At 44.3% G+C, this 133059-nt stretch overlaps 2 protein-coding genes and 1 pseudogene across 4 annotated transcripts; 2 read left to right on the top strand and 1 right to left on the bottom strand.

The window, feature by feature from the left end:
* Positions 1–15273: 15273 nt before the first annotated feature.
* Positions 15274–32522, bottom strand: LOC100194708 (aminoacyl tRNA synthase complex-interacting multifunctional protein 1). Of its 3 annotated transcripts, none has more exons than XM_045716469.1 (7): positions 32406–32522; positions 27390–27532; positions 26972–27085; positions 24848–25015; positions 22271–22470; positions 19105–19273; positions 15274–15676 (listed from the first exon to the last, which is right to left on the bottom strand). In XM_045716469.1, the coding sequence occupies exons 2-7, from the start codon at positions 27496–27498 to the stop codon at positions 15510–15512; spliced, it is 927 nt and encodes a 308-aa protein (XP_045572425.1). In that variant the 5' UTR covers positions 27499–27532; positions 32406–32522; the 3' UTR covers positions 15274–15509. The 3 variants fall into 3 exon arrangements, with proteins under 3 accessions (XP_045572425.1, XP_045572424.1, XP_014050291.2); XM_045716468.1 differs by lacking the exon at positions 32406–32522 and adding an exon at positions 31995–32151; XM_014194816.2 differs by lacking the exon at positions 32406–32522 and adding an exon at positions 31557–31575.
* LOC106610333 (TBC domain-containing protein kinase-like protein) lies at positions 32386–97966 on the top strand. Its single transcript, XM_045716467.1, has 26 exons — positions 32386–32673; positions 33085–33341; positions 39156–39228; positions 40126–40240; positions 40440–40513; positions 43167–43308; positions 43507–43567; positions 43673–43734; positions 44213–44274; positions 44607–44755; positions 45111–45249; positions 46262–46361; positions 46818–46867; positions 47147–47276; positions 47732–47830; positions 48139–48201; positions 48372–48498; positions 48667–48717; positions 48841–48924; positions 49553–49638; positions 52235–52271; positions 59437–59598; positions 72590–72771; positions 80726–80889; positions 87807–87966; positions 97588–97966. Exons 2-26 carry the CDS (start codon positions 33149–33151, stop codon positions 97696–97698), a joined length of 2676 nt encoding a protein of 891 aa, XP_045572423.1. The 5' UTR covers positions 32386–32673; positions 33085–33148; the 3' UTR covers positions 97699–97966.
* Positions 97967–102420: 4454 nt separating this feature from the next.
* Positions 102421–117553, top strand: LOC106602309 (hydroperoxide isomerase ALOXE3-like; annotated as a pseudogene).
* The last annotated feature ends 15506 nt before the right edge of the window (positions 117554–133059 follow it).

The following is a 133059-nucleotide window of genomic DNA, read 5'->3' as shown; positions in this document are numbered from 1 at the left end:
GTGTGCAACTCGAAACCGAACCAGTTTACAGGACGGCAGTCTTTGCCAAGAGTGTCAAGGCTTGTATTGTATTAGTGGCTTGATTAAATAGAGATATTCAATATTATACCCATAGAAATATAATTACTAGAATGGGGTTCCCCATCCAAGTCAATGTCCCATGATCTAGTTATTCTTGTTTATAAATTGGGTGTTTCGAGCCCAGTTTATGACAAAAACTGGGTATGACGAAACATTTATTTTTACTGCTCTAATTACATTGGTAACCAGTTTATAATAGCAATAAGGCACCTGGGAAGTTTGTGGTATATGGCCAATATACCACGGCTAAGAGCTGTATCCAGGCACTCCTCGTTGAGTCGTGCGTAAGAACAGCCCTTAGCCGTGGTATATTGGCCATATACCACACCCCCTCGGGCCTTATTGCTTAAATGACCTCTTCTTCTCTCCTCTAAGTAGGCTGCTGTCTGTAGTGACGACAAAATACAACTGGAAACAAAACAACTCCTGTGTGTTGTTCATAAGGAGATAAATGAACAACAACAGCAAAATGTTTCTGTGCTAGTCGCTCCACAGAAACTCATTAAGGAAGATGGCCGCAGAAAAACGAACGTCAGGAGAATGAAACCGTAACGAAGTGAAGGCCTCCGGCACAACTCCTGTTTCATGTGGCCATAGATGTAAGCCAGGAGCTCCCTCTGCTTCACTCACTAGGCCTATCAAAGGCCTAGAATAAGAGAGACTTGTAATATTACATTAAGAATGACATTTGTTCTTCTTCTCTCCTCCTCTCTTGTTTTCCCCTACAGTAGGCCTAATTTCATAATCCACTCGCCAATGTTGTATGGTGGAGAGGCGGCTGCCTCTTAAAATGAAATAAACCCATAATGATAATGTCTACAGGGTTTAGAGGTTTCAGAGGCCTCAAGTGTACATTTCTGCCCCAACCGAAAGCCCTTGACCACACTGAACGGCAGTTAGATTCTGGTTTCCAACTCTTGGTGGGTGGCGTGGCACTGAACTCTGACTAAGTCCTGATTCAGAGGGGGAATTTTCATTGTAGTGCACTCTTAAGTGTTCTCGACATACTTCGCTGAGGCCCAATAAAAACCCAGTGCTTTTTGCACTTCTCTTGGGCCTTGTTTTTACAACAAGCGAGTGCCACATAGACAGAGCATTTTTTTTGGCACAAAACTCAGATACCCAGCCGAGCACAGATGTGAGTTGTTGGTGGTAGCACTTAATTTGATCCCTCCTTGTCAAAGATTCAGATAGTGAGGGATAGTCAGTTAGAATTGCTCTAGAATGGAAACTGATATGCTCAGTTTCAGTTTCAGGTCCGAGACAGTCTATTCATCCAATTATGCCTTGGATGAGTTGAGTTGCTGGGATACTAGCCTTAGTAACCTGGGTTATGACAATGGTTGAAGTTGACCTGATTTCTCCTTTATGTCACGACCTCATTGACCATCAGCTGACGTGATTGGCCACAGGCCCCTTTCAGCCAATTAGAGGCCCCGGTGAGTCCAGACTTTTCCCCAGGCCACCGTCGATCACGAACTACTCCCGAGCCAAACATCATCCACCACTCAACCAGCACCAATTATTATATCAGGTCTCCTCTCTGGCCCTTTGTCTGGAGGCCTTAGAGGATGTTGTTTTGTGTGTGTTGGAGAAATGATGGCCTGTGTCCGGTCTGTAAGAAGAGTTACCCCGGAATAGAAGATAGAGGGAACAACAATGGTTTTTCACAATGCCTTTTGCGCTCCTTTCTTTCCCAATAGCCCCGGCTGCAACCGGACACCTCCTCTATGTTACTTCAGTGCTTATCCAAGCGTCTCCGCGACCGCTCACTGTGACAATAAAAAAGTTATATTACCATGTGATCTATTCTCCTTATACAATGAATGGACAGGTCAGGTCTATATTGAACCTGACGAACGCAGTTATTTGAAAGCAGAGCTTTTTGTGTTCCCCACAACCATGGACTGCCCTGATATTCTTTCCCCCGTCTGGTCATCGGGACTATCCAGGAATGAACAGCACACCTGAGTCTATTATACTGTATAGGCCATTTGGCATATGCTTTTATCCACAGCGACGTACAGTCACGCATGTATACATTTTACGCATGGGTGGCCCCTGGAATTGAACCCACAATCCTTGTATTGCAAGCGCCATGCTCTACCAACTGAGCCATACAGGACCGGGGTTTGATGATCAGTTGGCTAGTTGACTCGGGTGTGTTAGTGATGTACTAGAACAAAGGATAGCGATGCAGTAAAAAAAGGGTGGTGGGGCTCCTTGAGGAAAGATTTGAAACCACTGAACACTACTCGAAAACACACGTGTTACTGTAGCTATCCGTGTTGAACAGCTGTACAAACACTGCAAAACAACATGACTCATGGGGAATTACAGCTGAATAAAAATGACTCATTATTGCTCTGGAATTCAGAACACTGGACAGCTCATAATCATAGGAGCCTGGCCTTGCTCATTGACCCACTCCTAAACACTTGTTCACGTGTTGGACAGGGCCGCTTGTATAATCAATAATTGGTATAATCTCTTGTTTGTTTAATAACTTGTCCCAAAGTGACTGGAGAACTCACAGTTCCAGTACACTGTCCAGACAAAACAATAGGGACGTGAAACTTCAGTCTTAGTACCCAAAATACCCCCCAAAATACCCCCTCCCCTTCCCCTCGTCTCTTCTCCCCACCAGCTGAGGGAGGCAGGCAACACTACCCATGCATGGTAAGGCAGGCAGAATATATTTCAGGACGGATAACCCCAATGTGATGGAGATAAACCAGATAAACCATGCACTTATCAGGAGGAGATGATTTACATGGCATCGTCCTCCTTGTTACAAGGAACAATTTCTTGTGTTGATGCTCCTTTATCTGCTCGTTGTCTCTCTTTTCTGTGTTTACTGCTAACCTAATCTGAGGCCTGGAACAGATCAAATACCATCACCGGGGAAGACGGCTATATACTCTGTACGTGACATTGAGCATATCTCTCGCTCTCTCCCTCTCTTCGACTCAATGAAGACAGGGCGTTAGTGCGGTGACTGACTGACTGGTGATTCAAACAGGGGGGTCAACCAAATAAGGATTAAACAGGGGGTCACCCAAATGGGGATTAAACAGGGGGTCACCAAAATGGGGATTAAACAGGGTGTCACCGAAATGGGAATTAAACAGGGGGTCACCAAAATGGGGATTAAACAGGGGGTCACCCAAATGGGGATTAAACAGGGGGTCACCCAAATGGGAAATAAACAGGGGGTCTACCATATGAGGATTAAACAGGGGGTCACCCAAATGGGGATTAAACAGGGGGTCACCCAAATGGGAAATAAACAGGGGGTCTACCAAATGAGGATTAAACAGGGGGTCACCCAAATGGGGATTAAACAGGGGGTCACCAAAATGGGGATTAAACAGGGGGTCACCCAAATGAGGATTAAACAGGGGGTCACCCAAATGAGGATTAAACAGGGGGTCACCCAAATGGGGATTAAACAGGGGGTCACCAAAATGGGGATTTGGGGGTCTGTAAATGTTGATGTATGTGGTGATGAGCCCTAAATTGCAGGGTTTAAGTTCTGCTAGTTCTCTCTTGTTGTTTAGGCTGCTGTTACAGTTTTTCTCCATCAACGGAGGAACTGACTGACTCCATATTTCTGCCCCTTGAAACATTGTCCAGTTTAGTATGAAAGGGGAATACTATACAGTAATATGGAAACCCCCTGGCATATTAATGTTAGTATTAGTGATGATGGGACTGCTAGGGATGATGGTAATTCCATGTGGTAGGTTTCACCCACTAAGTGGACATGGGATAAAGCTCTTTGGGAGTGTAGTTTTCCATCCTGTACTGACCTGCCAAGCCTGGTCATATAGTCGGTGTGTTTTTCCAGAGGCATGTCATCTGGGATCAGACCCCACTGAGGCTGGCTGCTTTACTCTGCTGTTGGCCCCGTCTACTGACGTGTGTGTGTGTGTGTGTGTGTGTGTGTGTGTGTGGGGGCGCGTGTTTAAATATACCTGTGGGGACCAGATGTCCCCACAAGAGTAGTAAACAAACAGAAATGTGACAAACTGGTCAAATGCTATTTCTAGAGGGTTAAGGTTAGAATTAGCTTTAGGGTTAGAATAAGGTTTAGGGTTAGGTTTAGGGTTAGGGTTAGGAGCTAGGGTTAGGTTGGGGTTAAGGTTAGGTCTTCGGGTTTAAGGTTAGGGTTAAGGTAAGGGTTTGAGTTAGGGTTAGGGTTTGGGGTTAGGGAAAATAGGATTTTGAATGTGACTGAATAATGTGTCCCCACAAAGTTAGTTGTACAAGACTGTGTGTGTGTGTGTGTGTGTGTGCTTGTAACCAGGACACTCACACAAACAAACAGACAGAGGAGAGTGAATCAGAGCTCCCTGGAACACCTCAGGTGTGTGTTTGGGGTCTACATTTCAGACCTAGATTTCGCTGTGTGTGTGTGTGTGTGTGTGTGTGTGTGTGTGTGTGTGTGTGAGACAGATGATGTCAGTGACTTCTTCATTATTTCCATTGTCTACTGCTTCCTTACACAACTTATTGATGCTTCACTGGCTACTGAAAATGACTCTACTCATTACAGTGAGTTATTGCCTAACGGAGTCATCTTTGTACAGCAAAAATACTTCCATCATTATACTGTAGCCGTAGAGGCACCTGCCCAATCTGCTTGTGTTCATGGCGTGATAATGAAAACCAATTTAAAGCTGTAAAACATCAGGACCGGACCTACCTGCCCTCCTCCTCTCCCTGTCCTCCTTCTCCTCTACCTCCTCCTCCTCCATCACAGTGCTAAATCAATCTTAGCTGTGAGTGGTCACAGACTGACTGGGCCTGTAAGGGGAGAACATCCCTTCCTTCCAGCATATTTCTGCCTGGGATCCATAAGGGGTCAAGTCCACACTACTTCAGAGGTTGATTGGGTGCACATGTGGGTTATTGAGTGAGTCAGCGCTGGCAACCCAAAATGTTAAAACCTGGATCAGCAGTTAATGCCCTCTTATAAAGGGGGTTTCCCCTAAACGCCACAGGGCAACTCAGCCAAATCAACAGGCACTCAAACAGCCAGGCACACTATATCTCATTCTGGCTACGCAGAACTGTGGGCACCAATAATGCCCCTCCAATCATCCCCTTTTGTTTACACTTGAACCAGCTGCTCCATTGAGCATGCCCTATGTTATTTAAGACAAAGCTGGATTACATGGTGCTGTTCACTAATATCACTTACACCCGTCCGCATTATCCTAATTGACTGCGTGCATGATCGTCTCACAATGACTTTCATTTGAGTCGGACGTTGTCTTTGAGGGGGGAAAAGTCCCTCGATGGAGCTTAGAGACGTAAGCTGATATCGTTTGAGAACGCAGCGTAAAAAAACACAACCGCAGAGCACGAAACAAGAGTCTCTGTGTCCAGCCTCGCGCACTGTAAATCAAATATTCCCTTCACCGATGAATTCGACGTCTGAAATTACTGCGTTACTGTTCTGTCGTCCATCCACCACCAAAGCCAAGGAATACATCTCGCTAACCAGCAGCATGCTAATAAGCGGTAGTGCCAACTGATGTTAACAAGGGGGCCGTTGAGTTGTACTGTAACCCAAAACACACCACAGGTCCTTAATCTGTCCCTAAACTCCCTATGTTGATCCCAGGATCTCACCCTCGTGTCTTGAGTTTCACCTGTAGCGTCTCAGGACACTAGTATCCTTGTTTGGCTCTAATTACGGTGCTCACCTCAAAGTTTCCCCGGGGAACCCCCCCCCCCCTGCCCAACCAAAGTTCCTGATGCCACATAGGCTGAGACAGTGACTCATTAGGTGTGAAGGAAAATGAAGACACTCCCGTGCTGTCTGACTGTTCAGTTCAGACTCTATAGTAGCCTTAGTGTCTGTCTACCTCCTCAACCCTACAGAATGTTCTCCAGACTCCCCACAAGCCTCATTGGCTGGTGAGAGATACTGAGGTACCAGCCGTAGAAGATGAACTACTCATTGAAGGATATGTCACTTGAGCTATACTCATGGTTTTGTCATAGAGAGATTCTCATGGTTTTGTCATAGAGAGATTCTCATGGTTTTGTCATATAGAGATTCTCATGGTTTTGTCATAGAGATTCTCATGGTTTTGTCATAGAGAGATTCTCATGGGTTTGTCATAGAGAGGTTCTCATGGTTTTGTCATAGAGATTCTCATGGTTTTGTCATAGAGAGATTCTTATGGTTTTGTCATATAGAGATTCTCATGGTTTTGTCATAGAGAGATTCTTATGGTTTTGTCATAGAGAAATTCTCATGGTTTTGTCATAGAGATTCTCATGGTTTTACTAGGCATACAGTATATTCGTCGTATCTTCCCAGTCATGTTACTTACTTCACCCCTTGCAGCCTGGTTCCTCTCTAGATTTTATCCTAGGTTCCTGCCTTCTAGAGAGTTTTTCCTAGACCCTGCCCGGTTTTGATTGCTTTCTGGGGTTTTAGGCTGGGTTTCTGTAAAGCACTTTGTGACAACTGCTGATATAAAACGATATTAAATACATGTGATTGATCGATTACTTTGCGTATGTGTTGGCCATGGACTCTCTGAGAGGACTGAGGAGACTTGAGTTTCACTGGAGACTCTTATAGGAAGTGTGTAAATTCTGGGCCCTGTGCGTTATCTCCACAAGCCCCATTGGCTGGTGATTGATAAACTCACTGAAGTACCAGACATGAAACTTTGGACTCTGAGCTTGTCGTGGTTTTACAGATAATTGGGAATCGTAATAAAATACTAAATAAATACTAAATACCAGAACCAAAAACCAACACCTAGAAAAACGTAATGCAAGCTTATATCTTGTTCTAAATGTAAGGGTGAATTAATATCTGTGGAGCCTGTCATTCTAATCTCAATTTACGGTCTCATCCTTTTATGTCTAATGCCTCTATGGGAATCTGAAACAGACAAGCACAATGTGCCAACTCAACCCCTTCTAAAACGCACACACTGCACAATGAATGAGCTCACTGAAGTAGCAGACATGAAACGTTGGACTCGGAGCTTGTCGTGGTTTTACAGCAGACAGTACCCTGGTGTCATCCTGTATGTGTGTTACTTCTCAAAGGTTGCAGCCAACTTCCCTGCAGTCTTCTTTGCAGCTGTCATTGGACATTTCCATAATTTGCTTTAAATTGTGAGCCAGAGACGCCCCTATTATTCCTGATGAATCATTTCATATTTGAAATATGCGATTCAGTCATTCAGTCTCCGTCTGAGAGGAATATGTTTAGTGAGAGACTGAGGGGATTGTCTCAGTGCACATGTCAAAACACAACTCGGCCCACTTCCCTTTTCATGTTTTGGAAACGGGGCCGTCCGGTAATCAGCAACTATGCTAACCACATCCTCATTTCCTGTTATGATATTTGAGTTTTCCTTCACTCAATTTTGGCTCATTAAGTAATATTTCATCACATTAAGCATAGACATGAAGTGCTTGCTTTCACCCGTAAATGAAATATATGAAATACATTTGAGCTAAATTATCAGAGGGACCTAGCCTATTGGTGCTGATTGAGACTTTACATACACAAACTATACAGTAGGATATATTCACTTCCTGTTCTTCTTCTTCTCTTCCATCGCACCCAACACATTTCCATTCCAGATATGTACAGCACTGCAGATATGAAATGAATAGTAATAATCGTAGTCAAGGAAATTAGACGGAGAGACAGCAAACAGTAAAAGTGCAGTAGCATCCTGTAGTAGAATGCAACATCCTTTATCTTTGAGGAATTCTCCTGTGTAAATCCAATCTATCCCCATTCCCCACTGTGTCTGTCTAGGAATGTTTATTATTAATGGTGTGGCTCTGCCCTCCTGTGGTCGCCATAGCTACTGAATCAACCTCCCTAGTGCCTCATCAGAAGGCTCAGCCCCACAGAAGCTGTCTGTCCGACTGACTGACAGCCAAGTACTACCGTCGCACTGTCTGTAAGTGACATTTTTGATTAGTCCAGTCAAGGGCTGTGTTGAGTAGTTCTGCGACTCCAATGGATGGGAGGGACACTCACAAATGATGACGTTGGGTATTGTCTAGAGTGGCGAGAACAACACGGTGCTCTCACTGCTGTTGTTTTCCTGACCCAATGGGGACATAGTGACAATGTCAGTAGTATTGTTCTACTGATGGATTATGCGGTGACCATGTTTTCTACCATCCCCTGAATCAGAAACCAATGAGGTGGATTATTCTGTAGTAAACTGTGTGGCCCAGAAGGAAATTGTCAGAGTTTCTCTTGTTTTCTAGACTTGTTCAAAGTAGTTCAGTTTGTCATTATGAATTTAACAGGGGAATGGTTTTAGGCTACTACATTGTGGCTGCCTGGCTGGACTGGTTCTCTGTGTGTTTTTGCCAAATCCACATCACACAGCAGCACTGAGAGAACAAGAACTTTCAGAACCCTGTTCTGTGTTCTACAGAAGACATGCAATGAGGGAGATGCTCAATAGAATTTGCATAAATCTGTTGTTGCTACTTTGAGGACTTACAGTGCCTTCAGAAAAGTATTCATACCCATTGACTTATTCCACATTTTGTTGTTACAGCCTGAACTCAAAATGGATTCAATAAAAAAAATTCTGTCAAAACATGTTTTTTGAAATTTTTGCAAATTGATTGAAAATCAAATACACATATCAAATGTATATAAGTATTCACACCCCTGAGTTAATACATGTTAGAATCACATTTGGCAGCGATTACAGCTGTGAGTCTTTCTGGGTATGTCTCTAAGAGCTTTACACATCTGGATTGTGCAACATGATTTTTTTCTAAATTCTTCTAGCTCTGTCAAATTGGTTGTTGATCGCTGCTAAACAACCCTTTTCAGGTCTTGCTATAGATTTTCAAGTAGATTTAAGTCAAAACTGTAACTCAGGAACATTCACTGTCTTCTTGGTAAACAACTCCAGTGTAGATTTGGCCTTGTGTTTTAGGTTATTGTCCTGCTGAAAGGTGAATTAATCTCCCAGTGCCTGGTAGAAAGCAGACTGAACCAGGTTTTCCTCTAGGATTTTGCCTGTGCTTAGCTCCATTCCATGTATTTTTGATCCTATAAAACTCCCCAGTCCTTAAAGATTACAAGCATACCCATAACATGATGCGGCCACCAATATGCCTGAAAATATGTAGAGTGGTACTCAGTAATGTGTTGTATTGGATTCTTTGTATTCAGGACAAAAAGTTAATTGCTTTGCCACATTATTTGCAGTATTACTTTAGCGCTTTGTTGCAAACAGGATGCATGTTTTGGAATATTTGTATTCTGTACAGGCTTCCTTTTCAATATGTCGATTAGGTTAGTATTGTGTAGTAACTACAATGTTGTTGAACCATCCTCAGTCTTCTATCACAGCCGTTAAGCTCTGTAACTGTTTTAAAGTCACCATTGGCCTCATGGTGAAATCCCTGAGCAATTTCCTTCATCTCTGGCAACTGAGTTAGGAAGGACGCCTGTATCTTTGAGTGACTGGGTGTATTGATACACCATTCAAAGTGTAATGAATAAATTCTCCATGCTCAAAGGGATACTTAATGTCTGTTTAAAAAATATATATCTACCAATAGGTGCCCTTCTTTGCGAGGCATTGGAACACCTCCCTGGTCTTTGTGGTTGAATCTGTGCTGAATCTGTGTTGAAATTCACTGCTCGACCGATGGACCTTACAGATAATTGTATGTGTGGGGTACAGAGATGAAGTAGTCGTAAAAAATCATGTTAAAAACTATTCTTGGACACAGTGAGTCCATGCAACTTATTATGTGATATTTCAGCATTTTCTTTAAAATTATTATTATTTTGTAATCTAAAAACATAATTCCACTTTGACATGACAGGGTACTGTGTTTAGGCCAGTGATTAAATCTCAATGAGTTTAGGCCAGTGATTAAATCTCAATTTGAATTCAGGTTGTAATACAACAAAATGTGGAAAAAGTCAAGGGGTGTGAATACTTTCTGAAGGCACTGTATGTAGGCTACACGTTATTTGCTAAAAAATCTGTGCAATAATTTGCTTATTAGTGTTTTGAAACATCAATATAAATCTTTCTCAAAAGGTCGAAATCTTTCCCGCATAGAACCTTAACCAAGGTGAGCACATTTAGCCTATAAATCCAAATGTTACACAAGGGCTCTTAAAAGCACAATCAACATGGCCACAGAGACAAAAAAAGCAATGTTTGCTGTTCGTAACCAGCATTTTTAAAAGTCCCTGCTGACCCATTATATGGCTAATAGATTTCCTTATAGCTTAGAGGAGCTGTGGTAATCTGTGTTGATTGGCTAGCCATCAAACCACACAGAGGAGCATGCAAAGAGCTGCCTGACGTTCAGCTCAAGCCAAAATATGTCCATGGAGTGTTTTTCCCAGTATGTACTACTTTCTACTTTCTGTGTATGCGTTTTCACTCTCTCCTTCTCGCTCTCTCTACATTTAATATTGACAAGAGGTAAGTTGTCTTGAATAATTTGTAATCCTCCCTAATAAAGCTTTTCATAGTGTTTGTACTAGTTGGTTTGATAAGATACTGAAGACATACTGAAGACATTTGAACGTGTTAACCATTTAACGTGCAGTCAATCAGTGATGCTTAGTACCCTGTCTAATTGCACACTTGTTTGTCACATTTATTGTGGCAGTTTGTGTTTTGTCACATATCACTTTAATTACAGCTTAGTGGTATGACAGTATGTGGTTTAGTGTACATATGGATCCTTCGTAGGGGCTAGGGATATACATGGGTCTGGACCATGGCAGGGGCTAGGGATAGAAACGGATCTGGGCCATGGCAGGGGCTAGGGATAGAAATGGATCTGGGCCATCTAGGCAGTCCCCTCTCCTCTCTCTGTTGATCCATGTGCTGTGCGTGTTCCCTGTTATTTGTCGCTCATAGCAGTGAGACTGTAAGTGCACAAGTATGCTTTGATGGTCTTTGTTTATACATCAGGCCCCTTTGAATCAGTAGTGTTCCAGACCGCCATTGTTGTTAATGAATTAGTTCAGTGTTACGTTCAGATGAGAATTTCCAAACAAATTATTTTCATGGTTTTCCTCGCCTTTGTTCCACTTTTAAAATAGGGCAACGGGGGAAAAATACCACAATACTGATATAAGTTCTGGTATTATTTGTTTACAAAAAGCTTAATCAAGATTCCACTAGATCACAGTGGAAAATGTGAGAAATTCAACACATTCTTCCTTCGATCCAGAAGACTTTTTAATGCTAGCGCTTTCATCAAAAAGAAACCATTGAAAATAATGATAGAAATGATGATTGGCCCTCCACATCATAGTCGACTCGTCCAAGGTGCAGAGTGACAGCCAAAACATCCCTACTCTGCCCTGCCAGGTTAGGATAGAAGATACTCAGTTAACACATAGAAAGAGAAATCTGTAGCATTTCTAACACAAACTAGACGTGGCGGAGCCCTCAGAACGGTGTAAATTGTGCCGCTCGCAGATTCTAGAACTGTTCATGGACCAAGTCTTTCTTACATTTGCCAAAGAAAAGAGGTTATCGCTTTTTACTACTACAGATGGAAAAAGGAGTACACTCTCCCCTGATAGTTTCAGTTGGCATTTGATCCCGCTCCCTGTATTTCTGATCGTTAACATTGTTCAAGTGCGAAGGCAGTTCAATTAATCATGTATACTCCAGTCCCATGATCTGTTACAATATTCCATTGCAAACCTGGGTTCAAATAGTCTTTGAAATCTTTCAAATACTTATACTGTGCTCAATTGAGCTTGTCTGGCGCAATGGAACCAATAGACTAGTCCTAAAAGTGCAATGCAGACCATCTGGCACTCCAGGTAGACACAATTGAACACTCTTTGAGATCTCTCAAACACAATTTGAACCCATGTCCACAATCTTCGGTGTCATTGTTAAAACATAATGGCGTTTAGGGGTTACTACAATCTGGGGCATGTGACACTGTAGTGTGGTTGTGTGGTGCAACAAGAATGTAGCACGGAGATTATACATTAGGTCTGCATCCCAAATGGCACCCTATTCCCTATATAGTGCACCACTTTTGACCATGGGCTCTGGTCAAAAGTAGTGCACTACGTAGGGAATAGGGTGCCATTTGGATGAGGTCAGTGCCCGTCTGGATGAGGTCAGTGTTATACATAGTGACAGGGAAAGCAAACGGGCAAAGAGTGATTTTCTCACTACATAACACAAGCAAAAGGATAACATGGAATCAAGAGATTATAAATCATTTCAGAAACCAAAACAAGCCATTCATCACATTGACACATTATCCAACAGGTCTTGAAGTAATCAGGAACACATGAACTTACATTAGATTTTCTTCGCATCACATGACATCAAATCACGCAATATTGAAAAGGTAATCAACTGAACTGGATGAATCAACACTTTTTAATGACACGATGATTGTCACATCTCAACTCGGCCTAACGAACAGTCCGATGGTGTTGAAAAAGGAGAGACAGTCCTCATGCACGTTACCGCTTTTAGGAAGTTTCAGCTTTTAGCCATTGGTTGAGTAACTTGTGCTATCATGGACATGCTAGGTACTGACATGTTTAAAAAGCGAACTGAAGTTTTCCAGTCATAGCTGTCAGGTAGCCTAGCGGTTAAGAGTGTTAGGCCAGTAACCGAAGGGTCGCTAGTTAGAATCCCTGTGCCGGCAAAGTGGAAAAATGTAACGTTCTGCCCTTGAGCATGGCAGTAAACCCCCAACAACAACAACTGCTCCTCGGGCACGGATGATGTGGATGTCGATTAAGGCAGCCCCCCTCTGATTCAGAAGGGTTGGGTTAAATCCGTATGACACAGTTCGGTTGAATGCATTCAGTTGTGCCACTGACTAGGTATCCCCTTTCCCATCATAGTTGTCATCATAGCCGTCCTCATAGCCATCATCATAACCGTCATCAATGCTGTCATCATAGCCGCCATCATAACCGTCATCAAAGCCGTCATAATAGCCGTCATCAAAGCCACCCTCATAGCCATCATCATAGCTGTCATCATAGCCGTCAGACATACAGTAAGTGGAGGAATTAGATAGGAATGGTTCACTGTCTCCATCACCGAGTAAGTTGAGGGTTCAAGTACAGGTGCAGGATGACTTTCTGTAGGAGCCAGGACTGGGCGGAGATGGATAACTATTCAGCAGCTTTAATGGTCAAACCACATTGAACACCATCAGCCACCGGAACTAGAACTGTCTCACTTCCTGTATCAATAAAGCTTAACCCTACACAATTAAAGCATTTGCCAATAGGACAAAGGATAATTAGTTACCAGGTAAAGACAGATATTTAGTGTAACACAAATTCCCAACATATCAGCAATGAGTATAACTGCCATAAATATGAAATAATTACTCAGGAAATAATCCTATAACAGCAACACTCCAATACTCTGGAAAGCTCTCCCCTTCTTCACTACTGATATATGAACAGGTTTTTCCCACCACCAATCAAGTCCTTTCAGATCTGTTGCTTTGAGTGAAATGTTGTGGGTGAGACGTGAGATAATGTTTTTGAGGCTATTGGAAACAAAATTGTAGGAGGATGGTTTTGACTTCTGAGATACTGTCAGATTTCCACCATTTTAATTACGCATATCAAATCCTTTCCAAAAAAAACATTCTCTTTCTCATTCACTCATGACCAACTGATGAGATGTGTCCCATGTCTCAACATTACCCCAGTGGTCTTGGGACACTCATCTAAGTCTAATTGCCCATTCCTACAGGAGAATGAGGGTCATGTTCATTCGGGCAAGTCCATGTAGTCCGTTTCAGTCCGGTTACTAGCCAAAATATATTATTTCACAATATGCAGCACATCAGATATGCGAATGACATCCACACACTAAACAGAGCATCATATAATAATGAAAACTACAAATGTGGTCGACTATGAACAATTACAACCCAGAAATACACTGAAGCTGCCGATGGGCTAGATCTCAAAGGAGGGCAGAATGAATGGGACATTAAACACAAGGCTATGCTACACTCGGCTTCTTCAGTCCAACTACACATGTTCAGGCTGTGTGTACATGGACTTGATTACTATCGACGCAAGAGAACAGACCGGCAATGAGGACATATGAATCAGCCCTGCTAGAACCAGGACCCAGACCATTCTAGAACCAGGACCCAGACAGACTGGTATGGTCCCTGGCTGAGGAACCCAGTGCACTCTGGTGTGTCAGAGAGCTAGAACTTTTGATCCAGTCCTTGTTGTTCTGATTGCCTGAGATTATACTAAGAGATCCTTGATTCAGGTGTTGGTCAGTAAGAAATCAAATGATTTTCTTTGCTGTCGTGGAATGCGTGTGTGTTGTAACGGTAGGAGACGGTCTTTCCTGAGGGAAACAATGTAAATGTTCTGGGTATGGCTGGATGGTAATACCAGGCAAATGACACTGGTACCAGGAGCCTTCTTTTCAGAAGATGTCATCTATATAAAAATGATCCAGGGCTGTGTTTATAATGGGTAACATGTGATTCTGTTAACCGTTAGATTCCTTCAAATACACCGAGGCAATACAAGTGCATGTCATATCATGGGACATGACCTTAGCTGTAGCATATGAAGGGGTACCACTGAAAGAGATTAGTTCAGATTGGTTTGATCCAAAAGCCCAGAGGGAACAAATCTGACGGGAGGAACAGAATTAAACACAGGATACTTTGATCCTGAAAAACTGGGCTGAGCAACAGCCTTGAAGAGCGGGCTAATGACTGAACCTTAATGAGCGGGATAATGACTGTGAGAACAGGAATGGTGGTAAAAGGACTGAGTACATGGGCATTTCCACTTTGTGACAGCACAAACAGTCATTCTGTTACCAAACTTAGCATCTCAGCATCATTCTGTTACCAAGGAATTGCCCACTATCCAAAAGGCCTGCTGCGTAGCATCTGTGAAATTGATCCGTCTGTTCGTTGGCTTTGCAGAATGACATCCCCATTTCTCCCCTTCAGCTCATAACGAACCAGAGAAATCAAAGCACTAATCAAACTAATAAATCACAAAAGTGACTTGCAGGATGAGTTCAGAATGCTAGAGAGCATTATAAAGGATTTCTAGGATGTAAACACACTTGTATAGTCTTGTACGACGGACGTCAGGCTTTACAAAGAAGAACCAAACAAGAAATCAACTGCAATGAGTTTAAGACCAACTGATAACCTTTTTAATTGAACATCTTCAAAACATTTCATTTTCCTCCGTCGACATCATCACCTTTAGCACCATGGATGAGTAGCAGTTCCACAGGCTGAACGAGGAACGTCGCTAGTTCCACCTATAGAAATAAAATGACTGGAGCGGTCATTCACACTTTTCCCAATCCCACTTTTCTCCACCATTCTAGTTCTACGGCTCCGTCCTCTGCATTCGTCTTCCTTTATTTGATGCCGCTGTTGCTCATGGTCTGAGCTTTGCATACTCCCTTGCCGGCGATCTCGAAGGGGGCTCCCTTGTAGTTGGCCACACACTGGCCGTCTGTCTTCAGGTCCGGCTGCACCGCCTCCCACACCTTCTTCTTGGGGTTCAGCTCCTTGTCTGGCTCACCTGGAAACATAGGAGAGAGAAACTAGATGACAGCTCCGATAGTTATGATGACATGCACACCTTGTATGGAGCAATGCAGTGGTGTTATGCACTAGATTTTTTGAGGGGGCCATATTGAATATCTCATTGTGCATCGCTTGTATCTTTTTGAATAAAATTGGAGGGGGAACGTGCCTCCTTCGTTTCGATGACATGACGCCTCTAGGGGCAACCACAGTAGATGACAACTCCAATGGCAACACTATATCTGCCTTGCTAGCTTTCTGTAGCCTTGTGATAGACCATTGGTTTGTGCTGCTGGAGTACTTCCTTGGCGTAGTGTCGATTTTGAAACGTAAAAAAAGCTGAACCAGAAGTTTTACAGAAGCTTTTACTCCTTTAGCGCTAATTCAAAACGTATACAACATCCATATTTGTCGGCAACTAATGGAGTTCTTCATTACCTCAGCATTGTGTTATTGGCAGTTTGGATATTACTTGGCATCTGTATGGATTCATAACTGGCACTCCACATTGGATTCATAATGTGCTTCTGTTGGGGTGTGATCTTTTCCTACTCATCATCACAAACAGACTGGAAGACGTGCGAAGGGATTTTTTTGTCGAATTTTCCCAGCTTTGACACCCTCTACAGTTAGAACAAGAACCTGGATGCTCATTAGGGCTGGTGAATGTGTGAGCAATTACTGTGATCTATCCACACCAAGACCAATGCTGGACTGACTTAGTGCTACTAGCTAGCACAGAAATGTCACTATAAAATAGGGGTGCACAATTCTGGAAGGTTTCCCAAAGTTCATAGGAAAATCTCAAATTTTGCAACAGTACAACTCCCTAAAATCTGGAGAAAAATCTGGAATCCTGGGGGACCAAAGCTGACATCAAAATAAGAGAGAAGGAATGTCAAAATGAGGGAATAATAGGCCATTATCCCTCAATGTCAACACATCCTGTTGGAAAAGCGTTTTCCATCACCGCCGCGGCTATGTTTTTTTAACGACCCAGACGTGTGTACAGAACAGCTAGAAACCGATGAGACCGCCTTAGCACCCCTGCCCATCTCCTCCCTCCATCCCCTCTCCTCTCCTCCATCCTGTGGTCCTTCTCTGTGCGGCCAACCTGAATGTGGCTCTAATTGACGTGCGTAGTCGTAAAACAAGTATTTTTGGCCGAGGGGGATCCCTCGTTAAACAAACAGCTTGAGGGAGGGCCGCTATGAGAGGAGGGTGAAGGAGAAGAGAAAGGAGAGAGAAGGAGAAGAGAAAGAAGAGGGAAGGAGAAGAGAAAGGAGAGAGAAGGAGAAAAGAAAGAAGAGGGGAGAGGAGAATAGAAAGGAGAAGAGGAGAGAGAAGATGAAAGGGTGTCTGTGTGATGGACACTCCCTCGTCCCCATTCTCCCTCTCTATCTCAGGGAAACTCCCAGTTCAGCTATTGTTCCCTACCAACAACCGCACAAATTAGCCGACACCAATGGCGGAAGCTAGTCTTACTGGGGTCCGACATAACAAAAAAAGACAAAATACTTTACATTTAATTGTGGGATTGTGGGAAAAGAGGACCTGACTTACACTTTAGTCAGAGGGAGTTGATTCGTTTGTCTATTCAGTTAATAGTCACAGTCCATTTAGCTCCAATCACTAAAGAGAACAGAGGAGTAAACGCTGCAATAGGAAAACTCTGTGGGGTCTTGAGAAGGCTTTGTGATTCCTCTCTTCAAAGATATGAAGAAAAAAAAGCCTTTGTTACCCTTGGCAAGATGGCAAGAGGACAGTTGGTTCTTCACATGTCATTTAATGTACAAATGTAAAGGCAATAAGGCCAACCAAATCTAATGTGGTGTTCCACCATCATACCACACTCATTGTATGCTACTTTTATTTCAACCAGTGGAAAGCCTTCAAATACTTTACCACATGTAATTCAGTTACCCACGTGACATGGCCTGGATTTGAACCAACTAGATGAACTAACCAATAATTGGTCTACAAACTACTTATACTGAACAAAAATATAAAAACTCACCATGCAACAATTTCAACTATTTTACTGAGTTAGAGTTCATAAGGACATCAATCAAATAAAATAAATTCATTAGGCCCTAATTTATGGATTTCACAGCCATGGGAGGGTCTGGGAGGGCATAGGCCCACCCACTTGGGAGCCAGGCCCAGACCCAGCCAATCAGAATACATTTTCCCCCATAAAAACGGCTTTATTACAGACAGAAAACCCCCTCAGTTCATCAGCGGTCAGGGTGGCTGGCCTCAGACGATCCTGCAGGTGAAGAAGCCAGATTTTGAGGTCCTGGGATGGTGTGGTTACACGTGGTCTGCGGTTGTGAGACTGGTTGGACATACTGCCAAATTCTCTAAAATGACGTTGGAGGCGGCTTATGGTAGAGAAATGAACATTAAACGCTCTGGCAACAGCTATGGTGGACATTCATGCACTCAGAATGCCAATTGCTAGCTCCCTCAAAACTTGAGACATCTGTGGCATTGTGTTGTGTGACAAAACTGACATTTTAGAGTTGCCTTTTATTGTCCCCAGCCTAAGGTGCACCTGTGTAATGATCATGCTGTTTAATCAGCTTCTTGATATGCCACACCTGTCAGGTGGATGGATTATCTTGGCAAAGGAGAAGTCCTCACTAACAGGGATGTAAACAAATTTGAGCACAAAATTGGAGAGAAATAAGCTTTTTGTACATATGGAACATTCTGGGATCTTTTATTTCAGCTCTTGAAACACGGGACCATCACTTTACATGTTGCGTTTATATTTTTATAAACCTTTGACAACCCCCCTTTATAAAGATATATGTGAAGTGTTATCGAGGTTAGGATACCCTTTGAAAGTGACGGCTACTTCCACTTTGCTTCCGTTTCCCATGCTTTTTTGAATGGCCGTTGCGATTCTATCATCAAATCCATGAAAACGCAGTCATTTAAGATAGATATAAAATATGGTTTTGAGGATGACTGTACTTCTACCAGATGCCCTGTAGGAAGTTTTTGTGCTTGAAGACCATCACGTTATGTTTTTGCACATTGAAGATCATAAAAGAAAACTTCAAAAGTTGAAAAACTACAAGGCTGTGGGGACAGTCACTTCCTGGTTACAGCTTATTAGCTTAGTCAAAAGCAGGTTGAGCTGTAGAGGGTATGATAAAGTAGCCTGGCTAAACCAGACTGAACACTGTGCTCCCCATTGAGCGCAGCATTCAGTCTAGTTTAACCAGGCTGATGAAGTAGACCCTAGAGGTCAGGGCCCATATTCACAAAGCCTCTCAGAAAAGGAGTGCTGATCTAGGACCTGTCCATACAATCTTCTTCATTATGATCTAAAAGGCAAACTGATCCTAGATCAGCACTCCTACTCTGAGACTTTGTGGATACGGGCCAAGATGGTCAGGGGTATTACAGTACCTGGGAAGCCCTGGAAGATGACTCTGTCCCCGGGCACGGCACCGCTGGGAGGGTCTAGAATCTCCACCTTGTCTGGGGAGCTGGCACACATCACCATGGCCTGGGACACCACGCCTCTCATCTTAGCTGGCTTCAGGTTGCACAGCAGCACCGCCATGCGATTCTGCATCTGGGGGGAATAAGAGAAAGGGAAAAGGTTTACAACTATACTGAGATACAGAGATATTAAATACATATATTTAACATTCTTCTGACGGACAAGAGGAAAAAGTATTGAAATAAAGAATACATATTTTACTAGCAAAGAGAGATTAGGGAGCGCTGCTTTGATTCTGTACAAACCACACAGGGCATCTTACAGTGCTGTCTTCAGAATGAATGGCCTACTTTATGACTTGATTGATTGAGAAGAGAAAACACCAATTGGTGTGGTCTCCACTCTCGATCTCTTTGCAGTACTGTGGTTTTCAGAATCCTATTCACACAATTCCCCCATGTCCAATCTTGTCATGTATAATGACTGCCTCCGGTGGCATATGGTTTGTGTGTATGGTGTGCCTTATTTCAGAAACCAAGAAGAGCGAGAGAAAACAACATTATTCTTTCATGTCTGTGGAGTGACCTCAGAGGCTTACCCAAACTCTGAGAAGGCCAGAAGCCATTTCCATCAAAAGAGAAGAGGATGGAGAGAATACAGTGTACAAAGTCATGGTGCATGTCACAGCTAGGAAAATAAATGAGGTCTTCATTTTGGAAACATCCTTTTAAAAAGTAAATGTTGACATACATCTGCATACATTCCCTTCAGTGTGACACATTGTTTTGACAGCCTTCTTGCGGCAGCTTTTCTTCCTCAAGCGCCATTTGCTTAGCGGGGAAAGAGTGTGTGTGTGTGTGTTAGGTGTGTGACGTCAGTTTTGTAAATCGGTCGGATGTGCGGACTACAGAAGTCAAGTTTTGTGTGTGTATGTCACAGCTCTACTCTCACCCTGTGATTATGTGATTTCCTCAATTGAGGGGTTGACATTCAATTTCATGTAATGGCAATGAGGCCTGAAATCACTTGTCAAAGGTTAAAACTGAACACAATCCAAACACACTAGGATTTGGGTTTCCAGAGTTTCCTTATTCCGGCCAACGTACGGACAAACATGCCAGGGCACTCAAATCAACATGCTGCCAGTGGGCCCTCTACATTGCTGCCAGTGGGCCCTCTACATTGCTGCCAGTGAAAGTGTTTAGCTTTTTACTCCTCATGTCATTCTTCAAACTCCAGTATGTTCCTTGAAACAGGGAAGGCTCAATGTCTTGTATGCATGGTCTGTCGTCACGTCGACTCTCGCACAATGAATGACTTGACGAGAAAAGAAAAGTAAGGATTCTGTTAACTGTGGGTTCTACTTGTCCAAATGCCGCTCGTCTAGCCCCGGCGTGGAAGGAAGAAGGCCGCTCGTCTAGCCCCGGCGTGGAAGGAAGAAGGCCGCTCGTCTAGCCCCGGCGTGGAAGGAAGAAGGCCGCTCGTCTAGCCCCGGCGTGGAAGGAAGAAGGCCGCTCGTCTAGCCCCGGCGTGGAAGGAAGAAGGCCGCTCGTCTAGCCCCGGCGTGGAAGGAAGAAGGCCGCTCGTCTAGCCCCGGCGTGGAAGGAAGAAGGCCGCTCGTCAAGCCCCGGTGTGGAAGGAAGAAGGCCGCTCGTCTAGCCCCGGCGTGGAAGGAAGAAGGCCGCTCGTCAAGCCCCGGCGTGGAAGGAAGAAGGCCGCTCGTCAAGCCCCGGCGTGGAAGGAAGAAGGCCGCTCGTCAAGCCCCGGTGTGGAAGGAAGAAGGCCGCTCGTCAAGCCCCGGTGTGGAAGGAAGAAGGCATTCTCTCTTTAAATGACCAAAATGAAATCCGGTCATTACAGGGACATGTGCTTGGACTGTCTTGGAGTCTCTGTGTAATTGACTCAGGCTTATGACAAATGTCTCAGTGAAAAAGGTTATTTCAGTGGTGAAGAAACACTTCAACTACAGAATGTACATTAAAATGCAATAAAAATGATTGTCAAACAAATGTCGGCCCTAGCTTAGTAATTTAGCAGATATCTACGTAACTACAAGTCTTTCAATACATTTATATAAAAATGTAATAAAAAATGTCATTCCCAATTAATCTTCTCATAGAACCATAGATATATGACTCCGACAGTGTTTGGGTACAAAGAGTCCAACGTGCATGTGCTTTCATTTATAAGGATTATACATTGTCTATGTAAAGCAGGATGTACAAAGACTCCCTATGTTTTGGAGATGAATCAAAAGAGGCAAACCGAGAAAAGAGGTTTGATTGTAAAGAGAAACGGAGGACTTCTGCTAGGTGAATAAGACTGCAAACAAATTACTTTTGCGTCTCGCAGACAAATCGTAAATTCCGGGGCAATGACTAACTGAAAACCAAGTCTGTGTGTGCAGAAACCTACGTCGTAGACATTAGAAAGCGTCACGTGAACCCTGACACAGACTACATTGGAGTAGTCACTTTACATGGGCTATTAAAACCAGAACAGGGCCCTGGCTAGCCAGAGTTATAGCACCCGTGTGTCCAATAAAAACAGCTGAATTTATTATAGTGAAAATAAGGCAAAAGAAACACACAGTAGTGTTAAAACAGCAATCTTTAAAACCAATGTTATTTGACTACCAAAAGCATGTAGAGAGCTTTGTAGTCTAGTAGGTCAGCCTTCCAAGTCTTCCTGAATGACCGTTAAGCTCCCAGTACCTGTTAAGTACAGTAACAGTCTTACTCTGTATTGGTCGGTGGGCAGACTGGGTTCCAGACACACAAAACATTCCAAAGGGGCATTTGTCCGGCAGCAACCCGACGAGTTGGTCCGGCAGCAACCCGACGAGTTGGTCCGGCAGCAACCCGACGAGTTGGTCCGGCAGCAACCCAGGCCGTGCGTGAATACTTGACATTATGAGGCTCTTTGGCTGCGTTTAGACAGGTAGCCCAATGCTGAACTTTTTTCCCACAAATGTGTCCTTTGACCAATCACATCAGATCTTTTCCCATCGGATCTTATTCAGAGCTGATCTGATTTTTCAGAGTGGACCTGACATTTGGTTGGGCAGTAGCCGGTGTTAGACTGTGTTGGTACTAGGCTGTGTTGGTACTAGGCTGTGCATTCCAGTACCTGATCTATGGGTATGTGCTTGACCAGCCCGCTGACCACCGTCCTGGGGGCTGCCTCTCCCACGTCCACCTGCTCCACATAGAGTGAGTCGGCGTCCGGGTGCTTCTCGGCCGTGACGATGCGTCCCACCCTCATGTCCAGACGTGACACGTCCACCTTAGCCTCCCCCTGGGGGGTTGCAGGCTTCTTCTCTCCCTTCTCTGTGACAGGACACACAGAGAGGAAAGGGTTAAACCACCACACACACACACCCCCACACCCGATATGAACTTGAAGTTAAGTCACTTTGGAAAAGAGTGAGTTTGTATGACTGATTGGCATATAAAGTAGCTCGACAAAGCTGTGGTCCTCTGTAGCTGTGGTCCTCTGCAGCTGCGTGACTGTGGTACTCTGTAGCTGCGTGACTGTGGTACTCTGTAGCTGCGTGACTGTGGTCCTCTGTAGATCAGTTGGTAGAGCATGGTGCTTGCAACGCCAGGATAGTGGGTCTGATTCCCAGGACCAACCATACGTAAAATGTATGCAAGCATGACTAAGTCGCTTGGATAAAGGTGTCTGTTCAAATGGTATATATTATATAAGCTACAATACAGGCTCTGCCACAGCAGGTATAGTATACTGGACTGGGTTAAGGGATGCCATACTGACTCCCTGCCTTTATTACATTAAAGGTCCACCAGAGAAGATATTTTTTCCAGGCATCTAATGCAAGACTTTTTTGAGATTATGTTAAGCCCACTGCTATGGTAGTGTTCCCTGGGGACTCATTAGGATCCATTTGAACCTAGTCTGTGTGGAAACTATGCTGAGTGGTTCAGCCATCTCGACTGTTCCGATCCAATTTACCCCAAAGTGAAAACAAATCTGCACGGCGACTCTGAAGCCCCAGCGTGCCATTCTTGACTGTGATCACCGCAGGCGTTAAATAATAGTACATTTTACTTTTCCACCAGAATTCTGAGGAGACTTAAAGCAAATACCAATACCACTGTTGAAGCATAGGCCCCGACAAGCTTTGCACGGATACTAGGGTGTTGTAGCGTGCCAGACCCTTCCAATGATATGGGGTGGATAGTATGAAGTGGTCTCGTCTCCTAGTCTCGTCTCCTTGATTTCTTTTCTAGATGGTGAGAACCTTCCAGTTGGGAGCTCAACTCCCCTATTGCTCGAACCAGCAACCTACTGGTCCGCTTCTCTAACCTCTGTGCTGCCTACTTAACGCCCCTGTCAACTTCTGCACTGTTACGAAAACAGCGTATTGATGTGCGACGTCATCCGCCCTGGCCCCTGAGCAGCAGAGCACCCCCACCATGGGCCGGATGATTTATTTGATTGCCAGGCGATGATTGTTTAGGTGAGTTGCGAACACAGTCACATCAAAGCCTTTGTGTAGAAATGAGGATATCCACACGTACTAAAACAAAGCAATCTGCAACAGCGGCGATAAAAAGCAAACAGCATCAGGTATTTACTGCTCTGTTTTCCATTGACATCTGGCAGTCAGAAAAGCCAGATACAAACCGGTTCAGTCTACATCGCAAAGCATTCTCTTCTTCTTCTCTGAATTATAACCTTGTAAATAATCTGGGGAAGATCATTCCTAATTTGTTGCCGTGACAGTTAATTAGCCCAGATGGGTTTGACGTCTGAGTGGAACGAGGCTTCGACTGATTTATTGTATATAGAATATAATTTTAATAATAAACCAAAAAAAGTTCAAAAGAATAAAACCCAACACCGCTGCATTTCAATCATTTAGCTGGAAACACGTTTTTAGATCTAATTTGACACCGAGGAAATTAACAGCATGTTATATTACACTGCATTAGAGCATCTCTGGTTTAGCCCTGGGGTGGATGTGCAAAGCCTCAAGATGAATGGCGTCGACACAATATAAACATACAAACCGGAACTCTGCCTGTCTCTCATTACAGCGTTGACACTTCTGCTAAGACTATTCTCTCATCACCGAAACAAGTCAATCATTTTTTTTAATTTTATTAAAATCGTCAAGGTTAAAAATCTACTTCAGGATAAACCACAGAAAGGTTACGGAGAAAGTTCATTTGTTTTGGGAAAAGGTCCGTCTGTAACATTGAAAATGTAAACGTTAGGCCAAAGTATGAAACGGATCCCCTCTATTTGCAGATTCCCCTCGCGCCTTTCGTCCATTATCGCCAGATATTAGAAATTCAGATGGAGAATACCTGCCTGGGAAATCACAAATGGCCATTAAAGTACAGACAGATCGCTGCATCCAGCCAAGCATTGATGGAAACGCTGGATCTAAGACAAGGGCTTGTGTTCCAAATGGAAAGAAATGTCAGAGAAGTGCAGACAAAAAAAACCCATCCCAAAGCTAAATCACGGAGCACTTCAACTCAAATTGTCATTGAAGAGGCTTTTAGGCCTACTTCAATTTTTGCTGACAAATTGAAAAACCAAATGACATATTTCACTTTAGTGTGGTGGAACGTTGAGGGGTTTGACAATTATGAGTGTGTGAAATCACAGATGTGGAAGGGCCCTGCAATTTCCTGCAATTTCAACAACAAGTCACTTCTTGCTTTGCTTTACCCTTTTTCTCTGGTTTATTCTTCTTGCCCTCGCTGTTTTTGGGAGGGGGGCTGGCAGTGACAACAAGAGAGGTGGAGGACCTTGCTGGGGATGAGGGCTGAGGAGGTGTGGACTTGGAGGCACACTGGGCACTCGAGTCTCCTGCTGTTGGCATGGCCACCTCCCTCACTGCAGAAGGAAAAAACAGAGAGAAGATTAATTTAACACTTTTATCCAAAAGAGACTTAGGGCTCTATTCAGTCTGTAAAGCTGAAGCATTACAGATTTCGCAATACAAACTTAAGTACATCTGGCCCATGCGGGAATTGAACCCAGAACCCTGGTGTTGCCGGCACTATGCTCTAACTAACCCACTGAGCCATGAGTGAGGATATTCAACTCCAGTTACAGCAGTGCTGGTTTTAATGGGATGCTACTGGTTAGAATCCAGGGAAGTGGTTTGTAACTGGAGATCAGAGGCTGATTATAAGGGATGGATAAAAACCAGCAGAACTGGAGTTGAACGCTCATCTGCATTACCATTCAGATAGGCTGTATGATACTGTAGCAAGTTCCAATAGACAATAGATCTTCAGGTTGGCTATTTTGCGTTTGAACCCAGAGGCATTATTAATATCCTTTTTCACAATACTGAGCCAAGCCATACTGAGCTGGCCTGGCTATGCATCCACCATAGTTGCTGGAATCGTTCAGGAAAGAACAATGCGAAAATAAAATATCCGAAGCAGGGCAGTACGGTTTGGGTGGGTACGATAGTATGAAAGGGGTATAATGAAGCCATCGACCCTGACAGATGGTACTTTGAATTGAGAATGACGGCGAGGGATCGTTGGATATGAAGGTTCTTCATCGAGCTGTACTTTGCCTAATTAGGTTCAGCAACATCATTTTGCTTAATGATAGAGAAAACCTTATTTATAGACCCAATGTGAGGAAAGACCAGCATCCTAAAGCTTGTTTGGGAATGGAAAATGGCAGTGTCCATGGCAACACGGAAACCAAGGAAATATAGTTTTAAATCTCCTCAATCAATCTCCGGATTGTTTTTGGGTGGGGAACCCATCATTTCAGGTTGAAGTTTGGACGTAAAGTCATACTTTATCCACGTTTTAATTCTATGTTGAGAGCTGAGGTTCGAAACTTCAAAGGTTTACCTTTAAAACAACATGGCGATTAACCTTTTAAAAATGCTGTCATTCCTCCTGCTCTTGCCATGTCGTTCTCTGTTGCTCAAAATGCCCAGACCGTACCCATGAAGGTCTTTACTTTACTTCAGTTAGTCATCTCCATAACAAAACTGTGATTTAGCTTATTTTACAGCATCACAAAGTCCCATTGAAACAAACACCAAAAATAAACAGCGGAATTGGATACGTGGAAAAACTTAAAACATAATTCTGCAGTCCTTTTCGCACACATTCCTGAGCGCTCCAAAAATAACATGTAGAGATAGCCTTTTGATGAGGGCTACATTGCCTATTTGTACGAATCCTCTGGTTTCTTACCACCTAGTTCTCCTCTCTGGAAGCCATTACTGACGTGTTAATGATCACAGAGACTGTTTGCCCTTGTATATTAATGCATGACAGAGGCGCGATATCACAACAGGGTTGTAGCACGCCGCCAGTCACGCAGACGGCATGCCGTTTGAGTTTGGCAGTTGGGGGGGGGGTTGCCTAGTACCCCCCTCCCCCCCATCATGGCACTAATGACGGACATATTTGGGCACTTGAGTTCAATTATTTGTTTGAACTTTGATAGTTAAAAAAAAGATCTGGTTGTAATATTACACTGAGACGAGAAGGCATTTTATTAAGATCTAGGACTGTTACTAATACAGCTAAACAAACAATGTGTCGCTAATGAGTTGCCTCAGACACCGTCAACCACTCAAGTGTGAGAACTTTACCCTACAGCTAGCTATAGCTATGTGGTTGATAACATCAAGGCCGTACCAAAGGAATGGAGTCTGTTCTTTGAAGAATCAAGTTCCCCCTCAGGAAAAATGAAGTTATTCTCAATCGCAGTCTGAACAGCATCAGTATTTAATCTCAGAGGAGGTCTTAGCAGAAGTTAAACAGGATGTGACAGAGGATGGAACACTGTCACCAACCAACTACGTACCTCCTCTGCTCTTCTCCTTCTCCAGCAGTGTTTGCTTCAGTTGCTCGATGTCCCTCTTCAGCTTGGTGTTCTCCACCATCAGTTTCTTCTCTTCTCTGACGGTGGCCTGCACCTCTATGTTCAGACAGAATGCTCCTGTCAGACTTTTATAGGGTCAAACATGTATCATTTCGTTTCATCCTACAGCCTCTTTCCCTCCCCAACTTTGGCTTTAAACCGTTTCTCCGGCTAGGCTACTTCACCCTGAGAATGTGCACTCATGTAGAGTAGAGGTCAAACTCAAAAAGTGATTTATCTTTTTAGAAGGAATTTCAACGAGGAATACATTTGACCCCATACTCTGCTTGAGATTGAGTGTGCGCATGCATCTCTATGTTTGCTTGTGTGTGTGTGTGTGCACGGTTTTTGTGTCTCTTACTGGCTTTCTCCTTGAGCAGCTGGACCTGCTGTTTGAGGTAGTCTATGATGTGGTCGGCCTCGGCTGCCCGCTGTTCCAGCCTCATCACGGAGGGAGTGTGACCCGACATCTTGACCAGGGGTAGGGAGCGTGTTACTAGGAACCTGGAACCAGAAAACAGAACCTACCAGTGAGAAAGAACCACAGGTATTTACAATACAAGACACACTTGAAACAGAGACATTCTGGAATTTGGGAAAGCAACCCCAACACAAGACACAATGAGAAATAGAGAATGAGAAATAGAATTGTGGCAATCCACACATCAGTTAAATGGAAAAGTATGTTCTAAGAATTATATTTCTGTGCTACAGTACAGCACAGACATTTAAAAAATGAGGGATGTAATATATAGGCTCATGTCATCAGGGAACCTGGGAAGTTGGAAGCATCCCCAAGACAAGACAACCACAAGAGAATCCCAGGTTGCTGCTACAGCACACAGGCATGTTAGCTCATAATAATAGAGCATGTGGGACATCATATTCAAGAGGCTGGCTTCCTTCCACAAGCAATGCAGAGATAATCAAATCTCATTTTACTTGTCACATGCGCCGAATACAAGTGTAGACTTTATTGTGAAATGCTTACTAACGAGCCCTTTCCCAACAATGCAATTCAAAAGTAGGAAAATTAACAAATGGATAAAAAGTAGTAACACAATAACATAATAAAATAACAAGAATAGAGATATATATTATACACACACACATACATACATACATACATACACGGATTACCGGTACCGAGTCAATGCACTGGGAAACGTGGTAGATGGGGTGATTTATTGAGGTAATATGTACATGTAGGTTTGGTTAGGTGATTGTACTTCAATCAATGTACATGTCTGTAGGGGGTGAAAAGCTGAAAGATAACATTTTCTCCCCTGGTTGATAGTCATAAAAATAAGTCAATAAATGAGCTTATCCCTTCTTTTCCCCTCCCTCTATCATTAGCTCTCTCTCTCTGGCAATTTGGAAGGAGGGAGCTGTTTCTTCTCAGTGCAGAGTCTGGAAATCCAAAAAATTGTCGACAAGCTCCAGGTCAACTCGGTCAAACCAAATTATTGAATTACACAGCAAAAAAGCTAAACCATATGACAATAAATGAAATAAACTGTTTTTAAAAAAAAAAAGTATTTTAATTGTTTTCTCCGTTTTTTTCCTTTACAGGCACAAATGGGCAAATCACATTATAGACATCTTTGGCGATGCGTGTTTGGTTTTAGGGATACTTATAAAGTTCAAAAGGGATCAAACGACAGCCTCGTGCCACTCAACCAAAATGCAGCTGGCCGACAGTTAGGGCTTTTCTTGTAATGTGTAATGTGCCTTGGACATGTACAGGCTTTGGCAATCCTCTCCCATTGACAAAGGAAAGGAAAAGAGGGAGATTTTTACAAGGGCTCAGGCGAAAACGGAGGAGAAGAAAACGTCCAACACATAGGCCTAGTACAGGGTGGCGCTGGAAAACAACAGCTGGAGAGAGATGAAAACAAAACAAAAAAAAGTCAGGGATGAGGAAATTAGAAACACAAAAAGAGCTGGAGTTGATAATATAGGGGATCAAAGAAGTTTGTTTGCTCGAAGGCTCGGAATCGATTTAACTGGGCTCTGCGGTGGAAGAATTTACGAGAGCCACTATAGGGCTGTTTTCATTTGCAGAACTCCTGAAAATGAGCCCCGGGGCTGGGGCGGTGGGGCTTGGCCGAGACACCTCTGACAGCACCCCAGGCCAGGCCTCCAAGCAGAAACAAGGAGTCCCCCAGGGGTCAGTATCCCTACCGTGGACATTGGACAACACTGCAGAGCAGATAGCTTAACAGAGGAGTTGATCATAACTAGCTCTGGATGTCATTCAATTCACAAGTTAGACCGTTGGAACTAGAACTGCATTGAGAGCAATGTTCCATCTCATTGTTTTTTCGGCATTGAGCAAATTTCAAGCCTGCTGAGCGCAAACTTAAACGTTGTGAAAATTCTGTGCTGCTTCCGGCGTGCGTTTACTGTGAACACGGAGGTGGTACCCACTTTAAGTTACAGTTTTAGCAGTCCGAGGTGAGCTGCGCGTGGGCACATTGGTTGAGAGGATAAAACATAACAATCATCACTTCCAACTTAAAGTCTATACAAGTCTAGAACTGGCTCCAAAACCACTTCTACTCTGCAACTGAAACATTGAACACTCCACGGTTGTTAGGACACCAGTGTCGCGATACTCAGCGGTATCATGGCAAAGAAACAGAAGATGAAGCGGATTGTTTTTCACAGGAAATGCGGTCTTAATGTTGGAAACAAGCAGCTTGATGTTGTCCCCCAGAATTACATGTTTCTTCTCCAGCACACCATATTTGACACACAGTCGTTTTTTTATTAAAGGACCACAGAGTAAGTCTGCTTTGTGTTTTCCTTGTTGCCATGGAGAATCAGGTATCTTAGTGTCACTACCAGTAATAGTATCAATGCCAGTAATATCCTAGTATTGGGAGGGTGGGATGGAGAGTGAAACCAAAGAAGACTAGGGGAGATTGGTACTCACGTGACAGACAGATAGCAGCTGTCAAATCATATCCCCTTCCCTTTGGCATCTACTATATGACTGGTGTCCTATTAATATCAAATTGTATTTGTCACATGCTTTGTAAACAACAGGTGTAGACAAACAGTGAAATGCTTACTTACAGGCCCTTCCCAACAATGTAGAGAGAGAAAAAAAGAGAAATAATAAGACAGGGAATAAATATACAGTGAGAAATGATAACTTGGCTATATACACAGGGTACCAGTACCCGAGACATGTGCAGGGGTACGAGGTAGTTGATGTAGATATGTACATATAGGTAGGGATAAAGTGCCTAGGCAACAAGATAGATAATAAACAGTAACAGCAGCATATGTGATGAATCAAAAAGGGTCAATGCAGATAGTTAAATAGTTAACCAATAGCTACCCGGACTAACTATTTAGAAGTTTTATGGCTTGGGGGTAGAAGCTGTTCTGGGTCATGTTGGTCCCAGACTTGGTGCATCGGTACCGCTTTCCGTGTGGTTTCAGAGAGAACAGTCTATGTAGGCATTCGGAGCGTTCAGATCGCACACTGGACGGACGCTCGGGCCGAGGAGTAGGGTTGATCTGAGCGTTCTGACCTCACAACGGCAGTCAAGCACCCAAGCTATCTGGCTAACTTGCTAGTTACTTCCAGACACAAATTAGAGAACAATCACTCTGACCCTTTTACTCGCCCTAGCAGAGATATTTAGGCTGTTTTCATGTTAGTTAGAGCGTTGGTTACTGTAACTGTGATGCCGGCAACAATTTAATTACTTTTTTTTGTAGGCGTTTACTGACACCGGTCATATTCAACGGGTGTTGCGTGTTCGTAAATTCATCAGTTATTCTGTGAATTTACAAATGCATCCTTGGTTGGACTTCCTGAGCTGTGCATATTATTGGTGGGTGGCGATGGAAAATAATCCACCGAAGTAAAGACAGTTTCAGGATGGATATTCACACTTTCAAACCTCAATAGCTTTAAAATCACTTGAGCCACAGACTCCAAACAAGTGTCATGTTGTTGGAAAAATTCCGCATAACATTGCACTGGTCTTATTTTCACAATTTGGACATTAATTTGCTTTCCAAAGCTAACAAACATGTTGAAATGTGAGCAGCATTCCATATTCCTAGTTGAATAAATTATGGAGCGTAAACAAAGTACCAACTTTTTTTACATTTGAATTTCAATAGCTCCTTGGTCAAAAAGGGTGTGCAATGTGTAGGCCCACTGAGTGTATATTATGAACCTTGTTTGAGGTGTGGGTCACATGACCAAGGCGCTGTTGAATTTCAAAAATTAAAATATATACATTTTAAATAGTGCGAGATGTAAATCGACAAAAAAAAGTGTGTGCAATAGGTCTTTGCGCCATCGGGTCAGCTAGAACCAGTTTTAAAGTTTTAGGAGTAATGGTCAAAGAGCTATTGACATTTTAAAAATTCGATTTGTCACTATGTAGACGGTCCCTAACTGATGTTGGTGGACGTAAGGAACACTACAGGGGAATATCCAACTATAGCCGGCTTTCCTGTCAACAAAAACACATGTATAATCTCTAGGAACTCTACTTACCAGACTTAAAGTGAAATGTGTCCCTCGCTATCAAATGTACATTTGAGTCCAACTTTTGCCCAAACCGCAACATCTTCCTGCTGTGTAAGAAGTCTCGCATGAAGTGCGTGGTCTAATGGCAGCCCGCTCTCTAACTTCACAAGAATTTGGTGTGATTTTGAAATAAAAAATATTCTGACATGTATTTCATAGCAAGGGACACATTTCACTTTATGTCTGGTAAGTAAAGTTCCTAGAAATTATACATATAGGTGTGCACATGCCGGGTAACGTTAGTTATATAGTTGTATCTGTGGTGAAATAACAGTATTGACGTTAGCTAGCTCAGTTTAGCAATAGGAGTTGCATCGTTCTAACTCTAAAATACCAAGAATTCAGAATAACTGGCTGATTTGAAAAATATACTAAGGATTAGAAATAAACATGCATTCAACTTACATGAAACTGTGACCGCCTGCCTGTGATTGACACGTTTCAAATACCCACAGCTGTTCGAGAAAAGACCCACGTAGCCCCATGCGCAATGTCACTGGTCTGCATACCATCTGGCTAGCTCGGGCCTGCTGGCATGCAATCTCTATCCATATGATTAGACATTTGATAAATGCGCCGCAGTTGCACAGTTTATACCATGAGGATTTTTGGGGATAACTTGCTTGTGCCTGCGTAACCAGTAAATGTATACATTATTTGACATTCAGAAGCAATTAGTAAATTACATTTCGAGCTAATACAAAATAAAAACATAGCAAGAATCGTACTACGAATGTTTGGTTATTTTTGTAGAAACATTGTTTATGAGATTTGATCAGGCATAGAAAATAAAGACATGCAGATAAAGTAATATACCTGTTATATCCTTTGGTTTGTCAATATAAACACTAAGCAATAGATACATTTAACCAAAAGCTACTAACACCGGTTTATTGGTAAGCAAGGTTGCAATGTTTACAAATCATTTTGACAGCTGAGCTTCGTCGCTGAAAATTGACGTAATCGGTCACGTTATCTCTCAGCTGCTCACAGCATCCCGTGAAAGAGAAGATTCGGCAAAATAAAATACAAATAAAATATACGGTTAGAATTTTGGGGATATGAGGACAGACGTTCACTAAACGTAAGTGTTCATTCAAAAGTCGTTTCAGTTTTATTAATTCAAAGTTTTGCATACTGCATCCCTTATTGTACAAGCTAACTGCAGCACTGTCGCTAGCTTTCGATTTAGTTAGCTGCCTGTATCCACTTTTACTGTTTACAAACCGGTTATATGCCTCCCTAAAAACACTATTAGGTAATGCTTGTACAAGGTGACAAAGTAAATGAAGTGGATATGAAAGTGTGTGGTCACCATTCTTTTGTGTTATATCTGAAATTATTTCTGCGTTTAAAAGCTGTGATATAACTTGTATTTTAGCTACATTGCACCTGTTGTGTTTAGATATAGTTTCAAATTAAAATGAGTGTTTGTAAACATGAACCAAACTGTTAATTTGTTTCCCTGCCTCTAATGTCTCTGTGTTTTCCATAGGGTGTGTCGGTTGGTGGAGCTGTCAACTGTGAGTCTGAAGTGGACACTGGAGCAGTGAGCAGTCATGAGGCCACTGAGAGACGCCCAGCTAGGGGCCTTCACCTTCTTTGCCTCGGCTCTCCCCCACGATGTGTGCGGGAGCAACGGCCTCCCCCTCACCCCCAACTCCATCAAGATCCTGGGCCGCTTCCAGCTGCTCAAGACCATTACCCACCCCAGGCTCTGCCAGTACGTAGACATCTCCAGAGGGAAGCATGGTAGGACTATGCATCTCTGTCTGTTTGTCAATGGGTATTTTGGGTCCTATTCTTGATACAGTGAAAATACATCACTCCCTCAACCTACCTTCCTTGGAGTAAAAGTGATCTGAATGCACAGAATACACCATTGGTAAAGCACTGATATAGCACTTAAATAGGCCTAACTGGAATGGTGAAAGATCAAATCAAATTTTAATGCGAGCGTAGATGTTAATGCGAGTGTCGCAAAATGCTTGTACTTCTAGTTCCGACAGTGCAGTAATATCTAACAAGTAATCAATCAATTCCCCAACAACTACCTAATACACACATCTAAAGGGGTGAATGAGAACATGTGCATATAAATATATGGATGAGCGATGGCCAAGCGGCATAGGCAAGGTGCAATAGATGGTATAAAATACAGTATATACATATGATATGAGTAATGTAAGATATGTAAACATTATTAAAGTGGCATTGTTTAAAGTGACTAGTGATCCATTTATTAAAGTGGCCAGTGATTGGGTCTCAATGTAGGCAGCAGCCTCTTGAGTTGGTGATTGCTGTTTAGCAGTCTGATGGCCTTGAGATAGAAGCTGTTTTTCAGTCTCTCGGTCCCAGCTTTGATGCACCTGTACTGACCTCGCCTTCTGGATGGTAGCGGTGTGAACAGGCAGTGGCATGGTGGTTGTTGTCCTTGATGATCTTTTTGACCTTCCAGTGACATTGGGTGCTGTAGGTGTCATGGAGGGCAGGTAGTGTGCCCCCGGTAATGCGTTGTGCAGACCGCAACACCCTCTGGAGAGCCTTGCGGTTGAGGGCGGTGCAGTTGCTGTACCAGGCTGTGATACAGCCCAACAGGATGCTCTCAATTGTGCATCTGTAAAAGTTTGAGTGTTTTGGGTGACAAGCCAAACTTCTTCAGCCTCCTGAGGTTGAAGAGGCGCTGTTGATCCTTCTTCACCAAACTGTCTTGTGTGGGTGGACCATTTCAGTTTGTCTGTGATGTGTACGCCCAGGAACTTGTGGATAGGGTGGATAGGGGGGTGCTCCCTCTGCTGTTTCCTTAAGTCCACGATCATCTCCTTTGTTTTGTTGACATTGAGTGAGAGGTTGTTTTCCTGACACCACACTCCGAGTGCCCTCGCCTCCTCCCTGTAGGCTGTCTAGTCATTGTTGGTAATCAAGCCCACTACTGTTGTGTCGTCTGCAAACTTGATGATTGAGTTGGAGGAGTGCATGGCCACGCAGTTGTGAGTGAAGAGGGAGTACAGGGAGGGGCTGAGCACGCCCCCTTGTGGGGCCCCAATGTTGAGGGTCAGTGAAGTGGAGATGTTGTTTCCTACCTTTTACCATACGTCAGAAAGTCAAGGACCCAATTGCACAGGGCAGGGTTGAGACCCAGGGCCTCGGGCTTGATGATGAGCTTGGAGGGAACTATGGTGTTGAATGCTGTGCTGTAGTCAATGAACAGCATTCTTACATAGGTATTCCTCTTGTCCAGATGGGATAGGGCAGTGTGATGGCGATTGCATCGTCTGTGGACCTGTTGGGGCGGTATGCAAACTGAAGTGGGTCTAGTGTGGCCGGTAAGATGGAGGTGATATGATCCTTGAATTGTCTCTCAAAGCACTTCATGATGACAGAAGTGAGTGCTACAGGGCAGTGGTCATTTAGTTCAGTTATCTTTGCCTTCTTGGGTACAGGAACAATGGTGGCCCTCTTGAAGCATGTGGGGACAACAGACTGGGATAAGGATTGATTGAATATGTCTGTAAACACACCAGCCAGCTGGTCTGCGCATGCTCTGAGGACGCGGTTTGGAATGCCGTCTGGGCCAGCAGCCTTGCGAGGGTTAACACGTTTAAATGTTTTACTCACGTCAGCCACGGAGAAGGAGGGGGGTTGGGGGCGCAGTCCTTGTTAGCGGGCCGTGATGGTGGCACTATATTATCCTCAAAGCGGGCAAAGAAGGTGTTTAGTTTGTCTGGAAGCTTGACGTCGGTGTCCGTATCGTGGCTGGTTTTCTTTTTCTAGTCTGTGATTTCCTGTAGACCCTGCCAAATGTTTCTTGTGTCTGAGCCGTTGAATTGCAACTCCACTTTGTCCCTGTACCAGCATTTCACTTGTTTGATTTCCTTGCAGAGGGAATAACTACACTGTTTCTATTCAGCCATTTTCCCAGACCTCTTTCCATGGCTAAATGCGGTGGTTCGCAAATTCAGTTTTGCGACAATGCCGCCAAGGAAAGTGAGAAGAATAACAGTACCACATTGAAGCTGCCCAGCAACACCCGTTGGGGTGGTGTTGTCATCATGTTTGACAGTCTCCTAGAGTGGAAGGAGTCTCTCCAAGAAATGGCCATATCATAGTCTGCCGATATGGACAGCCCCATCAAGAGGATCCTCCTGGATGATGTATTTTGGGAGAGGGTGGTAAGCAGCCTGAAACGCCAGAAACCTATAGCAGTAGCCATTGCACGGATTGAGGGAGACAGTGCCATCCTGTCTGATGTTCTGATGCTTGCAGATGTAAGAGAAGAAATGTGTACTGCCCTGCCCACTTCACTGTTGCTCCAAGCAGAGGAAACTGCAGTTCTGAAATACATCAAAAAGCGTGAAGACTTCTGCCTGGTGCCCTTACACGCAGCAGCGTACATGTTGGACCCCAAGTATGCTGGCAAGAGCATCCTGTCTGGTGCAGAGATCAACAAAGCCTATGGAGTCATCACTACCATGTCTCGCTACCTTGGCCTGGATGAGGGCAAGGTTCTTGGCAGTCTGATGAAGTACACTTCCAAGCAAGGGCTTTTGGATGGAGATGCAATATGGCAGTCTTGTCAACATATCTCATCAACCACCTGGTGGAGGGGACTTTGTGGTTCTGAGGCTCTTTCCTCTATTGCCTCCATCATCCAAATCCCACCAACATCAGCCGCCTCAGAGCGCAGCTCGTCCTTGTTTGGGAACACCCACACACACACACCAAAGCACGCAACAGGCTGACCAATACAGGCTGACCAGGTTGAAAAAGTGGTGGCCATCCGGGCAGATTTGAGGCTTTTTGAGCCTGACAACGAGCCATCCTCATCAAGGTTGGAAAGTGACAGTGAAAATGAGGCCTCAGTCTGATGTTCGAGAGGTGGACATTGAGGAGGTCCAGGGAGAAGACATGGAAGCCTGAGATGAAGACAACCAAAGCTTTAGTTTCTAGAGTATCATTTTTCAGTTGTATGTTGAAAACATTTTTGGGAGATGCGATGGATCATTGGGGATCATTCAATATTCCCTTTTGTTGTTCAGTGGACTCTTCACATGTGAAGAGTCAACTCATTTAATTCAAGTTCAATTCGAAACTAAATTGTTTACGAATTTATTTTGGAAGAATTTAATCATTTGCAATTATGTCTACTTATGATAAGGTAAAAGGTTTATGTTTCTGTCTCCATATGATATGGTAAATATATCCAATGCAAAAAATAATCGACATTTATATGATATTAATATTAATTTGCATATATTTCCGTTAATTCCCACAAAGTTTCCACTTCTGAATATTCCCCAAAATGTGCAACCCTACTCAGGATATATGGTTTACATAGAGTAAACAGTGAAGTTCCTTGAGGGCCGTCTTGTTGTCTGCTTGAGGAGGAATGTACACAGTTGTGACGATAACTGACGAGAATTCTCTTGGGAGGTAATGTGTCCGGCATTTGATTGTAAGGAATTCTAGGTCGGGTGAGCAGAAGGACTTGAGTTCCTGTATGTTGTTATGATTACACCATGAGTTGTAAATCGTGAAGCATACACCCCCGCCCTTCCTCTTCCTAGAGAGGTGTTTATCTCTGTCGGCAAGATGCGATGTTTCCGTGAAACAGAGAATGTTACGATCTCTGATGTCTCTCTGGAAGGCAACCCTTGCTCGAATTTCATCTATCTTGTTGTTAAGAGACTGGACATTGGCGAGTAGTATACTCGGGAGCTGTGGGCGATGTGCCCGTCTACGGAGCCTGACCAGGAGGCCGCTCCGTCTGTCCCTTCTGCGGCGCCGTTGTTTTGGATCGGCTTTTTGGATTAGATCCATTGTCCTGGGTGGTGGTCCAAACAGAGGATCCGCTTTGGGAAAGTCGTATTCCTGGTCGTAATGTTGGTAAGTTGACGTCGCTTTTATATCCAATAGTTATTCCCGGATGTATGTAATAAGAGGTCATTGATGACTGCCTTCCTGGGGTAACAATGTTAGAAATAATACAAAAACTAAATACTGCATAGTTTCCTAAGGACTCGAAGCGAGGCGACCATCTCTGTCGGGGCCATCTTGAGTGACTTTGTAGTTGAATCCTTGTTTTCCTCTATTCGACTGTATCTGGCTTTCAGTGATTGTGAAGATGGGAAGAATACATGGAAAATCGGGTATCCTAGTATCGCAATACTGGTATTGTTACAACACTCCACTTCCAGAAATATCCTAGTATTGGGAGAGTGGGACGGAGAGTGAAACTAAAGAGGACTAGGGGAGATTGGTACTGACGTGACAGACCGACAGAAGCTTTTAAATCCTATCCCTTTCCCTTTGGCATCTACTACTGTATATGACTGGTGTTCTATTAATATCAACTAAAATGTTATTCATCATACGCTTCGTAAACAACAGGTGTAGACTAACAGTGAAATGCTTACTTACGGTGTGCATTCAGAAGGAAGAGGGAACAGTGTGCATTCAGTGTATTCCAACAGAGCCTTGACCTTCCCTTTCTATTTGGAAAAACACCTAATAATCTTGTGTATTGTTGTGTGAAAAGAGGCTGTTCATATTGACTTCATTGCGGTCATACCCATAAGTTTACACGTTGACTTGTACCCCAGTTTGTCATTTACAGTTGAGAAACTTCATCACAGGTTATACCTCCTCTGTTTTTGAGTAGTGTTTTCTGTTTCATCCGAGTCACTGTAAAATAACTGAATGTGTTTGGCAAACTCCAACTGCACAATCTAACTTGTTTGGCTTTTGTTTGCTACGCATATTACCACAAGAATGTGTTTTATTAAAAGTCTCAACAAAAACCGGAAATCATCCCAAATCCACATTATGCAGATTTTATTGGACACATTAATGATTTTTGGCCAAAGTATACACAGTACTGTCATTATGGACTTCCTGAGTAGTTAAAAGCTTACATTAGCCTGCTTTGTTTCCTCCTTTTATATGCCCAGATGTTTTATAGTCACGGCTAGATGCTTATGTCAAATTGCTGTCTAAAGTATATATTTTTTGTGCATTTTAGCTAACCCTAACCCTTTTCCTAACCATTACCTAATTCTCCAAACTGCTGCGAAAGTTCTCCTAACCTGCTAAGAAAAGTCAATTCTGACATGAGCTGTATTCCATTTAGTCAAAACCATGTTTTAAGGTCCTGACCGCTGAACCTTTTGTTGTCAGATTTTGTAGATAACATTTTGTTTTTCCATTTATTGTGTGGGCTGGGTGGATGGGAAGTTCTAAAGGACCGAGTACAGCTTTAAAGCTTTGTAGTTGCATATGTGGGTTATCACAACACATGGCGCTAGCGTTTCATTTAGAAGATTCTTCTTGGCTATGTTTAACCAATCATGTTGTGGCTAAACCTTTAACTTAAAGGCACACTCACTCCTTCATCGGAAAAACAACAAAATGACAGCCTTGCTGGGGGAAAAAAATGGAGACCAAGCAGCAGACCGTAAAACAGATGTTTTGAAATCACATATTAAACTAATAAATGAATAAAATGCCAGGGCTGACCAATGTCATATTGATCTACCATTTCACACCTTTTCTTCTTCCTTCTTCCAGAACGACTTGTTGTTGTAACGGAACACTACGAAAGCAGTCTAAATGATTTCCAGAAACAGGTTCAAACTGTCAGGTAAGATTTCAAGTTTTTTATCAGTTCCACTGGGCTGATCAACTGGCGGGCTGAATTGGGCCCGGCTGTTATTTTATTTAGGCCCCTAAGTTTTTTTATATAAAAAGGAAGTGTTATTTTATTTAGTATTTTTATTGTTGGACATAAAAAGACTAAAAACACCAGCAAATCAGCTCCAAGTGATTTTAATTTTGGAAATCTGTTCCGGAGTATTCCCACACGTTTATAGAGAGATACTGTATATGTGATCGTATACAACTGCAAGCAAGGTTTGAAATGGCTGTTTTAGACAAATATTATATCTGTTTAGGATACTTGCGGTCAATTTGCAGTCTACAAATTATTTGTTATTATGCACTGTCCACCGAAATGCTTTCTTGCAGGTTCCTTCTCGACAAGGCAACAACAATAAGAAATAGTATAATACCCGAAGGCACTATATCTATATAGTACAATATTTACACAATATGAAGACTATATATAGATATAGTATATTATCATTGTGCTATGTTATTGAATGTTAGGAGGACTCAGTTCTATATCTCTGTCAGTAGAATGACCATGGTTTAGCTGAACAAAGAAGAATGGCTTCATTACATCAGGACTAGGCTATGCACTACCCTTGCCATCTACTGGTTGACACCGATAATAACACAAACCTCTTCCATCTAAAACACTTACCGAATGAACTCCTCAACTCTACAGACCCGGCAGGGAGAAAATGACTACATATTTAGTACATACAATGACCTGTTGTAGCTTTGTTGGCTGGAAAACAAAGACGCTCTGAGTAACATACATAACTCTTTTTCAAGCCAAACACCACAGGTCCTAAAGCTACGCCCAAGTTTTATAATGTGTATATAATATTTCTCAGGACTTGTCTGTCTGTTACAGCCCAGAGAGGGTTCTCCAGATAGCCTATGAGGCCTTGGAGGGACTAGAGTTTATGAACAAACATGGGATGGTTCACAGAGCCCTCAATGCACAGAATGTCCTCATGGATGGCAAGGTAGGTTACCTCCCTTCCCTATCAGTTGGGGTCTAATGGAAAGGCTTTTAACGCCGTTTGCCATTGTCATCTAGCCTGGTTAAACCTGTGCTCTCGTTTAAACAGGCTAATTGTCATCACGTTATTGATGCATTATTGATTTATCATAAGGCCATCAATACATTGAACATTGTCATATGTAACATTTGTTTCTTTGTAGGGCAAGGTGAAGCTGGCTAAGTTTGGGCTCTATTACATGACAGACCATGGGGCGGATGTGGACTTTCCTATTGGGTAAGTCCTGTTCACATCTAACCTCCCATGTACAACGAATGTGTCGATAGATGTGAAAAGCTATTACATTGTGACTGACATTAGATTAGGCAGTGAAAACACAATTATTTTACATTCTAGTCATTTAGCAGACGCTCTTAGAGCAACATACAGGAGTGAGTGCATACATTGCTGCCCCGTGGGAATTGAACCCATAACTCTGGCCTGCAAGCGCCATGCTCTACCAATTAATCTATAAGGGTTAAAAGCAATACATGTTCCACTGTCATATAGAGATAACTATGATAAACGATGATGTGATAATGGAAGATTTTAACCTTGAACGTCTGGAACTTGTAGAACTGTGCATCTTCTGATAATGGAAGATTTTAACCTTGAACGTCTGGAACTTGTAGTACTGTGCATCTTCTGATAATGGAAGATTTTAACCTTGAACGTCTGGAACTTGTAGAACTGTGCATCTTCTGATAATGGAAGATTTTAACCTTGAACGTCTGGAACTTGTAGTACTGTGCATCTTCTGATAATGGAAGATTTTAACCTTGAACGTCTGGAACTTGTAGAACTGTGCATCTTCTGATAATGGAAGATTTTAACCTTGAACGTCTGGAACTTGTAGAACTGTGCATCTTCTGATAATGGAAGATTTTAACCTTGAACGTCTGGAACTTGTAGAACTGTGCATCTTCTGATAATGGAGGTCATAGGTCCCTCTGTGAACACAACACAGTATTTCATTGCTGTTAGTGAAATAGAATGCATTACTGTGACATGCATGCGTAATGGTCAATCTATTGTTTATCAAATCACATTTTGTCACTTGCGCCGAATACAACAGGTGTTGTACAGTGAAATGCTTACTTACAAGCCCTTAACCAACAATGCAGTTTTAAGGAAATCCCTAAAAAAGTAAGAGCTAAGAATAAGAAATAATTCAAGAGCAGCAGCAAATAACAATAGTGGAGCTATATACAGGGGGTACCGGTACAATGTGCTGGGCGTTATTAAAGTGGCTATGCATTTGGGGGGGGGGCAAGCAGGCAATGCATATATTATGGGTAGCCATTTGGGTAGCCATTTGATTAGCTTTTCAGGAGTCTTATGGCTTGGGGGTAGAAGCTGTTTAGAAGCCTCTTGGACCTAGACTTGGCGCTCTGGTACCACTTGCCGTGCGGTAGCAGAGAGAACAGTCTATGACTTGGGTGGCTGGAGTCTGACAATTTTTAGGGCCTTCCTCTGACCCTGCCTGGTATAGAGGTCCTGGATGACAGGAAGCTTGGCCCCGGTGATGTACTGGGACGTACGCACTACCCTCTGTAGTGCCTTGCGGTTGGAGGCCGAGCAGTTGCCATACCAGGCAGTGATGCAACCTGTCAGGATGCTCTCGATGGTGCAGCTGTAAAACCTTTTGAGGATCTGGGGGCCCATGCCAAATCTTTTCAGTTTCCTGTGGGGAAATAGGTTTTGTCGTGCCCTCTTCACGACTGTCTTTGTGTGCTTGGACCATGTTAGTTTGTTGGTGATGTGGACGCCAAGGAACTTGAAGCTCTCAACCTGCTCCACTGCAGCCCTGTCGATGATAATGGGGCCATGCTCGGTCCTCCTTTTCTTGTAGTCCACAATCATCTCCTTTGTCTTGATTGCGTTGATGGACCACACGGTCAGATCTCTGACCTCCTCCCTATAGTCTGTCTCATCGTTGTCAGTGGTCAGGCCAACCACTTGTGTCATCAGCAAACTTAATGATGGTGTTGGAGTCGTGCCTGGCCATGCAGTCATGAGTGAACAGGGAGTACAGAGCACTGCTGAGGGGCCCCCGTGTTGAGGATCAGTGTGGCAGATGTGTTGTTGCGTACCCTTACCACCCGGGGGCTGCCCGTCAGGAAGTCCAGGATCCAGTTGCAGAGGGAGGTATTTAGTCCCAGGATCCTTAGCTTAGTGATGAGCTTTGAGGGCACTATGGTGTTGAACGCTGCGCTGTAGTCAATGAATAGCATTCTCACATAGGTGTTCCTTTTGTCCAGGTGGGAAAGGGCAGTGTGGAGTGCAATAGAGATTGCATCATCTGTGGATCTGTTGGTGCGGTATGCAAATTGGACTGGGTCTAGAGTTTCTGGGATAGTGGTGTTGATGTGACCCATGACCAGCCATTATGATATCCAGGTTTTGGATATTAAAGTAATCCATTGTTTCAAGTACTGTAATAGATATCTGAAGTCTTATCCAAAACCCAAAGGCCCTCACGTTTTAGAAAGTCTTTGTGGGTAATAGCCTGTTGTTGAATGGGGGAATGATTGTGTGTGTTCGCCGCTGCCTCTGATGTCCTGTGTTATCTAGTCTCCAAGTAAAACATCTGGTTTGAAGATGAAATGAGCTTTATCTGTCTAGTGTTTACGGAGATTCCTTGATATGAAGCAATGTACTGTACATGCATCATTTAAACAATGACTTCAACGAAACAGGAAGTACCTGGAATATTTAGGTAGATTAATCATCAAAGTCTGTTCATTGTCAAATGTTGTTGCAAACAAATCTGTTGCAAACAGGTTTCATTGAATTTAATTCAAGACAACCTCAACGCTGTCAAGTTTTCTATGCCTTGCAGGGTATTCAATTGACCTTTGACCCTCTCTCTGACTATCTCTGTCCACAGGTACCCATCCTATCTGGCTCCAGAGGTCATCGCCCAGGGCTCAGTCCACTCTCGTGACCCCTCCCAGGGGGAGAACCCTCTTCCCTCGGGGCCCAAGACAGACGTGTGGTCCCTGGGAGTCCTGCTCTTTGAGCTGTGTGCAGTAAGCTCTCTTACACCACCATGTCTTGACCTAATGATTGATTGGTTGATTGAGCTGTCAATCAAAAGTCAGGACTGTCATTGACAGATGTTATGACAGTGTTATATAGCCATTGAACTGAGGGTTCAAGTAAAGTGTGATATTGTGGTTAGGAGGAAGTCATTCTGTCCTCATGTACTATCAACCTTTTATTCACAGGGTAGAAGACTACTGCAGAACATTGAAATAAGCGAGAGATTGAAATTCATCATCACCTTGGGTAAGTGAACGTGTTGCCTTGTCCGTCAGCCTGGTGAGCCACAGATTGGTTATGATGGGGTTGTTCATTGTTTATGGCATGGTGGTCTGTGTTTGTTGTTCTCAGGTTGCATTGACGACATAGTCACAGTCCTTGCAGAGGAGCACGGATGTTTGGATGCGATTAGGGTGAGTTTGAAATCAATCACAAGTCACTATTTATTACACTGGCCCGCTAAAACCACTCTAAGAAAGGTTGATTGTCCTAGAATTCCTAGTTTGCCTAATGTGTAGATTGCCTAATGTGTGGTAAAGTCATGTTTTCTGATGTTGTAGATAAGACTACTCCTTGTTATACTGTTTTGTTGATCCAGAGGCAAATGTGATTGTAAATGACTACAATTCATCAAATACCTAAACAATGCCCTGTAACTTGTAACCACTAGCTGTGTGTGTTTGTGCGCGCATCTGTTTGCGTGTATATGTGTGCTAATGAAATTCATATGCCCTCCATTTGCCAAAGTGTTTCCCTTGTAAAAAGGCTTTTAACATTTCTCAGGCTATTTTATTTCTTTAGGATGCTGAAAAGCCATAAAAGCAGAGGGAGATTGGGGCTGTGGGTCTGGATTGTAGCATAACTAATGTGATTGTCAACGTTCTGTTACAGGAGCTGCCTGAGAACGTCCTAACATTATTAAGGAAATGCCTGACCTTCCTGCCCTCCAGAAGGTAACTCGACCAGAGATGTTTTATATCATGTGGATTGGACTCTGTTGTGTTGGCTATCATTTCCTGTTGGGAGGCCCATTCTCCATGCCTTCTCCACGTACTTTTGTCATGCAGCTGAGCTATGTGCAGGGTAAAAACAGGGTAATAACGGGGTAATAACAGGGAAAGTGATCAAAAACATGCCCAAATGAGAACATGGTACATTTAGAGAGAACATTTGAGAACACTTCCCATAACATTTTTGTCGTGAAATCTGAACCTTTGATGAAGTGCGTCTATGTTTTTGATTCATGTTCAAAAAGTTTGACATTTCACTCTGTGCTTCCATCCAGACCCACCCCTGCAGAGCTGCTGGTTGACCCAGTGTTTGAGGGCGTGTCGTGTCTCTACGCCCCATTCCAGCAGCCCGTCGGGCTGTTCTCCTCCTCCCTGCGCTGTGCCCACCTGGAGCTACCAGAGGACATCAGCCAGCTCTGCAAAGGTCAGAGTGCACACATGCATGCCCTGACATGGGCACACACACGCATGGGCACACACACACACGAGCAAGCACACACTTACGGACGCACATACATTATAAATATAAATTGTTGTTTACCATCGTAGACCTGGCTCTATGGATAAAGGATACATCTCAGATGACCACATTTTACCATGTAGAGGACCACAGTGTATCATCCTTGATGCTTAGTGTGGGATTTAATGGAACCCAGGAATCCCTGGAAAACAGTGGCAATTGTTATCGATTGGACTATCCTGCATAAAATGACATTAATTGAAATGGGACTGATTTGAATGTATTAGACAGTTAAATCAATCTGTCAATCATGCCCCAGATGATGATGAGGAGTACCTGGGGGAGAGGGCCATAGACGAGGTGTACCACCTGTGGTGTTTGGCGGGAGGAGACCTGGAGAAGGAACTGACCAACAAGGAGATCATCCAGTCCAAGCCTCCCGTCTGCACCCTGCCCAAGTACTGTACAACACACCCTTTCTACCTAGTGGACTCTTTCAGATAATGTAGTTATACACAGCATGTCTTTCTGTCGTAGATAATGTAGTTATATACAGCTTGTCTTTCTACTGTCTTAAGCTGTATATAACTGCATTATCAAAGACAGTAGAAAGACAAGCTGTATATAACTACATTATCTGTCTTTCTACTGTCTTAGATAATGTAGTTATATACAGCATGTCTTTCTGTCGTAGATTATGTAGTTATATACAGCTTGTCTTTCTACTGTCTTAAGCTGTATATAACTGCATTATCAAAGACAGTAGAAAGACAAGCTGTATATAACTACATTATCTGTCTTTCTACTGTCTTAGATAATGTAGTTATATACAGCATGTCTTTCTACTGTTCTGTTTCAGATGATGTAGTTATATACAGCATGTCTTTCTACTGTCTTAGATAATGTAGTTATATACAGCATGTCTTTCTGTCGTAGATAATGTAGTTATATACAGCATGTCTTTCTACTGTTCTGTTTCAGATAATGTAGTTATATACAGCATGTCTTTCTACTGTTCTGTTTCAGATAATGTAGTTATATACAGCATGTCTTTCTACTGTCTCAGATGATGTAGTTATATACATCATGCCTTTCCCCTCAAAGCACAAAGTTAGAATAATGTTTACATCTGAATTAGTTCTCCCGAGTGACACAATAGTCTAAGGCACTGCATCTCAGTGCTAGAGACGTCATTACAGACACCCTGGTTCGAATCCAGGCTGTATCACAACCGGCCGTGATTGGGAGTCCCATAGGGCGGCGCACAATTGGCCCAGCGTCGTTTGGGTTTGGTCGGTGTAGGCCGTCATTGTAAAATAAGAATTTGTTCTTAACTGACTTGCCTAGTTAAATAAAGGTTGCTATTAAAAAAAAATATATATAGTTAACTATATTATTTATAAGTAGATCCGTGCTATTCTATAGTTTCTCATCCGAATGAATAAATGTTGAATTCAATCTCTGTGTTAGTTTCCTGCTGGAGGACGGGGAGTCGTTTGGCCAAGGCAGGGACAGGAGCTTCCTCCTGGATGACACCACCGTCACACTGTCTCTGTGCCAGCTGAAGAACGTGAGCACACCACTGTGACTAATAGATTTAATATTACCGTACAATAACAGGAGCAAGACATTGTAGTAGTGCATTGGTCTCTACTTGGTCTGTAATGACCAGTGTACTACCAACACCACACGACAGGTCTCTACTAGGTCTGTAATGACCAGTGTTCTACCAACACCACACGACAGGTCTCTACTAGGTCTGTAATGACCAGTGTTCTACCAACACCACACAACAGGTCTCTACTAGGTCTGTAATGACCAGTGTTCTACCAACACCACACCACAGGTCTATACTAGGTCTGTAATGATCAGTGTTCTACCAACACCACACCACAGGTCTATACTAGGTCTGTAATGACCAGTGTACTACCAACACCACACAACAGTTTATTTTCTCCACATGGTTGAATCTGAAATTAACCAGAACATTTGTGTTGAGAATTAAAATCTGGCTTATCTCTTTCAGAGACTGAAAGATGTGGCAGGAGAGGCATATTACCCTTTATTGGAAGACGAGTAAGAATCCCCTCATCTTTTAATACTCGTTTGTCACGTATTGACTTAGTCTATCTGTCCTCAGCTCTCACATCCCTTCTCTATTTTTCATTTTATGGCTTGTTCTTTTCAATGACTGATGGAGATGGATAATGTTCCCATCTTGCTTTTTTGTTCCCTTGTATCTCTTTGTGTCTCTTTCTCTCTTGCTCTCTCTCTCTCTTGCTCTTGCTCTCGCTCTCTCTGTGTCTGTCCTCTGTGTCTCTCTCTCGCTGTGTCTCTCTGTCTCTGTCTCTCCAGACAGTCTAGTCTGTCCCAGTCCAACAGCAGCAATGAGCTGTCTTGCACCGTCATGCTGCCACTCATCATCAGGGAGAGGGACACAGAGTACCAACTCATCCGCATCATCCTCTTCGACAGGCTCCTCAAGGTCTGAGCTCTAAACACACACACACACACACACACACACACACACACACACACACACACACACACACACACACACACACCATTCTCTCACAACTCAGTACAAATGCAATCACTCTGCCTCCGCAGTTTAAGATCCCCCAGTTCCCAATGATTCCAGGAATAGAAAGACGAGGAGTACCCAAAGTCACATTGACCCTGTCCTGAGCTCACACTCTTTTACTCATCTTTGTGTTCCTGTCTGGTGATTATTAAAGTCTTCTATTGGTGTGTCCAGGCCTTGGTGTCTATCTTGATTGTATCGAGTGTTGAATTAAAGTGGAGCTATGTGTTATATCAACCAGATGAGTAAAATACAGTGTCTTCTCAATGACTTATCTGGATAAATGAAGGTTTTAATTACAATAGAATCTAATCTTATCATAAGAAAATGATCTGGTTGTGCTGTTTGTCCCACAGGCATACCCATACAAGAAGAACCTGGTGTGGAAGGAGGCGAGGGTGGACATTCCTCCTCTCATACGTGGACTGGCCTGGGCTGCTCTCCTGGGAGTCGAGGTAGGACAAACTGATAACCATAGAGAGGAATACATTGTTTTGTTTGTAGAGATAAATAAAGCTGATAACCATAGAGAAGAATACATTGTTTTGTTTGTAGAGATAAATACAGCTGATAACCATAGAGAGAAATACATTGTTTTGTTTGTAGAGATAAATACAGCTGATAACCATAGAGAGAAATACATTGTTTTGTTTGTAGAGATAAATACAGCTGATAACCATAGAGATGATGAACTTGATTTACTGCTGATTTTCATTTAATACTGAAGTTATTTTGGTTGATTAGAATTTATTTTTCTCTCCAGGGGGACATTCAAGCCAAATATGACAGCATTGATAAGGATACCCCTATACCCACTGACAGACAGGTACCGGCTCTTCTCGTTATCGACTGGTTATCAGTTGATGGGAAAATGTTATTATTTTTGGCAGTTTTATAATTTCATATTGAACAGATTTCTATCACATGCATTGGTTCACACACTTCTAATGTGTGTGTGTGTGTGTGTGTGTGTGTGTGTGTGTGTTTTCCTTCCAGATTGAGGTGGACATCCCTCGCTGCCACCAGTATGACGAGCTGCTGTCCTCGCCACAGGGCCACAGGAAGTTCAGGCGTGTGCTCAAGGCCTGGGTGGTGTCTCACCCTGACCTGGTCTACTGGCAGGGTGAGTCTGTCTCTCTGCTGTCACAATCTGACGCAGTGACTCGCATCCATACTGTGTTGTGGTCAATAGCCCACTAGGTGGCAGTCAAGTCATACATTTTCTATCTAGCCTATCCAATTCAATTCTAGTGTTGATGTGGTTTACGATTGTACCCCATGTTTTGTTCAGGTTTGGATTCACTTTGTGCACCATTCCTCTGGCTGAATTTCAACAATGAAGGTAAGGGTATTATTTCAAAACTTCTTAAAATGGGGAGTTGTTGGTGATTTGCAGAAGTACAATGTGCCTCGCTGAAACTCCTCCCTTCTCTCTTCACATCATCTTCCTCTTTGTTGTCTGCAGCCCTGGCGTACGCCTGCATGTCGGCCTTCATCCCCAAATACCTGTACAACTTCTTCCTGAAGGACAACTCTCACGTTATCCAAGGTGAGTCCCTCCATGTACAGTGACACTTGAATAACAAGCAGCCTCCATCATCCCAATAAATCAGTCTTTAATCTACATGCCACTAATGGGTGTATTTGTAGAACTGCACCGATGAGTTGTCTAATAACACCCTTTTTGTGTGATATCCACAATATACTACAGTCTCTCTGCCTTATTACTCAAAGGAAAACTCCGCCCAAACTATCTTTTGTTACATTAGTCTATTGTTGATATAGTCCCACAATGTGATCTGGGACAACAAACACAACACTTGAATGTCCACACATGTGGAATGTTGTTTATTGTCCCGCCACAGTCTCATCTAATCTCACCAATGTTGGTCTGTCTTGGATTTTAGTGTACTTCTGTTTTGGAATAAAAATAATGAAGCTCAATTACGTTTTTGTGTAGAGACCATACACGACACAAACCTCTGTTCCTGGTACAAAATATCGACAGACAATGCCCAATCTAATCTGATGTCACAATAGCTTCTGGGTCTTGTTCAATATGGCACAACGTAGGTAAATGTTTTGCAACAGACACCCGTGAATAGCGTTCCTCAGATAGGACCACCACTGCTTTTTCGCTAGATTTGAACTCTCCCTCTGTGCTGCACCTGTTTCAGAGTACCTCACCGTCTTCTCCCAGATGATCGCCTTCCACGACCCGGAGCTCAGCAACCACCTCAATGAGATCGGATTCATACCTGACGTAAGCACTGAAATGCGGTCTGGGCTGCGTCGTCCTAATGTAAAAACTGACTGGAGAACAGTGCCGAAGGATCATAAAACTGACATGAGGGTGCTGATCGTCATATAACTGATACGGGAACTGTTGTCGTGGATGAGCTGAAAAGTGTTTATACACAGACGTCCTACGCAGAACAGTCTGAGGGGAAGTACTTAACTGGAGGGGCCCTACTGTACATCTGACAGCAGAACAGTGGTGAAGGGTACTTATTAGAAAACGTTTCTTTCCTTCTGTGAGTTTTTAGATCGTGAAAGGTGAGGGACAATGGGGAGGATGGAGGAGAAGTCTGGAATCTGGCCCAGTCCCAGACTCCCTGGTCAGGGATAAAGAATCACCACTATCACAACCCTTCTAATAGAGTCCTGGTTGTCATTGAGAGTTTTTCTTCGGTTGGCCCCTCTCAGTTTTGGGCCAAGGCCAAGTTCCCTCCACTCAGTACATTTGTGATAATTTATACTGGGTCTAATGACAGCCTGGCCTGCTCTAGGGTCTAATGACAGCCTGGCCTTGCTATAAGGTCGTTGAACACCCGGCCCCCGTTCCAGAACACACACACTCTCTCTCTCTGTCTCTCTCTGTCTCTCTCTGTCTCTCTCTGTCTCTCTCTGTCTCTCTCTGTCTCTCTCTGTCTCTCTCTGTGTCTGAAAAAAAACACACCGTAGCAAGGTTAAAGGCTCTATAGGCGCTAATCAAGGTGTTATCGTGCTGATGAATGTGTGTCACCTCAGTGGACCAGCCCTGGGGACCTCTTCCAGAGAAAGGCTGAGTCTATCAAACAGGGGCCAGGGTTTTATGGTGCCCTGTTTTTAAAGATGGATGGTGGACGTGTCTGATGACGTGTGTAACTCCGCTCCTGTATGAAACACTGACTTTGTTTCAAGTTCAAATGCATTTAACCAGCTGGGTCAGTTTAGAAGCATTTCTCATTTACAATGACAACCTGAAACCATGAAACCACAGACCTAATATCAGTGAAACCATGGTGATTAGAAGATGGGGCTGTCCCTGTCTGAAGACACTTAGTGTGGGGAGAAAATAATGACAATTCGATGTTTTACTGGTTTTCCTGTGGGTGTTTTACAGGTTCCTTCAGGGAAATAAAGGAAGTGGCACACTAAAACAATTAAAGAACCAACTTTTCTGTCCACATCTACATAGTCATTTGAACAAAGACATTTGTTCTTCTGCTACAAAGCATTACCTTGAGCATATTTCTTAGAATGGTTCGTCCTTTGTCGTCAAGCAACGATGCTGGTGGACATTAGTTTCCAAGCCGCCTCTTCAGAGGTTAACCGAGTGCATGGTTTTCTAATGATGTCATCTCGACACTTGTGAACCGCTGTTTTATTTGTATTTAACTTCCCTTTCAAAGGCGAAGGATTGAATTGTTATTTTCCCAGTCTGGTCGGGGATAATGATATTTGAACTCGGTGTGTTGATACAGCTTTTAATGTTTTGAAGTTTCATCCAAACCATAAATAAGTAACTTCTGAAGTTCGCAGGGTGTGGAGAGATGGAGGGATTTCATGAGTGTTGTTCTCTCAAAGTAATAAATCCGTACGGAGGCTATAAAAAGCCCAAATGTTAGACTACCCAGTAACCACAACATGAACCCTCAGTTTGATTTCCCCTGTATACGTGTCAAAGTACAGTGTGCTGTGGTGGTTAAACAATAACAGACAATGTCATATAATACTATGTTGTGAAATACACATAAGTCACCAGCCCAGTGTAGTGTAGCTGTCTCCTGTAATGCTTCAAGCCATAGGACCACTAGTGCCATGCTGCACGTAGGCTAGTCTCCCCAGCCCGCTTGTTCAATTTAGGCTGTTTTCAATTTGGCCACAAATAATTTGGCCTTCCTTCCTCCCTTGGCTGCCATTCACACCTTTCTACTACAACTAATCCCATGAGGCCTAGCCAGGGCTCTGTGGAGGAGACTGCTCAAATTGAGGCCGAGGCTCTGAGTAACTCATTACCCTTGGGTGTGGAGGGGGTCTGCCAGCTCCAGGAAGGCAGCCTACCAGCCCCGCTTAGCGTTTTCCTCGCCTATCCAATTAACCAGCTGAAATAAATTCCATTGCAATATCCCCCCCCAACCCTAACCCTGGAACAGGTGGTTTTTTGTTTGTGGAGTGTGTGTGTGTGTGTGTGTGTGTGTGTGTGTGTGAGAGGAGGGAAGGATGGAGGGAGAGAGCGAGATTTCATTGTTAGCCGTTTCTCCATAGACTTCAAGTACTTAGCCGTTTGTCCTTATTGCCTCACACACACACACACACACACACAGAGGCTATGCAGACATCAGATCAGACAAAGTTTGTGTGGCTGAATTACGAAATGTCTCTGCTGAAAAAGTTAAATCGATGTAACAGTTTAGTGGATTTTGTATGACATTGATTTTTAATGTGTTTTGTGTTGGAATGTGTACTAACAAAAGTGTATAGCTAGGAATGTTCCTTAAAGAATACTACTGTAATGCACAGAACAGAGTAGAAATGCATGACTTTATTTATTTCATTGACTATATCCTCTCTATATCCTCTCTTTCACCTTGCAGCTCTATGCCATTCCGTGGTTCCTCACCATGTTCACACGTAAGTTGACCTTCTTTATTATTATGAATGTGCTAGTGTGCATATTCTATAGGCCTTGGCACGGTGTGGGGTCAGCAGCATTTGGAACTCATAACAGAGCACTTTGGAAAGGTGAAAGCCTCCACTACGGTAAGGATTAGTTGCTTTTGACAGTAGTGTGACCTTTATAACCAACCCTATTACATAATGTCTCTAGTCTACTGGGTTTACATTATACCACAGAAACTGCTGCCATGAAGGATATTATATTCTAATCTACTCTAATCTATTCTACTCTTCTAGTCTACGCTATTATAATGCTCTACTTTCTATGCTGGTCTATTACTTCTGTGGTAATATCTTCCTATAACCTTTATACGGCCACGTAAAGAGTGGACATCGTTTATACGGTCACGTAAAGAGTGGACATCGTTTATACGGTCACGTAAAGGGTGGACATCGTTTATACGGTCACGTACAGGGTGGACATCGTTTATACGGCCACGTAAAGAGTTGACATCGTTTATACGGCCACGTAAAGGGTGGACATCGTTTATACGGTCACGTAAAGGGTGGACATCGTTTATACGGTCACGTAAAGGGTGGACATCGTTTATACGGTCACGTACAGGGTGGGCATCGTTTATACGGTCACGTAAAGAGTGGACATCGTTTATACGGTCACGTAAAGGGTGGGCATCGTTTATACGGCCACGTAAAGGGTGGACATCGTTTATACGGCCACGTAAAGAGTTGACATCGTTTATACGGTCACGTAAAGGGTGGGCATCGTTTATACGGCCACGTAAAGAGTGGACATCGTTTATACGGCCACGTAAAGAGTGGACATCGTTTATACGGCCACGTAAAGGGTGGGCATCGTTTATACGGCCACGTAAAGAGTGGACATCGTTTATACGGCCACGTAAAGGGTGGGCATCGTTTATACGGCCACGTAAAGGGTGGGCATCGTTTATACGGCCACGTAAAGAGTGGGCATCGTTTATACGGCCACGTAAAGAGTGGGCATCGTTTATACGGCCACGTAAAGGGTGGACATCGTTTATACGGTCACGTAAAGAGTGGACATCGTTTATACGGTCACGTAAAGAGTGGACATCGTTTATACGGCCACGTAAAGAGTGGACATCGTTTATACGGCCACGTAAAGAGTGGACATCGTTTATACGGTCACGTAAAGAGTGGACATCGTTTATACGGTCACGTAAAAAGTGGACATCGTTTTGGTCTACTGGCTGAATACCATTTGGAATTCAGCCAACAAGACAATCACATGATTGTGGCTAGTTGTTAACTGAAGCAGCCTCTGAAGTATTATTTGCCTACTCAAGATGTACAGTTCTGTGTCATGCAGTAGGTGAACAGCGGGGGCAGCATTATGCTTGATCCTATAGTCGCCAAGGAATAGCAGACTCTGAAACAGAGTAGTGTCAGTGCATGTGTAGTACTATTATAATATCTAGTTTATATGAAACAGAGTAGTGTTATGGCATGTACAGTAGTAGTATTAATATCTATTTCATATTACTTTCATCTCAGTTGGAGTTTGATAAGAAGAGGAAGAAGAAGACAAACACAATCCAGTGTTTTCCTATTTAATTTTGGGACATAATAATACACTATTAGTAATCTGGTCAGTTAGCAGACACTTGGGCAGGGGCCAGAAAGACATGCACACACTGGAAAGTTTATTAGGTACACCCATCTCGTACAGGGTCGGACCCCTCCTTTTCCTCCAGAACCGGCTGAATTATTCAGGGTATTCTACCAGGTTTCGGGAACGTTCCACGGGAATGTTGGTCCATGATGACGCGATGCTATCACACAGTTGCTGCAGATTGGACAGCGGTACGTTCATGCTGCGAACAGCCCAATCCATCTCATCCCAAAGATGATATATTGGGTTGAGGTTTGGGGACTGCGCCGGCCACTCAAGTAAACTGAAGTCGCTGTCATGTTCCAGGCAATGTTTTTCCATTCAATTGTCCGGTGTTGGTGATGGCGTGCCCACTGGAGCCGCTTCTTCTTGTTTTTAGCTGATAGGGGTGGGACCCGGTGTGGTTGTCTGCTGCAATAGCCTATCCGTGACAAGGATTGACGAGTTGTGCATTCTGAGATGCAGTTCTGCACACCACTGTTGTACTGCGCTGTTATTTGTCTGTTGGTGGCCCACCTGTTACTTTGTACAATTCTTGCCATTCTCCTTCGACCTCTCTTATCAAAGAGCTGTTTTCGCCCACAGGACTACCGCTGACTGGATGTTTTTTGTTTGTCGCGCCATTCTCGGTAAATCCTAGACACTGTTGTGCGTGAAAAGCCAAGGAGGGCGACTATTTCTGAGATACTGGATCCGGCGCACCTAGCACCATTGATCATACCACGCTCAAAGTCTAACGTTCACTCCAACAGTAACTGAATGTCTTGATGCCTGTCTGCCTGCTTTATAGCAGACTATGGCCACGTGACTCACTGACTGTAGGAGCGATCCATTTTGGTGAATGTGGTGGTGTACCTAATAAACTGAGTCTTAGTGTACAGTGCATTCGGAAAGTATTCAAACCACCTGACTTTTTCCACATTTTGTTACATTATAGCTTATACCTTTTCCGTTTAAGTATTCAGACCTTTTGCTATGATACTCGAAATTGAGCTCAGGTGCATTCTGTTTCCATTGATCATCCTTGAGATGTTTCTACGACTTGATTGGAGTCCACCTGTGGTAAATTCAATTGATTGGGCATGATTTGGAAAGGCACACACCTGTCTATATAAGGTCCCACAGTTGACAGTGCATGTCAGAGCAAAAACAAAGGCATGAGGTCGAATGAATTGTCCGTAGAGCTCCGAGATAGGATTGTGTCAAGGCACAGATCTGGGGAAGGGTACCAAAAACTTTCTGCAGCATTGAAGGTACCCAAGAACACAGTGGCCTCCATCATTCTTAAATGGAAGAAGTTTGGAACCACCAAGACTGTTCCTAGAGCTGTCCACCTGGCCAAACTGAACAATTGGGAGAGAAGGGCCTTGGTCACTCTGACAGCGCTTCAGAGTTCCTCTGTGGAGATGGGAGAACCTTCCAGAAGGACAACCATCTCTGCAGCACTCCACGAATCAGGCCTTTATGGTAGAGTGGCCAGACGGAAGCCACTCCTCAGTAAAAAGCACATGGCAGACCGCTTTGAGTCCCCGCAAAAGCACCTAAAAGACTGACCATGAGAAACAAGATTCTCTGGTCTGATGAAACCAAGATTGAACACTTTGGCCTGTATGCCAAGCGTCACGTCTGGAGGAAACCTAGCACCATCGCTACGGTGAAGAATGGTGGTGGCGGCATCATGCTGTGGGGATGTTTTTCAGCGGCAGAGACTGGGAGACTAGTCAGGATCGAGGGAAAGATGAACGGAGCAAAGTACAGAGAGATCCGTGATGAAAACCTGCTCCAGAGCGCTCAGGATCTCAGACTGAGGCGACCCTGAGCACACAGCCAAGACAACGCAGGAGTGGCTTCGGGACAAGTCTCTGACAAGCCTGGACTTGAACCAGATCGAACATCTTTGGAGAGACCTGAAAATAGCTGTGCAGCGACGCTCCCCATCCAACCAGACAGAGCTTGAGAGGATCTGCAGACAAGAATGGGGAAACTCCTCAAGTACAGGTGTACCAAGCTTGTAGCGTCATACCCAAGAAGACTCAAGGCTGTAATCGCTGCTTCAAAAAAGTACTGAATAAATATTTACATGATTTTTGCAAATGTATAAAAAATAAAAAAAAATCTTGGCTCCCTGGCTCCCCTCTTAACGATCCCTATATCCTTCTCCATTTCCTCCTCTTTCTAATCCCTCCCCCTCTCTCCTCGCCCTCCCACCCTCCCTCTCTCCTCGCCCTCCCACCCTCCCTCTCTCCTCGCCCTCCCTCTCTCCTCGCTCTCCTCGCCCTCCCTCTCTCTCTCCTCGCCCTCCCTCCCTCTCTCTCTCCTCGCCCTCCCTCCCTCTCTCTCTCCTCGCCCTCCCTCTCTCTCTCTCCTCGCCCTCCCTCTCTCTCTCTCCTCGCCCTCCCTCCCTCTCTCTCTCCTCGCCCTCCCTCCCTCCCCCTCTCTCTCCTCGCCCTCCCTCCCTCCCTCCCTCTCTCTCTCCTCCCTCCCTCCCTCCCTCCCTCCCTCCCTCCCTCCCTCCCTCCCTCCCTCCCTCCCTCCCCCTCCCTCTCTCCTCGCCCTCCTCGACCTCCTCGCCCTCCCTCCCTCTCTCCTCACCCTCCCTCCCTCCGCCTCTCCTTGCCCTCCCTCCCCCTCTACCCCTCCCTCTCTCCTCGCCCTCCCTCCCTCCGCCTCTCCTTGCCCTCCCTCCCTCCGCCTCTCCTTGCCCTCCCTCCCCCTCTACCCCTCTCCTCCCTCGCTCTCCCTTTTGCTTCTGCATGTCTTTAATGAGCTAGGTTGGTGTATTGTAAAAGCACTTTGTGACAACTGGTGATGTAGAAAAGGCTTTATAAATAAAAATGTAATGGGGGTATTGTGTCTAGATTTGATGAGGGAAAAAAACGGTTTAATCCATTTTAGATTAAGGCTGTAACTTAACAAAATGTGTAAAAGATGAAGGGGTCTGAATACTTTGCGAATGCACTGTATGTTTTACATTCAATGTAAATCCTACAATCACACACACACACACACACACACACACACACACACACACACACACACACACTTGAGAATTCTAAGAGATGCGCACACCCACCCACACACACACTTGAGAATTCTCAAGTATGCACACCCACGTACACACGGCTCCCAGGGGCTCTGAGTGTGAGGCCTGCCCTCCATCCTTCCCAAACCAGCGTGAGTCCCTCGCCCCTCTCCTCCATCCTACTTCCTGACTGCTAATGCACACAGCCGAGGAGAGTGTCGGAGGGCCATCTCCCTGCTTCCACACACACTCTGCCCGTCACTCACACCCACCGGCTGCTCAGTGGACTGTTAATGTGCTGAAGAGTCTCAGCTTAAACTCCAGTCATACCGCTCCTCTCTACTGCTCCTCTCTACCACTCCTCTCTACCGCTCCTCTCTACCTCCTCTCCACCAGTCCTACCGCTCCTCTCTACCGCTCCTCTCTACCGCTCCTTTCTACCGCTCCTCTCCACCAGTCCTACCGCTCCTCTCTACCACTCCTCTCTACCGCTCCTCTCTACCACTCCTCTCTACCGCTCCTCTCTACCTCCTCTCCACCAGTCCTACCGCTCCTCTCTACCGCTCCTCTCTACCGCTCCTCTCTACCGCTCCTCTCCACCAGTCCTCTCCGTCCCACCACTCCTCTCCACCGCTCCTCTCCCCCGCTCCTCTCTACCGCTCCTCTCTACTGCTCCCGTCTACCACTCCTACCACTCCTCTCTACCACTTCTCTCCCACTTTTCTCCACCAGTCCTACTGCTCCTCTCTACCGCTCCTCTCTACCGCTCCTCTCCACCACTCCTCTCCACCGCTCCTCTCTACCACTCCTCTCTACCACTTCTCTCCACCAGTCCTACCACTCCTCTCCCACTCCTCTCCATCCAGTCCTCCCACTTCTCTCTCACTCCTCTCCATCCAGTCCTCCCACTTCTCTCCCGGTCCTCTCCATCCAGTCCTCCCACTTCTCTCCCGGTCCTCTCCACCCACTCCTCTCCATCCAGTCCTCCCGGTCCTCTCCATCCAGTCCTCCCGGTCCTCTCCATCCTGTCCTCCTGGTCCTCTCCATCCAGTCCTCCCGGTCCTCTCCATCCAGTCCTCCCGGTCCTCTCCATCCAGTCCTCCCGGTCCTCTCCCGGTCCTCTCCAACAGTCCTACCTCTCACACATACATCCTGCCTAGTATCCACTTCTAGGTACTGGTTATGACATTAACAGGTGGATGTTGTTTTGATCCAATGTAGTGTATGTGTCAGAGCCTCTAAGGAACAGGTAGAGGACATTAGATTAGCTAAAGGGAATAAAAATTAAGCGTGGGATGGTACAGGAAGCAGTTGTATTTGGCGTAACAGAACCAAGACCTGTACAGTAGGTTTCCCATTCCACACAGGTCAATGGCGAACAGCTCTGTGATGTCCTGCAGTATTAGTGTGACAAACCGCTCTGTGATGTCCTGCAGTATTAATGTGTTCATCACTCCTCCTCCATATATGGGCCTTCTTGGAAACTATTGGACAGCCAGACACTCAGTCCCCCTTCTGCCCATAATGTAAAGAGTTTGAGAAAACCTGAAAAAGCACTTATAGCTGCAATGTTTTTACTTTTTTTTACTGCTACTAAGGTTGTACTTGCAATTACTATTTGTTAAATGAACCTAGTAATGCACTTTTCTGTCTCTGGTTAAGCGCATCTGCCAAATGGCTGAACTATAAATCATTATCTTCTTGTCTCCCTGGGTCCCCTCTTAACGATCCCTATATCCTTCTCCCTTTCCTCCTCTTTCTAATCCCTCCCTCTCTCCTCGCCCTCCCTCCCTCTCTTCTCGCCCTCCCACCCTCCCTCTCTCCTCCTCGCCCTCTCTCCTTGCCCTCCCACCCTCCCTCTCTCCTCGCCCTCTCTCCTTGCCCTCCCACCCTCCCTCTCTCCTCGCCCTCTCTCCTTGCCCTCCCACCCTCCCTCTCTCCTCGCCCTCCCACCCTCCCTCTCTCCTCGCCCTCCCTCCCTCTCTCCTCGCCCTCCCTCCCTCTGTCCTCGCCCTCCCTCCCTCCTCGCCCTCCCTCTCTCCTCGCCCTCCCACCCTCCCTCTCTCCTCGCCCACCCTCCCTCTCTCCTCGCCCTCCCTCCCTCTCTCCTCGCCCTCCCTCTCTCCTCGCCCTCCCTCCCTCCCTCTCTCCTCGCCCACCCTCCCTCTCTCCTCGCCCTCCCTCCCTCTCTCCTCGCCCTCCCTCTCTCCTCGCCCTCCCACCCTCCCTCTCTCCTCGCCCACCCTCCCTCTCTCCTCGCCCTCCCTCCCTCTCTCCTCGCCCTCCCTCTCTCCTCGCCCTCCCTCCCTCCGCCTCTCCTTGCCCTCCCTCCCCCTCTACCCCTCTCCTCCCTCGCTCTCCCTTTTGCTTCTGCATGTATTTAATGAGCTAGGTTGGTGTATTGTAAAAGCACTTTGTGACAACTGGTGATGTTGAAAAGGCTTTATAAATACATTTGCTTGATTGAGGGATCTCCCCCTCTACAGACGTCTTCCCCCTACACAAGATCTTCCACCTGTGGGACACCCTGCTCCTGGGGAACAGCTCCTTCCCCTTCTGCATCGGCGTGGCCATCCTGCAGCAGCTCCGAGACCGCCTGCTGGCCAACGGCTTCAACGAGTGCATCCTGCTGTTCTCCGACCTGCCAGGTAAGATAGGGGGAGGGAGTGAGGGGGCAAGGATCAGTGGTGATCAATCCCTCTTTTAGGGTGCATCCTCAATGGCTCCCTATTCCCTATAGAGTGCACTACTTTTGACTGGAGACCTATTATAATGCACTGCTTTTGATTGCAGGGAATCCGATCCCTATTTAGTGCAAAGTAGTCCACTATGTTGGGAAAAGGCTGCCATTATGGACAGACAGTTAGTTTCCCTCCACTCCTCCATTGTTTGATTTGATTCATGTGTAGGGAACAGAGCCAGTGCTGGACCTCCTGGGTGTATAGATGTAGTTGTCTTTATTGATTTGTTGAATGCTAGATGTCCTGTTGGTCCTCCAGGACTGCTGATGTGACTTACTGTAAGTGAAGTGGCACCATCTTACAGGAACCACTTAATGAGCCCGCTTGAAACAGACCGCTTGTTTTTATATTCAAACCCTCCTTCAAAAGCCCTCTAAAAACAAGAAGTGCTCTGTACGCACTCGGACACAGCAGGTTGGGGAACGATGACACTTTTAAGATGGTATTTTCTTTCTGAACTACTTCAGTAACCCTCTCCTTCCTTGCATCTGGGGCTCTGACTGTTCCTTGCTTTACTTTTAATGTTGTTGTGGCTCCCCAAAGGGCTAATGTGTGTGACTGATGTCTTCTAGCCTAGTGAATGATATCCCTGTAGGGAGATGCTGTGAGGTCTTCTAGCCTAGTGAATGATATCCCTGTAGGGAGATGCTGTGAGGTCCTCTGCTGAGAGACACTCACGCCTTTGTGTTTTATAAGCATGTCACGCTGTGCTCGGCAGCTGTCGGAAGACTCGCCCGCTGAGAGGGTCATTTGGGAACACGTAGACTGCTGGCCGCAGGATATCCACGTGGCGTCCGGCGCTCCAAATCTTCCCGCCTCTGGTGACGGAGAGGACATGACTCATCATCCTGATGGATCTCTTGTCGAGTCGAGGCACGGGGGGTTTCGTCCATTTGGGCTCGGCGTCATTTATAGTGATGGGACGATGAGTAGGGTGTCAGTGTATTACCTGGAGCCTTCAGAGATGCCTTGTGGCGTTAATTCTGTCTAGGCCACAATGGCAGGATTACTCCCCAAAACAGGCAGATGGGGGGGAGAATAAATACATGTTGCCATGGTAGTAGAGGCTGGGTAACCAAACTGTCTCGAGCATGCTGCTATAGCACTGAAGCTTAACACCCAAAGGTAGAGTTGTGTGCTGTGAAAAGCTGTCCTGGCATGAAGTAAGTTTGTAGTCTAGCTGTGAAAAGCTGTCCTGGCGTGAAGTAAGTTTGTAGTCTAGCTGTGAAAAGCTGTCCTGGTGTGAAGTAAGTTTGTAGTCTAGCTGTGAAAAGAAAGGAAAATAACCTGAGAGGAAAGAAAACGGCAAACTTACCGAATGAGTGACAGGATTTGATCTTCCTGTTTGGTCTTGTATCCATTACAGTAGATCAGTGTCCTCGGTTCAACCCCCAGCCCTGATTTATGACGCATTTCAAGTGGCTGTGGATTTCAGCTTATGGGTCCTCATTTGGCCTCTCATTACGGAAGTGTGTATTGCTTTCTGAGTGTCTGTCAGCGAAGTAAAAAGTAATTTCGGGGGCACAAATTGTTCAGGGAGAATTTATTAACTGGGCTGCACGGTTCCTAAGCTTGTCTGTGAGTGTGGTGTGCAGTGTGTGAAACCGTCAGGTCTCAGGACATTAGGTACAAGGGTAGCTTTCCTACAGAGGCATGACCATACAGATTCACTTAAAGAGGAACACACACGCTGGCACTGGATCTGAGACGGGACTGTGCTTTAACCCTGTGAAGAAGCCCCGCCTCCCTCGCAATACACTCTAGTCATTCTATTTCTATACTTCCTCCAACCCGACAGTTTTGAGATGCACTGGCACATGACAATGTCATGTTTGCTGATGTTGATGTGATTTATGCAGAAGCATTTGGGGGACTGATAATCTTCTGTCTCTTCTTTCTATGCAAGGCTTCCCTACTGAGTTTCTCCCAGCTTTGAGATATTGGGTGGGTGGAGGAATTTCGGGAATAGACTTTGACGGGTCAGTTGGCAAGAACAAGTACATTTTAATGCAACTTTGAGAGTAGTAGTAGTAGTAGTAGTTTGAGCCTCTACGCCACACAGGAATGAAGTTCTCTAACAACCCCTCTTTCTAATCCCTCTCTCCTCGCTCTCCCTCCCTCCCCCTTACCTCACCCTCTCTCCCCCTCTCTGTACTACCTACCTCTCCCATCAGTCCCCCACTGCAAAGTATCAGCAAAGTGTCAGTGACAGAAAATCCATGGGCCGGCAGCATCCATAATGAATGTATCTCACAGAGCTCTCAACGCCAGTGGAATATCTCAGTCAGTTTCCCTTAAACCCCATTGGCAAACTGAAGCGGCGATTACCCCGTTTGGCTGAGAGGCGGGTGACATTAAAGTTTAAATAACAGTTGTGAGACGGCAGATGTTTTTATGCCAAAGGGGACGCTAGTGTACTCTTACTGCGGATGGCTGACTGGCTGCTTCCAGTTGTTCTGTCTCTCTCTCTCTCTCTTATTTATTTATTATATATGCTGCTACACTTCACTGTGTTTTATTGGTCCAGCAGGCACATGATGAGCAAAAACAGGCGAAAGGAGAGGGCTCCTTATAAAGGTAAAATATGTTAGCCCTGGAGGAGTTCTCTCTCTCTGAGAGCACAGCTGCCAGCTTCAGTATTACCACTGGTATCCCAACACCTGGGCCCATAGGACATCACTCACTCACCAACCTCTAGACCTGTACTGACACTTAAAAACTAAGACCCATTCACTCAAACCTATGACCAGGAACAACCCACTAAATGACTAGTGTTGTCCTTGTTGTAATAGGTGAGACTTGATACTAGGGCTAACGGTACCATGACACTTTGTTGTCACAAGGTGCTTTACAGGTATGAAGGGGTTAGTGGGTTCAGTGCTAGTTTGGTAACCTCCAGGGGTTTAGTGGCTGGTTCAACTCCCAGTTTTAGATTTAGTATGCTGGCATTGTAGCGCTCATCATTCTGTGTTGAGACGTGTGGTGCATATTAGGGCTGAAAACACTGAGCTCTCTCTCTCTATGTCTCTCTGTCTGTCTCTGTCTGTCTGACCTGGAGGGTTTGTGTGTATGTGTGAAGTTCACCTTCTGCCAACGGCCAAATCATCAGTGCTGTGTCAGTACACAACTGTGTGTGTGGGAGGGAGTGTGGTTGTTCATGCTACTGTGTGTGTGTGTGTGTGTGTGTGTGTGTGTGTGTGTGTGTGTGTGTGTGTGTGGGAGGGAGTGTGGTTGTTCATGCTACTGTGTGTGTGTGGGAGGGAGTGTGGTTGTTCATGCTACTGTGTGTGTGTGGGTCGGAGTGTGGTTGTTCATGCTACTATGTGTGTGTGGGAGGGAGTGTGGTTGTTCATGCTACTGTGTGTGGGAGGAAGTGTGGCTGTTCATGCTACTGTGTGCCCCATTTCATTTAAAAACACACACACACACACACACACACACACACACACACACACACACACACACACACACACACACACACACACACACTCACAGTGATTTGCGACACACACCTGCCTCTCTGTTTTCTCTCTCTTCCTCGGTCTCTCTTCCTCGGCCTCTCTGCCTCGGCCTGTCTGTCTTTGTCAATTCAATTTAAGGGCCTTTCTCTATAGCAACGCTATGCTCACTGAGTCTGTAATTAAAAAAATGAAATTATATTAACCTTTATTTATCTAGGCAAGTCAGTTATGAACAAATTCTTATTTACAGTGACGGCCTACACCGTCCAAACCTGGACGACGCTGGGCCAATTGTGGGTCGCCCTATGGGACTCCCAATCATGGCCGGTTTTGATACAGCCTGGATTCGAACCAGGGTGTCTGTAGTGACGCCTCAAGCACTGAGATGCAGTGCCTTAGAACGCTGCGCCACTCGGGAGTCAAAGCTTTCCTTAAGTTTGGGTCAGTCACAGTGGTCAGGTATTCTGCAACTGTGTACTTTAGGGCCAAATAGCATTCTAGTTTGCTCTGTTTTTAATTCTTTCCAATGTTCAAGAAATTATTTTAGTTTTCTCATGATTTGGTTGGGTCTAATTGTGTTGCTGTCCTGAGGCTCTGTGGGGTCTGTTTGTGTTTGTGAACAGAGCCCCAGGACCAGCTTGCTTTAGGATCGGTCCCCTTTTTTCAATTTTCAACCTCAAATGACATACCCAAATCGAACTGCCTGTAGCTCAGGCCCTTAAGTAAGGATATGCATTTTCTTGGTACCATTTGAAAGGAAACACTTTGAAGTTTGTGGAAATGTGAAAGGAATGTAGGAGAAACTAACACATTTGATCTGGTAAAAGATAATACAAAGAATTATTATTATTATTATATATTTTTTTGTGCCATCATCTTTGAAATGCAAGAGAAAGGCCATAATGTATTATTCCAGCCAAGGTGCAATTTAGATATTGGCCACTAGATGAGAGCAGTGTATGTGCAAAGTTTTAGTCTGATCCAATTAACCATTGCATTTCTGTTCAAAATTTTGTATCAAGACTGCCCAAATGTGCCTAATTTGTTTATTAATAACTTTTCATGTTCAAAACTGTGCACTCTCCTCAAACAATAGCAGGGTATTATTTCACTGTAATAGCTACTGTAAATTGGACAGTGCAATTAGATTAACAAGAATTTATGCTTTCTGCCAATATCAGATATGTCTATGTCCTGGGAAACGTTCTTGTTTCTTGTAACCTCATGCTAATTGCATTAGCCTACGTTAGCTCAACTGTCCCGCAGAGGACCCACCAATCCTGAAGAAGTTTTAAGGGACTTTTCTCCAGGTTCATCTCTCTGTAGGTGATGGCTTTGTTATGGAAGGTTTGGGAATCGCTTCCTTTTAGGTGGTTGTAGAATTGAACGTCTCTTTTTTGGACTTTGATAATTAGCGGGTATCGGCCTAATTCTGCTCTGCATGCATTATTTGGTGTTTTACGTAGTACACGGAGGATATTTTTGCAGAATTCTGCATGCAGTCTCAATTTGGTGTATGTCCCATTTTGTGAATTCTTGGTTGGTGAGCAGACCCCAGACCTCACAACCATAAAGTGCAATGGGTTCTATAACTGATTCAAGAATTTTTAGCCAGATCCTAATTGGTATGTCAAATTTGATGTTCCTTTTGATGGCATAGAAGGCCCTTCTTGCCTTGTCTCTCAGATCGTTCACAGCTTTGTGGAAGTTACCTGTGGCGCTGATGTTTAGGCCGAGGTATGTATATTTTTTTATGTGCTCTAAGGGCAACAGTGTCTAGATGGAATTTGAATTTGTGGTCCTGGCGACTGGACCTTTTTTGGAACACCATTATTTTGGCCTTACTGAGATTTACTATTCGGGCCCAGGTCTGGCAGAATCTGTGCAGAAGATCTAGGTGCTGCTGTATGCCCTCCTTGGTTGGTGACAGAAGAACCAGATCATCAGCAAACAGAAGACATTTGACTTCAGATTCTGGTAGGGTGAGGCCGGGTGCTGCAGTCTGTTCTAGTGCCCTCGCCAATTCGTTAATATATATGTTGAAGAGGGTGGGGCTTAAGCTGCATCTCTGTCTCATCCCACGGCCCTGTGGGAAGAAATGTGTTTTTTGTTGCCAATTTTAACCACACGCTTGTTGTTTGTGTACGTGGATTTTATAATGTCGTATGTTTTTTCCCCCAACACCACTTTCCATCAATTTGTATAGCAGACCCTCATGCCAAATTGAGTCTAAGGCTTTTTTGAAATCAACAAAGCATGAGAAGGCTTTGCCTTTGTTTTGGTTTGTTTATTTCTCAATTAGGGTGTGCAGGGTGAATACGTGGTGTGTCGTACGATAATTTGGTAAAAAGCCAATTTGCTCAGTACATTGTTTTCACTGAGGAAATGTATGAGTCTGCTGTTAATGATAATGCAGAGGAATTTCCCAAGGTTGCTGTTGACGCATATCCCCCGGTAGTTATTGGGGTCAAATTTGTCTCCACTTTTGTGGATTGGGATGATAAGTCCTTGGTTCCAAATATTGGGGAAGATGCCAGAGCTAAGGATGATGTTAAAGAGTTTTACTATAGCCAATTGGATTTTGTTGTCTGTATATTTTATAATTTCATTGAAGATACCATCAACACCACAGGCCCTTTTGGGTTGGAGGGTTTTTATTTTGTCCTGTAGTTCATTCAAGGTAATTGGAAAATCCAGTGGGTTCTGGTAGTCCTTTAATAGTTCATTCTAAGATTTGTATTTGATCATGTATATGTTTTTGCTGTTTGTTCTTTGTTATAGAGCCAAAAAGATTGGAGAAGGGGTTTACCCATACAACTCCATTTTGGATAGGTAATTCTTTGTGTTGTTTGTTTAGTGTTTTCCAATTTTCCAAGAAGTCAAATCAAAGTCACGTGCGCCGAATAAAACAGGTGTAAACCTTACAGTGAAATGCTTACTCACAGGCTCTAACCAATAGTGTGAACAAAAGTGTGTGTGTGTGTGTGTGTGTGTGTGTGTGTGTGTAAGTAAAGAAATAAAACAACAGTAAAAAGACATTTGAAAATAACAGTAGCAAGGCTATATACAGACACCAGTTAGTCAGGCTTATTGAGGTAGTATGTACATGTAGGTATGGTTAAAGTGACTATGCATATATGATGAACAGAGAGTAGCAGTAGTGTAAAACAGGGGTTGGCGGGGGGGGGGTCACACAATGCAAATAGTCCGGGTAACCATTTGACAATTTTTAGGGCATTCCTCTGACACCGCCTGGTGTAGAGGTCCTGGATGGCAGGCAGCTTTGCCCCAGTGGTTAGAGTCTGGATTCTTCAATTACATTGAGCTGATTTTCTGATGTTTTTCTGTAGTGTATTTCTGTATTGTTTTAGTGATTCATCATAGTGAAGGCATAGATTCAGGTTTTCTGGGTCTTTGTGTTTTTGGTTGGACAGGTTTTTCAATTTCTTTCTTAGGTTTTTTTGTTCTTCATCAAACCATTTGTCATTGTTGTTCATTTTCTTCGGTTTTCTGTTAGAAATTTTTAGATTTGATAGGGAAGCTGAGAGGTCAAATATACTGTTAAGATTTTCTACTGCCAAGTTTACACCTTCACTATTACAGTGGAACGTTTTGTCCAGGAAGTTGTCTAAAAGGGATTGAATTTGTTGTTGCCTAATAGTTTTTTGGTAGGTTTCCACACTACATTCCTTCCAGCTATAGCATTTCTTAATATTACTCAGTTCCTTTGGCTTTGATGGTTATGATTGAGTATTGCTCTGTTCAAGTAGACTGTGATTTTGCTGTGATCTGATAGGGGTGTCAATGGGCTGACTGTGAACGCTCTGAGAGACTCTGGGTTGAGGTCAGTGATAAAGTAGTCTACAGTACTACTGCCAAGAGATGAGCTATAGGTGTACCTACCATAGGAGCCTACCATTGATTATGTACATACCCAGAGCTGCAGGAGTTGTGACATGTTTTTGTTGGTTATGTTGTGCCTAGGGGGGCATATGGGGGAGGGAATGCTGTCCCCTGCAGGCAGGTGTTTGTCCCTCTGTGTGCTGAGGGTGTCAGAATCTTGGTCTGGGCGGGGTGTCTGTTGATCTGTTGCTCCTGTGTGAAGTGTTGGGGCTGCGTTTGAGAGCGATGTCCTTTAGAGTCCGGGCGAAGGTGGGGCACTGCTGCCTTGTATAGGTGGACCTGGTCGTAAAGGCTGTTCTAGTCCAGGGTGGGGGGGTGGGCCTGGAAAACATTTGGTTTTGAGCCACAGTCACAGGAAATACTTGCGTTTACCGGCTGTATGGTAGCAGGGTGGAAGTCTTTTGGTGGTAGCAGGGTGGAGATGAAAAAGCTTCTTCTACTTCCTCCAATCACCCTTTCCTGTTGTGCTCTCAGGTCGTTTGTGCCTGTGTGTATTATTATGTGGCTGGGTGACCCTAGTTGGTCCTCAGACAGAAGGTTTAGGGTGCGCTGGGTGTTTGGACACCAGAGTTTAAATTGTTTGGGAAAAAGTTTATTTTCTTGTATATAGTTCATGTTTGAGTCCATAAGGAGTACAATCTGTGTCTTGTGCATGTCCTCAGTGGGTGTGGGGGGGTTGTCAGAAAGGCTATCAGGGTGGCTGACAGGGGGGTGCTCAGAGGGAGTGAGATCCCATGGTCTTGGGGTTCTTCATTTGTCTGTCCCGCTGTGATTTCGACGCTATGGTCAGGGGTGGACTGTTCTCCTATGGGGTTGAGACTTTTGTCCGGTGCTGAGGTGGGCTGTTCTGCTGGCTTCTCTGTGGGGGTGGCCACCTCTCTAGTAGGTTCTCTGTCACATGCCATCCCCCTCACCCTCTCCTCCAGCAGTCTGATCCTCTCCTATAGTGCTCTGTTCTTTACCACCTCCTGTTCTTTGTCCTGTTTATGTTGTCTCACTACAGTCCAGAGTGCAGATATGTCTCTCTCCAGGTCTAGTTAAGGGGGTGTTGTTGTGCTGGGCTGTTGTCTGGGTCTGTGCTGACTTCTCTGCCTCTCTCTCTGTGTGTGTCTGTCAGGCCGTGAAGGATTGATATCCTCTTACCTGTGGAGCCCCAGATTCCTTTTGTTTAGTTGCATACTTGTGTTTTACCGCCTTGTAGCTACAAGAGATTAATGTGTACACCTCAAATAAAACTGTCTGTGTTGCAGTAGGAACCAAAAACACTCTACCTCTCCATCAGCATGCAGACAGGCAGCTTTGGTGTCCTTATACACGTACCTTACTACATACAAACCTGCTTTTCATGTGCAAGTTGTCATCGTCTGGCTCTCAGCCAAGTACTGTAAACTTCAGAGCAGCGTATTTCATTTATCTTTCATCAACCAGTCAATTACCCTAGCTGTTTTCTCTTCCCTCAGGTGATGCTATTAATTGTATTTATTTAGTGCCTAGGCTGCCAAGCAATTTCTGATTATGACCTTTTACAGACCGCACTACGACATCATGCCTCAGTCACTATATATTTGACAGAAAGTTCATCTCTAACACACACACACACACACACACACACACACACACACACACACACACACACACACTGCCATGGAATGACCAGCCGCACGCTGGGGCTCTCCTCAAGTATTAGGCTAGCCTCTGTTTGCTGGAGGTGTGTGTGTGTGATTGCATGCAATAGTCATGACTCTGGGCACTACGACATCATACCTGACAGTCACTATGTAAGCCTGATAGATAATGTATTAAGCAATAGCTTTTTCGTGACCATAGATTGAAATATTGTAGATAGTTGAATGAAGGGGTATTTCAGACTGGCTAAAATGTTTGTAGTTGTTTATTTTTGTGATGGGGGGAAAGAAGCACCTCTCGGATTCTCTCTCGCTCTCTCTATCTCGCTCTTTCTGTCTCTGAGCGTCGGAATGAAAGTTAAGTCAAGATAAAGTTACAAGCGAGCGGGCTCTTAAATGATCTGGACACGCTCGTCTCCTCTTTTCACTCCGTAGACGGCGAAGACGGGTCATTAATTCCCACTGACAAGACTATTACAGTTAATACCAGGGGAGGACGGTTCCCAGAGTGCTTAGAGGGAGGTGGAGCACGCACACCGTCATAAGGTTCTCTTGGTCATGCAGATGGATCCCAGATCTCTGTCTGAACGACGTCTCTCAAAGTAAAACTGGCAAGAGACACATTAAGGATGTGCCATATGCCTCTATTGCGCCCATCGAGTGACGCTCGGTTTCTGATCTCTGACCCGGATAGCTCTTCTCCTCCTCCGCCAAATCGTTTGGCAAAACTGTTAAACAAAAGTCGCCCACCATGACAGCATGTCAAGATTAGGTGTTATCTTTTGTGTCATTAATTTCGGAGGCAAGATTAGAAGGCAGGAATACGCTCCTGAAATTCAAAGATTGGTAGTTAAAATTGAATTGAATGAGGAACCAAAGCGAGGCAGGACTAAGCACGCTAAGTAAACCGAGGCAGGCACAGAAAGCTTATTTTCGCCCTGCGAGCATTCTAGAACGCAACGTCTCAACCTGCTGATTTTGTCCCCTCTTTGTTCCTCTGTTAGTTCAACATGTTGCCTTTTTAAAGTCATCTGTAACTTTTTCTTGTTTGGAAACTTGCCAACACATGAACACACACATTACAATGGCTGGCTTGGCAGCAGGTAAGGCCCTGTCATGGGTGTACTGATGATGCGGCAGCATTTGCCTTCACGCAACATTAGCATCCGCCTCAATGAGGAGCACAGCTCACAGGCCTGATGAACTGTAGTTCAAGACATGTAGCTAGGAGTAATACAACCACCAAGAGCTGCCAGACCACTTCTCAGACAGGAAGTCGAATGTTTGGATAGACAGAAGTGGTGAGGATCTAAGGGTTGGATAGAAAGTGGATTGGATAGGGTTGCTTTGTGGGTTTTGTGTTATGAATGTCACTGTGTGTGCGTGTACCATTTTAACCAGAATGGCCCGAGAGGCTACAGTACAGCTCCGTCAATCAATTTGCATTTTAAATGTAATCAAAGAAAGTGCCCGGGAGCGTTTTCTTTTCTAGTTTACAGTAGACCATCTATTTACATTCTGTAGACAGTGTCCACATTGACATGTAGGGAGCATTTGCCAGTGATTCAGTTGTGTCTGATTGGGGCTGTGGCACTAGTCACTACCCGATCATTCAGAGTTACATCCATCTCCCACAGGGCCGTTGGCACAGACATTTTAAAGGCACAATCTGCGATTTGTGTTTCAACCTTAAAACATAGCCAATGGAGTCGTGAAGTCTCATATCTTGGGTTATGGTAGGGCAACAGAGTAGTGCAGTCTCATATCGTGGGTTATGGTAGGCCAATGGTGTAGTGCAGTCTCATATCTTGGGTTATGGTAGGCCAATGGAGTAGTGCAGTCTCATATCTTCGGTTATGGTAGGCCAATGGAGTAGTGCAGTCTCATATCTTGGGTTATGGTAGGCCAATGGAGTAGTGCAGTCTCATATCTTGGGTTATGGTAGGCCAGGGCAGGACAGTTGTACTTAGACATGCATTAAGTTATATTCTTCATGAATCAAGGGGAATTTAATCAAAATGGCCATTGAATGGTAGAGGCCATATCCCAGACCACCTTTTCAATAGGGTTCCATATCCCCATTACCTAGCTAGCAGTTGCCAGAGTCCCTCCAGTCCAACGGTTGATTTGTAGCCCTGACTGTGTCAGAGCCCCCCTCATTCAATCAACTGCCACATAATCAACTGAATCAAATCAATCTATCTGACAAAGTGTATCTCCACACACACACACACACCGACACACACACACACACAGACACACACTGCCATGGAATTGTCTGTCTGTCTGTCTCTGTCTCTGTCTGCATGGTTGACTGGAGAGGAATCTGACTACCAGTGTTTCACTGGAATGACCTCCTGTCTGTAACCATATATTTGTGAGGTCCTGTACACTGAGAGCATACCGCCCCTCTACCGTAGCCTGTCCTGACAAACCCTCACCCCCCTTTCCTGGAATAAAGATCGATCTCATATTTGATTTTGTCTGGGTCTATGTCAGGCCATGCCAAAAGCTCTCATTAGCCACACGTTTCATTAGCACAGCAAAAGGGGGCAGTGAAATAGAGAACAAAATAAAGAATGGGAGGATTCTAAATTCCCAATTTGCCCCAAATCCTCCGCTAATCCAGTGAGTGGCATTCTCTAATCCCCTGATCCATACACGACGTGAGAAAGAGGAGGGGCTCAGTGAGTGGATGAAGCACTAGGAGAATGGATTCAAAGTAACTTGGCTAACTTTTCTCTCAACCTGATTTTGTGTTTTGTTGTAGTCAAGAGATCTTGAAGTAAAGGAAGGGATTTGTCTGTCACAGCTAAACTATAGGCCCCTGGCTTGCACTTGGTCTCTCTCACACACACACACACACACACACACACACACACACACACACACACACACACACAGAGAGAGAGACGGTGCTCAGTCAAGGTGTTTCATGATGACTATTACAGATGATTTATTTACGGTATCTGCCTTCAAGGTCAAACTAGTAGAATTGTCAGGAAGTGAGTGAGCGGCTCACGTTCACGCTAAACCCTGGTGCTAATTTGCATAATCTCCTCCGCTTTTGTGCCCGGGGTGAGAGATGCTGCAGAAAATACATGGATAAAGGTGTGAAAGTTGTTTTAGATGTCATTCACAAGTTCTGGAATTTTTGAAGTCATTCATTCATTTTCCCAGACACACCCATTTTTTCCCACAGATTACACCACATAGTGAGGCACTCTCCGCTCAGGCCTTTCACACTTATTTAATTACCTACTCTGTTGTTTAATTAGACTTACTATGCTGTTTTACTTAGAGAACTGTCCATTGTTATATGTTAGTATTTTGCTGATACAAACTTGTCTTCTGTGGGTGTGACTGTAGTATGCGACATCCTGTTTTCACAATCTGCAGGAATGTAGATGTGTGGAAACATGCAGGAAGGAACAGACAATGGTGGCAACGTCAGCTATCTTAATCTGCACAGACAAGCTAAATCAGCTTTTATACACCATGTTCCGTCCCTGTTTCCACCCATCTGCTAAACTGCCACGTGGGCAAGTTAGGTCGTACTTTTTCTATAAGAGGAAAGAGACAACTCTGTTCGTTGGGCTTTCCTAACGATGCACTGTTGAGTGGTTGTTATTGATTGCTTCATTTTTGCAAATCTTATAATAAAGTTTTTTTTAAAGAATACGGTCTCTCCTTTTGGTTAGAATTACCAGGACACACTACCAAATACGAACTGCTTCAGCTCCCATCCTGATTTTAAAAAAGAAAAAAAAGAAATGTGTTGCCTTATTTAATTACTTCTATGTGCTGCAATTCAGCTTTTATCTGCCAAGTACGGCCTACATTTAAATCATTAATAAATAATACAAATCATGACCCCCTCTTATCTTTTGTTTCCCTTCCTCCTTCCAGAGATTGACATTGAGCGCTGCGTCCGGGAATCCATCAACCTGTTCTGCTGGACTCCCAAGAGCGCCACTTACCGCCAGCACGCCCAGCCTCCCAAGGCCCAGGGAGACAGCAGCACCAATGGCTTCGGCAAGACGGCCAACTACTACTCCTCAGACTACCAGGACATGCCCAAGACAGACCTGGTGAGCGCTCCTCCATCATCACACACGACTCACACACAGATATGGACACATTCACTCACACACCGATATGGACACATTGACTCACACACAGATATGGACACATTGACTCACACACCGATATGGACACATTGACTCACACACCGATATGGACACATTGACTCACACACAGATATGGACACATTGACTCACACACCGATATGGACACATTGACTCACACACCGATATGGACACATTGACTCACACACCGATATGGACACATTGACTCACACACCGATATGGACACATTGACTCACACACCGATATGGACACATTGACTCACACACCGATATGGACACATTGACTCACACACCGATATGGACACATTGACTCACACACCGATATGGACACATTGACTCACACACCGATATGGACACATTGACTCACACACCGATATGGACACATTGACTCACACACCGATATGGACACATTGACTCACACACCGATATGGACACATTGACTCACACACCGATATGGACACATTGACTCACACACCGATATGGACACATTGACTCACACACCGATATGGACACATTGACTCACACACCGATATGGACACATTCACGCACTCACTCGTGTGTGTGTGTGTGTGTGTGTGTGTGTGTGTGTATATATGTACTCACTCACATCCACGCATGCCCAAACTCATACACCTCACACAGACACACACGTTGGTTTTACTATCCTAACATGAACCCTAAAACTAAACCTAACTCTGAACCATGAACCTGAACCCTAATTGTAACCCTAAGCCTAAAATAGCCTTTTTCCTTTTGGGGACTGGCGAAATGTCCCTTTTACATTTTTTGTTATAATAATTTACATTTTTACTATCCTTGAGTACTTTTGAAATCCAAAAGGATAGTCTAGTTGAAACAGACAGACAGACCATTTAACTCTATTCTAGCCCCTTCATGCCCAGACAGGCCTCGCTGTAAGGCAGTGGGCCCTATTTAACCTTAGAGCTACCTCAATCCACCTATCTCGTCATGAGTATACATGTGTTCCCACTCAGACATGGGTTGTCCTAGGCCCATGATTGAGCGGTGATGTCATAGACAGAATGTGCCACTTGTGTGGATTCTCTTGTGTGGTTTTCATACCCTAATTAAATCGTACGCCACGTGTCTATTGGTTGCTCTCGGTTACTCTCTCGGTGACGTTTAGTCAAATGTAGACCGCCTCATTCTCAGACAGACAGCACTACAGTACACATGTAATGGAGATGGGGGGGCATTGAGGGTCAGTGAGAACTCTAGACCCCAAATGCCTCTAAATTGCTGTATTAATTAATTCCGGAATCAGTCAGTGTTTTTCCAGTTGCTCAATCTTTCATATATTATTTATTGGAGGTTTCCATTTTCCGGTGGTCAGGCTGTCAGCTTTGACTGGCTATTTAATTTATGATTGTTCAGAGGGATAAAACTTGACTGGCTGTTAATTTATGATTGGTCCAAGGGGAATAAATCCTGGGTTGTAATCTGAGTCTAATGGCTGGTTACCGCAGACACGGGGGGCTCAACACTAAACCATATAAACACGTCCAGTCTCGGGGGGCCCGATTTACCACGCGCAAGTATCCTGAATGGCTTACTACTGCCCCCTTGAGAAGATTCAGACAAATTACTTGACAGACCCGATCCTCTCAATCCCTATATGACGTGAGACACGTTTGACAGAACCGAAAGTAACAAATTCTAGTACTAAACCATTTTTCATGTTGTAGTATTGGGAAAAGTACCTAAGGTTCGGTATGCCGTGTAACGATAGTCTGCAGTGCCCTCAAGATTCTTCCTCAGAAAGCACATAAAGGCAGGGAGGAACAGGAACACGGCGGTGAAACGTCAGTCTCATCAGAGAGATTGGTTTACAGCGCTAGGCTTTCTTTTGGGGGTAACACAGAGGAGAACCACGTACATGCAACATAATGGCCAATCTTAGAGGGAGGCTAGAGTATTGACCTGAATCCAGTTTTTCTTATTAATACCATGTTATAGGAGTGGTGGTTTTAATGCAGCTACAGAAACCATAGGATACCAAAACCATAATGCTTCCCACTTTATTTCATATCCCTGTCTTCTACTACTGTGTGTTCCATACATTTCAGCGAATAACGTTATAGTATATATTTTTCCTGTTTTTTGAATTGCTCATGAAATTGTTACTCTTTTTAAAATACTCTCCTTCAAGACCCTAGTCTGCCTATCTGGGTTTGATCGTTTTAGTTAAATAACATCACATTTTACTGGACACCCAGAAGTTGAAAGAAACGACCACATCTGAAGATGGATTCTGTCATTTCATTTATCAATATGTGTGTTGAGTTCATATCTGTTTGGTTGAATGTATGCCCTACAGCGTGCAGTGAGTAACTTATTCAATTTCCCAAAGAACATTTCATTAAATCCGGGCGAGATGCTGTTTTCATGACACCAGAGAAATGAGGTGTTTACTGTATGCCTGGACCCAGGACCCGGCTCCGCTCTGGGCCTAGCTCGAGTCTGTCTGTCAGCAAAAACACGGAGGCATTTTATTAAAAAGTGCCGCTCTGCTCTGCTTGCCCCTGCTGCCAGAAAAGTTACTTCACTTTAGTTGAGGGGGACATTGGTAACTGCTGCGTGGCCATTAATGGAACATAAAAGACATTAGGGTTTGTATTCATAAAGTGCCCCCCCCCCGTCCATATAATCTTATTCAATATGATCTAAAAGGAACAAATGTGGGGAGGAGTTATCCTTCCTCCTTTGGAATCCTTTATTTCTTTGTGAAGGTTATTCCTTAATGGATTTCATGGCGGCTCCTTAGGTTTCAAGTTAGCCATTTTCTGATCAGTTTCTTTACTGATGATTTTGAATTCATCTGGTCTGTCGCGACTGCAATTTACACTGAAATCCTTAATAGGGGATAGAGTCGTGCCCTGAGAAATTATGCCAGCGTTTGTGCTAATACTGTAACTGAATGCCTGTACGTCACCATGACTATAATGGGAGTAATTGCAAATGCCTTCCGTATAGAATTACACTGAGGGATAATTGCCCTGTATGTATGGGAGTTCATATTGGGATGACAAATCGCTGCATGATGAATGTACAACACGGCTGTTGGCTATTCATCATCACTAGACCTCAGTCCTAGCTGGTTATTACCATGATGGGCGTTGTCGTTATAGTACTGTACATTCATGTTCTCATGCAGTTGATCATGTGAGCCAATAGGGGCAATCAGGTTCCTCTGGACAGTAAACGTTGGTGAGGAAAAACAAGCTCTGGGTAGTGTTCAGTAGTGCACACCATCGCAAAGCGTTTTGCAACAGATAGTACAAATCTAAAATCTTATTGGACAAATGTGGACAGTTTCTCCCTGTTTCACACCATTTAAAAATGCTTACTCCATACTGAACTGAGCCTGGGTCATTTATATTATATAATAAAGCCATTTAGCAGACAATTTTATCCAATCAATGCGCGCATACATTTTCGGTATGTGTGGTCCCGGGAATCAAACCCACTATCCTGGCATTGCCAGCGCCATGCTCTACCAACTGAGCTACAGAGGACCACCAGTCTTATCAGTGTCTCCAGGTAGGTCCCATCACTGTCAGCCCATGCACTGAAAGACCGGTAGTAGCGTCATTAAGCTGACTGAAGGCTGGCAAACATACATCTCACCATGGCATTTAACTCCCCATGTGACCCAGCCATGAACACACAGTCAACGACAGGCTGTACCAGTGGGATTATAAAGATGTGAGGGTGTTCATACTGTTTGTGTGTGTGTGTGGGTTCATACTGTTGTGTGTGTGGGGGGGGAGTCATAATTGGTGTGTGTGTATAGAGTAGATATTAAAGCTGTCTAATTATACAAGTTGATGACATTTCTCAGTCCTCTCTTACTGCATTCTAGGTTTAGGTTTTAAAGAGCTTTATATTGATTGTGATCTATTTTCTGGCATCATCCAGTTACCTTATCCAATCAACAGTTATCATCATAATGGATTGCTCTTATCAGTCCTTCTCCTACTTCCTCACTGCTGATTGGATAAGCTGCTTACAGTTTCCCTGTGCTAATCCAAACTCTTTGTTGTATTAGAGTCAGTGGTTCAGTCAGTCTGTTTGTGTGTGTGGCTGTGTGTGCGCCCGTGGCTGTGTGTGCGCCCGTGGCTGTGTGTGCGCCCGCAAAAAAAGAAACGTCCTCTCGCTGTCAACTGCGTTTATTTTCAGCAAACTTAACGTGTAAATATTTGCATGAACATAACAAGATTCAACAACTGAGACATAAACTGAACAAGTTCCACAGACATGTGACTAACAGAAATGGAATAATGTGTCCCTGAACAAAGGGGGGTCAAAATCAAAAGAAACAGTATCTGGTGTGGCCACCAGCTGCATTAAGTACTGCAGTGCATCTCCTCCTCATGGACTGTACCAGATTTGCCAGTTCTTGCTGTGAGATGTTACCCCACTCTTCCACCAAGGCACCTGCAAGTTCCCGGACATTTCTGGGGGGAATGGCCCTAGCTCTCACCCTCCAATCCAACAGGTCCCAGACGTGCTCAATGGGATTCTTTGCTGGCCATGGCAAACACTAACATTCCTGTCTTACAGGAAATCATGCACAGAATGAGCAGTATGGCTGGTGGCAATGTCATGCTGGAGGGTCATGTCAGGATGAGCATGCAGGGAGGGTACCACATGAGCAGAAGGATGTCTTCCCTGTAACGCACAGCGTTGAGATTGCCTGCAATGACAACAAGCTCAGTCCGATGATGCTGTGACACACCGCCCCAAATCATGACGGGCCCTCCACCTCCAAATTGATCCAGCTCCAGAGTACAGGCCTCGGTGTAATGCTCATTCCTTCGACGATAAACGCGAATCCGATCATCACCCCTGGTGAGAGAAAACCGCGACTCGTCAGTGAAGAGCACTTTTTGCCAGTCCTGTCTGGACCAGCGACGGTGGGTTTGTGCCCATAGGCGACGGTGATGTCTGGTGAGGACCTGCCTTACAACAGGCCTACAAGCCCTCAGTCCAGCCTCTCTCAGCCTATTGCGGACAGTCTGAGCACTGATGGAGGGATTGTGTGTTTCTGGTATAACTCGGGCAGTTGTTGTTGCCATCCTGTACCTGTCTCACAGGTGTGATGTTCGGATGTACCAATCCTGTGCAGATGTTGTTACACATGGTCTTCCACTGCGAGGACGATCAGCTGTCCGTCCTGTCTCCCTGTAGTGCTGTCTTAGACGTCTCACAGTACGGACATGGCAATTTATTTCCCAGGCCACATCTGCAGTCCTCATGCCTGTCAGTAGAAAGGCCTCTTTATTGTCCTAAGTTTTCATAACTGTGACCTTAATTACCTACCGTCTGTAAGCTGTTAGTGTCTTAACGACCGTTCCACAGGTGCATGTTCATTAATTGTTTATGGTTCATTGAACAAGCATGGGAAACGGTGTTTAAACCCTTTACAATGAACATATGTGATGTTATTTTGATTTAAAAATTATCTTTGAAAGACAGGGTCCTGAAAAAGGGACGTTTCTTTTTTTGCTGAGTTCAGATGGAACTATAAAGGGTTGTCCTATGGGGATAGCCGAATAACCTTTTTAGCTTGTAGATGGCACTTTGTTGATTATAGTGTATCAGTGAAATGCTTACTTACAGGCCTTTCCCAACAATGCAGAGAGAAACATAGAGATAGAAAAAAAAGAATTACACGAGGAATAAAAACACAATGAGTAAGGATAACTTGGCTATAAACATGGGCTACCAGTACTTAAGCTGGAGGAACAGGTACATGTTGACTTATAGGCCTTGAAGGCCCAGTGCAGTCAACATACAGTTTTCCTGTGTCTTATCATATTGTACAACAGCTGATGAAAACGAACATTGTAAAAGTGTGAAAAAATCTAATGGCTGGTTTTCGTCCAACTGTGTGGTTGTATACGTTGCAAAGACACTCAGAGGTCTTAAAGCATTGAGTGCCTCCCTCCGATTCAATGACTGGACACTTAAGTGAATAAAATACACCCGCTGAACCTAATGATAGTGAACTGCCTCTCGTTTGTATGATTAAAGCACCCTCCTCCTCCTTCGTCTTTATCCTCTCCTTGTTTGCACAATTGCCCCTTGTGGGATAAATAGCCTAAAGTATTTTTAATTTAATTATCTTTTTCCTCTCACCCCTGCTCTCTCGTTCATGCTCCATGCTTCCTATTGACTCATGACAGCAAGTGAAATGTGTGATCTGTGCCAGCAGAACATCGGGCTCGTTGATGCATGTACCAATAGCAATCGTCTGTCTGTCTGTCTGTCTGTCTGTCTGTCTGTCTGTCTGTCTGTCTGTCTGTCTGTCTGTCTGTCTGTCTGTCTGTCTGTCTGTCTGTCTGTCTGTCTGTCTGTCTGTCTGTCTGTCTGTCTGTCTGTCTGTCTGTCTGTCTCGTCTGTCTGTCTGTCTGTCTGTCTGTCTGTCTGTCTCGTCTGTCTGTCTGTCTGTCTGTCTGTCTGTCTGTCTGTCTGTCTGTCTGTCTGTCTGTCTGTCTGTCTGTCTGTCTGTCTGTCTGTCTGTCTGTCTGTCTGTTCTGTCTGTCTGTCTGTCTGTCTGTCTGTCTGTCTGTCTGTCTGTCTCGTCTGTCTGTCTGTCTGTCTGTCTGTCTCGTCTGTCTGTCTGTCTGTCTGTCTGTCTGTCTGTCTGTCTGTCTGTCTGTCTGTCTGTCTGTCTGTCTGTCTGTCTGTCTGTCTGTCTGTCTGTCTGTCTGTCTGTCTGTCTGTCTGTCTGTCTGTCTGTCTGTCTGTCTGTCTGTCTGTCTGTCTGTCTGTTCGTCTGTCTGTCTGTCTGTCTGTCTGTCTGTCTGTCTGTCTGTCTGTCTGTCTGTCTGTCTCGTCTGTCTGTCTGTCTGTTCGTCTGTCTGTCTGTCTGTCTGTCTGTCTGTCTGTCTGTCTGTCTGTCTGTCTGTCTGTCTGTCTGTTCGTCTGTCTGTCTGTCTGTCTGTCTGTTCGTCTGTCTGTCTGTCTGTCTGTCTGTCTGTCTGTCTGTCTGTCTGTCTGTCTGTCTGTCTGTCTGTCTGTCTGTCTGTCTGTCTGTCTGTCTGTTCTGTCTGTCTGTCTGTCTGTCTGTCTGTCTGTCTGTCTGTCTGTCTGTCTTTCTTTCGTATCCCGAGGAGGATATTTTTTGTTGACTACATTCAACTGCCAAAGGCGTCGCCATCCATCGAAAAGTTCTACTTCAGATGATGCATTGACGCATATCACCTGCCCCTTGCCATGTATTGCCGTAGATTCTGTAATTGTATATATTTACACTGAGATGTTTCGTGGAAGCTTAAAGGTTTAGGTGACATTATACAAGAGTCATTTGGAATGCAAGACTGCTTACTAATGGAAAGCTAAGTATGATTCCTCCTCAGGCTGCACACTCTGTTCACAGGAGATACTGGCACCTCAGTGCCACCGTTGTCCCTGCCACACAGACTCCTAAAACATGCTTATACTCTCAAGTCTTTGATGACAAATAGCCACAGTGCCAGTGGACTCCCTGGCTCTCCCCATTAACACTGCTCATCAGAGCCTGTCTGCGATGTCACCTCCAGGGCAGCATTATCCTGTAGTGTCGACTGGAAAGGAAGAGTGCCTTTCCAAAATCCTCTGTCCTCAGTACAAAGTATTTTCTGCTTTGCCGGCAATGGCACTGATATCGCTTCGGGTCCTTCCTTGAGAACTACATACAGTATTTACATATTTACAAAAGACTGACAAAGCTATTGTACAGTACCACTGAATGCTGTAATTGTCACCAAGATATTAAAGTCTTCCTTTGAGAGTTCGATGTTTGCTGGCCAACTAAATAACAAACTGTGTACTGAGAGAACCTATTCTACCTGAGTGGTCATAATAACTCTCTCTTATCTCCTTCTCTCCAGTCGCGGGAGCCCTTGGCGCTGAGTGACCTGAAAGCCGAGGTGTCCCCCCGTATCTCAGCCGAGGACCTCATTGACCTGTGTGAGCTGTCGGTGGGGGGTCAAACCAAGAGGAGCAAGGCCAGCAAGCCTAAGATCCTTGCCGTCGACATCCGCAGCATCGAGGAGTATCCTTCAGTGTGTGTGTGTGTGTGAGAGAGGGGAATTAATCAATCGATCGGTTAAATGAATGAAGCCTTTTCTACATCAGCACATTAAGCAGTTGTCACAAAGTACTTTTACAATAAAACCGACCTAGATGCTTCTTCTACCCCCAGACTGTTTTGTGTTAGCACAGCACCACATAGAGAGACAAGAGCCCAAGTGTTCTGTTTTACTTTGAAGGGGAATTTATAGCATGTTGTCGTGAAAGACGGGTCGTACTGAACCTCTTCTGAATAAATGCACACGTTATTGGCCTCGGCTATGTCTCCAGAGAAGGGATCGCTACTTAAATATGCTTTTCACCTTACGGCTGTATTGGTGTTGTGCAGTACCACCACCAGTACAATAGCTGTGTGTGTGGTAGGCTTGCATGTAGCTTTTAGCTCCATCAAGACTGATCTACTCCATTCACACACTGCTAGTACACAGTCTTGAAAATATTTTCTGTTGGTTCAGTTCAGCCTTGGCTTTGTGCAGAGTATACATTGGCTGTGTATATGGCTGGTCCTGTGTACAAGAACTGGCTTGCCTTCTGTGCTCTCCTCTATCTGGCTGAGGAGAGTATGGAGGTCTGAAGCGTTAGCTACTGCATCAAATCAAACTTTATTTGCCACATGCGCCGAATACAGCAAATGTAGACTTTACCGTGAAATGCTTACCTAAAAGCTCTTAACCAACAGACCAGTTCAAGAAGAAGAAAATATTTACCAAGTAGGCTAAAATAAAAAGTAACACAATAAGAATAACAATAACGAGGCTATATACAGGGGGCACCGGTACCGAGTCAGTGTGCAGGGGTACAGGCTAGTTGAGGTAATTTGTACATGTAGGTGGGGGTGACGTGACTATGCATAGCTAACAAACGAACTGCGAGTAGCAGCAGTGTATGGAGGGGAGGGGGTCAATGTAAATTGTCCAGTGGAGATTTTTATGAATTGTTCAGCAGTCTAATAGCTTGGGGGTTGAAGCTGTTGAGGAGCCTTTTGGTCCTAGACTTGACGCTCCGGTACTGCTTGCCGTGCGGTAGCAGAGAAAAAAGGTTGTGACTTGGGTGACTGGAGTCTGACAATTTTATGTGCTTTCTTCTTACACTGCCTATTATATAGGTCCTGGATGGCAGGAAGCTTGGCCCCAATGATGTACTGGGCCATTCGCACTACCCTCTGTAGCGCCTTACGTTCAGATGCCAAGCAGTTGCCATACCAGGCGGTGATGCAACCGGTCAGGATGCTCTCGATGGTGCAGCTGTAGAACCTTTTGAGAATCTGGGGGCCCATGCCAAATCTTTTCAGTCTCATGAGAGGGAAAAGGTTTTGTCGTGCCCTCTTCACGACTGTCTTGGCATGTTTGGCCCATGATAGTTCGTTGGTGATGTGGACACCAAGGAACTTGAAACTCTTTACCCGCTCCACTACTGCTCCGTCAATGTTAATGGGGGACTGTTCGGCCCACCTTTTCCTGTAGTTCAAGATCAGTTCCTTTGTCTTGCCCACATTGAGGGAGAGGTTGTTGTCCTGGCACGACACTGCCAGTTCTCTGACCTCCTCCCTATAGGCTGTCTCTTCGTTATTGGTGATCAGGCCTGTGATCTACCACTGTTGTGTCATCAGCAAACTTAATGATGGTGTTGGAGTTGTGTTTGGCCACGTAGTCATGGGTGAACAGGGAATACAGGAGGGGACTAAGTACACACCCCTGAGGGGCCCCACGGTCTGGACCTGAGGAGAATCCATTCTGCCTGCATATTAGCTACCCCATAGCATGTTAGCCACCTCATGTTAGCCACCTCATGTTAGCCACCTCATGTTAGCCACCTCATGTTAGCCACCTCATGTTAGCCACCTCATGTTAGCCACCTCATGTTAGCCACCTCATGTTAGCCACCTCATGTTAGCCACCTCATGTTAGCCACCTCATGTTAGCCACCTGCTATCCTGTTAGCCACCTGCTATCCTGTTAGCTACCTGCTATCCTGTTAGCTACCTGCTATCCTGTTAGCCACCTGCTATCCTGTTAGCTACCTCTTAGCCACCTACTAGCAAAAACGACTTGTGTGGGCTAAAGTTACAAAACCTCCGCTGGATGGGAGGTTTATGGGTTAACTGAAAAACATTTGGTCTTTTTTGTTACAGGGTGGAGAATACCTCTGAAATTCATATATCAGAAGTGTGAGATGGACTAATTTGCTCTGCTGATTGGAGAAGCTGCTTTCATCTGCCGTTCAGTCATGGGAATCTATTACTAAAGTGAGACTGCCTGGGTTGTGAATTGACCTTGTACGAGGTATCATTGTTGAAGTCCTTGAAGTAATTCTTCTAGAAAAACCTCCAGCCCTATCACTGGGTGTGAACACGTCTGGCACATTTGACAGCCAATGGACAAAGTTACCCTGGATAAGAGTGTGCTAAGAAAATAAGGACAGTGAATGTGCAGGGGGTTAGATGTGAATGTGCAGGGGGTTAGATCTGATTAGAAGTCCAACTTAACCTCTGGTTATAATTACATAGAGTTATCCAGACACATTTTTTATTTACGTTTCTTTACCTTTCTTGGAGGAAAGAAAAGGCAGACTCCTTAAGTGGGATGTGATTTGGTCCCTCAGCCGGTGTGGCTCAATTATTGATTCATTATTGTGTGTGTGTGTGTGTGTGTGTGTGCATGACACAGCCTGACACACACTCAGCGCACACACACACTCCCCCGTGGATACACCTGATAAGTCCCTTAGATTAAAAACGGGTTGCCAGAATCAATAACCCAGTAATCCATCTTGGCTATTCATAAAAGTGCAACATCACAAAACAAAAACGCAGTTTGTCTGCACAGATGGACTGTTTGTTTTCTTTTAGTTCTATTTCCCTGACGGCTGTTCAGTTTATCAGGAGTAGACTTTCCAGCGCTAAGTAACCAATACTCTTTCATCTTAAAAGTGAGCCACTCTCTCAAGAGTCATTGTCGGAGGTCAGTGGAATGATAATTGTTTTAGGGGGGAGTTAAAGCTCCATTAATCAGGGGGGGGGGGGGATTAGTGGTAGAATACCTGGCAACCGTCCTCCCTCAGACTAAGTCCTCTCCATTCTATAGAGTCCTGATAGACAGCGGTCCCCAGGGCTCCTGACCCAGAATAACAAAGAGGGATTTGGGCCACTTAGAGCTGGCTACCCTGCATTGTGATGATTGTGAGATAAAATAGTGTTGGGTCTCCAGTTGGTCACAAAGTTATTCAACTGATTACACCAATCCAGTGTTTTACTAGTGGTCGGTTTCCATGCCTGGATATATTCAAGAATGTAAATGATAATTGAACAGAGTCCCAGATTTCAGACTACCTTTTTAAGTAGTTAGTGCACAGCTGTTTTAAACAACAGTTGTGTAGACTACCTTACATTTAGGAGTTCTAGAGCAAAGATTCAGTATGTTAAGTTAAATCGACTAAAGGGAAATATGTCAGTGTGTATAATGGCCTCTCTCTTCCCAGGAATAATTTAGTACGTGGCCTAAAGTGCTTCAGGAAAGCAGTTGAGCACCATTCGTCTTAAAATTATGTAGCAATAATGTCGATAACTACACTCGTAAACGGAGCAAGCCAGAGAATGATTATTACATCTTTCACTGTTCCCTCAGCGCGAGCTGCTTGGCTTTCAGCAGATATCTAACACTGTTCCCTCAGCGCGAGCTGCCTGGCACTCAGCAGATAGCTAACACTGTTCCCTCAGCGTGAGCTGCCTGGCACTCAGCAGATAGCTAACACTGTTCCCTCAGCACGAGCTGCCTGGCACTCAGCAGATAGCTAACACTGTTCCCTCAGCGCGAGCTGCCTGGCACTCAGCAGATAGCTAACACTGTTCCCTCAGCGCGAGCTGCTTGGCTCTCAGCAGATAGCTAACACTGTTCCCTCAGCGTGAGCTGCTTGGCTCTCAGCAGATAGCTAACACTGTTCCCTCAGCGCGAGCTGCCTGGCACTCAGCAGATAGCTAACACTGTTCCCTCAGCGCGAGCTGCCTGGCACTCAGCAGATGGCTAACACTGTTCCCTCAGCGCGAGCTGCCTGGCACTCAGCAGATAGCTAACACTGTTCCGTCAGCGCGAGATGCCTGGCACTCAGCAGATATCTAACACTGTTCCCTCAGCGCGAGCTGCCTGGCACTCAGCAGATAGCTAACACTGTTCCCTCAGCGCGAGCTGCCTGGCACTCAGCTAACACTGTTCCCTCAGCGCGAGCTGCCTGGCACTCAGCAGATATCTAACACTGTTCCCTCAGCGTGAGCTGCCTGACACTCAGCAGATAGCTAACACTGTTCCCTCAGCGCGAGCTGCCTGGCACTCAGCAGATAGCTAACACTGTTCCCTCAGCGCGAGCTGCCTGGCACTCAGCTAACACTGTTCCCTCAGCGTGAGCTGCCTGGCACTCAGCAGATATCTAACACTGTTCCCTCAGCGCGAGCTGCCTGACACTCAGCTAACACTGTTCCCTCAGCGCGAGCTGCCTGGCACTCAGCAGATAGCTAACACTGTTCCCTCAGCGCGAGCTACCTGGCACTCAGCAGATGGCTAACACTGTTCCCTCAGCGCGAGCTGCCTGGCGCTCAGCAGATATCTAACACTGTTACCTCAGCGCGAGCTGCCTGGCACTCAGCAGATATCTAACACTGTTCCCTCAGCGTGAGCTGCCTGGTACTCAGCAGATAGCTAACACTGTTCCCTCAGCGCGAGCTACCTGGCACTCAGCAGATGGCTAACACTGTTTCCTCAGCGCGAGCTGCCTGGCGCTCAGCAGATATCTAACACTGTTACCTCAGCGCGAGCTGTCTGGCACTCAGCAGATATCTAACACTGTTCCCTCAGCGTGAGCTGCCTGGCACTCAGCAGATAGCTAACACTGTTCCCTCAGCGCGAACTGCCTGGCACTCAGCAGATATCTAACACTGTTCCCTCACCGAGAGCTGCCTGGCACTCAGCTAACACTGTTCCCTCAGCGTGAGCTGCTTGGCTCTCAGCAGATAGCTAACACTGTTCCCTCAGCGTGAGCTGCCTGGCTCTCAGCAGATAGCTAACACTGTTCCCTCACCGAGAGCTGCCTGGCACTCAGCTAACACTGTTCCCTCAGCGTGAGCTGCTTGGCTCTCAGCAGATAGCTAACACTGTTCCCTCAGCGTGAGCTGCCTGGCACTCAGCAGAGCTTAACAGACGTATTGTCTTTTGTTTTCTTTCTTTCCCCTCATTATGTCAATTTAAGCACTCTTCCAGTTCCCATCCTCCATGTCCTCCTCCCATTCACCTGACCCCGAGATTGAGTTATTACTTTAATTTGCCTGGCTCGTGGTATTTACTCTGCTCCTCCTTTCTCCTCCCTCCTATTTCTGGAGACTGTCTTTGGCAGCCAGAGCAGCTGCTGTCTCATAATAGAAACTTCTGGTAGACTCTGTTAGGCTGACAGACCAAGACAGACCCCCTGTGTCAAGTTCACCTCAGACAGACAATGACATGCACACATTAAATTATTACATTCGGGGGGGGGGTGTGATGCACTGTTTAGTGTTTTGTGTCCATGATTGCACTTCCCCAGAAGATATTTTTTAATCAGTGATCTTGTATTGTCTTGTAGTATTCAATATGCATGACTAAACAGAGGTGGAGAAATTTTAAATTTAAAGATTTCTTTAGCATCACTTTCAGTAATTTTCCATATTGTGGACATCAAGCATATTTACACCCAATTGCGCACAGACATTTTAAGTGATGTCTGCAATGAATCTGATTGGAGCAAGCAAGCTACCATGGCGTTGGTGTATTAGCTAGCCCTCGACAGGCCTAGTCCACTGTAGATCCCTGTATTTTATAATAGACAGACTTTGTGAACACATGGCCTGGAGATGTATTGCCCTGTAAATTTGAACCGACCGCATTCGGAGCCTGACCGCATTCAGAGCCTGAGATTCATCACCGTGTCAGAGCCCCAAATCATATCCAGTTGCACGGTTTTAGGCCCATAACAGTGAAGCTGTGGGACATTTCCCTCCACTCTGTCATGTTCAATTACTGCAGCAGTGTTAAACGGACTTTTATCAGGATGAGGGATTGGAAACAGTTTCTGTCTCCCTGTCCCCAAACTGTAAAAAAATATATATATATAATGATTTGACATACAATTGTAAGGCAACCAGCTGTAATGCGATTGTGAGTTTTTTCAACAAAATTTTCCACACACAAAGTTTTTGTTGAGTTCGCTCAACAACATAATTTTTTAAAAAACTCACAATCTTATTGCTGCTGGTTGCCATAAAATTGTACATTGAATCAACATTATTTATGAAAAACATTAGTGCACAGGATACATGTAAAACACTTGCAGAACCTTCAAGAAGTTAAAAGTGAACTTGTGAAATTAGGTAACAGTTTAGCTGAACAGCACTATACAGACGTTCATACCCGTAGTGGTATGCAGGGATTTAAACACCATTATGGAGCTCACGGTATCACTACTGAATGCTAATAGACTTAATGAAGGAATTATGATGTGGTTATAATCATAGCTGCGGGAAGTAGGGGTGCCGAGGGTGCTGCAGCACCCCGTGAAATATCGTAATAAAAATAAATCACAAAAGTAATGCACTGGGCCTTTTAATAGTCCTGTATTAGCGGACCAATATAGCCGTCTGCAGCACGGGCAAACCAAAAAAATCCCCCCCATGGAAGAAAATCACAGCACCCCTACCCCGAAACCACTTCCCACGGCTATGGTTATAATGCAGTGTTTGACATAAGCATGTATGGCCCTCTTCTAATTACTTATTGGTCACCCTAACTTATTGAGGACATTGACACTGTACATAGACTGGTGTACATTTTAAAGCGTTGCCCCTTAACCCAGGGTGTTCAGCTTCGGCAGAGGCCACATCTCGGGCAGCATCAGCATCCCCTACAGCACGGCGTTCTCTCCGGACGGGGAGCTGGTGCAGTGTCCCGCCACCGGCACCCTCCAGAGCTTCAGGGGACGTGTCATCGTGGTCATCAGCCACGCCATGAAGAGCGCCGCCATGGTGAGAGAACACACACACGCGTTTAGGGATACACAGACATGCATGCATGAATGCAAATGCACACACATTGAACCTTTATTCATGCAGGAAAGTCCCATTGAGACCAATTTCTCTTTTACAAGGGAGCCCTGATTCACAAGTGCATGCATCTGCACACACTCAAACACACATGTATGCATGTGCACCCTACACACATACACACACACACACACACACACACACACACACACACACACACACACACACACACACACACACACACACACACACACACACACACACACACACACACTATGTCTACAGCTAGGATGGTTAACTTGCACAATGTGCAATTTAATTTATTCCACCTGCAAGTTCAACAAGCCAGACTGTTTAGGATTCAATTAGGCTCATATTCCGTTCCTCCACAGACCTCCACTCTAAGTCATACAGAAGTTATGGATTGTTCAATCAGACAAGAGTCCAGCTTGTGTTTTCCCCACTGAAATCAGTTCACCTCGTCTATGCTGCATGCTTCAGCTGTTTCTGGGGCAAAGCTACTTGCTGTCTTCTCAGCATATTTGTGAACTGTAATTAAAGTGCATCACCATTTTCCCAAATGAAGCATAAAAGTATGATTTGGTTCTGTTTTTCGCTGTATGGAATAATAATTGATAGTCACATTGCTATAAATGACCATTCTTACTGTAATGGGTTTTTGATATTCATATGTATTTCTTATAGATCCCAATTGCTTCTCAAACCTCATGTACATAGACAGCATCTTTACTTTAATTCCCCTCGGTATAATCCATCTTTACTTTAATTCCCCTCGGTATAATCCATATTTAGTTTAATTCCCCTCGGTATAATCCATCTTTACTTTAATTCCCCTCGGTATAATCCATCTTTAATTCCCCTCGGTATAATCCATCTTTAGTTTAATTCCCCTCGCTATAATCCATCTTTAGTTTAATTTCCCTCGCTATAATCCATATATAGTTTCATTCACCTCAGTATAATCCATCAAATCAGAATAGTACACCTGAACTCCTTATTATGAACAATGTATTAGGCTACATGTACTGCAGGTTTAGATATGATTCATGTGGCATTCTGTTGCATCACCTTGCATCTGTTCTTGGCATTTGGCCCAAAGATGACAGTTGGCCTCCTTCAAAGGTTGGCCTTCTTGCCTGGGAAGCCCCAGTTGGAAGCCCCAGTTCAGGGGGTATAGTTCTGATCGGATCCTCTCAGATCCACACAGTGATCAGAGGGCTTTAAGAGGGGATATCTGGGATGTCATAACTCCTTAGGTCAGTGCACAGCGTCACATGAACCAGTATCTGTGCATTAGAGACCTCTAACACCCAGAAAGCTCCGATTCAAACAACCATTAACCAGCTCTGCAAGCGTTATGTCAAAATATGTTTGTTGGTCACCAAATATGAAGTTTCTTCTTCATTTTCTTCCGTTACGGCCGGTATGTACTTCCAAAAAGAGAGAATGAGTTAATTATTTGTGGGGTCTAGCATAGAGGTCGACCGATTTTAGGATTTTTCAACGCCGATACCGATTATTTGGGGGCCAAAAACCCGCTACCGATTAATCGGACGATTTTTATATAAGTATTTGTAATAATGACAATTACAACAATACTGAATGAACAATGAACACTTTTATTTTAACTTAATAGAATACATCAATAAAATCTATTTATTCTCAAATAAATAATGAAACATGTTCAATTTGGTTTAAATAATGCAAAAACAAAGTGTTGGAGAAGAAAGTAAAAGTGCAATATGTGCCATGTAATAAAGCTCATGTTTAAGTTCCTTGCTCAGAACATATGAAAGCTGGTGATTCCTTTTAACATGAGTCTTCAATATTCCCAGGCAAGAAGTTTTAGGTTGTAGTTATTATAGGACTATTTCTCTCTATACCATTTGTATTTCATATACCTTTGACTATTGGATGTTCTAATAGGTACTTTAGGCTGGCAATGCTAATCTCGGGAGTTGATAGACTTGAAGTCATAAACAGCGGATTGCTTGAAGCATTGCGTAGAGCTGCTGGCAAACGCAGTAAAGCGCTGTTTGAATGAATGCTTACGAGCCTGCTGCTGCCTACCACTGCTCAGTCAGACTGCTCTATCAAATCATAGACTTAATTATAATATAATAACACACAGAAATACGAGCCTTAGGTCATTAATATGGTCAAACAAAACGTTTATTCTTTCAGTGAAATACGGAACCGTTCTGTATTTTATCAAACGGGTGGCATCCATAAGTTTAAATATTGCTGTTACGTTGCACAGCCTTCAATGTTATGTCATAATTACATAAAATTCTGGCAAAATAGTTCGCAACGAGCCAGGCGGCCAAAACTGTTGCATATACCCTGACTCTGCGTGCAATGAACGCAAGAGAAGTGACACAATTTCCCTAGTTTAATATTGCCTGCTAACATGAATTTCTTTGAACTAAATATGCAGGTTTAAAAAAATATACTTCTGTGTATTGATTTTAAGAAAGGCATTGATGTTTATGGTTAGGTACATTCGTGCAACGATTGTGCTTTTTTTCGCAAATGCGCTTTTGTTAAATCATCCCCCCGTTTGGCGAAGTTGGCTGTCTTTGTTAGGAAGAAATAGTCTTCACACAGTTCGCAACGAGCCAGGCGGCCCAAACTGCTGCATATACCCTGACTCTGTTGCACAGAACGCAAGAGAAGTGACACAATTTCCCTAGTTAAAAGAAATTCATGTTAGCAGGCAATATTAACTAAATATGCAGGTTTAAAAATATATACTTGTGTATTGATTTTAAGAAAGGCGTTGATGTTTATGGTTAGGTACACATTGGTGCAACGACAGTGCTTTTTTTCGCGAATGCGCTTGTTAAATCACCCGTTTGGCGAAGTAGGCTGTGATTCAATGATAAATTAACAGGCACCTCATCGATTATATGCAACACAGGACAGGCTAGATAAACTAGTAATATCATCAACCATGTGTAGTTAACAAGTGATTATGTTAAGATTGATAGTTTTTTATAAGATACGTTTAATGCTAGCTAGCACCTTACTGTGGCTCCTTGCTGCACTCGCATAACAGGTAGTCAGCCTGCCACGCTGTCTCCTCGTGGAGTGCAATGTAATCGGCCATGATCGGTGTCCAAAAATGCCGATTACCGATTGTTTTTGAAAACTTGAAATCGGCCCTAATTAATCGGACATTCCAATTAATCGGTCAACCTCTAGTCTAGCGGCCATCATCCCCTTTTTGTAGCTGTTAATGACCAGTTTGAAAAGGTGAGAGACCATACTTACTCTGCAGTAAGTAAGACATGTATTCATATTGAAATGAATGGGCAACCTGAATGAACTTAGCCTGTGAACCAGATACTTACCAAACGCTCTGTGTTGACTGTGTATCTGACCTCCTGTAAAAGAGAGACCAGACCAGTGAGACAGACTGATAGAGATGGTAACAAACAGAGCTAGTGACAGGCAGGCAGGCAGACTGACAGGGGGTAGAGTAATCCATTTAGAAGAAATACCACATACACCCCGGACTGACTATATATATATATATATATATATATATATATATATATATATATATATATATATATATATATACGCTCAGTGTGTCGTGATCTCTGTTGGAATCGTCCTTTTCTGTTGGAAAGTTCATCCGAGATTCTCTCTGCGTCCCTGGAGTCTTTGGTTAGAATGGATACTTCAGAGGCATATTCAGAAATGTTCTTATAGAATATATGTTTCGGCGGTTGTCGGTCTTCGCATTTCAGGTCGACATAACTTTTAGCTGCAGACTAGTAATTAGTATCAAAGATTTTCTCTTTTTCTGTCGGATCGATAGTCTCAGAGTTTAGCCACGTGGTATGGTTAAGAATTCAGCAACCATTACAACCCTAGCTTATCCTGTGGTTTTTGTGGTCTCTACTCAAACCTTAGCCCCTTCGATGCTCGAGGTACACATGGTCTGAAGATGATTTCTCTAGGTGGGGGTTTTATTCGGAACAGCAGAAGAGGCTGTCCCATGATGCCAGATCAATGTCTGTGCTCATGGAGCGGGCCAATGACTTAGTTAAACAATAAAAGGGAATTGGATTTTCTTTCATTAAACAGTTTAAAATCACATTACATAATTTCACAAATAGTTTCATCCTTACTCATTCATTTTATACAATAATTAGATGCAAATCTCATAACGGAGACTCTTGTGTAAACAGAGTTATGATAATGTGGCTGTATTGTCTCTCATGAGGTCACAAACATTAGACAAAATGGACCGGTCGTAGCTGAATTCTCCACCGACCAAAACATGGATATTGTTCAGTTCTCAAGTTCTGTGAGGTAGAAGAAGTTCCTTTGTTCTACTGTGAACCCTCTCTCTATACCGCATGGCCGGGGGGAAGAGAGTCTCCTCATGGAATTTACAACCTGAGATAACAGAGCCTTGGTAGGTGGGAGAGAGAGGTGGGAAGAGAGAGGGGGAGGGTACTCGCTATACCCAAAGAGGACCAGGTCATGACAACAGCAAGCAGAGAACAGCAAAGTAGACACAGCTCAACAACTCATACCGCTATATTGATGATCCTAACAAGTGGATAAAGCCTCATCCCACAACGGAATACATATTTTGGCACAACGACGTCTGTTGTGAGACTCTGCCTCACAGTAGCTCTTAGATGTCTCAGTCAATTTGCAGAGCAGGGAGGATAAAGCCCAGTGCTACAGACGGATACACAGGAATATGGCCTTGTTACTCTAGATGAAGGCCCTACTGAGTGGCCCTGTCTACCTGACGCCACTTCCACTGTACTCCTACCTCCTCACTCCATTTCCTGTCGTCTTATCTTCCCCCACCAGAGCCCACATCCACCTGGATAGCGTGAAAGGCAAACTCTCCTCCTTCATAACCTTCCCTTCCTCTTTGTATCCATCTCTCTTTTTTTGTCCTTTACCTCGGCGGTGTATTCATTTGGGATTTAACCACGCATGGATGTTGTGTGTGCCTTAGTCACAGACTTACCGTCGGCTTTGAGCAGAGTGATTACTGCACGGTTACTGGTTTCTCGGGCATCACGACAGGATTAAAGGGAGGGAGCTTTGGACTGTCCTGTTTGGAGCCTCGCTTAAATGCTTTCGTAGAATGTGTGTGCTACGGCAGTCTCGGTGTTGTGAGTTTCCCTCTCTCTTGCTCTCTGATTCAAACTCTTTCGCTCTCGTTCCCTTTTCCTCTCCCCCTCTCTCGCTCCCTTTTCCTCAATCTCTTTTACTTATCCTCCCTCTCTCTACATATCTTTCTTTCTCTCTTCCTTTCTCTCTTTCAGTCTTTTTCTCTCTGTCTCTGTCTCTCTCTCTACCGTCTCTCTCTCAATTCAATTCAATTTGCTTTATTGGCATGACGTAACAATGTACATATTGCCAAACGTTTACTTTGGAGATTTACAATATTAACATAATAAAAAATCAATATTGTCAACAGGACAACAATAATCAAGGGTTAAAATAACCATACATTGAACAATAACAATAAGCATACAGTAGAGGACATTTGCAGGTTGGTTGGTCTGTCAGACACTGTCCCTCATCTTATGGCAGCCAGCAATGTAGTGTGCTGCCAACCCACAGCTCTCTGCGTCTTCCCCCAACAGGACGGGTAGCCTATTCTCATCAGAGTGATCTTTGAAACCTTGAATAAGGGTTTCAAATTTGGGGAAATGACACACTCTCTCTAATTGTTTTATATTTTTTACATTTTGTCAGGAAATGCAGCTCTCTCTCAGGTTCTGTTGTGTTGCAGTGGTTGCACAGCCTTTCCTCTACAGGGAGCCAGATATTCCTGTGTCTACCCTTCTCAATGGCAAGGCTGTTCACACTGAGCCTGTACTTTTGTCAAGGTTTTTCTAAGGTTTTGATCAGTAACCATGGTCAAATATTTAGCCACGGTGTACTGTCGATTTAGGGCCAAATGGCACTGCATTTTGCTTTGTGCTTGTGTTTCCCAATAAGCGATGTAGTTTTGACTGTGTTCTTTGGTTTATTCTGATTTATTGGATGTTCTGGTCCTGAGGCTTCACTGTGTTAGTAGAAAATGTTTGTGAACTCAGCCCCAGGACCAGCTGGATGAGGGGACTCTTTTCTTTGCTCAGCTCTTGGCATTGCAGGGCTTGGTAATGATATAAGAAGGGGTCACTGTATTTTAGATGTTTCCAAAACTTAATTGCTCTTTATTTTATTATTATTACTATTATTAATGGATATTGGCCTAAATATCTCTCGCTCTCTCGCTCTGGCTGCCGAATGAGGTTTTTCTTAATGAATGGACTGTTTGCTTGCCCTTTCCATCCCAAATAATCTGCCCTGAGGCTGGACGGCAGCTCTTTTCTCATTTGGAGATTTCAGATGAAGTCTGTGACAGTCTAGTTTGAGGATATTTAAGAAATTGATTCTGTGTGTGCGTGTGGGTTCATACTGTGTGTGTGAAGTCCCCACAAGAATAGTAACAAACACAAAGTTGACTAACTGGGGACATTTTGTTTGTTCCCACGAGGTCAAATGCTATTTCTATGGGGTTTAGGGTTAAGGTTAGAATTAGTGTTAGGTTTAGAATTATGTTCAGGGTTAGGAGCTAGGGTTAGGTTTTTGGGTTAGGGTAAGAGTACGGGTTAGGGTTTAGGGAAAATAAGATTTTGAATGGGACTGAATGTTGTCCCCACAAGGTTAGTGTGTGTGTGTGTGTGTGTGTGTGTGTGTGTGTGTGTGTGTGTGTGTGTGTAACATAAGTGGTGAGGGAAGTAAAGCGCCTGCGATTCATTCTGGTCGAGAAGATGGAAGATGTAGCCGTCAGAAATGTGTTTTGACCTGGCAGGCAAACGTGTGTGTGAAATACTGTTTGTAGAAGGACTGCAAGGTCCACAGAACCTAATGCATTAGTGATGAATGTTTGTTTACTACCGGGTGCGCCTTCGCTCCCAGTCTATGGGTGAATTCAAAATGGCACCATATTCCCATAGGGTTCTGGTCAAAATAAGTGTGCTACGCAGAGGTGGGACCAAGTCATTGTTTTACAAGTCACAAGTAAGTCTCAAGTCTTGGCACTCAAGTCCCAAGTCAAGACAGGCAAGTCTGAGTCAAGTCTCATGTCAAGACCGTCAAGTAACAAGTCAAGTCTCAAGTCCTAAACTTTGAGTTTCGAGTCCTAAACAAGTCATAATGTGCTCTTCACCTCAACGTATTACCATTTCATATTTTTAACAAGAGTAATAGTTAGTATATTACATTCATGCAAATCATGAATGCTTTTAAAAAATATCTATACATTTATTACTTTCCAAATAAAAGTTATATTTCCATGGAAATACATGGGTAGCCATGAGAAAGACACACCAATAGTGATCGAGGATCGCTATGGGGCGCAATCGGATGTAGGCTTGTACACAATCGCCCAACCTTACACACACACACACACTCTGTGTGGTTACAGTAGGCTAACATATGTCAATGGTTTTAGGAACAGCAGTAACAGGCAGGATTTAGCCTACCAACTGCCTAGCCAGTTGTAGCTCAATCTTGGGTGCTATGATCACGTTCCCGCACTAACTGACTGTGTGGAGGCTCATTGATTTAACGTTACGTTAGCCTACACTAGTAAAGTAATAAAATATATAGCTGTCGGCTATATTAACCACGACTGAAAAGTCTATTTACAATCAGAACATGCATAAAACATGACTGTAAATATAACAGTTTATATATACAGAGACACAAGCCTGCTGCTACCTAGCCTCAGGAGTGAAGAACACAGAAATACGATGTTCCACCCATAGAGACATGTCATAATAGAGATGTTTATACCACAGCATTGTTGAATACTCGTTTCCGATTGGCTAGAAGGCCATTCCGGAATATAATATCTGTTTTTCATTATTTGGTTCAATCAGCACTGTCTTTGATGTCTCAGTTACACAGAACGCCAGCTGGTCCAGTTGGTCTGAAATGCCACCCTGTTCCATATATATAGTGCACAGAAACCTCTAAACATAGCTTTATTGGTGGAATAGAACCGTCTCATATGTCCACATCTTCTCATATTTGATCCACTTATTGGAATAAGTATAGGCTCTTTTAGCAATTGTAAAGAAAGGTTGTTAATGCACAGCGTGTTTTTGCTCCGTCCCTGTCCTATTGATACAGGGCCAGGGGCTGTTTCTAAATGTTAACGGCATCCTCGGGTCTCTGTGACGTCAAGGCCAGACATTAATGTATCTTTCATTATTTACCAAGCAGTGCACTTCCCTGAAACAATTCCAGTGTTTTGGCTGTAATGTTATACTCCAAGGTGTGATGTTTGGTTACTACTTCACCTTGCTTGTTAGTCTGTGCCATGTTTGTTCTTCTAAGCCATTGATCAACGCTAGCAAACAAATTCAACTTGCTAATGCAAACACCACAGTAGAATCGTCTGTGTTATTTGAAAGAATTTGGAGGTTGTCCTTGAGCTACACTAGATACTGTACCTACTGTAGACAACTGGACAAGACTGGATGTGTTGCAGACCACCTAAACTACTGTAACCAGAGTCTGGGAACAATTTAATTCCCCAGATGTGATGCCATAGATGTGGTGAGCAACACCAGTTGCATCGGGCTCCAGTTCTGGGTTATTATATCATATTTTCAACACAGTGTTGCTCTTTATTATGTTGAAGAAACAAGTTTCACCCTTACCTACATCAGGGCCTGTATCAGACGATACCTACATCAGGGCCTGTATCAGATGATGCCTACATCCGGGCCTGTATCAGACGATACCTAGATAAGGGCCTGTATCAGATGATACCTACATCAGGGCCTGTATCAGATGATGCCTACATCCGGGCCTGTATCAGATGATACCTACATCACGGCCTGTATCAGATGATACCTACATCACGGCCTGTATCAGATGATACCTACATCCGGGCCTGTATCAGATGATACCTACATCACGGCCTGTATCAGATGATACCTACATCCGGGCCTGTATGAGATGAAACCTACATCAGGGCCTGTATCAGATGATACCTACATCAGGGCCTGTATCAGATGATACCTACATCAGGGCCTGTATCAGATGATACCTACATCCGGGCCTGTATCAGATGATACCTACATCCGGGCCTGTATCAGATGATACCTACATCCGGGCCTGTATCAGATGATACCTACATCCGGGCCTGTATCAGATGATACCTACATCCGGGCCTGTATCAGATGCACATTGCAGAAACTAGACAACTGCATGTTCTCTAAGTACGCAGAGACCTCCTCCTTCAGTACATGCTCTTCTTCCTGCACCTTACAGTCGCTACTTTGTCGAATGTTGTGGTAAATGTTCCATGTCAATGGTTTGCCTTGGTCTTGTTGTCCTCCCTCCCCTCCAGTTTGGTAAATGTTCCTCCATGTTGTTAATGGTTTGCCTTGGTCTTGTTGTCCCCCCTCCAGTTGGGTAAATGTTCCTCCATGTTGTTAATGGTCTGCCTTGGTCTTGTTGTCCTCCCCTCCAGTTTGGTAAATGTTCCTCCATGTTGTTAATGGTTTGCCTTGGTCTTGTTGTCCCCCCCTCCAGTTCGCAACCCACCTGGTGAAGGTAAACTACCCGCGGGTGACCACCCTGGATGGAGGCATCAACAAGATGAAGCCCACGGGCCTCCTCACTGTCCCCTCCCCCCAGATCTGATTAGAGACCACACCCACCAGCTGCCAGACAAACTCGGTCCCGCCCACACAAACAAAAGGGAACCACTCATTCATCGTCTACCAACGGGCATTCTTTTTATTTTATTTTAATAAACTTATCGTAAGAAAAATATGAAAATATTTGCTTGTGTTTCTGTATATTGTTTTAGATTTTATAATTTCATGTAACAGTCCTTTTTGTATTCTTATGTTGCAGTACTGTATGTATGTCACAGCATTAAAATGACTGAGATCAGCTCCTCACTGTACAAAGGGTCTGACTTCTGTTTGCATAAGAGATAAGAAAGTGTGTATCATTTGAAGATATAAGGGAAGAGGTCACAGTGATAAAATCTTGAGGTCTTCCGTCTCATCATAGAAGAGAACTCAAGGGTTGCGTTGATAGTTGGCATACAATGCATCAAAGGCATTGTACTACTCATAGTTCATGTCTGCTATCACTGTTCAGTGCGTATGTAAGTGTTTTCATGTTAAAATAGTTTATTTACAAAGTTTAATCTTTAAAATATATTATTACAACCATATAGGCCTCATACTGTAGACTCACTAATAAGCTCACTGTAAACCTAGCTCGATGATAAAGACATATTGGTTTGACCTGTTTGACCTCAACCCTGACCCTGTCTACCCTGCGCCTGTGTTTGTCCTGCAGGAATCCCTGTATTATGGTCACAGTGAAGGTTATCTACACATTCCATATGTAAATACTGCAGTCCCTGCAACTCCATTTCTGAACAGAATGCCAGCATACTGTATGCAATGGGGGGATTTGTCCTGTTATGACCCAAATAGATGTCCCAGTGGGCAAAAATTGTAATTTTCTGGTTTTCAACTGACTTTCTGGTTGAGAAGACGTCATGCAACCAGGTAAAGATGTACTTTATGACGAAATGGAGACGTGGGAAAGATATCATATTTTGGTTGTTATCGACTCTGTTGTTCTTCTGGTTGCTAAGAAGACGTAAACGTTAAATAAAATGTATTTTATTTTAATTCTTTGAAAGATATGCTGTCCTGGGGGCTGGTCTCGTGGTAGTGCTGTAATACCCTTTGGCCCTGGAGGCAAGGATTCAATTCCCAGCTGTGCCACTTTCCGACCTTGATCCCTTTCTTTAATCTCCCCTACTATCTCAACTACCTCTACCCGTTAGCTGTCAACAAAAACTATAAAATACTGGAAGGAGAATACTTTAAGAGAATGGAATTCCATAGGCTTTCCTGACCTGCACTTTATCTGCTTCCTGATGTTACCAAGTAAAAGTGCCTAGTTTGAATGTTTTTTTGTTTAAAAAAAAAAAGGGCAGTCACTACTTGGTCTGCTTAAAGTAACATGCTTTTCCACACTTTACTGTGTATTTACAGTAGCCTATGTTATTCGGCAACCCTTTTCCATCAGCAGTGGGCCTCACACAGAGGAGGCTGGTATGAGGAGCTATAGGAGGATGGGATCATTGTAAAGACTGCAGTAAATGGAATGGCATAAAACACATCAAACATATGAAAACCACGTTTGACCTCATTCTATTGATTCCATTCCAGCCATTACGATGAGCTGTTCCTCCTATAGCTCCTCCCACCAGCCTCCTCTGGCCTCACCTATTCTTTGGAATTTGCCATGAAGGATATGAGAACATTTACATTTACGTCATTTAGCAGACGCTCTTATCCAGAGCGACTTACAAATTGGTGCATTCACCTTAAGATATCCAGTGGAACAACCACTTTACAATAGTACATCTATATCTTTTTTTGGGGGGGGTTAGAAGGATTACTATATCCTATCCCAGGTATTCCTTAAAGAGGTGGGGTTTCAGGTGTCTACGGAAGGTGGTGATTGACTCCGCTGTCCTGGCGTCGTGAGGGAGCTTGTTCCACCATTGGGGTGCCAGAGCAGCGAACAGTTTTGACTGGGCTGAGCGGGAACTGTGCTTCCGCAGAGGTAGGGGGGCCAGCAGGCCAGAGGTGGATGAACGCAGTGCCCCTCTTTGGGTGTAGGGCCTGATCAGAGCCTGAAGGTACGGAGGTGCCGTTCCCCTCACAGCTCCGTAGGCAAGCACCATGGTCTTGTAGCAGATGCAAGCTTCAACTGGAAGCCAGTGGAGTGTGCGGAGGAGCGGGGTGACGTGAGAGAACTTGGGAAGGTTGAACACCAGACGGGCTGCGGCATTCTGGATGAGTTGTAGGGGTTTAATGGCACAGGCAGGGAGCCCCGCCAACAGGGAGTTGCAGTAATCCAGACGGGAGATGACAAGTGCCTGGATTAGGACCTGCGCCGCTTCCTGTGTAAGGCAGGGTTGTACTCTGCGAATGTTGTATAGCAGGAAAGAGAGAGCGAAGGTTGCGACGGCGCAATACCATCTGAGTAGGGGCAGAGTGAGTAGTGTTGGAGGAGAGCGAGAGGGAAAAGGATACATGGTAGTGATCGGACTCTTGGAGGGGAGTTGCAGTGAGATTAGTAGAAGAACAGCATCTAGTAAAGATGAGGTCAAGCGTATTGCCTGCCTTGTGAGTAGGGAGGGACGGTGAGAGGGTGAGGTCAAAAGAGGAGAGGAGTGGAAAGAAGGAGGCAGAGAGAAATGAGTCAAAGGTAGACGTAGGGAGGTTAAAGTCACCCAGAACTGTGAGGGGTGAGCCATCCTCAGGAAAGGAACTTATCAAGGCATCAAGCTCATTGATGAACTCTCCAAGGGAACCTGGAGTGCGATAAATGGTAAGGATGTTAAGCTTGAATGGGCTAGTGATTGTGACAGCATGGAATTCAAAGGAGGAGATAGACAGATGGGTCAGGGGAGAAAGAGAGAATGTCCACTTGGGAGAGATGAGGATTCCAGTGCCACCACCCCGCTGACCAGATGCTCTCGGGGTGTGCGAGAACACGTGGTCAGACGAGGAGAGAGCAGTAGGAGTAGCAGTGTTTTCTGTGTTTTCTGAACTCTGCCTTGTTGGTCGCAGACCGGCAGTTCCAGAGGCTGCCGGAGACCTGGAACTCCACGTGGGTCGTGCGCGCTGGGACCACCAGGTTAGAGTGGCAGTGGCCACGCGATGTGAAGCGTTTGTATGGCCTGTGCAGAGAGGAGAGAACGGGGATAGACAGACACATAGTTGATAGGCTACAGGAGAGGCTACGCTAATACAAAGGAGATTGGCATGAAAAATTAACTAAACAACTGGGGAAGCGAGAGAGCAGGGCCTCCCTCACTAACAATTCACTGAAACACTAAAACGCTAAAATATAACTTTTCTGGCTACCACTAGAAATTATAATTGATGTAAACTACAGTGGTTCAATGTTTCCAGGAATAGGCTCAAACTTAAGTTTATTCCGCTAGATAACTTGGTACAGTATTCTTCCGTGAAAACCCACCTAGTGCACCGTGTCCTATGACGCCGTAGCTAACTAGCATGCTAGCATCCTATAACACATGGTTAGCACCAATACTTGGTAACAACAAGCTACCAATGGATCATTCGTGTCCGTGTCTAGTTCATAACGCAGAAGTAATTAAACGTTGGCTAGCTAACACAAAGTCAGTCCTGCTAGCTACACAAGTGGACTACACATCTCGAATGTTCAGAAAGTTAAGCTTACGTTGCAAAAATCTTATTGACTAAAAATGATACAGCTAGCTGGTAGGGTTAGCTAGCTAGCAGTGGGTGCGTTGTAGACTATGTTAGAAAATGTAGCTGGCTAGCTAACCTCGATAGTTACTCTGTACTACGCCTTTATCTTGATACAAAGACAACTATGTAGCTAGCTAACATTAGAATAGTCAAATCGTTCCGTTGTAATGTATATAGTTTCTACAGTACTGCTAATTGGTAAAGTTGGCTAGCTAGCTGTGGCTGTGGTGTTGTGGTGTTGACGCCGTTTCGAAATAATAAGACGCATCACTGATGATGCAAGTTAGTGATACATATTGACAGTGTGTGTCCTGCCAAATAAAGCACAATTGATGTTGCATCATCAGTGCGAGTAGGAAGGATTTGGAGGCTGTCCTGGCGCAGCAGTCTAAGGTACTGCATCTCAGTGCAAGAGGCATCACTACAGTTCCTGGTTCGAATCCAGGCTGGATCACATCCAGCCGTGATTGGGAGTCCCATAGGGCGGCGCACAATTGGCCCAGCGTCGTCCGGGTTTGGCCGGGGTAGGCCGTCATTGTAAATAAGAATTTGTTCTTAACTGACTTGCCTAGTTAAATAAATGTTACCTTAAAAAAATATATACTGTACAGTATTGTAGATATAGTACTAACTTGATATAGTAACTGTACAAGACTCGTAAAATCCTGTTTGGATATCTTGCAGACCACCTAAACATAGTCTGTGACAACAATGCAATTTCCCACATGTAACTTGCATTGCAGTGCTGAGCAAACATTTAACCACATGCCCTCAGAACTTGGAAAGTGGCATTACAACACCCTTTCAACCATGGATCAACCTTTACAAGAAGATTCAACACTTCTACTGTGTATTTACAATAAGTGATTGGGCAACGCTTCGCTATCAACAGTGCCAGAATTTATCATGCAGGATGAGCAAGGTCAATGGTGGGAAGTAACACCCAGATATGTACACAGGGTTCTGCACACACCTCCAGCCAGGTATAAAACAAGCAGTAGGGAAGGTGATCATTACATGCATGTTAAGGCAAAGTTAACAGGGTACTACAAACTATCAACCAATCAGGTAAGGGAACTCTGAATGTTTTATTTTTGATAATATGGGAGACATTTTCATCAAGCAAAAGAGCACAGATGTGTGCAAAAAACACAATTAAACTTGATGTGCAGCGTGATTTCATGTTTTATTTTCTTCAACTATGTGTAGAATGAGGAGGCTATTATTTAACCAGAGATCAGTGTACTGAGCCATGAATGCAATGCACACAATGCAATGGGTATATTGGATAATATGTACATTGAATAAGCATATTACTCCTGTCTATGGTTAATTTGCTCACTGCCATTTGCTTGTGAAAAATGTCCCCCCACATGCTGTGTGTATGCAATAACTGTGGCTTTGCAAGTTTGTTATTCAAGCAAGAATACCCTCAAAAATGTTTTTGTTATTAAAATGGATCAACAGATATCATGCAAGTCTAAATATTTGCAGAAATGTTTGCACCATCTACATTGAATGAACTGTTGTTTGGTGTGCAGTCTTAGTGTGTGCAGATAAGCCTATCGTAGTGTTTTTCAGAGTCAAAATGGCAAAATACAAGGTGACTGTGCACACACACAACATCGCAACTGCCACCACGATGAACAACGTCTTCATCAAGCTGGTTGGCGAAAAAGGAGAGAGTAAGCGCACGTGGCTCACTAGCTTGAGGGGAGGCTTCTATCAAGACACGGTAAGTCAGTCATGCTCCTATCAGTACTAACAGATATTTATCTTTAAAGCTAGAATCCTTAATTGAAACAATAACAAAGAGGCACCCCAACTCTGTTTTGGTAAAAAGCTGAGGGATGGGCTTGTAGAAATGTCACTATTCTCAAATTCATAGAAAATGTATACTTTTAACCATGTTTTGTGACTATAGCTTAGTGTTTGTTTACATTTACATTGCTTACAATCATTGGAGTAAAACAAGCTTGTATTTTGGGTTCTGATTGGGTACGACAGTTGAACTAAGCAATTATAAATTATATTCTTCAAGAATCTGAGTGTATATAATTTATAATTCTAAAAATGGATGTAGCAACAAATTATTCTAGCTTCAATTAGACTTACCATTTGCATTTTTCAAATACTGTACTCAAAACACACCCAAAAGCAACCAATATGTTCATACACATATAGTGTATATGATGTGAAGACTTTGTTGCCTTTATGTTGGGCCCTTACGTAATAATACTGGTAGTACAGGATTAGTTATATTTGCCTTTGTTACTTGCTTTCTCACACAGTCCAGATTCCGCTCTCTCTCGCTCTCTCTCTTCTCTCTCTGCCCCTCCCTTTTTCTCTCACTCCCCCCCTCTATCTCATTCTCTCATTCCCTCCATCTATCTCTCACTTCCTCCATCTCTCTCTCTCTCTCTCTCTCTCTCCCCTGCTCTCTCTGCAGGCATCTTGTGAATTCGAAGTGGTGTGCCCCTCCTCCCTCGGCAAGCTGGTGCTGATAGAGCTGGACAAGCAGCCCCTCCCACTCTTCCCCCAGGACACCTGGTTCCCGTCCAAGGTTGTCGTAACGACGCCAGAGAAAGGCACATGCCAGTTCCCCATCTACCGTTGGATCATGGACAAGGAGGTGCACCTGTTCAGAGAGGGCACAGGTCAGCACGGTGTGACGTTATGAAACGACATCACATGCAGACATGTTAGAATGAATTAATGCATGGGAAAAAAGTGGATACTTGCAGCATTTTCTTTGTGTGTGAGGGGAGGCATTTTCTTTGTGTGTGTACGATGTCACTAAGTTTTAAAGCTACTTTGCCTCTTAGGGCCACCGTACATACAGTAATACATGCAACACTGGTTCTGAAGGATTAGTGTAATAATATGTGTGATTAACTTGATTTATTATTTGTTATATTTTTCAGCTAAAAGACTCTGTGATGAAACTAATCATCTTGCCAGGTACAGCAGGGAAAAGGAGATGAAGATGAGAACTGAGCTGTACTGGTAGGTGCTGTGGTCTTTCGTCCTAGCTGCCCAGTCTGTCCATTATATCTGACCAACCTCCATTTATTTCCTGCTCCTCCTCTTTCTCCTGCTCCACCTGCTCCTCCTCCTACTCAGCTGGGATACCTACAAGGAGGGTTTCCCCGGCAGCATGAAGGCAGACAACCCTCTGGATCTTCCCAGCGAGATCCAATTCTCGTTCACCAAGGCCACCCAGTTCCTCTTCACCGCCGCCACCGGGTGAGTTCCTCACCTAAGCCAAATGTATACCCGACTTCAGTACACAACACGAGAATGCAATGTGCTACTCATCTGTAGTAACAAAAGGTTGTTGGGTGCCGAGTTCAAAAGCCATACACTGGGGGGAAAATCCGAAAACCCTCATTCACTAAAATATTCTTTACATTTTAATGTATTTTTAGGCACTAGAAGTTGTGAAAAATAATAGAACAATGATTGTAAATAATGAATGTAAATTATGACTGTGAATAAAGATACTACAATGTTTCATCATTTATAACTATGTGTGAATGCCTATTTTTCTCCAAACGCTGATGAAGGCTGTCGCCCAAATGTGTCTGATTGCTCTGACCTCTCCTGCTGATAATTACATTAAAACGTACGAATAGTTCAGTGCGGATTTGAGCTTTTTTCCTTTGTCCAGTACGTGGTGATTTTAACATTTTGGGTTGCACACACTTGCATATTTTTGCGACTATGCAGGACAGCCATTTTTGCGTAGCTAATTGCGTTGCGTACGTCGGGCATAATTCATCCTCTAAGGACAGTTCAGATAGTACTTCCTGCAGCAGATCATCAAAGCTCTTCTAAAGTATTCTATTCATTTATATTGTTGAGTTTTACATTTGCTCTGTGAAACTCTATTGGCTCAGCTTGACATAGTTCCTTGTCTCCCATTCTGTAGGATCACTGAGCTGAAACTGATGGGGTATTCTGACAGCAAGAAGAACTGGAAAAACATTGATGAAATCAGCAAAGTCTGCCTCAATAGAACTGTCATCTCAGGTGAGTGCATTTCACAGGTGCATTTGCAGTATTAACTCCAGGGGCCTGTTTATTAGGAGGTAAACATTTTGAAACAAAGTGAAAGGGGGAAGTAATACTACTTGAATATGTCAAATAGAAATATACATACAGTACCAGTCAAAAGTTTGGACACACCTACTCATTCAAGGTCTACATTGTAGAATAATAGTGAAGACATCAAAACTATGAAATAACACATATGGAATCATGTAGTAACCAAAAATGTGTTAGACAAATATTTAATATTTGAGATTCTTCAAAGTAGCCACCCTTCGGCTTGATGACAGCTTTGCACACTCTTGGCATTTTCTCAACCAGCTTCAAACTTTTGACTGGTACTGTATATACTAAAAACGACCCTGGATTACTAGGCATCATCTGGAAAAAAACAGACTGAAACAGGGAGGGAATACCTGTCCAATAAGAAACTCTTGATTTTATTTTCTGTTGCAAAAGGTTTTGCTACGGTGTCCACTAAATAATACGACACATAATTTCCATCTTCCACACTACGCACAGGAGCACTGGAAGGAAGACGAGTTTTTCGGGTACCAGTATCTGAATGGCTCCAACCCCATGTTGATCCGTCGCAGTCACAGAAAATATGGTCAAGCCCTCTCTTCGTGGATCGTCCAGCCTCCTAAGGGAATTGCAGGTACCGTACAGTATGTCAAAGTGTGACTCTTTGGTAAAATAAATGAATTGTTAAAAGTTTCCTAAATTATTGCAGTACCAGTTATATTATGGGGGGCGCTGGACTAGGGGCAGTCCTCTTGGACCTTGATGAATATCTTGGATATTCACAATTATAAATGGAAGTCAATGGAGATCCCTTTGTTGGATGTCTAGACGTCCACTTTCTTGGACCATCAGAGGCATGTACCAGATTCCTTTTTGGACCTCCAGATGACTTTTGTGGAGGTCCATCCAGTATGTTTCTCAATAGCTAGGTTTCCATCCAATTGGCGACAGATTTTCATGCAAATATTCTCAAATCCGCATAAAAACAATATGCACATTTCCCCACCATAGATGTTTCCATCAAATTTACCTGTTGCGGATATAAGGCTGTGTGATGACGTAGTGCACATAAAAATAACCTTTGTGGTTAAATTCCCATGTACCCAAACATAATAAATAAAAACATGTAAATGTCATTTCCATCACATTTTCAACTCTGATGGCTTTGTCACAATTATTTTTCTGTTATATAGCGAATGTGCCCACTCTGGTCTTGGCACGTGCACTCTAGCCAACAGCTGGCAGATACAGTGCAGGTATAGCCTACATGATGACATTATTATATGGACAAAAAATATTATTTTTACTTATCAATGGCAGTCAAGCATCAGTCATCATGTCACCAGAAAAAGACCCTAGATATTTATTGGAAAGGAGCATCAAGCTCATCACTGTGCACTTTCACCACCCTGTGAAGTTCATCATAACTTATTTCATCTGTAGCCTAATAAACTGCATGTTTTCCTGAGTCGTAGTGAGAGGACCACACAACATATCATCATGTGACTCCAAGTTTACTTAGATATATAATTTTGTGCACATAAAAGCGCCATTACACCACCATTTCTCCCATTATACATTTTACTGACATAAAAATATCCCAACTTGTCTAGCATATTTTGTTTTGTTGACATGCTGAAAGTTTACAGACAAATATTCTGTTTCCTTCAGGCTTGTCGTGACATTTTCTATCCGACATGTACTTAAAAAATGTTGGATGGAAACCTGGTTACTGAAAAATGAAAAACATCCCAGTATTACTTTCTTTTATGTTTTTGTGGGGGGATGGTAACCCTAAAATCCAAGAAAGTAATCGCAAAAATAACTTTATTGGATATTTTTTGGGATAATCCTAGTATAACGCAGAGCTACAATATCTGTCCCATTCTAAAATATCAAGAAAGTGAACCGTAATCCTAACCTGTTGCATTGTAACTTTTGGATTTATTCTCCCATGTCATCCAATCCCAAACAGAGCGGCAACATATTCCTGCTTGACTACAAGAACCTGGATGGATTAAAGGCAAACGTGATCAATAAGAAAAAACAGTACATGGCGGCTCCTCTGGTCCTGCTCTACAAAACCCCTGATGACAAGCTGATTCCCATCGCCATCCAGGTAAGGTTGACCTAACTAACGTTGAAGTGAAGACTACAGTCACAGAGACCATTACAAGTGAGAGAGTCTGTAAACCCATCATGTTTCAATCTCCTTTAGAGAGCCCACTTACCCATGGAGGCTGGTGGAGGTAGAAATGGAGAGTACGGGCTCATTACTACAGTTCCCTTCTTTACGTTCCAAACATTATGACGAGCCCGTCCTCCCCATGTTTCCCTCCACCAGCCTCCACTGTATCTGACAGCGCCCAAAGAAAATATTTTTGATATTGTTTTCAAATGCTTTTAATTAATGCATTACACACTTATGGTTCATCAAGGGTTCTTTGGGAAGGGTGATGGTTTTATGTGAAACCTTTGAGTCCTTCAATGCTTCTTTGGAGTTCAGAAAAGGTTTTTTTCCTCTTTTTGTGATAATTCAATTGTGTGTGGGGGGGGCAGCTCATAATTATTTTGGGGGGGGGTGTGGTTTGCTCAAAGCTCTTTTTAAGTGAGAGTGTCATTCCAGTTTATCTAATCTGTTGTGTTATTATGCCATTACATTTTAAATCTGACTATGGCCAGTGAAAGTGTCTTGTGAAATACATAAGGGATAATCAATGACTATGTGCTCTCTGGAAAATAATGAATAATGAGGTGTGTTCCACAAAGCGCTAGCAGAGTGGAACTAACCTTCCACAGAGTTACATTATTTTCCAGAGTACGCATAGAGCCCCGAGTTGATTATCCCTTTTATACCTTGGCTATAATTTAGCACATTTACTGCTAGAAATGTGTTCATTTGCAGGGATAAATGAGTTCAACATCCACTGAAATAGCTAGCAAGTTTACTAGATAGTGACACTAGTTGCCTGGGTAACCAAAAATACTTGCTAGTTTAGCCAACCAAACCATCAGTGTCACGTCCTGGCCAGTATAAGGGTTAATTAGTATTGTAGTTTGGTCAGGACGTGGCAGAGGGTATTCGTTTTATGTGGTTCGGGGTGGTGTGTTTGTTAAAAGGGTGTTTGATTTAGTATTTCCGGGTTTTGGTTTATGTTTAGGTATTTCTATGTTTAGTCTAGTGTGTCTGGTTCTATGTTGAGTTAATTGGGGTTGGACTTCCAATTGAAGGCAGCTGTTTGGTGTTGCCTTTGATTGGAAGTCCTATATTAGTTGGGTGTGTTTGTCTTGTATTTTGTGGGAGATTGTTCTGTGTTGAGCCTTATGCTTTGCCAGACTGTTTGTTGTTGTTGTTGTTGTTGTTGTTGTTGTTGTTGTTGTTGTTGTTCGTTCGTTCTAGTGTTTTGTTATTTTGGTATTCATTTTGAAAATAAATAAACAGCAAGATGAGCCTGCACATACCTGCTGCGTTTTGGTCCTCCTTCACCGACGTCGACAAGCGTGACAGAATCTCCCACCAACAATGGACCAAGGAGCAGAGGGACTTCGAGTTGGACTGGCGGGAAAAATGGACCTGGGAGGAAGTTCTGGACGGGGCCGGACCTTGGCACCAGGCTGGGGAGTATCGCCGCCCGCAGTGGGAAATTGAGGCAGCCAAGGCAGAGAGGCGGAGGTACGAGGCCATGGACGCGCTGAGGGAGAAGCACGAGAGGCACCCCCAATAATTCTTTTTGGGGGGGGCACACGGGTAGTTTGGCTAGGCGTAGGAAGAGCCGGAAGCCAGCTACCCGTGGTTATATGGAGGAGCGTATGGGGTGGAGAGCGCTATGTTTTGCTGAGGAGCGCACTATCTCACCCATACGCACGCACAGTCCGGTGCGCGTTATTCCAGCCCCTCGCAGGTGCCGTGCTAGAGCGGGCATCCAGCCTGGTAGGAGGATGCCTGCGCAGCGCATAAACTGGTCGCCGGTACGCCTCCGAGGACCAGGCTACCCAACTCCCGCTCTACGCACGGCTACCATCAGGCCCCTGCACAGCCCAGTCTGCCCTGTACGAGCACCCCGCTCGTACAGGGCTACTAGTTCCATCCAGCCAAGACGGGTTGTGCAGGAGGTAAGATCAAGACCGACTGTGCGCCTCCATAGCCCTGGGTTTCCAGCTCCTGTCTCTCGTGCGGACCCGGAAGTGCGTCAAGCCAGTCCGACTCGTCCTGTTCCCGCTCCCCGCACTAGCCTGGAGGTGCGTGTTCAAAATCTGGTAAGCCCAGTACCAGCACCACGCACCAGGCTTCAAGTGCGTAAACCCAGCCTCACCAGTCAACAGTCGTCAGAGCTGCCCGCCAGTCAACAGTCGTCAGAGCTGCCCGCCAGTCAACAGTCGTCATCAGAGCTGCCCGCCAGTCAACAGTCGTCATCAGAGCTGCCCGCCAGTCAACAGTCGTCATCAGAGCTGCCCGCCAGTCAACAGTCGTCGGAGCTGCCCGCCAGTCAACAGTCGTCAGAGCTGCCCGCCAGTCAACAGTCGTCGGAGCTGCCCGCCAGTCAACAGTCGCCGGAGTGGCCAGACTGCGCTGAACTGCCGGAGTGGCCAGACTGCGCTGAACTGCCGGAGTGGCCAGACTGCGCTGAACTACCGGAGTGGCCAGACTGCGCTGAACTACCGGAGTGGCCAGACTGCGCTGAACTGCCGGAGTGGCCAGACTGCGCTGAACTGCCGGAGTGGCCAGACTGCCCTGAACTGCCGGAGTGGCCAGACTGCCCTGAACTGCCGGAGTGGCCAGACTGCCCTGAACTGCCGGAGTGGCCAGACTGCCCTGAACTGCCGGAGTGGCCAGACTGCCCTGAACTGCCGGAGTGGCCAGACTGCCCTGAACTGCCGGAGTGGCCAGACTGCCCCGGACTGCCAGACTGCCCCGGACTGCCAGACTGCCCCGGACTGCCAGACTGCCCCGAACTGCCAGACTGCCCCGAACTGCCAGACTGCCCCGAACTGCCAGACTGCCCCGAACTGCCCCGAACTGCCCCGAACTGCCAGACTGTCCCGAACTGCCAGACTGTCCCGAACTGCCAGACTGTCCCGAACTGCCCAGACTGTCCCGAACTGCCAGAGCGGCCCGACTGCCCCCCGGCGATGCCAGAGCGGCCCGACTGCCCCCCGGCGATGCCAGAGCGGCCCGACTGCCCCCCGGCGATGCCAGAGCGGCCCGACTGCCCCCCGGCGATGCCAGAGCGGCCCGACTGCCCCCCGGCGATGCCAGAGCGGCCCGACTGCCCCCGGCGATGCCAGAGCGGCCCGACTGCCCCCCGGCGATGCCAGAGGGGCCCGACAGCCTGGAACGGCCGGAACCAGAGCCACCTCCAGATATTGGTTGGGTTGGGGAGGGGGGGTGTAGCACAGTGCCGTTGTTGACGGCAGCCACCCTCCCTTCCCTCCCTTTAGTAGAGGGGAATTTTGGTTTTGTTGTTTGGGGTTGTTGTTTTTTTTTCTTTTTTTTTAAGGTGCTTCCGGGGTTAGCACCTTTAAGGGGGGGGTACTGTCACGTCCTGGCCAATATAAGGGTTAATTAGTATTGTAGTTTGGTCAGGACGTGGCAGAGGGTATTCGTTTTATGTGGTTCGGGGTGGTGTGTTTGTTAAAAGGGTGTTTGATTTAGTATTTCCGGGTTTTGGTTTATGTTTAGGTATTTCTATGTTTAGTCTAGTGTGTCTGGTTCTATGTTGAGTTAATTGGGGTTGGACTTCCAATTGAAGGCAGCTGTTTGGTGTTGCCTTTGATTGGAAGTCCTATATTAGTTGGGTGTGTTTGTCTTGTATTTTGTGGGAGATTGTTCTGTGTTGAGCCTTATGCTTTGCCAGACTGTTTGTTGTTGTTGTTCGTTCGTTCTAGTGTTTTGTTATTTTGTTATTCATTTTGAAAATAAATAAACAGCAAGATGAGCCTGCACATACCTGCTGCGTTTTGGTCCTCCTTCACCGACGACAACCGTGACAATCAGTCCTAGCTTGCTATTATGAATTCAAATTCAACAATGCCAATAACATTAGCCTTCAGCCATGTGCGCATTGTTGAGCTTATAATATGAATAAAAAAATTTTTATACAAATGTCTCAACCGTTTAAGCTAAACGGTCTGCTCTGTTGCGTCAGCCTATTGCATTTTTACATTTTTCATGTGTAGTGGTTGTATGCATTTTGAATCCGTCAGAGTCTTTTGAACCGTAGACATATTTTTTTTATCATCCCAGGGATGGCGGGAAGCCCTTAATTATAAAGACATAACAAGTAGGCTATTTGGTTGTAATTGTAACGTTGCAACATTTTAGAGACTACCAAGGGTGTCCAACCATCTTCCAGGCGAGCCTTAAAGGGGCAATGTTGTAATTTGAGACTGACTTGAATATGCAAAGACGCCAATAGACAGAGTGTAGCCTCCATGTTTGTCTGATTCTCTATGGTTAAAAAAAGATAGTAATGCATTTCATTTTGTAAAGTGGTTCCTTGCATCATACAATGATGTACAAAGGTACAAATGGTGTTACAGACCATTTTTTGGTGTCTTGAGCTTTTGGACAAGTAAAAAATATTTCTAATTGTCCAAAGGACAAGTGGCAAAAAAAAGTGAATGTCAAGCCCTGAACCAAAAAGGTTTGTAACGATAGCAGAACCCTTTTTGGTGCTATGTAGAACCATTTTTGATAGTTATTTATAGAACTTTAGGACAGGGTTCTTTATAGCACCATAAACGTTCCATTTATAACCTTATGTTCATGGTTATTTACAGAACCTTCAAAAAAGGGTTTTATGTAGCACCAAAAAGGAATCCGCTATTGTTATTATTTGTATTTTTCCATTAAACAGGGATAATGTTGCTGGTAGCCATCTATGAGGTCCCTAACACTGTCTCTCTCCACAGCTGAAGCAGAAGCCTGCAAAAGACAACCCCATCTTCCTTCCTACTGACTCTGAGTATGACTGGCTCCTGGCCAAGATCTTTGTGAGGAGCGCTGACTTTCAAGAGCACCAGCTCAACGTCCACCTGCTGCGCACTCACCTCCTGGCTGAGGTGTTCGCCGTAGCACTGCTGCGCAACATTCCCATGGTGCACCCCCTCTACAAGGTACATAACACAGCACAGCATAGCATAACATAGCATAAAACCAGGAGGTTGGTGGCACCCAAATTGGGGAGGACGGGCTCGTGGTAATGGCTGGAGCAGAAAGAGTGGCTGGAGCAGAAAGAGTGGAATGTTATCAAACACATGGTTTCTTTTTGTGTTTGATGTCATTCAGTCCATTCCAGCCTTTATTATGAGCTGTCCTCCCCTCAGCATCCTCCACTGAGCATAACATAGCATAGCATAACATAATATAACATATCATAGCATAACATAATATAACATAATATAGCATTACATAACATAACATAATATAGCATAAATTAATATAGCATAACATAATATATCATAGCATAACATAATATAGCATAGCATAACTGTCAAACGGTGGGTGTATTGAGGGTCGGTGGGTGCAAACGGTGGGTGCATGGAAGTCAGGCGCAGGAGAGCAGAGATGAGTGGACAAAGCACTTTACTGAGGCAATTATTATAACGGAACGCAACCGTGTCACAAAAACAAATACCCACAGAACAAGTGAGGCAGCACAAAGAACAACAACCAAGTACAAAGTACCGGCTGCCACAAAGCACGGGTACAAAACAAAACCCGGTGCAAACCAGCCGGAAGCATGCCAACCTTGACAATAAACAATACCCCACACAGACATGGAGGGAACAGAGGGATAAATACACATAGTAATTAAGAGGAGATGTAAACCAGGTGTGCAGGTAAACAAGACAAAACAAATGGAAAATGAAAGGTGGAGTGGCGATGGCTAGAAGACCGGTGTCATCCTGAACAAGGAGAGGGACCGACTTCGGAGGAAGTCGTGACAATAACATAATATAGCATAACATAGCATAGAATAACATAACATAATAAAGCATAGCATAAGATAACATAATATATCATAGCATAATATATTGTAACCCTAGGAAGCTCTTTGCCACCTTCTCCTCCTTCCTGAATCCTCCTCCCCATCCCCCCCCTCCTCCCTCTCTGCGGATGACTTCGTCAACCATTTTGAAAAGAAGGTCGACGACATCCGATCCTCGTTTGTTAAGTCAAACGACACCGCTGGTCCTGCTCACACTGCCCTACGCTATGTTTTGACCTCTTTCTCCCCTCTCTCTCCAGATGAAATCTTGCGTCTTGTGACGGCCGGCCGCCCAACAACCTGCCCGCTTGACCCTATCCCCTCCTCTCTTCTCCAGACCATTTCCGGAGACCTTCTCCCTTACCTCACCTCGCTCATCAACTCATCCTTGACCGCTGGCTATGTCCCTTCCGTCTTCAAGAGAGCGAGAGTTCCACCCCTTCTCAAAAAACCTACACTCGATCCCTCCGATGTCAACAACTACAGACCAGTATCCCTTCTTTCTTTTCTCTCCAAAACTCTTGAACGTGCCGTCCTTGGCCAGCTCTCCTGCTATCTCTCTCAGAATGACCTTCTCAATCCAAATCAGTCAGGTTTCAAGGCTGGTCATTCAACTGAGACTGCTCTTCTCTGTGTCACGGAGTCTCTCCGTACTGCTAAAGCTAACTCTCTCTCCTCTGCTCTCATCCTTCTAGACCTATCTGCTGCCTTTGATACTGTGAACCATCAGATCCTCCTCTCCACCCTCTCCGAGTTGGGTATCTCCGGCGCGGCTCACTCTTGGATTGCGTCCTACCTGACAGGTCGCTCCTACCAGGTGGCGTGGCGAGAATCCGTCTCCGCACCACGTGCTCTCACCACTGGTTTCCCCCAGGGCTCAGTTCTAGGCCCTTTCCTATTCTCGCTATACACCAAGTCACTTGGCTCTGTCATATCCTCACATGGTCTCTCCTATCATTGCTACGCAGACGACACACAATTAATCTTCTCCTTTCCCCCTTCTGATAACCAGGTGGCGAATCGCATCTCTGCATGTCTGGCAGACATATCAGTGTGGATGACGGATCAACACCTCAAGCTGAACCTCAGCAAGACGGAGCTGCTCTTCCTCCCGGGGAAGGACTGCCCTTTCCATGATCTCGCCATCACGGTGGACAACTCCATTGTGTCCTCCTCCCAGAGTGGTAAGAGCCTCGGCGTGACCCTGGGCAACACCCTGTCATTCTCCGCTAACATCAAGGCGGTGACCCGATCCTGTAGGTTCATGCTATACAACATTCGCAGAGTACGACCCTGCCTTACACAGGAAGCGGCGCAGGTCCTAATCCAGGCACTTGTCACCTCCCGTCTGGATTACTGCAACTCCCTGTTGGCGGGGCTCCCTGCCTGTGCCATTAAACCCCTACAACTCATCCAGAACGCCGCAGCCCGTCTGGTGTTCAACCTTCCCAAGTTCTCTCACGTCACCCTGCTCCTCCGCACACTCCACTGGCTTCCAGTTGAAGCTCGCATCTGCTACAAGACCATGGTGCTTGCCTACGGAGCTGTGAGGGGAACGGCACCTCCGTACCTTCAGGCTCTGATCAGGCCATACAACCCAACAAGGGCACTGCGTTCATCCACCTCTGGCCTGCTGGCCCCCCTACCTCTGCGGAAACACAGTTCCCGCTCTACCTCTGCGGAAACACAGTTCCCGCTCTACCTCTGCGGAAGCACAGTTCCCGCTCAGCCCAGTCAAAACTGTTCGCTGCTCTGGCACCCCAATGGTGGAACAAGCTCCCTCACGACGCCAGGACAGCGGAGTCAATCACCACCTTCCGTAGACACCTGAAACCCCACCTCTTTAAGGAATACCTGGGATAGGATATAGTAATCCTTCTAACCCCCCCCCAAAAAAAAGATATAGATGTACTATTGTAAAGTGGTTGTTCCACTGGATATCTTAAGGTGAATGCACCAATTTGTAAGTCGCTCTGGATAAGCGCGTCTGCTAAATGACGTAAATGTAGCATAACATAACAGAATATAGCATAACATAATATAGCATAGCATGTCCAGTTAGCATAGCATGTCACATGCGCCGAATACAAGAGGTGTAGACCTTACAGTGAAATGCTTACTTACCAACAATGCAGTTTTAAGTAAATAGAGTTAAGAATATATTTATTAAATAAACCAAAAAAAGTAACACAATAAAATAATAATAACGAGGCTATATACAGGCGATACCGGTATCGAGTCGAGTCAATGTGCGGGGATACAGGTTACTCGAGGTAATTGAGGTAAATTGTACATGTAGGCAGTGGTAAAGTGGTGAGGTCAATATAAATAGTGGCCATGTAATTGATCGTTCAGCAATCTAATGGCTTGTTGGTAGAAGATGTTAATGAGCCTTTTGGACCGAGACTTGGCGCTCCAGTACTGCTTGAGTGACTCAGAGGTCCGGGAAGACCAGGAACTACAGAACTGGATATCTTTGACCATGGCTTCCTGGCCCAAGAATGCACAGGTGACGATGTACAGGGTAATAGGGGTGTGTGTGGTAATGACGTATGGTGAAATGTCTTGTTTTTACCAGTATGTTTTTTTGTTTCTGGACCATAACTTCCCCGGCATAACTCACAACTTCCATGGACGTGACTGTCCTATAGTAACAGTCCACCCAGCTCCCCTGGCATAACTCCATTCATCACACACCTCTCTCGGTTCTTATCTTTCTGTCCAGGAATCCCTCAGTCTTTCTCCACTGTGCCAGAGGTCGTCAAGTTCGTGACCGTGGTGATCTTCACCTGCTCAGGCCAACATTCTGCTGTCAACTCTGGACAGGTGGGTGTAGCATAGCCCATACTGTTTTTTCAAGTGTGTTATTCATCTAAATCTAAGCACTCCTGACATTATCTGCCCCATCTACCATTTAGGAAGAGACATATTTGTAAAAATGTTGCAAGGTTTTTGCTGTAATTCCTTGCCACTATCATATCATAATTTCAGAATACCACCATATTGTCTGTCAGTAATAATCAGTCATTCTTCTTCATGTTACAGTATGACTATGGTGGCTGGATGCCCAACACCCCCATCTCCCTGCAACAGCCACCTCCCACCACTAAGGGGCAGTCTACTGAGAGCACCATGCTGGAGACCTTCCCCGATGTCGGCACAACAGCACAGGGCATGTCCACTATGTGGCTCCTTAGCAAGCAATCCAGTGACTTTGTGAGTCTGCCATCTTTCATGAACTATTATCAATATCATCTAGGCCTGGAATACTATATTTAGCTACAAAATATCCTATTTAAGTGTCCTTTTTAATGTTAATGATATTGTAACTATCAATATTTTACTAACTTCGATTATTCTCCATATGCAGGTGGCCCTTGGCCAGTACCCAGAGGAGCACTTCAACGAGGTACCACCCTGCACGATGATTCAGAAATTCCAGACTGAGCTGAAGGTCTTCAGCGAGACCATCAATACCAGGAACTCTGGGCTACCAGTGCCATACACCTACATGGACCCTGCTGTGGTGGAGAAAAGCGTGGCCATTTAGATAAGCCAAGAGCCTAGACCAGGGTCCAGTTCATTAGGCACCAATTGGAAGAAAACTGAGGAACCACCTTATTTTTGTTGTCCTTTGTTTAGCGCTTTAAAACATTTTCCATTGCGTGCCCTGATGAACACGACCCAATGATTCTGGAGGCATGCAATAGTAAACATTCTAAAATCTATAAAATGTATTGAGTATGTCAATTTTTGGAGCTTTGCTAAACTAATGTCCCACTTCAATCAGATAAAGGGAAATCACACTGTGGGTTCAGTCAGAATGTTAACGCTGTAACACAAGTGTTAACTGTGTTAAACCAACACACACCTCCACATGGTGTCCCTCTCACAGACAAAGGCCTTGTTGATGTTATTATTACCTTTGTACGTGTTAATGGATGTTAAGAAATACAGGGTCTTTCTGAAGGATTCATTTCTGGTGCCATATAACTATGGACTACAAGGACTGCTAGTGAAAATGAGCTCTCCTGCTAAATGATGCGACACTGAAATGTTTATTAACAGTAAAGAAGTGTCAGAATAATATGAGAGAACAATAGGTGTGACTCTCGTTTGCAATTAAAAGCTCATCTTTTTTTAAATTTTTATCTCCAGTCTTCTTGTGATATTTGCCTCATCTCATTTTGGTTGAAGTCCTGTCTACCTCCCTCATGTATTAAATTGAGGTCAGGGCTTTGTGATGGCCACTCCAATACCTTGACTTTGTTGTCCTTAAGCCATTTTGCCACAACTTTAGAAGTATGCTTGGGGTCATTGTCCATTTGGAAGACCCATTTGCGACCAAGCTTTAACTTCCTGACTGATGTCTTGAGATGTTGCTTCAATATATCCACATAATTTTCCTGCCTCATGATGCCTCGTATTTTGTGAAGTGCACTAGTCCCTCCTGCAGCAAAGCACCCCCACAACATGATGCTGCCACCCCTGTGCTTCACGGTTGGGATGGTGTTCTTCGGCTTGCAAGCCTTCCCCTTTTTCCTCCAAACATAACGATGGTCATTATGGCCAAACAGTTCTATTTTTGATTCATCAGACCAGAGGACATTTCTCCAAAAAGTACGATCTTTGTCCCTATGTACAGTTGCAAACCGTAGTCTGGCTTTTTTATGCGGTTTTGGAGCAGTGGCTTCTTCCTTGCTGAGTAGCCTTTCAGGTTATGTCGATATAGGACTCGTTTTACTGTGGATATAGATACTTTTGTACCTGTTTCCTCCAGCATCTTCACAAGGTCCTTTGTTCTGGGATTGATTTGCACTTTTTGCACCAAAGTACATTCATCTCTAGGAGACAGAACACGTCTCCTTCCTGAGCGGTATGATGACTGCATGGTCCCATTGTGTTTATACTTGCGTACTATTGTTTGTACATATGAACGTGGTACCTTCAGGCGTTTGGAAATTGCTCCCAAGGATGAACTGGACTTGTGGAGGTCTACAATTTTTTTCTCAGGTCTTGGCTGATTTATTTTGATTGTCCCATGATGTCAAGCAAAGAGGCACTGAGTTTGAAGGTAGGCCTTGAAATACATCCACAGGTACACCTCCAATTGACTCAAATGATGTCAATTAGCCTATCAGAAGCTTCTAAAGCCATGACATCATTTTCTGAAATTTTCCAAGCTGTTTAAAGGCACAGTCAACTTACCGTATGTAGACTTCTGACCCACTGGAATTATGATACAGTCAATTATAAGTGAAACAATTGTTGGTAAAATTACTTGTGTCACAAAGTAGATGTCCTAACCGACTTGCCAAAAATATAGTTTGTTAACAATAAATTTGTGGAGTGGTGAAAAACGAGTTTTAACGACTCCAACCTAAGTGTATGTAAACTTCTGACTTCAACTATACATACATATACATACTTTTTTTTGAATATACCTTTATTATTCCCCGCAAACCCTACCACCCTTCCACCAATTGAAGTAAACTATTAAACAATAACACGTAGGCTTCAACCTTCAGTTTATACATATTAATCACATTTTACAGACATCTATTTTACAATAGTTATATTTTGTTTGTTTTTAGTCCTTCCTCTATTTCTGATGTCCATCCAGTTTGATTTCTATTTGTAACAGTGCTATTTCACAACATTTCTGAACCTATATACATTTTACAGACCCCGTATGTTTTACATTGTTTTACATCTTGTTATTAGTCCCACCCTTCAGCTCCATTCAATCCCTCCCATCTATCTCTTAACACCATCCATTTTGGATTTCTATTTGCCATATATTTTTCAACTGTGCTCTGATGCTTCACAAAAGTATTGAACCTTTCTATTCTCATAGCTTCTACAGATTGCAAATTAAAGATAAACATTTTTGCTAAAATAATTATTATATTATCGATTGATTGACTATTTATTTATTTATTTATTTTATTTCACCTTTATTTAACCAGGTAGGAAAGTTGAGAACAAGTTTTCATTTACAATTGCGACCTGGCCAAGATAAAGCAAAGCAGTTTGACACAGACAACAACACAGAGTTACACATGGAGTAAAACAAACATACAGTCAATAATACAGTAGAAAAATAAGTCTATATACAATGTGAGCAAATGAGGTGAGATAAGGGAGGTAAAGGCAAAAATAGGCCATGGTGGCGAAGTACATACAATATAGCAAGTAAAACACTGGAATGGTAGATTTGCAGTGGAAGAAAGTGCAAAGTAGAAATAAAAATAATGGGGTGCAAAGGAGAAAGAAAAATAAATGAATAAATACAGTAGGGGAAGAGGTAGTTGTTTGGGCTAAATTACAGATGGGCTATGTACTGGTGCAGTAATCTGTGAGCTGCTCTGACAGCTGGTGCTTAAAGCTAGTGAGGGAGATAAGTGTTTCCAGTTTCAGAGATTTTTGTAGTTCGTTCCAGTCATTGGCAGCAGAGAACTGGAAGGAGATGCGGCCAAAGGAGATAGTGAGATATACCTGCTGGAGCGTGTGCTACAAGTGGGTGCAGCTATGGTTACTAGGGAGCTGAGATAAGGGGGGACTTTACCAAGCAGGGTCTTGTAGATGACCTGGAGCCAGTGGGTTTGGCGACAAGTATGAAGCGAAGGCCAGCCAACGAGAGCATACAGGTCGCAGTGGTGGGTAGTATATGGAGTTTTGGTGACAAAACGGATGGCACTGTGATAGACTGCATCCAATTTATTGAGTAGGGTACTGGAGGCTATTTTGTAAATGACATCGCCGAAGTCGAGGATCGGTAGGATGGTCAGTTTTACGAGAGTATGTTTGGCAGCATGAGTGAAGGATGCTTTGTTTTGCGAAACAGGAAGCCAATTCTAGATTTAACTTTGGATTGGAGATGTTTGATGTGAGTCTGGAAGGAGAGTTTACAGTCTAACCAGACACCTAGGTATTTGTAGTTGTCCACATATTCTAAGTCATAACCGTACAGAGTAGTGATGCTGGACGGGCGGGCAGGTGCAGGCAGCGATCAGTTGAAGAGCATGCATTCAATTTTACTTGAATTTAAGAGCAGTTGGAGGCCACGGAAGGAGAGTTGTATGGCATTGAAGCTCGTCTAGAGGGTTGTTAACACAGTGTCCAAATATACAGAATGGTGTCGTCTGCGTAGAGGTGGATCAGAGACTCACCAGCAGCAAGAGCGACATCATTGATGTATACAGAGAAGAGAGTCGGTCCAAGAATTGAACCCTGTGGCACCCCCATAGAGACTGCCAGAGGTCCGGACAACAGGCCCTCCGATTTGACACACTGAACTCTATCAGAGAAGTAGTTGGTGAACCAGGCGAGGCAATCATTTGAGAAACCAAGACTATTGAGTCTGCCGATGAGGATGTGGTGATTGACAGAGTCGAAAGCCTTGGCCAGGTCAATGAATATGGCTGCACAGTATTGTTTCTTATCGATGTCAGTTAAGATATTGTTTAGGACCTTGAGCATGGCTGAGGTGCACCCATGACCAGCTCTGAAACCAAATTGCATAGCGGAAAATGTACGGTGGGATTCGAAATGGTTGGTAATCTGTTTGTTGACTTGGCTTTCGAAGGCCTTAGAAAGGCAGGGTAGGATAGATATAGGTCTGTAGCAGTTTGGGTCAAGAGTGTCCCCCCCTTTGAAGAGGGGGAGGACCGCAGCTGCTTTCCAATCTTTGGGAATCTCAGATGACACGAAAGAAAGGTTGAACAGGCTAGTAATAGGGGTTGCAACAATTTCTGCAGATTATTTTAGAAAGAAAGGGTCCAGATTGAAGACAAAGGAACCCTCTTCTATCCATGCTACAGATGAGTAGCTGCGTCTAAGAGGGTGAATTCAAGCAGGACCACCCAGTCACCACTCTCCATCTAATCGTGTATCTACACTGCTTTCATTCCTATGTTGTGAGCCCTGAGCTACAAGGCTGGCTGTCCTCAGAAGACCCCTTTCAGAACAAGGGCGAGGAAACAGACCGTTAAGACAAAGGACACTGACATCGTGAGGGCAATCAGAGAGTTACACCAGAGAAGTGCGTCATCCGAGAAGACAAAACGGTCCACGCGGAGACCCCCATCGGAGACCTTCAACACGTAATTACATCATTATATTCTGACCCATAAGAGCGGCAGTTCGGGGCAAGGTTATGGTTAAAATAAGCATAGCTGACAAATGCACCCAAATGTATATTTCTCTCATGTACTTTCTCTCTTTCTCTCTCTTTTAAATCCCCATTTCGGGTAACACATGTCATAGTGCGTTAGCCGTTGTACTAAGTTCTAATCAATAGCCTAAACTGTGTTTTTGTGTATGTGTATGTGTATCTTATATTATCATTTTAGCTTGCTAGTAAATAAATAATCAACTAAATTGGTGTGGTACGGACTCATTGGTGGGACTCGGGTTTGTGCAGATTCCCGGATTATGCGACGTTCAGAATGAGACTGTAGAGGAAATTGATTAATTAGCGACTGTTGTAAGACCGATATTCTGATATTCTTTGAGTTAATTTGGGAAATAGAAACTCAATAAAACCAACTTTCCCATGGTGCCCCAGGTTAATGAGTTAATAATTGCCTGATTCATTTAATCACGCAATTATAAACCGTTAATCATTCGATGAGCAGGAGTTGTTACATTAACCAATACAACGTCATGACAGTTGCAATTCTTCAGCCATTCCTGGACTTGTGACCAAAAATGAGCTACATATGGACAGTGCCAAAAATAAATGACCTAATGACTCACAGTAAAATCTGCAGAGCTGGGAAGATTGTATCCCCCATAAAAACTCAGCAAAAAAAGAAACGTCCTCTCACTGTCAACTGCGTTTATTTTCAGCAAACTTAACGTGTAAATATTTGTATGAACATAACAAGATTCAACAACTGAGACATAAACTGAACAAGTTCCACAGACATGTGACTAACAGAAATGGAATAATGTGTCTCTGAGAAAAGGGGGGGTCAAAATCAAAAGAAACAGTATCTGGTGTGGCCACCAGCTGCATTAAGTATTGCAGTGCATCTCCTCCTCATGGACTGCACCAGATTTGCCAGTTCTTGCTGTGAGATGTTACCCCACTCTTCCACCAACGCACCTGCAAGTTCCCGGACATTTCTGGGGGGAATGGCCCTAGCCCTCACCCTATCCAACAGGTCCCAGACGTGCTCAATGGGATTGAGATCCGGGCTCTTCGCTGGCCATGGTAGAACACTGACATTAATGTCCTGCAGAAAATCATGCACAGAACGAGCAGTATGGCTGGTGGCAATGTCATGCTGGAGGGTCATGTCAGGATGAGCCTGCAGGAAGGGTACCACATGAGGGAGGAGGATGTCTTCCCTGTAACGCACAGTGTTGAAATTGCCTGCAATGATAACAAGCTCAGTCCGATGATGCTGTGACACACCACCCCAGGCCATGACGGACCCTCCACCTCCAAATCGATCCCGCTCCAGAGTACAGGCCTCGGTGTAACGCACATTCCTTTGACGATAAACGCAAATCCGTTTATCCCTGGCCACATCTGCAGTCCTCATGCCTCCTTGCAGCATGCCTAAGGCACGTTCACGCAGATGAGCAGGGACCCTGGGCATCTTTCTTTTGGTGTTTTTCAGAGTCAGTAGAAAGGCCTCTTTAGTGTCCTAACTTTCCATAACTGTGAGCTTAATTGTCTACCGTCTGTAAGCTGTTAGTGTCTTAACGACCGTTCCACATGTGCATGTTCATTAATTGTTTATGGTTCATTGAACAAGCGTGGGAAACAGTGTTAAAACCCTTTACAATGAAGATCTGTGAAGTTATTTGGATTTTTACGAAGTATCTTTGAAAGACAGGGTCCTGAAAAAGGGATGTTTCTTTTTTTGCTGAGTTTATTTAACATTCTATTGGTTGTAAGAATTTTGTATAATAATTTAAATTGACAAATTTGAAGTTTTGAATCCGGCGTTGTTTTGCGTGTCAATTCATAAACCATGTGCCATGGAATGGGTACATCGAAAATCTCTTCCCAACTATTTTGCAATTTATATGGTACAGATGTCAATTTGGTCCTTAAATTAAATTGGTATATGTTTTTATTTATCACAATTTTCTTTAACCATTTATGTTCTTTAATGCAGGGTCGACAGACAAGTTCCTTTCTTTTCCCCCCTTCTACTTGCCTCTTCCATTTTTGTGGTTATGCTGCAATTAGTTGTTTGTAATTTTGGGTAGAGCAGACATTTCCATGTCTGTGTTAGCTGCATGTGTGACATAACTCCACCAGTCCTATTTATGATATCATTTACAAAAAGTGTACTTTTTAAAAATCATAAAAATCATCAAAAGTGTACTTTTTAAAAATGATCATTTTATCATTTTATTAGTATATTTGAGTTTAACCACAATATTTGTTGTATTATTTGTTGTCTTTTCTGGTGGATTAAACTGAAATTGCAACCAACTTTCTAAGGCTTGTTTAAAAAATAATGATATTTTGGAGATTATTTCATTTTCAAACAACTGAAAGTGAGCAGTTGTAATCTGAATTAAGGGAAAAAGGCCATTCTTGAACATGGGGTGAGACATTCCTACCAATTTACTAGAGAACCAGTTTGGATTTAAGTATAACTTTTGTATGACTGATGCCTTTAGTGAGAGGTCTAATACTTTAATATGTAATAATTTCTGCCCTCTGAATTCGTATTTGTTATATAAATAGGCCCTTTTAATTTTGTCTGGATTGCCATTCAAAAATAAAATTGAATGTTTTGTGTTCATATAATTTAAAAAACAGGTCACTAGGTGTAGGCAAAACCATAAGCAAATAGGTAAACTGTGATATGACTAAAGAGTTAATCAGGGTGATTTTTCCACAAATATACAGGTATTTTCCTTTCCATGGTAGCAAGATCTTATTTTAAGCTCACATTCTATTAAAATGTATTGGAGTGAGATCATTTCTTTCTTTCGGGATTTGTATACCGAGTATGTCCACATCCCCGTCAGACCATTTTATTGGTAAACTACACGATAATGTAATAGTTGCATTTTTTGTGATCAAATACGTAGTATAGTACACTTATCATAATTTGGTTTTAATCCAGAGAGGTTAGCAAAAGTATCTAGATGTGGAGGGATTCTAATTGTGGTTTTTAAAGAAAACATGAATCATCAGCGTACAATGACACCTTTGTTTTTAACTTCTTATGGATGGTGGCAGTGTTGAGTCGCTTGGATGACTGACGTGCCCAGAGTAAACTGCCTCCTACTCACTCCCAGAAGCTAATATATGCATATTATTAGTAGATTTGGATAGAAAATACTCTGAAGTTTCTAAAACTGTTTGAATGATGTCTGTGAGTATAACAGAACTCATATGGCAGGCAAAAACCTGAGAAAAAATCCAACCAGGAAGTGATTTGTAGTTTTTCTATCTAATCCCTGTTCAAACTACAGTGTCTGTGGGGTCATTTTGCACTTCCTAAGGCTTCCATTGGCTGTCAACAGCCTTTAGAAACTTGTTTCATACGTCTCGTGTTACTGGGCAGAGAATAGGAACTCAGTCTATCAGTGGACTGCCTGGGACCAGTGAGTTGTTTACTGTGCGGGCACATTTGGTGCGCCGCTCCGCTCCTTCTTTTTCTTCTGTAATGAATACACTATTGTCCGGTTGGAATATTATCGACGTTTTATGTTAAAAAGACCCTAAGGATTGATTGTAAACATCGTTTGACATGTTTCTACGAACGGAAATGAAACTATTTGAGTTTATGTCTCTTGTTTTACGCTCACGCGTTATGCCTTTGGATAGTGATCTGTACGCATGAACTAAACGGAGGTATTTGGACATAAATATGGAGTATTTCGAACAAAAATAACAAAAATATTTATTGTGGAAGTAGGAGTCCTGGTAGTGCATTCTGACCAAGATCAGCAATGGTAAGGGAAGATTTATAATACTAATTCTGAGTTTAGTTGACTCCAGAACTTTGCTGGTATCTGTATAGCTTGCTTTGATGTTTGAGCTCTGTACTCAGAATATTGAAAAATGTGTTTTCGCCGAAAAGCTATTTTAAAATCTGACACAGCGGTTGCATTAAGGAGTAGTATGTCTATAATTCTTTCAATAACTGTTGTAAATTTTATCAACGTTTATGATGAATATTTTTGTAAATTAATGTGCTCATTCACCGGCGGTTTTGGTGGGAATACATTTTCTGAACATCACCCGCCAATGTAAAATGGGGTTTATGGATATAAATATGAACTTTATCGAAACAAAACATACATGTATTTTGTAACATTGAGTCCTGGGAGTGTCATCTGATGAAGATCATCAAAGGTTAGTAATTCATTTTAGCTGACTTTCTGGTTTTTGTGACGCCTCTCCTTGCTTGGAAAATGGCTGTGTGGTTTTTCTTGTTTAGGTGCTGTCCTAACATAATCTAATGTTTTGCTTTCGCCGTAAAGCCTTTTTGAAATCGGACAATGGGGTTAGATTAAGGAGAATCTTATCTTTAAAATGGTGTATAATACTTGTATGTTTGAGAAATTTTAATAATGAGATTTATGTTGTTTTGAATTTGCCGCCGTGCACTTTGGCTGTCGTCATATCGATCCCGCTAACGGGATTCAAGCCATAAGAAGTTTTAAGCTCCGGATTTCTAATCCCTTAATATTATTGTTGGATCAAATTTGAATAGCTAACATCTCGATGGCAATAATAAATACATATGCCGATAGTGGACAACCTTGTTTTACTCCTCTTGACAAACAAGCCAGTAAATGATATGCGTTACAGCTGGATGAGTCAACAGACGTGGCGGACCTGGCACAGCTCCTGGTATATGTCTGTTATGTTTATGGGGGTCAATTAAGGAAGACATCCTCTTCTGGAAACTAGGACAACATGAGAGGATATTTTTAAAGTACTGGACAGCTTTATGACATCAAATGGATTTTGGTGGTCAAGATGTGTTGGTATTTGTACTGATGGCCCAAAAGTCATTGTCACGTCCTGACCAATATTTAGGTATTATTTCAATTATATTTGGTCAGGACGTGGCAGAGGTATATTTGTTTTGTATTATTGGGTTTTGTGTGTGGTGTAGTGGGGTGTATTAGTTTGGTATAGGTTCTAGGTTTGTTTTTCTATGTGTAGTTTTGGGTGCTGGACTCTCAATTGGAGGCAGGTGTTTCTAGTTGCCTCTGATTGGGAGTCCCATAAGTAGGTGTGTGTTTGTTTGGTTTTCGTGGGTAGTTGTTTTTGCACTGCGTGTTGTGTGCCTGCAAAACTGTTCCTGTCGTGTATATTGGTTTCCAGTGGATGCGTTACTCCTTTTTTTGAATTAAAACATGAGCATCCATATTCCCGCTGCAGTTTGGTCTATTCAACACGGCTCTTTTTGTGACAGAACTACCCACCACCAAAGGACCAAGCAGCGGAGAAGAGGACAGAGGCAAGTGAGGGAGGAATGTTGGAGGCAGCCCCAAGAATTTTTTAGGGGGGGGCACAAGGGCTATTTGGCGGGGCGAGATTACAGCCCCAGGCCAGCTCCCCGTACCCTTGTAGGGCAGACTGGACAGGTCCCGTGCTTTGGGGTTGGGGCTGTGGTGAGGCCTGGGATTTTCAGGCCGGTAGGCAAGGTACCAGCGCCCCGCATGTGCCAGGGCGAAGTAGGCATCGAGCCGGAAGGGGTGATGCCAACCCTGCACTCAAGACCGCCAGTGCGCCCTTTCGGTCCGGTGTTTCCCGCTAGATGCACTAGCATGGAGGTGCGTGTCTCCAGGCCGGCACGTCCAGTACCAGCCCCACGCATCAGGAGTCTAGTGCGTCAGCCCAGCACCGCCAGTCAACAGTCGTCGGAGCTGCCCGCCAGTCAACAGTCGTCGGAGCTGCCCGCCAGTCAACAGTCGTCGGAGCTGCCCGCCAGTCAACAGTCGTCGGAGCTGCCCGCCAGTCAACAGTCGTCGGAGCTGCCCGCCAGTCAACAGTCGTGGGAGCTGCCCGCCAGTCAACAGTCGTGGGAGCTGCCCGCCAGTCAACAGTCGTCGGAGCTGCCCGCCAGTCAACAGTCGCCGGAGTGGCCAGACTGCGCTGAACTGCCGGAGTGGCCAGACTGCGCTGAACTGCCGGAGTGGCCAGACTGCGCTGAACTGCCGGAGTGGCCAGACTGCGCTGAACTGCCGGAGTGGCCAGACTGCGCTGAACTGCCGGAGTGGCCAGACTGCGCTGAACTGCCGGAGTGGCCAGACTGTTTCCCCGGTCCAGCCCGAGGGGCCCTCCTGTCCCCCGGTCCAGCCCGAGGGGCCCTCCTGTCCCCCGGCCCAGCCCGAGGGGCCCTCCTGTCCCCCGGCCCAGCCCGAGGGGCCCTCCTGTCCCCCGGCCCAGCCCGAGGGGCCCTCCTGTCCCCCGGCCCAGCCCGAAGGTCCCTCCTGTCCTCCGGCCCGGCCCGAGGGGTCCGTCTGCCTGGCGCAGCTATCGGCTCCACCGAAGTGGGCGACGCCGAGGGTGGAGCAGGGTCCACGTCCTGCACCGGAGCCACCTCCAGGATAGGTGGGTTGGGGAGGGAGGGTGTAGCACAGTGCCGTCGTTGACGGCAGCCACCCTCCCTTCCCTCCCTTATTGTTTAGGGGGTATTGCTTTTTGGTTTTGTTGGGGTAATGGGGATTTTTTGTGTTTTCTTTTAAGGTGCATTCCGGGGTCTGCACCTTTAGGGGGGGTAATGTCACGTCCTGACCAATATTTAGGTATTATTTCAATTATATTTGGTCAGGACGTGGCAGAGGTATATTTGTTTTGTATTATGGGGTTTTGTGTGTGGTGTAGTGGGGTGTATTAGTTTGGTATAGGTTCTAGGTTTGTTTTTCTATGTGTAGTTTTGGGTGCTGGACTCTCAATTGGAGGCAGGTGTTTCTAGTTGCCTCTGATTGGGAGTCCCATAAGTAGGTGTGTGTTTGTTTGGTTTTCGTGGGTAGTTGTTTTTGCACTGCGTGTTGTGTGCCTGCAAAACTGTTCCTGTCGTGTATATTGGTTTCCAGTGGATGCGTTACTCCTTTTTTTAATTAAAACATGAGCATCCATATTCCCGCTGCAGTTTGGTCTATTCAACACGGCTCTTTTTGTGACAGCCATGACAGGGAGACATAGCGGAGTGGTAACGCGCGTGCAAGCAGTTGCTCCCAACGCCACTTGGGTACACTGCAGCATCCACGAGAGGCTCTTGCTGCCAAGGGAATACCTGACAGCTTGAAAGATGTTTTGAACACTACAGTGAAAATGGTTGACTTTGTTAATAAAGCAAGACCCCAGAACTCTAGTGTATTTTCTGCACTAAGCAATGATATGGTCAGCGACCATGTAACGCTTTTACAACATACAGAAGTGCACTGGTTAGTAAGGGGCAAAGTATTGACACAATTTTTTTAATTGTGAGACAAGCTTAAAGTTTTCTTTACTGACCATAATTTTCACTTGTCTGAATGCTTGCATGATGATGAGTTTTTCACACGACTGGCCTATCTGGGTGATGTTTTTTCTTGCCTGAATGATCTGAATCTAGGATTACAAGGACTCTCCGCAACTATATTCAATGTGCGGGACAAAATTGAGGCTATGATTAAGGAGTTGGAGCTCTTCTCTATCTGCATTCACAAGGACCTCACAAAGGTATTTCCAACATTGTATGATTTTTTTGTGTGCAAATGAACTCAAGCTTATGGAAAATGTCAAATGTGATATAGTGAAGCACCTGAGTGAGCTGAGTGCGCAATTACGCAGTTACTTTCCCGAAAAGGACGACACAAATAACTGGATTTGTTATCCCCTTCATGCCCTGCCTCCAGTCCACTTACCGATAACGGAACAAGAGAGCCTCATCGAAATTGCAACAAGCGGTTCTGTGAAAATTGAATTTAATCAGAAGCCACTGCCAGATTTCTGGATAGGGCTGCGCTCAGAGTTTCTTGCCTTGGCAAATCGCGCTGTTAAGACACTGATGCCCTTTACAACCACGTACCTATGTGAGAGTGGATTCTCGGCCGTCACTAGCATGAAAACTAAATACAGGTACAGACTGTGTGTGGAAAATGATTTAAGACTAAGATTCTCTCCAATACAACCCAGCATTGCAGAGTTATGTGCATCCTTTCAAGAACACACTTCTCATTAACCTGTGGTGAGTTATTCACAATTTTTGATGAACAAATAAGGTTTTATATGTAAATTATTGATTATTATTATATTATTATTTGTGCCCTGGTCCTATAAGAGCTCTTTGTCACTTCCCATGAAGGTTGTGACGACAACCCACACTCATTCTTATGTTTAGTAAATGTATCGTATAGTGTGTGTATGTGGCAGGCTTACAATGATGGCAAAAAACAACATTTGAGAGTGTGCTGATCCTGGTGCTAGAGGGGGTACGCAGCTGGAGGTTGATTGTTTGAAGGGGTATGGGACTATAAAAGGTTTGGGAACCACTGCTCTACATCTCACGTGAGTGAAATGTAGAGTTCTGAAATCCACATTGAAGAAGCTTAACAGAACATTTGCCACTGGGGGTACTCTTGAGCCAAAATGAGTCGCCTAAATGGAAATAAATATTGCCCCAGAAATGATCTAATTGACCATGAGGAAAAGCATATACTGTCAGCCTAAAACTAAGGATTTTGTGTTATCATGAGTTAAGAATGTGATTGTTATATCATATGCCCATATGTACCATACAGACAACACTCAAGCCAAAGTTTTAAGTAAACAATTAAAAATGTAACTTATTTATGTCTTTAAATTCATTATAGTGACAATATACGCATTCTCAATGAACCAATACTGTGTGCGTGTATTGTTACTATAATTAATTTAAAGACATACATAAGTTGAATTGTTTACTTAACTTTGGCTAGAGTGTTGTCTGTATGGTATATAAGGGCAGATGATATAACATTAACCATGATTGTTCCGTTTCCTTTCACAGCTGAAGCAGGAGCCTGGAGAAGACAACCCCATCTTCCTTCCTATTGACTCTGAGTATGACTGGCTCCTGGCCAAGATCTTTGTGAGGAGCGCTGACTTCATTGAACACGAGCTGAACTTCCACCTGCTGACACTGCGCAACCTACCAATGGTGCATCCCATTTACAAGGTACATACCTGCTGCTGTGCATGCAGACACTGAGTTTGTTTTCAACAGTTATTAAACAATATCCGTGTGAGTTATTTTCCAATCAACTGAATATGTTGAACATGATAATTCAAGAGAAACCTGAAGAATTTGAAAAAATTCTATACAAAATGCATGTATTTTTTTATAATTGAAAGTTGCAGTAGGTTGTAGTATACTACAGTACATAGCTTCTTTAGGTGTGAATTTCATGTACAATCGTTCCATCTTTCTCCATAGCTCCTGATCTCTCACTTCCGCTACACTCTGCAGATCAACACTCTGGCTAGACAGGCCCTCATATCAGAGAAGGGGGTGATCACAGAGGTACTGCCTATTCCATTCTTATAGTATTATGTTCTATAAGCCAAAATCTCCTTTTACCATTTTCAAATTAAATATACCTTCCTGCAACCCACCTCACCCAATGTGGTACGGATCTGCAATTTTTTAGACCTTATAACTGGAACCTCCATCAGAAGCTAGCCATCAGAAGCTAGCCAGCTAATCAGTTACTAGCTATATAGTCATTGTTAGCTTTAGCCCAGATAGCCCGGATAATACCTGCCAGTCTGCACAGCGCGATATCAGCCCTGAGCATATCGGACTGCTTTTTTCCACTACATCACCGGATTCCTACCGCAAGCTCTGGACCATTACACTGGTTCATCGCAGCTAGCTAGCTGCTACCGAGTGGCTATTGTGGTTCACGCCCTTGTCCAGAAGCAAGCACCACTTAGCTTCGAGCTAGCCTCGAGCTAGGCCCATCTCCCGGCTAGCAAACGAAGTACACCAACTACAATACCTCTATTGCCAATTGGCATGGACCCTTTGTCGACACGGAGCCCCGCCGATCCATCACGACTGGTCTGCTGGTCTGCACACGTAATTCGGCCGATGTGCTCTCAACTGGCCTCTGCGTCGTGGATGTCGATGAAGACCCTTCTGCTGGCCCCGGCCCGCTAGCTTCCTGAACGCTGTGTCTCCTGCTCGCCTAGCGTAGTAACGACTACCGAACGGCTCTCTGTTTCGTCTATTGCTGCTCATTGGACCCTATGATCACTTGGCTACACAGCTGATGCCTGCTGGACTGTTCAATAACACGGTACTTCATTTTGTTTATCTGTCGGCCCCAGCCTCGAACTCAGGCCCTGTGGGTAGCTAACTGACCCTCTCTGCCCATTCATTGCCATTTACCAGTTGTTGTTGTCTTAGCTGTTTACCCATTCTTGTCTTACCCGTTGTTGTCTTAGCTATCCCGATCTACACCTGTGATTGCTTTATGCCTCTCTCTAATGTCAATATGCCTTGAATACTGATGTTTAGGGTAGCTCTCATTGTTTTATTTTATGCGGAGCCCCTAGTTCCACTCAATATGCCTCAGATCGCTCCAGATTGCCCCACCCCCCACACACGCGGAGACTGCACCTAGCTTAACTGGCGCCTCCAGAGATGCAAACTCTCTCATCGTCACTCAATGCCTAGGTTTACCTCTACTGTACTCGCACCCTACCATACCCTTGTCTGTACATTATTCCCTGAATCTATCCTACCATGCCCAGAAATCTGCTCCTTTTATTCTCTGTCCCCAATGCACTAAACGACCGGTTCTTATAGCCTTTAGCCGTACCCTCATCCTACTCCTCCTCTTTTCCTTTGGTGATGTAGAGGTTAACCCAGGCCCTGCAGCCCCCAGCATCACTCCCATTCCCCAGGCACTCTCATTTGTTGACTTCTGTAAACCGTAAAAGCCTTGGGTTCATGCATGTTAACATCAGAAGCCTCCTCCCTAAGTTTGCTTTATTCACTTCTTTAGCACACTCCGCCAACCCTGATGTCCTAGCCGTGTCTGAATCCTGGCTTAGGAAGGCCACCAAAACTTCTGAAATTTCCATCCCCAATTACAACATTTTTCGTCAAGATAGAACTGCTAAAGGGGGCGGAGTTGCAATCTACTGTAGAGTTAGCCTGTAGGGTTCCAAACAGTTCGAGCTTCTACTTTTAAAAATCCATCTCTCCAGAAATAAGTCCCTCATTGTTGCCGCTTGTTATAGACCCCCCTCAGCTCCCAAACTGTTACAGACCTATATCAATCCTGCCCTGCCTTTCTAAAGTCTTCGAAAGCCAAGTGAACAAACAGATCACCGATCATTTCGAATCCCACCATACCTTCTCCACTATGCAATCTGGTTTCTGAGCTGGTCACGGGTGCACCTCAGCCACGCTCCAGGTCCTAAACGATATCATAACCACCATCGATAAAAGACAGTACTGTGCAGCTGTCTTCATCGACCTGGCCAAGGCTTTCGACTCTGTCAATCACCGTAGTCTTATCGGCAGACTCAACAGACTTGGTTTCTCTAATGACTGCCTCGCCTGGTTCACTAACTACTTCTCAGATAGAGTTCAGTGTGTCAAATCGGAGAGCCTGTTGTCCGGACCTCTGGCAGTCTCTATGGGGGTGCCACAGCGTTCAATTCTCGGGCCGACTCT

The sequence above is a fragment of the Salmo salar genome, chromosome ssa04 (genome assembly GCF_905237065.1).
Source record: "Salmo salar chromosome ssa04, Ssal_v3.1, whole genome shotgun sequence".
Lineage (NCBI taxonomy): Eukaryota > Metazoa > Chordata > Actinopteri > Salmoniformes > Salmonidae > Salmo > Salmo salar.
The sequence above is the reverse complement of the archived record's forward strand: the minus strand, read 5'-3'. Positions and strand labels throughout refer to the sequence as shown.

Bases quoted from the DNA above. Each gene is read 5' to 3' on its own strand.
- LOC100194708 (XM_045716468.1), bottom strand. From the start codon at position 32,101: ATGGTATGCAGACCAGTGACATTGCGCATGGGGCTACGTGGGTCTTTT. The intron at 27,086-27,389 runs GTAAGAGACACA...GTCTGAACATAG, and splicing joins GCTGCTCAAGGAGAAAGCCA to AGGTGCAGGCCACCGTCAGA. The intron at 25,016-26,971 runs GTACGTAGTTGG...TTCCTTCTGCAG, and splicing joins GAAGGAGAAGAGCAGAGGAG to TGAGGGAGGTGGCCATGCCA.
- LOC106610333 (XM_045716467.1), top strand. From the start codon at position 33,149: ATGAGGCCACTGAGAGACGCCCAGCTAGGGGCCTTCACCTTCTTTGCC. The intron at 44,756-45,110 runs GTCAGAGTGCAC...ATCATGCCCCAG, and splicing joins CATCAGCCAGCTCTGCAAAG to ATGATGATGAGGAGTACCTG. The intron at 45,250-46,261 runs GTACTGTACAAC...TCTCTGTGTTAG, and splicing joins CCCGTCTGCACCCTGCCCAA to TTTCCTGCTGGAGGACGGGG.